Here is a 125,092-nt window from a genome sequence, read left to right on the forward strand (position 1 = left end):
ACACTGATGAATTCTTTTTTACACCAAAGATGACTACCATAATCTCGTTTTCATTTCACAGATATCACCACTCGCCATCTGAGATGGTCCTGGATGCATAATCTACTGTCCTTTCTGTCCATCTTTCCAACAATGTGAAAGCACAGTCCCAATCCGATCACAAATTAGGATGAGTTCTTTCTTTGGATCAAAATGAGCTAACAGGTTTAATGACAAGAACTGTTGTTTTACCTTGTTAAAGGCTTCAACCTGAGATACCTTCCATGACAATATTTGATACTTCCACAGCAGGACATACAAGGGGGCCAGTAAGGTAGTGAAGTCCAGAATGAATTTCCCGTAGTAGTTTGTTAATCTCAAGGAGGATTGTAACTCAGTGACAATTTTTTCAAGGCCAGTGCCTCCTTGATGGCCCTTACTTCCTCTGCCACAATTGTGAACCTTTTGCATCCACCTGATTACCCAATTAGATTACTTACTTGGCCCAAAAGGCACATTTTTCACTCTTTAGGAATACCCCAGCTTTCTAAAGTCTTTTTAGTATCTGTTCCAGGTTCACCAAGTGTTCTTGTTCTAAGGTGTCCATGACCAAGATGTCATCAAGGTATATTTTCACTTACGATAACCCCTGAAGTATGTTTTCCATTGTCTGTTGGAATATAGTGCAGGCTGACGAGACCATGGAGGGTGGGCAAATATATCCATGTAAGCCCTTGTGTGTACTGATTGTAACATACTTTCAAGATGCCTCATACAGTTCAAGTTAAAGATAAACATGGCTCATATCCAGGTTAGTGAACACCTGGCCACCAACTAACTTGGCATACAAGTCCTCAATGCTGGGTATTGGGTACCTAATTTATAGATTATTGTTGACCGTTAACTTATAATTCCCACAAATGTGGATTGACTTATTTGGCTCGAGGATAAGGATGATTGGTGCAGTCCACTCCAAAAATTTTAGAGGTCTTATAACATCTAGGTTTTCAAGGCTCCTGAGTTTGGCCTCTATTTTCTCTAATAGAGAGTAAGACACAAGTATTGGTCTGTAATATTTGGGTGTGAGCACTGGGGTCCATGTAGATTTTGGCTTGGGCCCCCTTATCATCCCAAGTACTTAGTGAAAAACTTAAGGATGTCTTCTGCAAACTCTGATGCCTTACTTGCATAGGCACCCTCAGTTGAAGAATGGTCACTACCACTCATGGCTGCTCTTTCTAACTGGAGAATATTGCTTTCAGACATTTCTTGCAGCTTGAGCCCCTTTTTGCTGCACTTTGTAGTGACAAGGCTGTTTTAAAAGCTCTGTTTAATTCTAGGTCAGGTTCTGCCAATAATTTTTTTAGATTATCAAACTGTTTATTTCAAACACCAATCTGTCTCTCGTCATTTCATTCAGACATGACCCAAAGTCACAATGTTGCACAATTTCAACAATCTGTAATGGGATCTGCGGCAGTTCTCCATGTTGTATTAAAGTGATATCTCTAAAGTATGGCACAGTGCTTTGAATTGTAAGTTAGTTGAAAGACTTTGAATTACCCTAGGTAATTCAGGCTTTTTATTATGCCGAGCATTGGACCCCACAAGGTTATTTACTGTCTTTCATCTCGGTCAATATCGTTTGCCCAGAAGATGTAGCACAGTTGCTCTACGTATTGAACCCAGTCTTTTCCAGTCACATCATAAGGTTCAAGTTTAACGAAGAAAGACATTTTTCTCTTTTGCTCGTCAGAGAAGTGCTGCTTTCTGCTCGATAGTAAAGGTTACCAGGAGTAGTAATAGAAAGAAAATTTTGTTCACCTTCGTCGCCAATGTAATAACCTCACCAAGGCTGGTCCTCTGGTACGACACCACTTTTTTAAAGCAAGGGAAAGGCTAAGGCTGAGGCTTACAACAGACCAAACTGTGTGTTTTGGACCTACATAACCCTACTCCAGACCGAGTGTGGGTTTAAATTCCAGTCACCCTTCTTTCATTGGGCCAGCTCCCAATCGTTCAATAGGGAAACTCGTGTTCCATGAAGCCCAAGGAGAAATCTATTAATGACATCCTGTGTCTTTCATTCCATTATAAAGATCATCAAACTGACTTTGCACATCAGGTTGCGGAATGCTTCATTTAGACAGGTGCTGTAGGCACTCAATTGGACACCAGAGATCATGCCCACAGATTAATTCTACCTTCAGTACATCGCCCTCCCTGAAACAAGGGTGACCGGGAATATTTTCTTCTGCCACAGATCTCTGGCAAAGATTGAGTTCTACTTTAGGATCAAGATGCAATCTTTAGGCTAAAAAATTGTTTAGGTCAGTTACAGGCATTTTTATTGAAACCAAGGATTTTTTAGTTAAATGCAAATATTGTTGTCAAACAAGTCTGCTTGTCCTTAATCAAGACAGACCCCATTATAAGTGAATTCATGGTAGGCACAAGACATTAGTTTGACCATAATTCAAATATAAACAGAGATCATAAAAGTAATTCATAAAATCATACAGTGCAGAAGTCGTCCTTCACATTAGAAACATCTGAACTCCCACCTAATCCCATCTGCCAGTCCTTGGTCCATAACCTTCAGTCTTCTCTGAGGGGCAATGGAAAATAAGATTTAACATTTGCAATAAGTAGTGCTGCAAATGTTGGATAATGAGCCTGGACCTTAAAAGAGATACTGGGTGGCGAAGCAATGGAGGGTTGACATTGTTGGCTGTTCGAGGTGCCAGCCTCAAAATACATCAAGCAGGGTTGTTGGAGACTGTGGAGCTGGATGTTATTATTTCAGCTATTAGCAGCTTATCTGTGAGAGGAAGAACAGGTTTACAGAATAAGATAGAATTCCTACAGTACAGAAGGAGGCAATTTTGCCCATCAAGTCTGTACCAACCACAATCCCATCTAGGCCCTATTCCCATAATCCCACACATTTACCCTGCTAATACCCTTGACAGTAGGGCCAATGTAGCATGGCCAATTAACCTAACCTGCACATTTTTGGACTGTGGGAGGAAACCAGGGCACCTGGAGAACACCCACACAGATATAGGGAAACTGCGCAAACCCCACACAGACAGTGACCCAAGGTCAGAATTGAACTGGAGTCCCTGGTACTGTGAGCAGCAGTGCTAACCACTGTGCCAGCCTAGCGGTCCAATTTATATTTAATATATTTATTAAATATTCCATATTTTGTTAAATATTTCATATTTAACAAACGCTCAAATTGACTTGATTTATCACAAGTATTAATATACAGTAAAAAGTATTGTTTCTTGCACACTTGACAAAACATACTGTTCATAGGGAAGGAAACGGGAGAGTGCAGAATGTAATGTTACAGTCATAGCTTGGTGTGGAGAAAGATCAACTTAATGCAAGGTAAGTCCATTCAAAAGTCTGACAGCAGCAGAGAAGAAGCTGTTCCTGAGTCAGTTGGTAGGTGACCTCAGATTTTTGTACCTTTTTCCCAAAGGAAGAAGGTGGAAGAGAGAATGCTCAGGGACCATAGGGTCCTTAGTTATGCTGGCTGCTTTGCCGAGGCAGCGGGAATAGAGACAGAGTCAATGGATGGGAGGCTGGTTAGCATGATGGACTGGACTACATTCACGACCTTTTGGAGTTCCTTGAGGTCTTGGGCAGAGCAGGAGCCATACCAAGCTGTGATACATCCAGAAAGAATGCTTTCTGTGGTACATCTGTAGAAGTTGATGAGAGTCATAGCTAACATGCCAAATTTCCTTAATCTTCTGAGAAAGTAGAGGCTTTGATGGGCTTTCTTAACTATAGTGTCAGTGTGGGGAGACCAGGACAGCTTGTTGGTGATCTGGACACCTAAAAACTTGAAGCTTTCAACCCTATTTCATCCCCATTGATGTAGACAGAAGCATGTTCTCCTTTACGCTTCCTGAAGTCGATGACAATCTCCTTTGTTTTGTTAACAGTGAGGAAGAGATTATTGTTGCTGCTCCAGTTCACCAGATTCTCTATTTCATTCCTGTGCTCTGTCTCGTCATTGTTTGAGATATGACCCACGACAGTGGTGTCATCAGCAAACTTAAAAATCAAATTGGAGGGAAATTTGGCCACACAGTCGTAGGTGTATAAGGAATATTGTAGGGGGCTGAGAACACAGCCTTTTGGGGCACCAGAGTTGAGGATAATCGTAGAGGAGGTGTTGTTGTCTATCCTTACTGATTGTGGTCTGTGAGTTAGGAAGTTCAGGATCTAGTCACAGAGGGAGGTGACGAGGCCCAGGCTACGGAGTTTGGAGATGAGTTTTGTGGGATTAATAGTGTTGAAGGCTGAGCTGTAGTCAATAAATAGGAATCTGACATAGGTATCCTTGTTATTTAGGTGTTCTAGGTTTGAGTGCAGGGCCAGGGAAATGGCACCTACTGCGGACCTGTTGCGATGGTAGGCAAACTGTAGTGGAACCAGGTAGTCTGGGAGGCTGGAATTGATTCGTGCCAACCTTTCAAAGCTCTTCATAATGACGGATGTTAGAGCCACAGGCCGATAGTCATTAAGGCACGCTGCACGTTGCTTTTCTTAGGTACCGGGATGATGGTTGTCATCTTGGAGCAGATCAGGACCTCAGATTGTTGTAAAGAGAGGTTGAAGATGTCTGTGAATACCCCCACCAGCTGATCCATGCACGTCTGGATGCCCTATGCAGACCAATCGCTTTCCATGGGCTGACCTTCAAGATAGCAACTCTGATATCTGCAATGGTGACCCCAGATGTAGGTTGACGCAGGGCTTCCAGGTGGAGGGCATGCCCTCACTGACCTCTTGCTCAAAATAGGCATAGAATGCATTGAGCTCATCAGGGAGCCAGCGATCTTACATGCCTTCATCTTGTAGCCTGTTATGTCTTGCAGACCTTGCCATAGTTGACAGGAGTCAGTGTGGCTAGCCTGGGACTCTAGCTTGATCTGGTATTGTCTTTTGGCATCATTGATGGATCTCCTTAGATCATATCTGGCTTTCTTGGATAGGTCAGTGCTGCCTGATTTGAATATATTCAAGTTCTTGGAGGCTGTTACAAGAAAGGTGGATAAAGGTGAACCTATAGTTGATTTCCAAAATGCATTTGATAAGATATCACATTCAAGGTAAATGCACAAGTGCTCGTAGTTGGAGGTAATATATTAGCCTGGGTAAAGTTAAAGTTTATTTATTAGTCACAAGTAGGTTTACATTAACACGGCAATGAAGTTTTTGTGAAAAATCGCCTAGTCATCACACTTCAGCGCCTGTTCAGGTACACTGAGGGAGAATTTAGCATAGCCAATAACCTAATCAGCACATCTTTCAGATTATGGGAGAAAATCAGAGCACCCGGAGGAAATCCATGCACATACAGGGAGAATTTGCAGATTCCATACCGATAATGATCCAAACTAGGAATCAAACCTGGGTTTCTGGAGCTACAAGGCAGCAGTGCTAACCACTGTGCCACTATGCCACTTCAGATAGAAGACTGACTAACAGAGCATACTTCTGCCAAATTTGCCGACAATACAAAGATTGGCAGGGAAGCAAGCTGTAGGGAGGATACAAAGAACCTGCAAAGGAATATGGATAGGTTAAGTGACTGGGCAAAAACAGTAAACTTTTGAAGGAGTAAATTCTGAGAGGATGTTTCCTCTTGTGATGAATCAAAAGATAGGAGGCATTTCAGAATGAAGTGTTCTCCAATGAATGGAGATAAGAAAGAACTTCTCTCAGATGTTTCTGAACTCTGGAATTCTCAATCCCAGGGTGCTGTGGAGACTGTGTCATTGAATATATTCAACACTACTACAGGGGGATTTGTGAACTGTTGTTTTGCTGGGGGGGGTGGGGGGGGTGGGGAAAATATGTAGGGTAAGACTTACGGGAACAGCCAAAAAAGTCAAGTTGAGGCCAATAGCAGTTCGGTCAACATCATATTGAATGCTGAAGCAGGCTCGAGGGGCTCTATGTCCTCTCCCTTTCCATTCCTTATGTTATAGAATGTTTACAGCATGGAAAAAGACCCCTGGGCCCAACTTCTCCATTGCGCCTTTTTTTTAAAGGCCCTAAGCTAATCCCCATTACCTGCATTTGGCCCATATCCCACTATACCCATCTACCCATGTAACTAACTAAATGCTTTTTAAAAGATAAAACTGTAGCTGTCTCTACTAATACCTCTGGCAGCTGGTTCCAGACACTCACCATCCTCTGAAAAAATTGCTCCTCTGGGCACTTTTGTATCTCTCCCCTCTCACCATAAACCTATGCCCTCTAGTTTTAGACTCCCCTACCTTTGGGAAAAGATATAACTATCTACCTTGTCTATGCACCTCATTATTTTATAGGCCTCAATAAGGTCACCCCTCAGCCTCCAGAGAAAAATATCCTAGTCTATTCAGCCTTTCTTTATAACTCAATCCATCAAGTCTTAGTCACATCCTCGTAAATCTTTTCTGCACTCTTTTTAGTTTAATAATATCCTTTCTATAATAGTGGCCAGAATTGCACACAGTATTCCAAGTATGGCCTTACCAATGTCTTGTACAACTTCAAGACATCCCAACTTCTGTATTCAACGTTCTGAGCGATGAAACCAAGCATGCCGAATGCCTTCTTCACCACTCTGTCCACCTATGACTTGACTTTCAAGGAGCTATGAACATGTACCTCTAGATCTCATTGTTCTGTAACTCTCCCCAGTGCCCTACCATTAACTGAGTAAGCCCTGCCCTGGTTCAATCTACCAAAATGCATTACCTTGAATTTGTTTAAATTAAACTGCATCTGCCATTTGTCAGCCCATTGGCCCAACTGATCGAGATCTCACTGCAATCGGAGATAGCCTTCTTCACTATCCACCATGCCACCAATCTTGGTGTCATCTGCAAACTTACTAACCATGCCCCCTATATTTTCAACCAAATCATTAATATAAATGACAAATAACAGTGGGCCCAGCACTGATCCCTGAGGCACACCACTGGTCACAGGCCTCCAGTTTGAAAAACAACCCTCGACAGCCACCCTCTGGCTTCTGTGAAGAATTCAATTTTGTATCCATTTAGATACCTCACTCTGGACCCCATGAGATTTAACTTCATGCAACAACCTACTATGTGGCCTTGCTGAAGTCCATATAGACAACATCAACTGCACTGACCTCATCGACCTTCTTGGTTACCCCTTCAAAAAAAAACACAATCAAATTTGTGAGACATTGTTATGTACTTAAGTTCAATAACCTTGATGGTTGACAAGTTAAAGTCTTATGTTATCTCTGCGTATTCTAGGCTGGCATAGCATGCACATTTATCACAACCTGCCATTAACAGAGTAAATGCCTCTTCCTCTTTGAGTTCTGAAACTATCTCAGGCTGATCAATGTTGATGTAAGGCATACCTTTTACAGTCTTAGGAAATTAATAACTGAAGTGTGAAAGCATGGAAGAAGTCATAATAGATGCAACAGAGGTAGAGAAACTGCGAGAATGCAATAATAACCCTATGGAAAGGTGAGTAGAAGCAATTGTGGTTGAGCTGTCTCTGATGATCAGCAGGTTTATGGTAGATATTGCTTAAAGATAAAATAGAGCATTTTGTGGCTATTTACAAAATTCAGCAAGCTATTAGAGAGTTTTTCTTTAAACCCTTACATAATATCAAGCTTGAGTTGAGGAACACACACAAGCTCAAAACCATCAGCAAACCCAGACACACACAAACAATATTCAATATTCCATCTGTTAATATACATATATACCATTTATCTTCGTTCCTTCATAAAAAATTGAACTGGGACAACAATGAGGTGCTGGAAAGGTGATATGCAACGTCACAACTAACGTTGAGGTTCAGAACATTATAAAAATAAATTTGAATCCTGATACAGATTATGGTGAGTTCTTTGTATCCAGGAAAATCATGCTGTTTAAAAAAATGTTTATCAACTTATATGCTAAGTTTTAAAATTAACATTCATCCTCTTTTACACCATTAAATATTTAATATCCATTTAATATTCAACCACTTTTGATGCATTACAATGAGGGCAGGTAGAAGTTTCATTCTATGTCTGTGCCATAATGAAAGCTGAATAAAATTAAGCACAATAGTGACATGTTTCACAAAGTGAGCCTCAAAGTCTACTTAAGGTAAAGCAAAGTGGGTGAGAATGCCTTAAAATGTTACATTTTATTAGAAATACCGTATTTCTAATGTTATATGACATAATGCAGAGCTGTTTCAAGAGACAGCCAAAAAAAGTTGTGGAAATTGGAATGAATTGTATATGACAATAATACACTGCAATCTTTGTAAAGTTTAATTATGTCACAGGTCAGGTTTCTCCACAAAACTCAAATTTTATTCGATTGTTGATAAGAGTTCTATATGAGGTTACACTTATCAATTAGAAAAAAAGAAATAGGAACAAATGAGACATTAAAAATAACAATACTGATGTGGATATTTGTTCATCAAGGCAGAAATTGGAACTCTAAATCAGTGATTTTCACTGTAGTGTATTTGGAAGCACTAATTGTAGAACATGCCTATATACTAGATAGGACAAAAGCAATAATATATTATCAAATGAAGATAAGCAATTCATTAAGTCCTCCTTTGGTGCATTACCAACTCGGTGCAAATCTGCTCTGTTGAAAAAGGCAAGTAATACAGATGTAGATGCTTTATATAATCTGCACAAATAGACTGCTGATTCCTTGTCCTGCTTCTCACATGGGCCACATGTTACTTCACCATCATTCTACACTCAGGTGGCACTGGAGACTGCTAGCTTTTTCAGATGATCCATGAACACTTGCAGGCTGACATCATCAGTCAGGATTGGTGCTCCAGCCTCCTATGGAAAAGGTTCACATATGGGCATCAATAGGACAAGCAACCTTGTAACTTGCTACAATAAATCAGCTACATTTTAGGGCATAGGTCACTTAAGAGGGCACTGTTCTTCAGAATTTTAAAAGCTGTAAGTAGCCTGATACATACCATACACCTTACCACTACGAACTAAGATTGCCTCAAAAAACAAAACTATTATTCTAAAACAGTACAATGTTGAGTGATTCAGTGCTCCTTACAAATATGAGCCATCAAAACTCTTAATGATTCACTGACAAGAATGAGTTTAGATATTGCTTCGTCTGCTAATAACTCATTGTGCTTCTCATGACTAAGTATTTGAGATAATATCTTCATCTGACCAATAAGTATAGACACCGACACAGTGAAACAAAAATAATTTGTAACTTTTATCATTTAAATATCTAACAAAGTCTACAGATCATGCAAGGCTTATTGAAAAAGTGAGGGGGCATGGGATCCAAGGGGACATTGCTTTCTGGATCCAGAACTGGCTTGCCCACAGAAGGCAAGGAGTGGTTATAGATGGGTCATATTCTGCATGGAGGTCAGTCACCAGTGGAGTGCCCCAGGGATCTGTTTTGGGACCCTTACACTTTGTGATTTTTATAAATGACCTGGGTGAGGAAGTGGAGGAATGGGTTGGTAAGTTTGCTGATGACACAAAGGTTGGAGGTGTTGTGGATAGTGTAGAGGGATGTCAGAAGTTGCAGCGAGGCATTGATAGGACGCAAGACTGGGCGGAGAAGTGGCCGATGGAGTTCAACCCAGATAAGTGTGGAGTGGTTCATTTTGGCAGGTCAAATAGGATGGCAGAATATTATATTAATGGTAGGACTCTTGACAGCATCGAAGATCAGAAGGATCTTGGCGTCCGAGTTCATAGGACGCTCAAAGCAGCTGCGCAGATTGAAGCTGTGGTTAAGAAGCCGTATGGTGTATTGGCTTTCATCAATCCAGGAATTGAGTTTAGGAGTTGAGAGATAACGTTGCAGCTATATAGGACCCTGGTCAGACCCCAGTGGGGGTACTGTGCTCAGTTCTGGTCGCCTCATTACAGGTGTGCAAGCCATAGAAATGGTGCAGAGGAGATTTACAAGCATGTTGCCTGGATTGGAGAACATGCCTTATGAGGGTAGGTTAAGGAAGCTTGGCCTTTTCTTGTTGGAGGAACGAAGGATGAGGGGTGACCTGATAGAGGTCTATAAGATGTTGAGAGGTATTGATCGAGTGGATAGTCAGAGGCTTTTTCCCAGGGCTGAAATGGTTGTCACAAGAGGACACAGGTTTAAGGTGCTGGGGATTAGGTACAGAGGAGATGTCAGGGCGAAGTTTTTCACTCAGAATGGCGGGTGAGTGGAATGGGCTGCCAGCAACGGTGGAGGAGGCGGATTCAATAGGGTCTTTTAAGAGACTTTTAGATAAGTACATGGAACTTAGTAAGATAGAAGGTTATAGGTAAGCCTAGTAATCTCTAAGGTAGGGACATATTCGGCACAATTTTGTGGGCCGAAGGGCCTGTATTGTGCTGTAGTTTTTCTATGTTTCTAGATCAGAGTATGCCATAAATAATGGAAATAAATCATTACATCCTACATGAATCTTTCAGCAAATAAAAGTAAGATCTACCAGTTCATGTTTCAAATTTAGAGTGTTTTTAAATAAGAAGTTGGTTTACCTGTCCCCACGCATACATGTTGTTATGGGTCTGTGAAGGATTTACTTTGGACAACAAGAAACGAGCCTGTTTATGAAATGTACATAAATGTTAATGAAAGAAAAAAGACAGGCATTTAAATAGCACATTTCATAATCTTAGGACATCCCAAAGTGCTTTGCAACCAAGAACATACAATCAAGAGGTGTTTCACCGGTGCAATGTCGAACATATAAAGCAATTATTGATATAACAGGAGCCATTTGGCCCACTGAATCCATGCCATGGTCTGCTAAGCATTGCTTCTATCACCTTCATGGACAATGAGCTCCAAGTCATCAACCACCCACTGTGTAAGAAGTCCCTCCTCACATTACCCCCGTATTTCCCACCCAAAACCCTAAATCTGTATCCCCTAGTCTATATACTATGAGCTAATGGGAACAGCTCTTCCTTCTTCACTTTATTTAAACCTGCCACAATTCTATTGAATCTCTTTCAACCTTCATTATTCTTCAATCTTTCAATTTTTTCCAATACAATCTTCTAGCTAAAATCTCACAGCACTGCATCCTGTCAGGGACCTTCAGATGCTTTAGTGCAGGATAATGGATTGAACAATTCAGGCCCATTATAACAGGAAAAGAATTAAAACATCTTAAGTTCCTTTACCAAATTGTTTGGTTTGGCCTAAATTACAGGGGCATTAATCTAAGCCACTGCCTTTGACTCAATAAAAACTGACTCAATGAAGCTACTGTGAGGATCCCCCTTTTCACATCCTGTTGATGTTACAATGTTAAATCAGTTCTTCTAATAATCTTGGTCCCTTCACCCCTAGTCAGTAACTCGCAGCATAAAGCTCCTTCATATTGTTCTGATATAGCTTTGAGGCATCCTAAAATAAAAAATATACCATCAAAATTAAGCAGTTTTTCAAATTTGATCTGGAGTAACAGATAAACCTGTGAAACAAAATTCTGAGATTAAGCTTTGAAGACAAAGGTACCAGTGAAATAAACAAACTTGAATGTTATCGGCAACGTATCAAGATGCAGCGGGAAGAGGCACATTTTATAAGGTATGTACAACCCAAAGGAAAAAGAATTCATGTATCTTCTGCATTTGTACAAGGAAGTTAACACTAAATGTAGAATGTCCAATATAGTGACTGATTTGCAACCCAAGAATGCCTGAAAAAACTGAGGTAATTCTTGAGCACACTTCCTCCACCCTTCCAAATGTGAAAAAAACAAAAACGTAAATTGCTAAAAGTTAATGTCAAACTGTAAAATCAGGTACCTGGCTTCCTCCATGCTCTGTGTCAACATAACGTGGCATTGGGAATCTGCTGTGCAGAATCTCTTGGGCATCATCTACAGGTGCTTGTAATAAATGTCGGAAATTTTCATATTCAGGCATGTCATGATAGCCAGCTTTGCGCCATTGAGCAATGGTCTAGGAAGAATAGGTGTGTTACTAAATTCCATTTTCATTTATTGCCATAAAAGGGTCAATTAAATTATTTATTAGCTAAATGAAATGAACAGTTATTATCCACCAAAAGATTTTAATCTGTAAAACTAAGGTAACATTAGTAGTTCATGGCTATAATGAATTATGATACTTCATTAATATTTCATCAAATACCAAGTTAATTAAATGTTGGAAGTCTGCTTTAAAGGTACAATGGATTCTTCAACGGTTAGTTTTAATGAGATAATTCAAACGATCCTAATGTTAACCGATAATGAGAATTGCTCAGTATGTTTCATGTGATATGTTCTTACCTCTCCATGATAGATAAGTATCTGGAAGAAGGTGTCCATAAGAAGAATTCGATCAGGGAGTATACTGCTGCTGTCTAGGAGAACAGGCTACACAAAAGCAGAAGAATCACAACTTTGCTTGAGATTTCAGAAAACCTCACATTCCAAAAGGAATTAAACTATCTTATCTCCCCCAACCCCCAAAAATTAGCAGAATACGCTTTTTAATAACTGTTGGTGGGAGTTATGCCCAGAATTGTACAAGTGCATTGGTTTTCAGAACCTAATAGAAATTAGGCTAAATTGAGTTTGTGAATTTAGATCCAATTTGTGCCATAGTCCTCTTGATTGCCATAGCTATCTTTATTCTATGACCACTAAATCCCTTTTTCTCTAACTCTGGCCTCTTGCATACGCCTCATCACAGATAAACGCTGGATTAATTGCCTGTATCCCACTCTCCGCAATTGCCCCTTAAAATCTCTGTCATCTCATCCCTGATTATCCTACAAGAGCTTCCTTAAAATCTATTTGACCAAACTTTGAGGTAACCCTTGCAATCTCTCCTTCTTTGGCTTAGTGTCACTTTTTAGGCCATGTTTCGTACCCTGGGACTTTTAAAGGTACTGCATAAACACATTATGCTGTTTAGAGCTGCTAAAAATTGATTAAAAATACAGTAAATTCTAACATGTTGGGATCAGAACTGATGATCACAGAATCCCTACACTGCAGAAAGAAGCCCACCAAGCCTGCACTGACAACAATCTCACCCAGGTCCTATCCCCATAACCCCGTGTACTTACCCAACTAATCTCCCTGACACTGAAGAACAATTTGGCATGCCAATCCACCCGCACATCTTTGGACTGTGGGAGGAAACCCACAGGCACAGGAGAACATGCAAACTGCGCACACAGTCACCTGAAACTGGAATTGAACCTGGGTCCCTGGTGCTGTGAGGCAGCAGTGCGAACCAATATGCCACCATGCTACTCAATAATTTGTGAAGTATTTATAAAAAGAGTATGCAAGTAAGGTTGCTTCCTTAAATAATATAGTTTCCAATAACATCTTTTATCAGGTTTGGTGAAAATCAGAATATCATACTGCTACTTAAAACACGTATCTACTGTATTCTTTCCCAAAAACATAACTTGAGAATTTATGGTAGAGTTACCCTGTTTTAAAACAATAAATTAGCCTTCTGCCCGACTCTCTGCCACCACTTTTCATACCAGCCATTGTTTTCTTGAATGAAAATGCCAAAATGATAACATTTACAGAATTGTGGCCAGTCCTGTATTATGGACTCTTGGGATACCATTACACAATGGCTCTGCATTTTTTCAAAAATCTGTTATGGATAGATTTGGATGGGTACTGCATCCACCCATTCCACTTTGAATAGATCTGGGGGCTGCCCAAACCACTAAAGATGCAACTGGAGCACCCGTGTTTGAAAGTTCACAATGGGATCTGAGCATTGCATTAGCATGCCAACTCAAAGAAATTGCTCCATCCCTCCAACCAAACAAAATCCCATTTTAATTTGGACAGGACAGTTTCCATTCTGCAAGCAAACCTTAAGGAGAGGCACAGGTACCCCCAGAGACATTTGTTGTTAAAAGGAACAAATGTGAGAATGTTGTTTTGTGCCTTATTACATTTACATGCATCTGTCCATATATAGGCAATTCTCTGCTGTACCTTCTCTACACAAAGCACAAATTAGCCAGGAAAAGGAGCAAGGAATTGGAGCAAATTAGGTTGTATTCCAGTTTCAGCACATCACATTCGCACAAAAATGGAGCACAGTTCCACTCTCATCTACATGCTTATCGTCTGTGAAAGAGTTTCTACGGTGCAAGAATGCTTCCGTGTTAAGACTCAATATGACTTCACGGAAAAGTAAGGTTCAGGTGTAAACTGCACATACTCTATGACTATAACCTAAGAGCCAACTGAAAGCTGCTTTTGACAGACAATGGTGACACAATAAAGCAATCTTGTATAGCACACGTCACACTGAACTGTCCAAATGGACTTTACATAGGATCCTCACAATTTGTACAGAGAAAACGCTGTTAAAGATCAGTTTGGGCTGGATAGTAATCAGTACATCACATTGGATTGTGCATTCAGCTCCTGGAGCTCGTCATTCCACTCAACCAGGTCACAATTAATCTGTATCTCAACTCTACCTACCTGCCTAGATTCCATAGCCCCACCTTTCCTAACAAAAACAAGTACCCCATTTAATTCTTATTTGACTATAATTTTATAATCAGAGTTCTGAATAATATGAGAGAATTTATCAATACTTGTTGAATTCTCTCATTATATTCAGAGCGTACAATTTAAGCCATTGCAATAACTGCTCACTGTTTATTCAATCTGACATCAATGGATGCAGAAAACATTTGGAATCATATTTCTCACCTCTGGAGGGCCATTGAAAGAATAGGCATAAAGGATGGGTTGAATCATGATGAGAGATTGTGTAAGATCCTGGCGCATGAAATGATGACGGTAATAAGAACTCTCATCAGGGCTGTTGTTAAAAACTTGCAAAAATGGCGATCTTCTCAGATGAAACATAAACTAAACGGGAAACAAAAGTTCTGCATATTTATATAGTTAACTGAAAGTTTTTTTAATGATTGCAATCCCAATTGCACACTATTTATAAATTCAAATTAATTTAATAGTTTAAAAATTATGAACTAAATTCTATGAGAAAATGCATACATGAAAAATAAAATTTTCACTTCATACCTGGGGGTACAAAGAAAACGTTTCAGAAAATTTGAAAGAGGCTGGATCATCTTTATGATAATCTCCAAATTTCTGACACTGCAAAAAAGAGGTAGGATGTATTGTATATTATTTTTTCAAAAGTATAACAACTTAAATCAAAGTAAATATTTAAAATTCTTCCAATTTCTTTCCCTTTCCCCCACAGAAGTGTATTGTACCAGTCGTATAAGCTGTCTGTCTAGCCATCGGAGAACATCAGGACCTTCCTCAGTTTCTGCTCTGTAAACTGCCAGTCTCGCCATGAGAACAGCTGCAGCTTCCTGGTCAAAGGATGCAGCAATATTCTGGATCTGTGTTTGTGCATCTGCCCAGCTTTATGAAAAGGGGAAAATGTAAGAACATTTATATAAATTAGAAGCATAAACCCTATGAAACAAAGATAATTCACACAAATGAAAATTAGTAATGAAACGTATTGTCTGTAATGGGCTTCATGTTTTGGATTTCAGTTGAAATATTTCTTAAATATATTATATACATAGCAAGGAACACAACATGTTAGCAGGTTGGAAACATATTTTAATCTGTTTATAAATAAATATATATACTTTCATGGTCAAGACAATGGAATGAAACTTTAGAACAAAATAGAGAAAGCTTTAAAACAATGGTCCCCATGAGAAAGTAATATTCTCCTCTACCAACTGATAGAGCTGAGTACAAAAAAGACACACAATGGGAAGTTTATATATAATTTGCCACAAGAACGCTGGAGCATTGTTCACACACAGCACAGAGAGATTTAGTAAAACTGTGAGCAACCATCTGGTTAAATTGCATGACCAAGTTAGATCAATAAATATTAGCAGCTTCTGAGGGATTAGAACGCAAAACTGTAAATTAGATAAAATTGGATTTGTGCAAATGGTTATAAGGCAGTAAGCTTACATTTACATTGGGTATTAGGGGTTCACAGTGCCATAGCTTGCAACAGGAAAGATTAATTGTTTGTAAATAGTCATGTAAAGCAGATATATACTAAATATAAAATCATTCCTTTGTTATATAATTCATGTATGTACGGAGGTTTCATATTTTCTGTTAGATCAATATTGACAGCAACAACATCATACAGTAGAACAGTTTATCTATTGAGGTAGCATTCCCTCAAATAGTACCATTGTCCACAAGGACAGTGGTCTCATTTGGCCGACATGGGCAACATCTCCTTCGGCTACCGACTGAAGTAGATCTGATGAAATCATTCACTGCACATTTATCTGCAGCTCTCAAACAATTAGAGCATAGAATCTCCTGGTTTGGAGGAGGTCTGGTATAATAAGTAGATCCTGCTTTTGTCTGCCCGTTTCTTCAGCCTTGGCTCTGTTTGTTTAAAACTTGAAGCTTCCTTTCTGGTCCCATTTGGTCGACACGTCCAACATCTCCTTTGGCTACCAACTGAAGTAGATCTGGTGAAATCGTTCACTGCACATTTCTCAGTTTAACCACCATTCTTTTGTATGAGACAGAATCGTGGATTCTAGACTGAAAACAAACGTGACTGCTGCAGCACTTCCATCATGGACATCAGATGGCCAGGGCTACATTATAGACAATGAAGTTCTCATACAGCCAATCTGTCCAGCAATGAATTAATTCTCTTCCAAGGCCAATTTGTATTCACAGTACATGTGTCACACAGAGGGTTGCAGAATACTGAAAGGAGTGTTTTATGGTGAACTATGCTCCAGTAAGCAAAACTGAGATACACCTTGCGTCTGCTTCAAAGGACAGCTCTCCAGGCTAACACCGACCAACAGCTGGGGGAGCAAGGGGTTGCCAACGGAGACAGCGGCTGCGCAATAACCAGAAAGGAAGCTACAAGTTTTAAACAAACAGAACCAAGGCTGAAGAAACATGCAGACCAAAGCAGGAGTCTACTTATTATACCAGACCTCCTCCAAACCAGGAGATTCTATGCTTTAATTGTTTGAGAGCTGCAGATAAAGTTTTGGCCTCATCAACCATCAGCAATCAAGCCAACTAGAGACATAAGTCTTCGCATAAATCTTTGCCTGTAAAGTACCTGCCATCACCATTCATTTCAGTTTTCAACAGTAGTTGCTCAAAGTGATCAACTATCCAAGAACTCTCCCTCTTTGAGGGCATCCATACAAAAGATGCAAAAGTCACATAATTACTGCAGATTTCTGGAGCAATAGTTCAGTTAATGACCAGAAAATGCACAATATACAATATAATAAATTGTTTGAATTCAGCTTCCTACTTCAGTTAATATTACTGGTCTTAGTGGAAAATTTATAAAGTTCCAGAAGTAAATAGAAAATATCCAACACTGTAATGATTCAACTGCATTATTAGTTAATACATTTGAATTACATTCCAATGTCGCACATAAATCAAACACTAAGACCTCAGGAATGTCATGAATGAAGAAGAGTCATCCAGGTGTGAAATGTTAGCTCTGTTCTTTCTCCGCTGATGCTGTCAAATCTGCAGACATTTTTCAGTATTTTCTGATTTTGTTTCAGAATACAGCATCCTCAGTACTGAGAATTTATCCTGTTAACTGTGCTGCCTGGTTCCTGTAGGATATCATTACTGCAGCTGACCCTACTGTCTTCAACATCTCTCCCACGTAGGGAGATATAATGGCTTCTGAATGACTCAATCTCAAAGGCTGGAAATCTTTCTGGAGATATCTGAATACTCATTCACTTATGACTGTGTCGACCTCCATTTTCAGAGATTTGCCGTTGACCAACAGAACTATCACAATAGGTGGCATTGTGTTAAGTTGGACCTGGTTTAAAGTACAAGTTTTGGATCCCTTGTTGGGTTCCTCAGCCAGTTTGATTTGATTTATTATTGTCACGTGCATTAACATACAGTGAAAAGTATTGTTTCTTGCATGCTATACAGACAAAACATACTATTCATAGAGAAGGAAAGAAGAGAGTGCACAATGCAGTGTTAGAGTCATAGCTAGGGTGTAGAGAAAGATCAACTAATGCAAGACAAGTCCATTCAAAAGTCTGACAGTAGCAGGGAAGAAGCTGTTCGTGACCTCAGACTTTTGTATCTTTTTCCCAAAGGAAGAAGGTGGAAGACAGAATGTCTGGGATGCGTGGGGTCCTTAATTATGCAATCATTAAGGAAACTTTAATTATAAATCAGAAATTATGGCAATTCCATTCAAAATTAATTCTACTTCTGTAGATACTGCTAGGCAACTGCAAATACAGTTTGTTAATTCTATGCTCTATGTTTGTGTAATCTATTTTACATTCTATGCTTGTTTTTCTGAAAGATTTTTAAGCAATTTAATATAGTATATTTTGAGATACAAGCTGGGGATACAGCTTAAAATATGAAGAGGTATAAAAATCTAGGTAACTCTAGAATGCAGTAGCTATAAAAAATATTGTAAACAAGTTTGCAACATAAAGCAATTTTTGAATTGGCGAAACATTTACCTTAGGCAATATATCTTTTAAAGAACATTCTTTGATGCTCATGCAAAAGTATTTATATTGAGAAACTATAAATACTATCTAATACAAGATGCTGAAACTTTTAGCAAAATATTTGGCAAATAGGGTACAGGTGAAGGCTGGGATGAAGGCACTTTATCTGAATGCACGAAGCATTCGGAATAAAGTGGATGAGCTGGTGGCGCAGATCAGCACAAATGGATATGATCTGGTGGCCATTACAGGGACGTGGCTGCAAGGTGACAGGGACTGGGAGCTGAATGTACAGGGGTATCAAGTGTTTAGGAAGGATAGGGAGGAGGAAAAAGCCCGGGGGGGGGGGGGGGCGGGGGGGGGGGCGGGCGCGTGGTGTAGCTCTGCTGATTAAGGATAGCATCAGGGTGGTAGTAAGGGATGATATAGGAACCAAAGAGCAGAACGTGGAATCGTTGTGGGTGGAGATTAGGAACAGCAAAGGGAGGAAGACGCTGGTGGGTGTCATTTACAGGCCCCCGAATAATGATCTGGAGGTGGGGTGGGCTGTTAACGCACAAATAAGTGCGGTGTGCAGGAATGGGACGGCGATAATTATGGGGGATTTCAATCTACATATTGATTGGTCAACCCATGTTGGACGCGGTGGGCTTGAGGAGGAGTTCTTGGAATGCTGCCGGGATAGTTTCCTCGAACAATGTGTGTTGGAGCCAACGAGGGAGCGAGCTATCTTGGATCTGGTGTTATGTAATGAGGCGGGCAGAATTAGGGACCTTGTGGTGAAGGATCCTCTTGGGGAGAGTGATCATTGTATGGTGGAGTTTCTGATGCAGATGGAGGAGGAGAAAGTGGGTTCCCGGACATGTGTCCTTTGTTTGAACAGAGGGGAGTATGATAGGATGAGAGAGGAATTGGCGAATGTTGATTGGGGGAGTGCGTTGGAAGGTAGGTCTGCTGAGGAACAGTGGAGGATCTTTAAGGAGATCTTTCTTGGTGCTCAGCAGAAATTTATTCCGATGGTTAAAAAGGATCAAAGGAGGGGAGATAATCAGCCATGGATAACAAAGGAGGTGAAGGAAAGTGTTAAATTAAAAGCAGAGGTGTTTAGAGTAGCTAAGAGTAGTGGGCGAGAAGAGGATTGGGAGAGGTTTAAATGTCAACAAAGAATGACAAAGAAGTTGATAAAGAAGGGTAGGAGAAACTGTGAAGCTGGGCTAGCGCTTAATATAAAAAAGGATAGCAAGAGTTTTTATAAATACATAAAAAGGAAGAGGCTGGCTAGGGTGAATGTTGGACCCTTAGAGGATGAGAGGGGGGACTTAGTGGTAGGGGATGGGGAAATGGCTGAGGCCCTGAATAACCTTTTTTGTTTCGGTCTTCACGGAGGAGGACGTGAATAATTTGCTGGGTGTTAGCGATGGAAAGATGGTAGGAGTGGAGGGCCTGAATGACATTATTATCACTAGAGAGGCGGTGCTCGACAGACTGGAGGGACTGATTGTGGACAAGTCCCCAGGACCGGATGGAATGCATCCAAGGGTTCTGAAGGAAATGGCGGAGGTGATAGTGGATGCCTTGGTGATTATTTTCCAAACGTCGCTGGATTCCGGGGAAGTGCCGGAAGATTGGAAAGTGGCTAATGTTACGCCGTTGTTTAAGAAGGGTGGCAGGCAAAAGGCAGGGATTTATAGGCCGGTTAGTTTAACATCTGTTGTAGGAAAAATGTTAAAATCCGTGATCAAGGAGAAAATAGCGAGGCATCTTGAGGAGAATTGTTTGGTAGAGCAGACGCAGCATGGTTTCATTAAGGGGAAGTCGTGTCTGATGAATTTATTGGAATTCTATGAGGATGTGTCTAGGGCGGTGGATAGAGGAGAGCCGGTGGATGTGGTGTTTCTCGATTTTCAGAAGGCGTTTGACAAGGTGCCTCACAAGAGGTTAATACAGAAGGTCAGGGGGCATGGAGTTGGGGGTAGGGTGTTAGCGTGGATAGGGGATTGGCTGTCAAATAGGAGGCAGAGAGTGGGGGTTAATGGGTGCTATACGGATTGGCGGTTGGTGACTAGTGGAGTGCCCCAGGGGTCGGTGCTGGGGCCTCAGCTATTCACCATTTATATAGATGATCTGGAGGAGGGAACCGAGCGTATGGTGTCGAAGTTTGCTGATGACACCAAGATTGGTGGGACGGCAAGTTGTGCGGAGGGTGTGGAGAGTCTGCAGAAGGATCTAGATAGGCTGGGCGAATGGGCCAGGAAATGGCAAATGGAATTTAATGTTGGCAAATGTGAGGTTGTCCACTTTGGCAGGAATAATGGTAGGAAGGACTATTACTTACATGGCGAAAAACTGCAGCATGCGACGGTGCAGGGGGCCTTGGGGTCCTTGTGCATGAGTCGCAAAAACCCAGCCTGCAGGTGCAGCAGGTGGTCAGGAAGGCAAATGGGATGCTGGCCTTCATAGCGAGGGGGATTGAATATAAAAGTAGGGAGGTCTTGCTGCGGCTGTATAGGGCATTGGTGAGGCCGCAGCTGGAGTACTGTGTGCAGTTTTGGTCGCTGCACTTACGCAAGGATATTTTGGCCTTGGAGGGAGTGCAGAGGAGGTTTACTAGGCTGATTCCGGAGTTGAGGGGGTTGAACTATGAGGAGAGGCTGAATAAACTAGGCTTGTACTCGTTAGAGTTTAGAAGAATGAGGGGAGATCTCATTGAGACGTATAAGATGTTGAATGGGATGGATAGGATAGAGGTGGAGAGGCTCTTCCCGCTCAGAAAGGACAGTAGGACTAGAGGGCACGGCCTCAAGATAAAGGGGGGTGCGGTTTAGAACGGAGTTGGGGAGGAGCTTCTTCACTCAAAGGGTGGTGAATCTCTGGAATTCTCTGCTCGTTGAAGTGGTGGAGGCTGCCTCGCTCAATATTTTTAAGACGCGGGTTGATGGGTTTTTGATAGGCAAGGGGATTAAGGGTTATGGGGAGAGGGCGGGAGTGTGGAACTGAGCCACGACAGATCAGCCATGATGTTACTGAATGGCGGGGCAGGCTCGAGGGGCTAGATGGCCTACTCCTGCTCCTGTTTCTTATGTTCTGATGTACTTATGTTCTTATTTCAGGATTAAAAACCTTTCTTAACCTTTGGATACATTACTGCATTTGCAAGTTTTATTATATTTTATCTGCAGGGTATTAATTTAACAGTACATTGCATAATACAAAGATTTTCATTCAAACCATATTTTTTATCTTTTGGATTTATTCTGAAGTTATGAGATATCATAAACATAATGGAAAAAAGATAGGGCAAATGAAATCTCCCTAGGCAACTCAACACAAATACAGCTTAATGATAAGCATGAAACTGTTTGCAGTTGGTGAACATTTGCCAATAATGAATATCCATAAATGATGCAAGAGGTTATTGATTTTAGGCTACTAATTCTAGCACCATTAACATTAATTTACTTGCTTCTCAAGGCCAAATCATCAACATCAGCAGAATGGATACTTGTTGTGCTGTGGAGGAACATTTTTCTCTCCAAAATAACATTTCACCATTTATATTGAAATACTTTTGCTTGGTACTGAGCTTTATCACAAGTTTCAAACTAAATGTTATCCACATAATTAGAAATTTCACATCTTACAGCAGTGCATAACCAAAGTATGCTGACAGTTGTTAATGTGAAATTCAAGACAACCATTTCACTATCTTTCAAAAATTGCACACACAAAAATAAGCAATCACAACCCACAAAATATTTCTGAAACTCATATTTGCTTACCAGATAACCATAGAAACATAATTTCTAATACAAAAAATTCAAAATAATCTTGAAAATGATCAATAAGTTATTTATCTCAATTTGCAATGATTAAAGAATCATCACATCCCCTAACGTTCAGTTTGATTCTTGAAGTCACCTGCATTCTTTGTATACATCTACCAATATATTCCACACCATGGCAACTTCTTTCCACAGCTCAGGCATCGCACTTCTCTCCTGATTGCCCTGGCCACTAACGTATTCTATCACCCTTAAAATGCTCTCAGCCAAACACAACTCCTCCAATATTCAGCCCAGGTGGTCACAGTAACCAGGTGGTCACCACCCTCGGAGTTGAGGAGGAACTTCTTCACTCAAAGGGTGGTGAATCTCTGGAATTCTCTGCCCGTTGAAGTGGTGGAGGCTGCCTCGCTAAATATTTTTAAGAAGCGGGTTGATGGGTTTTTGATAAGAGAAGGGATTAAGGGTTATGGGGAGAGGGCGGGAAAGTGGAACTGAGCCACGACAGATCAGCCATGATCTTATTGAATGGCGGGGCAGGCTCGAAGGGCTAGATGGCCTACTCCTGCTCCTATTTCTTATGTTCTTATGTTCTTATGTTAGTAACAGCAGCACATCCGTATGTCTCCCCTTTCCTCTTCAAGTTGTCACAGGTTCTATCCAATACATACAGATCTCTCATGCCCAAAGTATACCAGCCCCTGGTCAGCCTAATCTCTTTATTGAAATATTCTTCAGCAATTCCAAAGCACCTTTACACAAATTGCTTAATTGGCATTATTTTAGTGCAGAGATAACCATTTAAAATAAATGGTTACAAGAACATCCGTTACAATCCAGAAAACCAGATAAAGGATAGAAATGGAACAAGTTTTGACACACTTTTAGAAGCATTTATTTATGGACACACATGGTAAAGATACACCTCCCAACAGCTTCAGACTGCTCACTTTCATAGGAGCACAAGTGAATCCCCTGTTAATAATCACCATCTGCATAATGTCCTTTAGGGACGGAAATCTGCCACCCTACCTCTGACTCCAGAGCAATGTGGTTGACTCTCAATTACTCTCTAACAAGAAATTAGGGACAGACAATAAATACTGGCCAGGCATCAATGCCCAAATCCCATAAATGAATAAAAAAATACAATTAATATATCCTGAAGGTGCCACTTTATCCACCATGCCCCTCGCCTGAAGTGTGGTGGCCCTCAGATTAAATCACCACCAATCAGCTCTCCCGCTCAAAAGGGAGAGCAGCCCATGGCCATCTGGGACTCTGATAACTTTACTGTTACCTTTCAATATACAATTAACGTCAATTGTATATCAAAAAGGTAAGCAATCAAGTCTTGTGCTGTTTTTCCAGAACTGGAGCATCAAGCATGAAAACAATGGATTCAAAATAAATTGTGCCATTAAATAACAACTGATGGTGTTAAAGTAATCCATAGACCATTGGAATATGGCCTTACATTTAATTAAACTGCAGCTAATTCAATAAATAAACCTCACTGAGCAATGAGTTAAGTTTAAATATCTAGAATTAGCATATTATATTCAATTTCAAGTTGTTTCCTTGGTTAAAGGAAGAATGGATATCGTATTCGTCATTTCATTTGTACATGGTAAGCCATCTGTAAGGCAAGTGATTTAGCACATCAAATTGACCAAAGATCGTCAGCCAATGGAGTCCCACTCTCCATGATAGCTTAATTTTAAACAGCAGCATGATTAACTTGAAATTTTCTGTTTCTCAAGTTTCTAGCTTATTGCGTCTACAGCTGTACATAGTTTGCTCAATGACTTGCAATGCTTAAAAGCAGAGCTGAAAAGTGCCAGTGGACAAATGTACATTTGTATTTCTGACATTAACCGATTTGTGCAATTTCACCAAATATTTACATCTGCTACCTGACCGTACTAGCAGCTAATAACCAGCTAGAAGCTCCCTTCACTCTTCAGGCTGACAAGAATTGTAGCCCTTTAAATTTGGTGCAGATTAAAGATAAATTAAGAAAGAAAAAGTAACAGGAAAAATTGTGCTGTTGGGCAAAAAGCAAACCAAAGAACTAGTCACAGGATGAAGAGCATTTAGTAACCAGACCTGGCCAACAGACACTTTTGCTTAACTGTAATCTTTCCTTTCCAAAACACACAATTTTCCAACAATGGATCTTGATCATAACCTTGTTGCAGGAGAAAAACATGATCACTTTACATCCTATTAACGTACAGTTTTACACACAATTTACAGAAGAAGCCCATTTTAAACAGAAATACAGCGCTGCATTAGAAACACTGAGCAAATTTCCCCCATCCAGGACAATGCACAGGCTGACAGGAAAACATGCCACATATTCTGCCCCCAGTGTAATTAATTATGCATCCAGGGATTTTGCACCATTTTCCTTGCTGGGATTGGCTTGACGACATGCATCCTTCCTCCATGGTTTCATACCTCGGTGCCATATTGGAAAAGCACCTGACATCCAGAGCTTGCACATTTTCCCAGCGTCTCTGTAGGTTTCCTCTGGGTGCTCCAGTTTCCTGCCACATTCCAAAGATCTGCAGCTTAGGTGGATTGGCCATGCTAAATTGCCCCTAACTATCCAGGGATGTGTAGTTTAGGTGGTTGAGCCATGGTAAATGCATGGGGTTACAGGGGTAAGATAGAAAATGGGACTGAGTAAAATGCTCTTTGAGAATTAGTGCAGACTTGATAGGTTGAAGGGCTCCCTTCTTGAACTGTAGGGATCCTATGGATTACTGAAGAAAGAAGACGGACTTTCACGAAGAACTGAATCTGGAAGATCCACCCGATAGATGCTCCCCAACTCACTTACGTGGTGTTCCAGGGCCCTGGGACACTGTCAGCCTCCATCATGAACTTTGAAGGCAGCCCCAGGATTTCTTTTGCTAAATCCTGATTTTTGCACACCATGTTGGCCAATTAACCTAACCCACAAATTTTTGGATTGTGGGAGGAAGCCAAAGCACTTAGAGAAACGCATTCGTTCATGGGGAGAATCTGCAAACTCCACACAGATAGTGACCCCAGAATTGAACCCAGGTCTCTGGCACTGTGAGGCAACAGTGCTAATCATTGTGTCACCATGCTGCCCCAATACTAATACAAAGGAAGACTTGAAAAGAAAAGGGTCCTATTTATTAAAACACCACAGATAACAAGGTGGGGGAGAGGTCTGGCGAAGTGATATTGTTATTAATCATCCAGAGAGCTGGGTTCAAATCCCACCACGGTAATTGGCGAATTTTGAACTCCATAAAAATCTGGAACTAAAAGTCTAATGATGATAATCAAAACCATTGCTGATTGTCATAAAAATCCATCTGATCCATAATGTTCCTCAAGGGAGGAAATATGCCATAATCATCTGGTCTGGCTTGCACGTGACTCCAGATGTGGTTGACTCTGAAATGGCTACTCAGTACAAGGGCAATTGGGGATGGGCAATAAATGCTGGCCAAGCCAGTGACACCTTCATCACCTGAATGAATTAACTGAAAAAAAAGATTAAAATGCTAAAATTATGAAAGGGTGCAACAGAGTAAATAGAAGCAGGCTGTTTCTAGTAGTTAAAGGATCATGAATTCAAGATCAAAAGGTAACATCTATTATAAGAGACTTGGACAGCATTGTAAAGCTGAGGAAACAGGACTAATGGCAGGGCCACAATGGGAGATACACACAAAAAACCTCACACATGATGTACACATTTAGAATTTAAATTAGATGTGGTGCCTCAATGATTGAAAGTTAGAAGTAAGATCAACAGCAAAAGGGCAACATAGCTGGAGACTTAGAAAATTGAAATTAAATTTTAAAAATGAGAATACGCAGATTTAAATGAACTACCAGATCTGTAATAGCACAAACTTTCTTTGTAATTTATGAAATTCTCTCAGTAATGTGCACCTAATTCTCCAATAAAAATACAAAAGAAATTTCAAAAATAACTGATATAAGCATTTATATTTTACACACTTACTTTCTGGCAATTGTGGCAACTCTGATGCGCCTTTGTCCACTAGAATGCTGATACTGTGTCACAAACTGAATTGCACCACGACCACCTTGAGGAATTGGAGCGTTGTGCTGAGGATAACAGACAAAAATAATATTTGGTGTTAGAACATTTGCCATACAAAGACACATAATGAAGTAACTGAGTGCATAACACTGTATCCATAGTTAAAACTGAATGCTAGTGCTTGTTAGCTCACCACCCACTCATCCAGTTCATAAACAGACTGACTCAGCTACCTGGTGAAAATGAGACATAGTAAAAAGTCTGACAACACCAGGTTTAAGTCCAACCAATTTATTTGATAGTAAACTCACTAGCTTTTGAGGTTTCCCTCTTCTTCAGGTGAATGAAGAAAACTTCGAAAGCTAGTGAGTTTACTATCAAATAAATCGGTTGGACTTAAACCTGGTGTTGTCAGACTTTTTACTGTGTTTACCCTAGTCCAATGCCAGCATAGCCACATCATGAAAACGAGACATAACAGGATGGGATGAAACTAGTCTAATGATCATTGACTCAAAGCATGTTTCATTCTAACTTTGCAGAACTCACTGTTACATGAAATAGGTGTGTTTCTCAAAGCAATGGAATTATTTTACAAAGCATCCAGTGAAAATTTAACCAGGGCTAGGATCCGCTTTTGTAAGTTCTTCAGACGGAGTTGAAGCCACCATCAGAAGCAGACAAAATTGGATCTGCAACATTTGTACAATTGTTATTTATCCAGGTAAATCATCAATTCTAAGTTACTTCAGATGAGAATTGAATTGATGCAGAGATGTAGGATGTGCAAGAATTAGGAATCAGAATACTAATGGAGTTTCATTTTAGATTTTCAAGTCACATCCTAAAAAAAGAGAAATTCAGTATGGTAATCCGCTTAGAAAATAAGTAAAACTGTCATGTGTAACATGTATGGAAAGTAGTAAGAATGATGTACATCATAGAAAACACATCCAAACACACTGAATTTTAGTTTCGGCTTTGCGTTACTAAAAATCTGTTCTGCACAATCAGCACTTTTATTTGGACAAACAGATCTCTAGCAGTAGTTCACAGAATTTTAAAAAATAACTTTTTTTGATTTTTTTTAAAAAAATCTTTTGGAAATTAAATATTAACTAATTTAAGTAATGAAAATATGAGTACAAATTAAATTCATACTAGGTAGAAATTCTACTGCTTTGGCAACATTTATATTCTCCCATAAAACTCTTAGTATTCCTTTACTTAGTTTTGACTCATTTAAAAAGACAATGCCCCTACCTAAAATATGAAACAACCAAAACAGTTTACTAAAAGTTTTAAAATTTATAAGTAGTCTGCATGCTGTAATAAGTTCACGATTCTGTTTAAAAGATTTTACAAAGACTTGCAAGGACTCAAGTTAAAATGCAAAAGAATCAATTAGCTTCTTGATTATTAAAATAAAAACATAACCAAGTGACAGCTGTTTATATATCATCTTATGCACTTAACTGACAACTGTCCATACTCATTCAGGATACAATTTTATATCTTCTCAGGAAATACATTGTTAAGTATTGAACTGGAGGACAAGAGTAAACAGTGCCCCCGCATGCAAGTAATGCTAAAAAGCATTCAAAAGCAACTACAAGATTTGAATCCAAGTACCAAGGGATTTTAGAATTCTTGTTTCCTTCCAGCCAACATTTCAATAATTTTGTTCCTCTACATCCCAATCTCAATGTCTTGACACTTTTAGCTTGCAACAAAGATGCACAGATAAAACCATCCAACCTGCAGTTAAGGTTGCAATTGGATTGATGACCAGGTTAAGAGTGCAAAAGGAATTGCACTGTAATTTTGCAGCCTTGTTTCTGTGCTCTATGCTTCATTCAGTCTCCTAACTGCATAAAAGATAACTAACTTGCCAGGACAATGCTACATTGTATTGCCGAGTCATTATCTTTCTGATACCCTACACAATTTTAGTAGACAATAAAATTGTGATGTCTTTATTTTTAATTTCAAGCTTTGAACATAAACAGAATGGAAAGTGCAACAATTGTCACATTAGTTTCAGTATATGCCAAACTAAAAAGTAATGTTAGGTACTTCAAGTAAAAATAGAAAATGTTGTTAACACACAGTGAGTCTGCCAGCAACAGCTAGGAAAAGACAGTTTTAACACCTTAGTGTGTATTTTTCCACCTACACCAAAAATTTGGTTAAACATGAAGAATATTCAATGGCTTAATATTGCAGATGCTGGAAATCTGAAATAAAAACAAAGCGCTGGAAACACTCAACAAGTTTAACAGCATTATTTGTTTCTCTCTAGATTCCTAACTTTTTTCAGTTCTGATGGCTAGAGGTGTAATATATTTTAAGTGGTTGCATAGACAGGGGATGAAAAACCAAAAGAGATGAAGTTTAATGGGGTGGAAAGGGAAAAAAAATTAATTGACAAAATGGGTGATGTTGCAAGGCTAAAGAGGGGAGTATAAGGTAACAGGGGAGATTTATTGGTCAACTAAAAAAAAGACTAGCCTAGAGGACGTATAAATGGTAAAAGCAGAAATATCAATAGCTTCTCTTTAGACAAATGGGAGCAATGGCTATGATCTGAAATTATTCTTTTCAGCAGAGTCCAAAAAGACTGAAAGATGAAATACTATTCCTCAAGCTTCCAATGAACTTCATTATTAGTGTTAGAGGCCAAGAAGAGAGGGGTCAGAGTGGGGTGGATGGAGAATTAAATGACAATCAGAATCTCAGTCATACTTGCAGTCTAAGCAGAGATGTTGCGCAAAACAATCACTCAATATGTATTTGATCTCTTGAATGCAGAAACAGCATCATGAGCAACAAATACAGCAAATTATACTAAAACAGCACAAGTTGCTTTTTCACATGGAAGGATCTGAAGAATATTAGGTGAGGTTTTAAAAGGTTCTTGGTGCCAACAGAACTGAATTGGTGAAATCTTTCTCTATTTTCCTGAATGTGGCATGAGCTCTACATGAAAATATGCTATTATTTCTGATTAGAGAAGCTCTGTTTTATTTCGGAGTCCACTTTGTTAAATATAACCAAGGAATACTAAATGATGCACAGTGACAAACTGCAATAATTTCTAGCTGCTTAATTATATACCACAGTTTCTGACTTGAATATCTTCCTCTGTTTTGTCAACCCTGGTTTGCACAATTTCTTCGGACCACCATCTTTAATGAACACGCTCTTCATTACAGTTCTGTATGCCCGTGTAATGATTTTTACATGTGGAGGATCTATTAAGGCAAATATTCTATTGTTGTTAATACTTGGATTCAACCCAAAGCTGAAGGAGGAAACATCAGTACTTATATTTAACCTTGGTATCCGTGATTTGATTTTAGGACTGACAGTGATTCCTGTAGCAGTACACAATACTCTGTTTGATGGAGGTTGTTACAGAAGACTGGATGCATGGTGCCAATTCTTTGCTTTTCTCTATGTATTGCTGCAACTTGCTTCTGTTCATTCAATGATCTGGGTGACAATTGATAAATTTGCTGAAATCTATTTGCCTCTCCATTACGTACAACTGTTTACAAGACAGCGGTAACCATTTTATCTGTCGGGATCTACTGTTTTCTAAATGCAAGTTTACCTTTGTAGGATTAGGACAATACACATATCAAAAACACAGATATATCTGTACACCAAGTTTTAATTCCTCATTAAAAGCCTATTGTGTGGTCACTGTAGCCATAGGATTATTTCTTCCAATAATAATCGGTTGCTTGGTCATTTACATTGTACAAATTGCAAGACATCAAGCAATACGAGGAACGTTTGAATGCAATGATCAACACTTATTTTGTGCTAGCAAAACATTATCTGTGTAGCACAATCATACTGGTTTCAACAGCATGTAAGTTGCCTTTTAAAAATGTTCTCTTTTGCATGATGGTATAAAACCCTTTTTTACATTTTGAGCTGCATGACCTATGCAAAATAATATTCTTTTGTAGACAACACTGGGGAAAAAACTCACATTTGCCTGGTGGAGTTGTAATTTTATGGAATGAAATCTTAATTAGCCTTGATTAAAGGTTTGGTTAACATGTGTGTTTTTAAAAATGAAATTAAACTTTAAAAACGTGCTCAACTATCAGCATTCAGCTGCAAAATCCTGACGTTAAATCTCAAGGCTACATGGAGGATTGTTAGCAGAAAGCAATGTTGCTTCATTTCATGGCAAATCAAAATTGGAAGCTCAGGATTTTGGGATTTCAAGAAAGAAGTTGGTTAGTTCAGTCATTCAAAATAGGCATTACATACTAGGTTTTTATTTTACAATGTTAATGTGTTTTGTTAATGTGTTTCACAATTAACTCTTCAATATAACTATTATTTGATTCATGATGTTTGAAAGTCAAATATCTAAAATAATCACAGATTCAGTAATATTGAAAGTACAATATTAGTTTGTAGCTAAATCAGGTAATAAACTATTATAATAACGAATATTACATCACATAACATCTGAAGTATTCTCTTCTGCCATGTGGATCTAGCCCATCCTTTTAATGGCCCCAAGTCTAATTTTGTCAGAGTTTTCAGTTCACAAGCTCCTTTTAAAATGGAGGGACTCAGATAATCCATTATTAGTTTAATGGTGACTACAAAATGATTGTGAACCGTCATAAAATGTAATTTGGTTTACTAATGTCTTTTAGGGTAAGGATAGCTAATTTCCTTCCCTACACGTGACTCCAAACCCGCAGCAACATGTTTGATTCTTAAATACCCTCTGATATGGCCTAGCAAGCTGGGGGGGTGTTTATACACCCTGGGGGCAGAGGGGGAAAGAAAACAGAATGTACAACAGCATGTTATGGGGAGTAGGGGTGAGAGAATTTGGAAAAGGAAGGAGATTGGGTAGAAAGAGAAGAGAAGCACACAAGCAGCTGGATTGTTTCTACATCCTATTTACTTCAACTAAAATGCAGCTACATCTTTCATATCTAACCTTCCCATGGACCAGGTGAGAATAATGCAGTGGGTTCCTGAGTCCTTCTGTTGAGAGCCAGGGAAATGGATGCCTGCCTCTTTAAAAGTAAGTAAATGTGAAGGGGCAGAAGGAGGTAGCCAGGAGGGTAATTTATGGATAATTTGGAGGGTGGGGCGAGGGGGAGAAAAAAGGATATCAGCAGAGTAGTTGGGGGGGGGGGGCGGGGTTCGATATAGTCCTGACAGGACTCAGAAGCAGTTATGAGTGTAGTCAAGATGGGGGATTCTGTGGGGTCGGGGTGGGGGCAGTGCTACATTACCCAGGCATTAGAAGTGGTTTTAATTTTAACATTTCCTGGGTAATTATTCCTGTAAAACAGTCTGAGCCATCTGAAGACTGCAATTTAAATTAGGATATCAGCTAACTCCCAGCGCAGGATGGCTGCCTGCCCAGTGGAAGTTTGAACTTCCCAGGCAATTCTTGTACAAGCTTTAAGTGGGGTGTCCAGGGAAGGGGAAGGGGAAGGGGAAGGGGGAGGGGGGGGGGGTATGGACACATGAATCACTGATGAAAGGTCATGACCAGAAACAATAACTCAGTTTCTCTCTCTACATAAGTTGCCAGACCTTCTCAGTAGTTTCAGTGCAAGTTTCATTCCATGAGTCGCTGCCTCTTCGGTTAGATCCATCAGTTACCCCCACATTTTCTCTTGCTGCCCTCTCTCCACTGCTAGCTGTCACTCCATGCCCCCTCCTCCCCACCACCCATCTCAAACTCTGATCTCATTTATTGCCGGAGCCAAAGAGGCAGCTCAAACTAGAGAACATGGGTCACTGAAGTACATGGAGGAGAAAGAATGAAAAAAAGCCAGTAAATATGAGTAGGAAGAATGAGGCCACAGTCAAAAATTTAGCATTGGAGTTAAGGAAAAGGGAAACACTAGTTGCACGTGATCAGAAAGAACTCAAGCCGCCCTATGCCTGCTCATTTTAAATCCAGATAATTCATGTCTGAAAGTACATTCAATCTTCTAACCTTAAATGAAGAAAGGAATTTATTGCAGGTGCCCACTATGTTGAGACAGCTCTTAGCATTACATAAATATACAGTACCACTCCAAAAATTAATCCTGTTTCAAACTATTGGAATTATTCATATTTTCTCAGAATTTGTAGCTACATTGGTGCAATAACTTTAAAATAGCTTCTGTGCCTGCACTACAAAATATTCTCTATTGTGTATGTTTCTATAAACTGTGGGGCAGTAGGAAATGTACAATTCTGCCTGGTATGTAGAGATCTATTTCAAAGGAAGGGGTTGTTGACTTTGTTGATCATTCCACAAACATTTAAAGAAACAAAGCTCATCTACATAATGAGATAATCTATATTAGTTACCGATATTTAATAATATATTCCATTTACACTGTTTACATGGCTGCACTATATCAAATATAACCTGTACATTCCACCTACTTTAAAAAAACCACTAGTCTAAGTTAACAACATGTTATGTTGGCACTGTTTTCTAGAGCATTCTCCAATAAGAGAATTCTTCAGCCTGGGACCGCTAGACACTTAGTGCACCAGGTCACGTTTCAGCAGCAAGTACATGGTTATCTAAAGATGGCGACTTTCACATTGAGAATGAGCATGAAGTATAGAGAGGGTTGAAACTATAAGACTTCTCTTCCCCGTCAAGTGAAGAAAGATTCAACCAGTAATAACTATAATTGCAAAAACAACCAGATAAACAAAAATAGACAGTGATGGCTTCGCAGTTCACTTATATTTCAGGCTCAGTTTGCTAAACTGCCGTGATTGTTGTTATTCGGGAATTTTTCTGTTAAGATGTGATTAATGAAAGAAAGCACTAAGAAAATTACATGCACTGCACTGAAGATATTACTGGCACGTAGACACAAAATGTTAACTGGATAGATGGCCAGAATGTCGGGGTATGCTGCCCTAATCATCGTTGGTATTTGAATCTGCATTTATGAGTCTGTGCATACAAGAAGTATTCACAAAGGCATGCATTTTTTTCTTGAAATTGATTCATTCTGTTTTATTTCTAGTTTTCCTTCCAACATGCTGGACACCATATATGATCATCAATGTCTATGAAACCTTTGGAGGCAAAGCTCCTCCATTTGCAGAAATGCTCTCCACATGGCTTATACTTCTCACATCTGCACTGAAGCCAAGGACTAATTCTATGACACAGAAATATGAACTATGTTGTCTAACATAATTAGACAACAGGGGAAGGGAAATAGTTGTCACATTATCTTTTTAAAACTTTAGGTTGAGGGCACAAAGGGTGGAATTCTGCCAAAAAAAAGACAAGTGCCAAATTTGCATAAAATCTGGAGTGCGTCCCATTGCTTTTTTTTAAAAGCGGGATTTTCGAAATGGCTCTCCCACACACTTCATCACAGAGTGCCCTCGCGTGAATCACGCTGAAAATCTGTGGGTGGGGCCAATTCCCACTGGAGAGGCCGGCAGCATAGCACTTAGCGGGCTAGGTGTGCGCCGATCTGTCAGCACTGCGATTGGCGCATGCGCAGTAGCCCCGCATCACTGGCCTCCCAATTGCTGGCCAGCACAACACCCCCCCCCCCCCCTCCCCAACTGCTGGCCATGTGTTACATCCACCCTGCCCCGATCCCTGGCCTACTGGGCAACTCCAGGCCAGCCCCAACCACCACCCCAATCCCCTCAAGCGCAGTCCCAATCTCCCAACCCCCTCCCCCTCCCCCCACCAGCAAGTCCTGATGCCTGGTGGGCAGTGCCACTTTGTCCCATGGGCAGTGGCAGGGGGCCAGGTTGGTAATGCCTAAGAGGGCACCCACCCTAACCCCTGACCATCCTGGAGAGCCCTCATGGCCTCCCTTCACTCCAGCGGGGTCGGCCCACCAGTTCCCCATTAATGGGGAACTGTTGTAAACTCTGCTAGTTTGAAACATTCCTGGCGGGGGCAGAGATGCTAGCGGGCCTGGAATCTTCAATCCCAGGCCCACAAATCAGATGGAAATGGCCATTTACATAATTTTAGCTCCGCGCCGATTTCTGGCGTGGAGCTGACGACATCGGAAATCTGGTGGTCGGAGATGCACAATAGCTACGCTGCTAGAGCAGTGCAGTAGGCATGAACAATTGTCCCCAAAATCTTCTATTTTATTATATCACAGTTTTGCTTTCAGAGCTTAGCACTTTTCTCATACTTGTAACATTCAAGAAATGTATTTTGTCAAGCCAGTTCTCAATTTCAAGACTGAAATTAAGTAGCTTGACAAAATACATTTCTTGATTGCATATCTGGTTTACAATTAGACTGATTTCAATCGCTGATGTTGAACAAGTTTTCTACATTATCATTCTCAAAAATACAGCAAGCCACAACGATCAGTTCAAATAACTTGTAGGTTTTATAAATAATTATACAAGTAAATCACTTGATTGAAAACAGCACTTTTTCCAGAATTTCATAATGCAATTAATGTTGACTCAGGAAGTACAGAAATGCGATGTGTGAAGGTTGGAGAAAAATCAAAAGGAGAGTGCTACGCAAGGAAGAATGCTCCCTTTCTTCAGTTAAAGAAGCACATGAGCCGTCACATTCATAACCAAAGTACTATGAAATAGTATTTCAGAAAAACTGAAGACTTTTAAATTAAAGACTGCATTCAAAGCAGATGAAAGCACTGGTGAATGAAAGTAATTAAACAAGTATAATCTGAGGGAAAAATTAATTTAGGTAACGCCACAACACAGATTTACACTGATCCCCAAGAGGCAGGTGGTATTGTAGGCTATGATCTGCAGGGCATTCCTCATTGGCATCATTGAAGTCTGCTGCGCTGGCCATACATCTGGGGACAGAACTATGCAAAACACACTTCTATCACATTATTATTAATTTTTAACTAGTGACAGTTTAAAATACTTATAGAAGTTTGATGCGCATTATTACAATGTGATAACATTGATAATACAATGTGATAACAATGCTCCCCACCTCAGAAGAGGAAAGATTCATTCCTAAATTTCCATGATTTTATTGATGCTGACACACCGTATTTCCAGTATTTTCTGTTATTATTTCCTCTGCCCAAAGTTTAATTAGCCAAATTTTATTAAAGTTTGTTTTGTTCCATTAAAATTTGAGCACAACATTGTTTTGCCATAGTGAGTTTCACAGTATGTGATAGCAGGGTGCTAGACCTATTGAGGTTATCCAACATTGAACTCCTCCCAGGCACTAATTAAAATTTAATTAAGAACTCATGTTTGATTATTGATGCTCCCATCAACCTGGTTAAACCGTTAGCACTGACAAATGTTCACTTTCAACATAAAAACACTCCCTTCTGGGATGGCTTTTGATGGTTCCCTTCTTCGAGGCAACTCATACCTGCTTTGTGATGTGATCAATATTACATTATTCAAGTCAACCAAAAAGATTCTAAAAAGCAACATTCAGACCCACAAAATGTTGTCACACATTCTTATGGTAATGATTTAATTCAAACCTATACAAACAAATTAATTCAAACCTATACAAATTATGTCACTTGCCACTGGTTGGTTCCAGTGCTAATTCACCCAGTTTCGTTGCTCAAATGAGTGTTATGTTTATCACAAACAGCGAGAATGGATTTTTAAAAAAATACTTTGAGGTAATATTGTGTGAAGAAGGTGGCATCTGTGTGTAGAAATTATTTAATTAATTGGGGAAGAGTTACAAGAAAGATGTTCTCTGAAGAAATGAGACATGAAAAGGAGTGAAGGTGCTAAATGTATGCATGATGAAAATATGGTCAAATGATTTTCTAAGTAAATAGACTAGATTTAGAAAGTTGCATAAGGATTTGCATTTCAGTGGCACAGTGGTTAGCACTGGTGTCTCAAACTGCCAGGGACCTGGGCTCAATTCTAGCCTTGGGTCACTGTCTGTGCGGAGTTTGCATGTTCTCCCTGTATCTATGAGAGTTTTTTTTTCGGGTGCTTCATAAGAACATTACAACATAAGAAATAGGAGCAGGAGTAGGCCATCTAGCCCTTCGAGCCTGCCCCGCCATTCAATAACATCATGGCTGATCTGTCGTGTCTCAGTTCCACATTCCCGCCCTCTCCCCATAACCCTTAATCCCCTTGCCTATCAAAAACCTATCAACCTGTGTCTTAAATATATTTAGCGAGGCAGCCTCCACCACTTCAACGGGCAGAGAATTCCAGAGATTCACCACCCTTTGAGTGAAGAAGTTCCTCCTCAACTCCGTTCTAAACCGCACCCCCTTTATCTTGAGGCTGTGCCCTCTAGTCCTACTGTCCTTTCTGAGCGGGAAGAGTCTCTCCACCTCTATCCTATCCATCCCATTCATCATCTTATATGTCTCAATGAGATCTCCCCTCATTCTTCTAAACTCTAACGAGTACAAGCCTAGTTTATTCAGCCTCTCCTCATAGTTCAACCCCCTCAACTCCGGTATCAGCCTAGTGAACCTCCTCTGCACTCCCTCCAAGGCCAAAATATCCTTGCGTAAGTGCGGCGACCAAAACTGCACACAGTACTCCAGCTGCGGCCTCACCAGTGCCCTATACAGCTGCAGCAAGACCTCCCTACTTTTATATTCAATCCCCCTCGCTATGAAGGCCAGCATCCCATTTGCCTTCCTGACCACCTGCTGCACCTGCAGGCTGGGTTTTTGCGACTCATGCACAAGGACCCCAGGTCCCTCTGCACTGTCGCATGCTGCAGTTTTTCGCCACGTAAATAATAGTCCTTCCTACCATTATTCCTACCAAAGTGGACAATTTCACATTTGCCAACATTAAATTCCATTTGCCAGTTCCTGGCCCATTCGCCCAGCCTATCTAGATCCTTCTGCAGACTCTCCACACCCTCCGCACAATTTGCCGTTCCACCAATTTTGGTGTCATCAGCAAATTTCGACACCATACACTCGGTTCCCTCCTCCAGATCATCTATATAAATGGTAAATAGCTGAGGCCCCAGCACCGACCCCTGGGGCACTCCACTGGTCACCAACCGCCAATCCGAATAGCACCCATTGACCCCCACTCTCTGCCTCCTATTTGACAGCCAATCCCCTATCCACGCTAACACCCTACCCCCAACTCCATGCCCCCTGACCTTCTGTAATAAACCTTCGGTTTCCTCCCACACTCCAAAGATGTGCAGGTTAGATCAATTGACCATGATAAATTGCCCTTTAGTATCAGAGGGTTAACAGGGTAAATAAACAAGGTTTTTGGGGATAGGGCCTGGATGGGATTGTGGTTGGTGTGGACTTGATGGCCAAAATGGCCTCCTTCTGCACTGTAGGGATTCTATGATTCGATGAGATACATATGAACCTGTTTGATCTTAGCTGGTAAATTTCAAAATAAAAAGCTTTTACGATTTACAAAGGTTTCATAAGCAAACAGGGAAGTTTATTAAATTTTATATGACCAGAATATGGGAGCTAAAGGAAAACATAACAGAGTTTTATATTTTGCAAAGGTTTAGTTCAAGTTTAGGTGTAGAGGACAACGGAATTGTGGATGAAAGGGGAAAATGATATTTGAGGAAAGATGTTTAGTTGATTAGGTGTTGGCTGTGTGAGGAAGATTGCTGAGAAACATCTGTAGGCTGGGAGAAGGTGCATTTTGAATCAGCCATTCTATCAAGCCAGGAAAGTCTTAAGTTGTAAAAAGCAGTCTTGCTCTGAAGTCTTGGATTTCCACAGCAGAGTGGAAGTGAGTTTGAGAAGTTGTGTGGTAAGCCTTTATTAAAGCCACAGCAGGTTGCCTAGGATAGTAATACTAGATTTTCTTCATTTAAGCATCTAAGGGATTATTGCCTTGAACATGTTTACTTGTGGATCTGACCAAGTAGAGAATCTTGTGTGTGTGTGTGTGTGTGTGGAGGGGGGGGATTTTTTTAAAAATTAATTTTAACACTATAACTTCAATCTTTTGCACTTATGTTTTCTTTTCTTCTTATTAATAAACATTTTACTTACCATTTTCAAAGTTGCAAAAGTGTTACTGGACTCCTTTCTGCTGGGATCAGTACTTCTCAATTTCAGAATATTGAACAATGGTACTCGCTTTGGGATTAGGCTTGCTCAGAATTAACATCTGCTGAGGTCATGACCTCTTTAAAATTCAAATCATTGAACCTGAAACATAGCTAATATTTTCTCTCTTTTAAAAACATTTATTTTCTATAGTTATTTCTCCATTTTCTGTGGCCAGGTGGCTAGCAGCCTGAATCATAAGCCCAGCAGACATTTGGACACTAAACAGCTGCAGCAAACACGATGATCGTACGTCAAGAATCACTGGGAGCCCAGACAGGCCAAGGTCACAAACAATATAGGTCAGGAACAAGCAGGCAAGTCCCAGGAACAGAGATCAGAAGGACTTCACTCTGACCATGTTTGGCAGATGGTTTGTGTATTCCCTGGTTTCAGCTAGACTTTCTAGCATCTCGAGTTCCTGCCACAACCTTACTTGGCCCACGTGGCATATGCATTCCTGGCTATGGTCAACCAGGGTGCATCTAGCGTCCTAAAGGGATTTCAGTTTCATTGCATGCCGTGACCTCCACCTGGTGACCCCACTGGCTGGAAGTCTGGGAAGCTTCCAGAAGGATGCAGAGGATGGAGGTAAGAGGAGACACCAGGAGGCCACTAGTTGCAAAGACCCAGCATAACCCGCAGCGAATAAGACAGCAGACAAGAGTCAGAGGCAACCCAGAGATGGTGGAATACGAGAATCGCCTTTGAAGACTAGGACCCTGAGATGGCCAAGCCTCAGATTCACAGCTCAGTCAAGTTCACTGACACAGATACTATTAGAATTTTAGACAAATAAGATTAAGATCATTTGGGAACAGTAATTGTGTGTTAATTTTTATTGAATTTGTTAATAAAATTGAGTTGAACTGTAAATCATCTTGTCCTTTAGTTCATCTCATGAATAAGGTCACCTAGGCCAACTGTTTGAGATATATCAGCTGGTCAGAATCTCTGTCCACGTTACACAGACAAGAGCACAAATATGAGGACTCAATTAAAATGATATTTGACACTGTACAAGTATAAAATTAGCCTTTCATACTAAGCCAGTGGAAATGTTTAGCAGTAATTATATAGTTAGTATACCAATAAAAACCCAGTTATGTCTCATTCAAAGATGCAACTTTTTCAGGGACTACTGCAGCAAGACCAACAGTGCAAAAGTGGAAGCTTTTGTCAATTCACTGATTGCTTAAGGGTTGCATTTTTGTGGGAGATGGTGGTGAATATTAACAGTGCACCCTCTGTAGAAGCATAGAATCAATCATAGCAACTTCTGAATTTCCAAGTTATTCTGCACATATGGACTCCCAAAATTCTCTCAGTTTAACCATAGAATCCCTGCAGTAAAGAGAGAGGCCATTTGGCCAACCGTGGCTGCAGTGACTCTGAAAGAGCAAATTACCTAGGCTGTTCCCTCCATCTAACCCCATTACCCACACATTTACCATGGCTAATCCAACTGACCTGTACATCTTTGGACTGTGGCAGGAAAGCGGAGCATCCAGAGGAAACCCATGCAGGCAGGAGGGAAACATGCAAACTCCACTCAAATAGTCACCTGAGGCTGGAATTGAACCCAGGTCCCTGCATTGCTAACAACTGTGTCACCCTCTAACTTTCAGTTAACAACCGAGAACTGTGACAAATTGTGCCACAGAGTCTGACAGCGCTATCAATTTAGGAAGAGTAATGATAGCCAAGCTGACATTTCACCATCATTCACACTGCAAAAATCAGTCTGCATTTTCTCTCCCAGTTCAATAAACAAATAATAAAATAAATTTTAACAGATTATCAAAATAGGGAAAAATCCCAAATGTGCAACTACATTTATCCCACAAACATGTTCAACTGGCAAATTCACATCATGGATTCCAGATAGATAACAACGTTAAACCATTGTGTGCCTTCATTACTTGGTCTTTGGCCAAAATACAAACATGCTTCAATTTCTCAAATTAAGAGCAGCATCCAGTGAAACAACTTTGTACCACTGCTCATCCAGCACTTCAGAATATTTTTTACATTTCTATACATGCAAGAGCAATCTATTATATTTACCCTAAACAAATTAAATATTCTTAAAATAGATGTAAATATCTTAGTTACTATTTCAGAGGAATTTACTTTTAATCAGAACTCCCTTTATTACTAAACCTGTAAAACAATATTAAAGATTTTTCACACAATTCTACAAATTGATAGGTGCGGTTATAAATGGACCATATTATATATAAATGATTTTATGGTATAACTATAATACATACATACATTTTACATGTTCATAATACATATACAGCACCTGCATTATAAACAAATATACATACAATTTGGCATCGAGTTCATATTCTTTTTAGAAATCCATCATTCACTTAATTCAGTGTTCAAACTGTTAATGGTATAACCCCTCTCCTTATAGGATGGCTTGCCTTCCAACCAACTGTGACCAATGCTGCAAAGATGTCCACAAATGCTAGTTTATGCCCTGTGCATTGTACCTGATAAATTGGAGAATATGATGTTTTGCCCCCATGGGAAATATTACATGGTTGATGGTAAAGTATAACAGAGTAAGTCACAAAGTTTGTGTAACACAGTTTTGTGATTCTATTAGTGATAATTTTGAGATAAAATTCCAGAGTTTGATACAAGTTTAGCTGGAAATTGTAGATAAACAAACTTATAAATATAATCAAGACCACTGAAGTAATTAATTTAAAAAGTCTAGATTACAATTAAAGTAGGTGGCAAAGATGATGTGTCACATAGATTGCAAAAATGGATATTAATGCTGAGAAACTGAGGGGGCATCCTATAACATGACAGTAGCAAGGAAGTAATATCTGGTATCTGGGAAAAGAGGGAATGGTCTATGGTGTAGTACAATCCTACTAAACTGATCTCTCCCTTCTTGTTTCTCGGTTCTATCCATACAGACTCAGTGGGCAAACCCTTGGATATATCCCTTTTAAGTACTGTCACAATATTCTCCCTAATCAGGGGCGCGGCTCCCCTTCCTCTCTTGCCTCCTGTTCTGTCTTTCCTGTAGCATCTGTGCCCGTGAATATTGAGCTGTCAGTCCTTCCCCTCCCTAAGCCATGTTTGGTGAAGGCTGTGGTGTCCTGGTCCCACGTGCTTGTCTGTGCCCTGATTTCATCTGCCTTGCCTGTCAGGCCTCTTGCATTGAAATAAATGCAGTTTATGTGTAAACATAACAGCCAACATAGAGAGGGATAGAGACACAATGCATTGCAAGTAGGACATGATAACTAATGCACAGAATATAAAATTGAACACTTTTCAATTCATATTTGCGTGTATCAGTGTTGAGTTTTTAATTATTTTCCTCTGGTTGTAGTAACTAATAAACATTTTCCTTCTTTGAATCAAGAAAATTTGGTTTATTGGCTCTTTATAAATAAACAAAAAATGAAATAGTAAAAGCTGGACACGAGCGATGGGGTTCTTTTAAGCTGCCCTTGTTGCAACCAAAGGAGGGAGTTGAATAAAGAAGTTGAGACAATGATTCCTCCTCACCTGCATCATAAAAATACTGAGGTCTCGTTTGGGAACTTAATTTAAGAATACTGAGGTCCAATTTGGGAATTTATGGAGAGGCAATGGCAATGGTCGCCGGACTGTTGACACAGAAGCTCAGCTGGTGTTCTGGGGACCCGAGTTCGAATCCTGCCGTGGCAGAAGGGGGAACTTGAACTCAATTTTTAAAAAATCTGGATTTGGGAGTCGACTGATGATCATGAGACCATTGTCGGTTGTTGAAGGAACTCATCTGATTCACTGATGTCCTTTGGGGAGGGAGGTCTGCTGTCCTTCCCTGGTCTGGCCTCACGTGACTCCAGGGCCACAGTGGTGTGGTTGACTTTCAGCTCCCCTCTAAACAAAGGCAACTACAGATGGGCAAAAAATGATGGCCAACGCCCAAGTCTCACAAATGAATTTTTAAAAATTAACTGTTTAAAGCGACTTCTTTGCAGGACGAGTCATAGCATTAGGATGAACATGAAGAGGTAATATTAAAGAAAGGGTGCATCAATAAAACCAGCAAGATCAGAAATATAGATCATGAATGTGGAAGGACATTTTGGGGTAATATGAGAATACCACATCATATAATGGGCTTTATTAATGGGGAATTGGTTACAAGAGCAAAGAGATTATATTGAACTTCTGCAATATCAGCTGGAGTATCACATCCAGTTCTGTGCGACATATTTAGCAATGATTTGAAAATTTCGTATCTAGTACATTAAAGATGCACACGACTGTTCCCAGTGCTGAGGAACTTCAGTAAAAAGATACTAATGGTAGATTGGAAAAGTTCCCTTGGCGAAGAGAAGCTTAACAAGTTATCAAAAATCACGAGTGGTCTAGATGAGACAGGCAGAGGGATCAGGTGTACAAATATACAGGTTATTCAAAGTGGCAATGCAGGTGGAGAAGGTAGACAGGAAGGCATACGGCACGTTTGCCTTCATCTGCTGGGGCACTGAGTTTAAAAATTGGCAAGTCATGTTGCGGCTTTATAGAACCTTAGTTAGGCTGCACTTGGAGTTTGGTGTTCAATTCTGGTCGCCCCACTACCAGAAGGATGTGGAGGCTTTGAGAGGGTACAGAAAAAAAACTTACTCGGATGTTGTCTGGAATGGAGGGCATTAACTATGAGGAAAGGTTGGAGAAAATTGATTTATTCTCACTGGAATGACAGAGGTTGAGGGGCAACCTGATAGAAGCCTACAAGATTATGAGGGGCAAAGACAGAGTGGATAGTCAGAAGCAGTTTCCCTCGGGTGGAAGTCAATTACTAGGGACCATAGGCTTAAGTTACGAGGGGCAAGGTTTAAAGGAGATGTACGAGGCAAGTTTTTTTTTTACATGGAGGATGGTGGATGCCTGGAATTCGCTGCCAGGGAAGGCAGTGAGTGACTTTTAAGGGACATCTCGACAAACACGTGAATAGGATGGCCCCCAGAAGGCTAAGGGGTTTCAGTTCGGTCAGGCAACATGGTCGGTGCAGGCTTGGAGGGCCAAAAGACCTGTTCTTGTAATGTAATTTTATTTGTTCTTTATATTGGAATGAGGTGTCGTGGAGAAGGAATCTCAGGTTATAACAATGTTGAGCAAATGATCAGGGAGTACAGTGGAAGACTTCTTCAGACTGATAATAGAGGCCTGAGAGGACAAGGAGGAACGAACATGGGAAGGAGGATTCCACAATTTCATGTATTTTCCACGTACCTGATTCACAACTTCAAAGTATATACCAAGAGTTGTATTGTGGTCCAGACCACAGATCTTCCACTGGCAGGTACCACCTGTTCCAATTTCCTATGAAGAAAGTCATAAAAAACTGTTAGCTGCAATTATCATTTGTTAACCTGTACATTATATTAAAATTTGGCACTCAAGATTGAGAGGTTTGCCCAAAATGATTTTTACATGGATTTACTAGAATCATTCTTGCAAGGTGTAAAGGCCGCTTGGAATGCAGCTCTAGGTGAATGGTTTCAGTACAAACGACACCCCACCCGACACTGCTTGCCCCAACCCCCTGATCCTGTTCAGCCCCCCTGACCCTCCTCGCCCTCCCTCCCCCGAACACTGCTCAACCCTCCCCATCCCCTGACACTGCTCAACCCCACCCCCCCACCTCGACACTGCTCAACTTCTGGAAAGAGTTTCTTCATTGCGCACCTCCAGAGAGGACTCATCCAAACCTTGCACCTGTCCTACCCACTCTGGCACCATTCCCTCCACTGCAGCCTTCCCACCTGCTGGCACTGACAAACCCCACGCCCCCTACCTCCCACCAGCCCAGTGCAGTTCATCCCAACCACCCAAAACTGCTCGTGCCAACTACCTTCACAGCTCACCTTTGCCCTCCTGTCTGGCAAATTGCCCATCTAGCTGCAGATGATGCCTTGCTGAAATCTTTCCAGCACAAGCAGAGCTGCATGATTGATCCTACTTTTCTGTTTACATCAACCTTAATTAAGAATTGATAGAAACATAATTCCACTCACATTTTCTGATACACAAGGTCCTTTTGCACAGAGTGATATACAGGGTCCAATGGCTCCAGAAATCTTAATTTCCCTTGACGTCTTTAGAAAAAAAATTTTTTTTAATTTACATTTTTAATGCATTTTATTTAGAAAGAGTTTAGTTCTATGTCTATGAATGTTAAGAATATAAAGGATTTCAATTATTCTCACTGTGAAATATTGAAACATTAAAAATAAACTTTCCAAATCCAATTTCAAAATGAGAAGATCAAGTTTTACTTTTCCACTGAATTCTATTCACCTGTACAATCATGTGATTAGCAAAATAACTTAAACAGATTTTAAAAATAAATCAACAATTGCAGTGATTTCTGCTTAGATGTACACAATTGCATGCAGAATTGAGCAAGGTATTGCAGTTATTGTAAGTGAGCAATATTGTATGTTTTGGGCTCAGACTTTTGATTCGAAAGTTAGCCATGACACTTACTCAAAAAAGTAGGTCAATCTTCATGGAAATACAGTGAAAATATTCCTATTTACTCAATTATAAATAAACTAGCTGCGACAGGAACAGAACAAACTAGGAAAATGGCTGTCAGGTACTTCCTGCTAGATTTCTTTTTCAGGACATTTCAAATTCTCAAAGCTCTTTGGATGTTAATACTTGTTCCTGGTTTCATCAAATCGAAGATGGGAATGACCATTTGAAAGGCAGGAGTTTACAGTCTAACCTGCAACATTCTTAGCTAAAAAACACTCCCTCCTAGTTGGTGAATGATGCAAAAACAAAAATAATTCTTGTCACAAGAATTTAGAACTGAAGGATATACATAGAATACACAAATATGCTCTTTCTGATTTACACACAACATAATTGAAGGATACAATTACTTTAAAAGAAACTGTAGGTCAAAATCCAGTTCCATTTTGTTGCAACATTCCTAGCAATTTACTTTCTGTAGAAATTCTGATCCAAGCTTCATATTTCTTGCTAATGTCATATTGTGTTTCAACTAAACTAATTGAACTAAAAGGGAGTTCAATTTGCATTTCGATAGGAAAATTTAAGTGGATCTCATTTTTTTAATGCGATTTTTGGAAACCTTTCAAATTCAGGAAGGCAGCTTCCAATCACAGTTTGTAGTAATAAAACAGATTATGACAAGAAACTGCTGCTATTACCTTAATTTCTAGTGTACCACCAAATGCCATTTTAAATTGTCCCTGGATATCCTTCGTAAACACTCGCTGAAAGGTTTGCTTAAATAGAGATGTGTTGAAGGAGTCTCCCATCATCATGTAACCCCTGAAGAAATGATAAGCAAAAAAGTTACGATACACACCAGCATTTCCCTCAAGTGCGATGCAAGATGAAATTTGATTGCTAACTACAGCATGAGCAGACTGTCAACCGGAAGGTCAGAGTTCAAATCCCACACCTGCAGCATCATTGTTCAAGTCTGATCAAAAAGACATGTTGGACATTCAAGCTTTAGGATATTAAGGGAGCATATGTGATAGATCAGAGTTATTATAGTGGAAAGAAGCAAAGAAATTAGATGGAGAATGATTTGTTCTTCTATTGTTTGAAGTCATTTTCTGGGATAATCAGGAAGCTGTATCCAGCTATTTGCTGAACTAGTGGATGATCACAGAAGTTTATAGTAGAACTGAGTGGTAAGTAAAGCAGTGAAATTTAAAAGAACATTTTAAACAAATCTGAACAAATAAGGTCATTCACAGTGCGGAACGAGGCCATTCGACCCAACATGTCTGCACTGACCACAATCCCACCCAGGCCTTAACCCCATAACCCCATGCATTTACTCCAGCTAATCCCCCTAACACTCAAGGGCAACTTAGCATGGCCAATCTACCCAACCAGCACATTACTTGACTGTGGAAGGAAACCGGAGTACCTGGTGGAAACCCAAGTAGACCATGGGGAGAAGGTGCAAACACCAAACAGACACTGACCCAATCCAAGAACCGAACCCAGGTCCCTGGTGCTACACATGGGGAGATATAAAGTCCTAGTGGATGCACAAACCACAACGAGGGCATCACAGAGAGGGTAGGCACTCCTGTGACTGATAACAGGAGAAAAAAGTAATCTGAAGTAAACTTTGAAAAGGTGAAATCAAAAATAGTATCACTGGACATGAGCAAGCTTGACCTCTAAAATACAATTAAGATATTTTGATTTTCCAATCAAAATTCAAAAGTTATAAGGATATATATTTACCATTCAAATATAAAAATGGTCCAGCACTTCGAAGAACAAATTGCAATACTTCATTTGAAATTAATGCTCAATAATGATGATATGGCAACGGCCAATTACAGGTTAATAATAATCTAATGTTCAAATTTAAAAGATCCTATAAAAAGTTTTAAAAGGTGCATATTAACCTATACAATTTACATTGAGACAGAAAGAAATATTGATACTTGTTTAAAATATAAATCTTTAAAAGAACATCGTGTCAAGAAAATAGAGGTAGTTGTACATGATTTATATCTGCATTGTTAAATATTAAAAATAAGGTAAAGCGGGTTTAATTTTGTGTTTCTATGCAAGGATGAGTAAAACTCTAGTTCGATTCATGTTAGAAAAAGGTGTTTGCATCTGGGGATTGTTAGCTTCAGATAAGCCACATACATGAAGTAAACATGAGGTTTGGTGTCCTTTATTCCGGTGTTTGAAAGAATGGTATTTTGTTGGAGGCAGAATATTTGGGTATATGTAAAAGCATTTAGGACAAAGGAAACCTGAAAGGGGTGGAAAACCTGGTGCTGTATTCCATATTAAAAAGTGGAGTAGAAGCTTTGTTTAGAAGGATAGTTGGAAAGCTGAAATGGATTTTTAATGCAAACAGCTAATGGAAAGCATAGTTTGAAGATAGATTTTAAAGCTTTTCTTTCTGGAAATGGAGTTTGTAAACACTCATGACAATCACATGGGGGAAGTTGGGAAGAAATCCATGAAAGATCGGTTGAGTGGTCATTGGGTTTCAGAGTAGGGTGCTACCTTGTATATATTTGTAAAGTGAGGGAGAAGTAAAGGAGTAATTATATCATAATCAAACACTTCATGTTCAAAAAATGTTTTTTTCATGCGAAAATTAATTAGCAGTCCTATGACTCTCCACTTTTCCTGAGAAAATAACAGTTACAATCTTTTGAGCCCAGGTTGCCCAGTAGCAACATTAACTTGTAACAGAATCTTTACATGAAGTCTGAAAACTGTGAGATTGCATCAGATATGCTCTAAACTCAGTGAAATCATAAAACTGAGAACAGCTGCAAACCTAATATAGAACAGAACAATCAGGTGCATTGATTGGCAGCTTTCCATCTCATGAGATGATGGTTTGTTTCTCGGCAGTTAAGGAATCCCACTTCGGCATGGCGGTCTCTGCCATGTGCTGCGGAGGATGACGGTGGCCTAAGATGCAGGATTTGCTAGCCTCTATTTTCTCTGTGTCTTGTGTCAGTCAGTTGAGCTTTCCATTTCTCCTCAACTCTTCTAAACAGTCAGTCTCCAGAGGCCACAACCATTAGCGATTATGTCTCAGTTGCCGATTCCAATATCTGCCACCATATCTTACTTGCAGGTGTGCTTGTAATTGATTATTGTGATATGGCAATATCCTGGACAAGGACATTTGTCTTTCTGATGCTGATGGTCAAATCAAATTCTTTACAAAGTCAGGGATCTATCCATTTGTTGCTGTAGGTGTTCCTCAGTATCGGATACTAGTGCTGCATCATGCTGTACTAAAGCATTAAACCTTAGTAAAACTCTATAAACAGAGATTTCACTGGATTGTGCTAGAAGAGTTAATTTAAACCTATGACATTGAGAGAGAAATGTCCTTACAGGAATTTAATCCTTTTCCTAAGAATCTTAACTAATTTCTTTTCCATTTTCATACACAATGTCAAAAAGGAAAAATAGAATAGCGACTTGAGAGAAGATAGATTTTGCTTGGAGAATTGTAATGGATAAAATTTACATGGACTAACCAAGTCCAAACATATTCAAGCCAAAAACAGCAGAATTTATTTACGGTACTTGCATCTGTATTGTTTTCACATTTAGGTAATTATGGTTGGACTTTGGCTCTGTAGGATTAGTAACTTGATTTGAATACCTCAAATGGCTTGTACTCACCCAGTATGATTTGGGCAGCATTTCATTTCATTGAGACCAGTTTGATCCAATGCACAGGCATAGATATCTATTACATGGCCATTTGCTGCTGCTCGATTTGACAAGGCTTCATAGTGCTGCAATAAGAATAAAGGATTACAATGCTGAAATAGTAAACCAACTCAAAGGCTCCTGCACACAATAAGCATGCTGCAAAAAAAAAATTCTCAACTCATACCATTTTCTATTAAAACAATTCTACCAAATTTGTTGTCAACAGTTACTATATTAATGAATTATTTATAAAACATATTCATTTGAAAAATGTGTACTTCAGACTTAACTTGTGTCATAATGTTTACAGTATGAAATAAAAATTGTTTGGGATTACATCAATGTGTGGTGGAGGTTCAACTTTGCTTCCAAAAAAAAAATATTTTGCAGGGAAAGGGCCAGGTATTGGGACCATCAAGTTGCCCTTGCAGAATGCCAACACAGATGTGACATGGTGAATTTCCTCCTTCTGTGCCGTAACCATTCTATGATTCTAAAGCTTAGAAGATTAAGAAGTAGAATTAGTATAGCTGGAGAGTAGGAATAACAAGAGTCAGTAAAATATTTAGTTTATTGGCCTTCTCATGGTAGTTACACTGTTGGATTTGAGCAAATAATTAGAACTTATAACAAAGACAATTATAATAATAATTGTGAACTGGACCACTCAAATTGGCAAAACTGGCTGAAAGATGAGCCTGTCGAATGGTATTGTGACAGCTTTCTGGAGTAAATCGTTGTGGAATCAACTAGGGAAAAAACTATTCCAAACCTAGTATTGTGTTTTGAACTAGGGTTAATTAGTAATCTCGTTGTAAAAGACTCTCTGGGAAAGAGTAATCATAATACAACTGAATTTCATATTGAGTTGAAAAGCAATATATTCCAGGCCTAAACAAGAAGATTAAACTTAAAAATTATTATATACAAGAGGGGGCAGAGCTGGGTTGATTAGATGCAAACAATAAAAGGTATGACCATGAATACACAATGGCAAATAGTTAAAGAAAAAATTAAAAATGTTCAACAAAAATACATTCCTCTGAAAAACAAAAGCATAGAATTGCATTAAAATAAGAGGCTACAATATTGCAATCAATTGCAATAAGTCTGAGATTGGGTGCCTTTTAGAAACCAACAGAGTCACACCAAAAAGCTGATAAAAAGGGAAAATGTAGAATAGGAGGGTAAACTGGCCAGGAATACAAAAATAAATGCAAGAGTTCTTGCAAGTATATTAAAAGAAAGAGACACCTAAAGTGAATGTTGTTTCCTTAGAGGCAGAACAGGAGAAATTATGGAAATGGCAGAGATATTAAACAAATATTGTGCCAATCTTCACAGTAGAAGACACAAATTCTACATCAATAATAGAGAGTAACCACTGGATGAAGAGGGTGAGAAACTTAAAAGTAATTAGCATTAGCAGAGAAAAAGTATTCGCTAAATATAACGCACTAAAAATCCAACAAGTCCCCAACATCCCCAGCCACATAATCCACATCCTAAGATTCTAAAAAGGTGGCTGCAGAGATAGTGGACTGATGTTTATCATTTTCTAAGTCTTTAGTCCCCGGATTGGAAATTAGCAAATGCAACTATTCAAGGGAGGAGAAAGAGAGAAAACCGAGAACCAGAAGCCAGTTAGCCTGACACCAATTCTCTGGACAATGCTGCAGTACATTAAAGAAGTCTTAATATAGAAGCAAAACAATGCAGATGCTGGAATCTGAAACTAACAGAAAACGTTGGAAAATCTCAGCAGGTCTGAGCATTTGTGGAGAGAGAATAGAGCCAATGTTGAGTCAGGATGACCCTTTGTCACAGCTCTGAGAAAAGGTCACCCTGTCTCGAAACATTGGATCTATCCTCGCCCCACAGATGCTGTCAGACCTAAGATGTTCCAGCATTTGTAGTTGAAAGAAGTCTTAACAATGCACTTAAAGCCATAGAGAGATCCTGGACTGTGATTCAAGAGGCAGTTCACTACAACCTTCTCAAGGGCAATTATGGATTGGCATTAAATGCTGGCCTATTCAGTAATGCTGTGGAGATGCCAGCATTGGACTGAGGTAAGCACAGTAAGAGGTCTCACAACACCAGGTTAAAGTCCAATAGATTTATTTGGCAGTATGACCTTTTGGAGCCTCAAGCTCCTTTTTCAGGTGAGTGAGGACTTGTATTCACAAAGAGGGCATATAAAGACACAAACTCAATTTACAAGATAAATGGTTGGAATGCAAGTCTTTACAGGTAATCAAGTCTTAAAAAGGTACAGACAAGGTGAGTGGAGACAGGGTTAAGCACAGGTTAAAAAGATGTGTATTGTCTCCAGCCAGGACAGTTAGTGAGATTTTGCACGTCCAGGCAAGTCATGGGGTTCACAGATAGTGTGATACGAACCCAAGATCCCGGTTGAGGCCATCCTCATGTGTGCGGAACTTGGCTATCAGTTTCTACTCAACGATTCTGCGTTGTCCTGTGTTATGAAGGCTGCCTTGGAGAACGCTTACCTGAAAATGAGCAGCTGAATGCCCATGACTGCTGAAGTGTTCACTGACTGGAAGGGAACACTCCTGCCTGGTGATTGTTGAGTGGTGTTCTTTTGCTCGTTGTCATAGCGTCTGCATGGTCTCCCCAGTGTACCACGCCTTGGGATATCCTTTCCTGCAGTGCGTCAGATAGACAACTTTGGCCGAGTCGCAAGAGTATGTATCACGTACCTGTTGGATGGTGTTCTCACGTGAGATGATGGCATCCATGTCGATGATCCGGCACATCTTGCAGGAGGTTGCTGTGGCAGGATTGTGTGATGTCGTGGTCACTGTTCTCCTGAAGGCTGGGTAGTTTGCTGCGGACAATGGTCTGTTTGAGGTTGTGCGGTTGTTTGAAGGCAAAAAGTGGGGGTGTGGGGATGTGAATTTGGTCCTTACCTCAATATGCCAACATTTTTATGCACAGGTTCGAACAAGACCTCTTCACCGAGCAGGACCTTCAACCGATGTTATACACTAGATACATGGATGACATTTTCTTCCTTTGGACTCATGGCGACCAATCATTCAAACAACTGTATGATGACATTAACAAGTTCTATACCACCATCAGACTCACCACGGACTACTCTCTGGAATCAATTGCATTCTTGGACACATGCATCTCCATCAAGGATGGTCACCTCAGCACTTCACTTTACTGCAAGCCCACAGATAACCTCACAATGATCCATTTCTCCAGCTTTCACCCGAAACTCATTAAAGCAGCCAGCCCCTACAAGCCCTCCATATACACAGGATCTGCTCAGATGAGGATTTCAACAGACACCTACAGATGCTGAAAGATGCCCTCACAGAACATTACAGCACAGAAACAGGCCTTTTGGCCCTTCTTGGCTGTGCAGAACCATTTTTCTGCCTAGTCCCACTGACCTGCACCTGGACCATATCCCTCCGCACCCCTTTCATCCATGTAACTGTCCACATTTTTCTTAAATGTTAAAAGTGAGCCCACATTTTCCACTTCATCTGGTAGCTTATTCCACGCTCCCACCACTCTCTGTGTGAAGAATCCTTCCCAATATTCTCTTTAAACTTTTCTCCCTTCACCCTTAACCCACGTCCTCAAGTTTTCTTCTCCCCAGCCTCAGTGGAAAAAGCCTGCTTGCACTCAACATGGGACATGGCGGACAGAGTACCCTTCATCGTCCAGTACTTCCCCAGAGCGGAGAAGCTACGATGTCTTCTCTGGAGCCTTCAACATGTCGTCAATGAAGACGATCATCTCGGCAAGGCCATCCCCACACCCCCACTTCTTGCCTTCAAACATCCACACAACCTCAAACAGACAGCAAACTACCCAGCCTTCAGGAGAACAGTGACCACAACCTCATACAAGCCTGCCACAGCAATCTCTGCAAGATGTGCCAGATCATTGGCACAGATGCCATTATCTCACATGAGAACACCATCCACCAGGTACACGGTACATACGCTTGCGGGTCGGCCAACGTTGTCTATCTGATACACTGCGGGAAAGGATGTCCCAAGGCATGGTACATTAGGGAGACCATGTAGATGCTATGACAACAAATGATTTGAACACCACTCAACAATCACCAGGCAGGAGTGTTCCCTTCCAGTCAGGGAGCACATCAGCAGTCACGGGCATTCAGCCGCTGATCTTTGGATAAGCATTCTCCAAAGCGGCCTCCACGACAATGCAGAATCGTTGAGCAGAAGCTGGTAGCCAAGTTCCACACACAAGGATAACATCAAACGGGACCTTGGGTTCATGTCACACTATCTGTAACCCCCACAACTTGCCTGGACATACAAAATCTCACTATCTGTCCTGGCTGGAGAGAATATACATTTCTTTAACCTGTGCTTAACCGTCTCTCCATTCACCCTGTCTGTACCTTTAAGATTTGATTACCTGTAAAGACTCGCATTCCAACGATTATCTTGTAAATTGAATTTGTGTCTTTATATGCCCTGTTCGTGAACATTGTGCAGGGCACTTTTCACTCACTTGAAAAAGGAGCTTGAGGCTTTGAAAACTAGGGCTACCAAATAAACCTGTTAGACTTTAACCTGGTGTTGTGAGACTTCTTACGATTCAGCAATGCCCATATCCCACGACTGAATAAAAAGGCGAAGTTAATATGGTTTTCATACAAGAGAAATTCTGCTCACCAAACTGTTACATTTTGAGGATATAACAGTAAGATAGATGAGAAAAACAAGTAGATATGGTATAGCTGGATTTTCTAAGGCATTTGAAGTGTCACAGAAGAGGTCAGTGGACAAGATAGGGCTCATGAAGTTGAGGATAATTTATTAGCATGGTTGGATGATTGGTTAATGGACAAGCAGCACAGTGTACAGATGAACTGGGCATTTTCAAGCTTGCAGGCTGTGTGTGACTCGTGGAATACTACAAGGATCAGTAATGGAGTATCAGCTATTTACAATCTATATCAATGACTTTGATGAAGAAACAGAGTAACATATCTAAGTTTGTTGACAACACAAAGCAAGGTAGCAACGTCAGTTATGAGGAGGACACAAGAAAACTGCAAAGAATGTGGACAGAGTGGGCAACAAGATGGCAGATGGAGGAAGTGAGGAGTTACCACTATGATTGTAAGAACACGATGTTCTTTAAACAGCTTTAAACTTGTACATATATGTGTATCCAAGCACCTCTGAACTTTTATAAGGAACACAAAATTAGCATGCAGGTACAGCAAGCAATTAAGGTAGCAAATGGCATGCTGGTCTTTGTTGCAAAGGGATGAATATGTCAAAATAATGAGCACTTGCTACAGCTGTATTGGGCATTGGCGAGATTACACATTGAACACTGTGATTTTGGGCTCTATATTTTAGGAAGGATATACTTGTATAGGATAGAAGTACAGCAAAGGTTCGTTAAATTGGCTCTTTGGATAGGAAGGTCATCCTAATTTGAGGGGTTGGGTAATTTAAGTCCACATTCTCTGCAATTTAGGAGAACGAGGAATGATCTCATTGAAGCGTACAAGATCCTGAAGGGATTTGACACGTGAGATGCTGAGATTGTTTCCCCTAGCTGTGAAATAAAGAATACAGGCTCAGCCTTAGGGTAAAGGGTTGATCATTTAGGATGAAGATCAGCAGAAATGTCTTAACTCAAAACGTTGAGTCCTTCAGCTTTTCTACTCGAGAGGTGGAAAAGTTTAGAATGCTATTCCACAAACAGTAGTTAACTTGTTAATTGTGAGATTGTGATAAGAGATTTTGTTATTCAACGTATTAAAGTTTGGGACAATGTTATATGTAGTTAGGTCACAGATGAGCATGATCTCACTGGATGGCAGAACAGACTTGAAGGGTTGACTCCTATTCCAACGTTCCTATTTAGGAAAAGGAATACATAATATTTACCTTCATGGCTTTCTTCATATACTTAATGTTGTCTTTCTCAATGTCATGCCAAGATCTGATAGGTGTCTTTAGATCATCACCCACGACCATTCCAGGTCCTTGTGTGGCTGGACCCCCAATGAACATCATCACCCGACCTCCAGTATTGGGGAAAGTGCACTGTTTTACAAGAAAAATCATATAAAAACATGAGAAAATATAAGCAGTTCAAAAATTAACCAAAAACACCACATTGCAACATAGCACTATATTACCACTTTTGTATTAAGATAGAACAATAGAATCATGGAATCTATAGTGTAGAGGAAGCCGTTTGACACATCAAGCCTGCACCAACAACAATCCTATCCAGATTCTATTCCCGCAACCTTTCAATGTTATAGAAATTTTGACCAATCCAGATATCATTTTCCTAAATCTCCTACAATTTATATATTTCATATAGTCATGTATTACTTGAAACCAATACAATGTTATAGGATCTTCAATAGATTTATCTAAATAAGATTCAATTTTGCCCTCGCAGGTAGAAGTACAACAAAGTAAATGTTAACAAACCTGGCAACTGATAGTATTAGGATTTTTTTCACGTATAAAATGTTTATTTTTCATAATGCTTAAAACACTGAATTGTGAATAAGCAAAAAGATTTAAGTACAAAAATCACAAACGGCTGGTGCATCGGTTCCAAAAGGAATCAAATATGCTAATAGAACATTAGCCTTTATCATAGAATCTCTACAGTGCAGAAGCAGGCTGTGTGGCCCATCTAGTCTGCACAACCACAATCCCACCCAGGCCCTATTCCCGTAAACCTACATATTTACTCTGCTAATCCCCTGACACTAAGGGGCAATTTAGCATGGCCAATCCACCTAACCTGCGCATCTTTGGACTGTGGGAGGAAACCAGAGCACCTGGAGGAAACCCACACAGACATGGGAGAACATGCAGACTCTGCACAGACAGTGACTTGAGGCCAAATTGGACCTGGGTCCCTGGCACTGAGAGGCAGCATTGCTAACCACTCTGCTGCAAAGAAGTTGGAATTTAAAAGTGAATAAGTAATATGTCAGTTTATCTCACTGGAGTGTAGACATTTCTTAGATGGTTGAATAGGATAGAATATTTTGTTCCCCCTGGCTGCAGCATAGAACTAGAGAACAATATAGACACCAGAAACTCAACTGGGCATGCCGTATAAATATTGTGTTTGGAAATAGTGAAGTGTGTGAGCAAAGCAGAATTCAGAGAACAGAAGCCAATTCTTTTCCCTCCCCCAATCTCTGAACATATCAATTCTGATAAAAGAGCAATAATTTACTCTTTAAGGTTAAAAAGAAATAAATTGGAGCACATCGTCAGAAAGAGAACACTTCCGTGAGTTCCACTCCTGTTTTATCCCCAGTAATTCTGTGAATTTGTTCCCTTTTAACTATTTCTCTTTTAACTGTTATGATTGAATCTGTTCCCACTACCCTATTAGGCAACGTGCACACAAGATCATCATAACTAGTTTAAAAAAGTGACTCTAGTTCTTTTGCTAATCATCTTGTATCTGTGTTCTCTCATTAGTGATCCTACCAGCACTAGAAGCAGTTTCTCCTGACGTATTCTATAAAAACATCCACGATTTTGAGCATCTCTATCAAATCTCCTCTGGTCGAGAACAACCACCCCAGTTTCTCCAGTGACTGCACATAACTGATGTTCTTGTACCATCCCAATAAATCACTTCAGCACCCTCTTTAACTCTTGCTATCCTTTGCAAAATGGAATGCCCTGAATTGAACATAGTACTTCAGTTGAGGCCTAACCAGCCCTGTCTTATAAAATTTTAGCAATGAATTTTGCATTTTTTACTCTATTTCTGTTAATAAAGCCAAAGATTCATATGCTTTTACTAGCAGTGTAGCAATTGAGCCGAACTCCAGTTTCCTGTCATTAAACACTCTTTACTAAGGACCAAAGAGAAGGGCCGCACAAATGGCATACAGCTAAACAGTCTATGTCTCGGGACCGACAACTCTGGTACAGTTTGAATATATGTTTAAAAAAAACCCTTTCTGATCACTTTTCATTGGGCAATCCCCTGTTCTCTCAATAAGGAAGCTCATACTCCATGAAGCCCATAGAAAGATCGATCATTGGCGTGAACTGGACAGGGGACCTTCGTTTCTGGAGGGAGCGACGCAGGGTTACTGGTGATTTGATTTGATTTATTGTCACATCTATTAACACAGTGAGAAGTATTGTGTCCTGCGTGCTATACAGATAAAACATACTGTTCATAGAGAAGGAAACGAGGGTGAAGAATGCAGTGTTACAGTCATAGCTAGAGTGTAAACAAAGATCAACTTAATGCAAGGCAAGTCCATTCAAAAGTCTGACAGCAGCAGGGAAAAATCTGTTCTTGCGTTGGTTGGTACGTGACCTCAGACTTCTGTATCTTCTTCCCCAACGGAAGATGATGGAAGAGAGAATGTCTGCAGTGCATGGGGTCCTTAATTATGCTGGCTGCTTTGCCAAGTTTGCTTTGCAGAGTCAATGGATGGGAGGCTGGTTTGCGTGATGGGCTGGGAACATTCACGACCTTTTGAAGTTCCTTGTGGTCTTGGGCAGAGCTGGAGCCATACCAAGCTGTGATACAACCAGAAAGAATGCTTTCCATGGTGCATCTGTAAAAATTGGTGACAGTCATAGCTGACACGGCAAATTTCCTTAATCTTCTGAGAAAGAAGAGGCATTGATAGCTTTCCCAACTATACTGTCAGCATGGGGGGACTAGAACAGGTTGTTGGTGACTTGGACACCTAAAATTTGAAGCCCTTGACCCTTTTTACTTCATCCCCATTGATGTATTCAGGAGCATATTCTTCTTTACACTTCCTGAAGTCGATGACAACCTCCTTCGTTTTGTTGATGTTGAGGGAGAGATTACTGTTGCCACACCAGTTCACCAGATTCTCTATCTCATTTCTGTACTCCGTCTTGTTATTATTTGAGATCCAACCCACTACAGTGGTGTCATCAGCAAACTTGAAAATCGAATTGGAGGGGAATTTGGTGCATAAGGAGTATAAGAGAGGGCTGAGAACATAGCCTTGTGGGGCATCGGTGTTGAGGATTATCATGGAGAAGGCGTTGTTGCCTATCTTTACCATCGTGGTCTGTGAGTTACGAAGTTCAGGATGCAGTTGCAGAGGGAGGTGCCAAAGCCCAGGCGACGCAGTTTGGAGATGAGTTTCGTGGGAATAATAGTGTTGAAGGCTGAGCTGCTGTCAATAAATAGAAATCTGACATAGGTGCTCTTATTAGCTAGGTATTCCAAGATTGAGTGCAGGGCCAGGGAAATGGCGTCCACTGTGGACCTGTTGTGGCAGTAGACAAATTGTGGTGGATCCAAGTAACCAGGGTAGTCCAATGTAGGTTCCTCCTTGGGTTCCGATTTGGCCTGAAGGCCCACTTATTCAGCCTCCATTGCGGAGACCATACCTTCACTATCCGGAGGGGTTAACACAGAGTAAGCCTTGAGCTCAGGACTGGCACTGGCAGCTGCCATCTTTCTGATCAGTGGTGGGAACTGCTTGGGAATAGACTCCCTGGTTCTGAGATGGTCTAAGTGCTTCTTTAAACTGGACTTTGACCCTGAAAGATGTTGGTTCAGTTTTCTCCATAATGATCCCAGGGACCCAACGGGGACCATCGCTAAAGTTTCTCATATGAACCTTGCTAAAGTTCTTTCTGTCCTTGCAGAGTTGTAATTTCTATTTTTGTTTTCTTGTTGGGACTCCATCCGCCCCACCAAGTTTGGGAATAGCAGACTTAATCTAGTACAAAGCCATCATCCCATGAACAGCTCCACTGGGGCAACACCGTCTGTTGTGTATGGTGTGGTCCTAGAATTGAACATAAGTTGTGCCAGTTTGGTCTCCATCAATGCCACCAGTTGTTTCTTCATGCCATTTTTTAAGATTTGAACTGCCCATTTTGCCAGTCCATTTGATGATGGATGATAAGGTGCAGTTTGGACAACTCACACAACATTGGGGAACACCAAGTTCTGGAAATCACCGCTAGTAAAGGCCACGGGCGGCACAGTGGTTAGCACTGTTGTCTTACAGCACCAGGGACCCAAGTTCAATTCCCAGCTTTGGACACTGTCTATGTGGAGTCCGCACGTTCTCCCCGTCTGTGTGTGGATTTCCTCTGGGTGCTCCAGTTTCCTCCCACAATCTGAAAGACATGCTGGTCATGTTCATTGACTCGAACAGGCTTCAGAATGTGGCAACTCGGGGAGTTTCACAGTGACTTTATTGCAGTGTTAATGCAAGCCTTACTTGTGACTAATAAATCAACTTTTTAAAAAAAAGTTATCCAAAATCAGGACATCAGCTATTCTGTGTGTACTGAAGCTTTACCATTATTTCTCAATCATAGTCTGAGACAACACGGAAACCATGCTGTGCACCTCCAGCCACTTGGAGAGTGCATTTACCATGATTAAAAACATGGAACCCATAAAGGGCCCAGCAAAGTCCATGTGTACACACACCTGTGGTCTGCCAGGCTACTCCCATTGGTGGAGGTAGATACTCTTGACTCTTTTACAAAGTACTTTGCACCTTGAGTCTGGAAGCTACAGGGCTATAGGCCAGGTGCATAAAGGTGAAATTAGAAAGGGCATACAAGGGTCCTCAGGTTGGCATGGACAAGATGGGCTGAATGGCTTCCTTCGATGTTACAACTTTTTTATGGTTCCGTACACAGTCCAAACAGTAAGTGAACTAACCTGGCAGAAACATGTTGACTAACTGCTGCCAAATCAAGCTCCATCCCAGGATACACCTATTATGGAAGGCCCTGATTTCACCACTTCCAGTGAGCCATCTTCAAATCAAAGGATGTCAACTTGTCTCACCTCCTCAGTCTAGCTCAACCAAAGTTGAACTCACCTCATCTTCACCAGCATTAGATTAAAATCCATGTTTGGCTTAAAAGTCCTACATTATCATCAGTTCCCACTGAACATTACTCTGGCATGAGAAGTCCACCGTAACCCACGTCCTAGTGTTTGAATTGCGGCTAAGGTGAACCTATGTACTTTTTGAGGCAGTCCAACCTCTTTCCCTAATTCAGATCTTTTGTTAAATCAACATTTCCAATAAGAGGGTAGGAATATGTTATGTACTGTCTATTTTGTCTGGTGTGCAATACTTAGCAAGCCAGTGCATTGTGGGAATCACAGGTTCCACATTTCTGTAGTAGCTTGACTGTAACAGTAGTAAAGGGCAGTTGCAGAGTTAATTACCTCCTATTTTTACTTGTGTACTGACTGATCTTAAAAAGTACCAGGAGCAAAAACATAACTCCATTTTGAAGAAAGGATGTAGACCTCCTCAGAACATTATCAGAATTTTCAGTTTTTAGTTCATACTTTCATCAGCGGTAATGTACTTTTGGTCCATATATCAAATTCTAAATCATTAATACATACCAAAAAGAGTCATGGTCTTTATGTCACCCTCCTGGGGAACACTATTGTTTACCTCCCTCCAGTTCAAAAAACAATTCTTCACCACTACTCTCTGCTTTCTGTCACTCGCCCAATGTTATATCCATTCTGCCACTGTTCCTTTAATTCCCTGGGCTTCAATTAATGCACTATTAAAATTACTAGCAAATAATGCAATTCTTCACATTCAAAATGAAACAGTATGCCGAGAAAATTCACCAGGATGGTCAATTTTAAAAGCCTCACAAAAGTAATAGAGGTACAATGGCTGAATCTAAGAAAGTATTAAAAATGTAAAGAAAAACAGAACCACCCCCGAATCCCTGTAATCCCACACATTTACCAATCTAACCTACACGTCTTGGGACACTAAGAAACAATTTAGTATGACCAATCCACCTAACCTGCACATCTTTAGGCTGTGGGAGGAAACTGGGGCACCCAGAGGAAACCCAAATAGACACGGAGAGCTCGTGCAGGCTCCACACAGACAGTCACCCAAGGCCAGAATTGAACCTGGGTCCCCAGAGCAATGAGGCAGCAGGGCTAACCACTGTGCCAACGTACCTTCCCTATTTATGCAATAACAGTCCTTAGGCAGAGTGTCTGGTGCTGGAATGGTATGTACCTGCAGTTAATCCTGTCAGACCTTGTACAGTTCGGGAGAAGACCACTAGTAAACTGACTGCTTTATCACAAGTGTTTTTGATGTACAAACTATCCAATTGAAACTGAAATTAAATAAACATTTAAAAATGAAGAATGTACGAAATTTACATTGAAAGGCCAAGGAAATGAGATTAGAATAATTAGCTGCAATTGAAGCGGAAGCTACTGGCATAAGCATGATATAAAGCAATGACCTACTACTGTGTTGTAGTTCATTAATCAGAGATATAGTATTATGCTACTCTATCCCTTGAGCCTGTTGGATTTGATTATGGCTAACTTTTGTTATAAAACTGACTTACCTTTTTCACAGAGAGAAGGGTGGCGAGGTATACCTGGGTAGAGACTGAGGACCACAATCCACGCCGTGAGTTTTGGCACATGTTGTGTGCAGCAGCATTTCTGGATGTGCATGCTTCTTTCTGGGTTTCTTCTACAGATCAAGTGTTCAGCCATCCTGACAGCAGTGCACCAGTGTGGAACAAAGGCACAAGAAGTCAATCTCAGGATCCAGTCAATGCCACAATAGGTGCGAGTCTCAAGACAATGGAGAGGAACCATCAAACAGGGAAGGTTCCTAAAAGAGCAGCAGCAGACTGGGGACATGAATAGGTCCCAGTTAAGAGAGAGTAGAGAAAGAGGCTCCCAACAACAAAAAAAAAGCTGCAGTTGGCAGAGTTTAAGCAATGAGGGCTTGGGAAAAGCCCCAGACATTGGAAAAGGCAGCAAAAGGTTGCTGATTGTGAGAGTTGGGGCGAAAGTAATCCTTTGGAGGAGTTCTGTTCTGCACAGGTGTGGTCAAAGAACCATGGTTGTGTTTGAGAGTTGATGTTGGAATGCAGATTCAGAAATCCAGGAGAACAGAGTCCCTGGAGTTGAGCTTGAAGCGCTACAAGGTGGGCCAATGTTAAGGCAGTCTAAGGGGGAACAATGTTTGGAAAGAAATCCCAAGGTGAGGGGGAAGGTGAAGACTGGAATTCCTCATGAGAGAGGGCGTTTCAACAAGATTGGTTGACTCAGTGTTTACTTCTGTCTGGATGGGTTGTTGAAAAATTCATGGAAACTGTCTTGGTTGTATCTGCCATTCATTGTGCAGTGTGGTGTACGTGATCACAGTTTGACTGTTAATTCACGCACACCTCATGTTAACCTTAAATGTTAGAGTACAAGATAGATAATGTAATTTGTTTCATCTCACTGACTTTGTATAATAAAGTTTGCATTTGCTTGTTCAAAATCTGTGGAATCTTGTGGCTTCATTCTCTTAGCAAGTGTTGAATCTCAATCTTGATCTACTTTAACCAAAAGATTACTGCTGTTTAAAAGGATTGCATCAAACATTTTAAGGTGTAGTGCAGGGTCAGAAAATCAGTATCTTAATTTCATCTATCCACCTTAGTTTTGTAAGTATTAAAACCCTTGCCTAACAAAAATCAATCAATCTCAGGTTTGAATATTTTCTGTTGACCTCCAACCTCAGCAAATTTTTGGGGGATGGTGTTCCAGATTTCCAACATCCTTTGTGAAGAAGTGCTTTCCTGGCATCACCCCTAGCTCTAACATTAAGGTTAACGTGAAATACCATCATCGGACAGTTTCCTCTACGGATTCCATCAATTCCATTATCTCAAACATTTCAACTAGGTATGATTCTATACGATGCTAAGATTCTCCTTAATCTTCTACACAAAAGGAAACATGGTCTATGATGCTCAGCTTCATAATTGATTACTTCATTGTAAAAACGTTGCGTTGGAAAAATTATAACAGTTGGGCAATTTTTTTTTAAAGCTCAGGCTCTCCCTCTGCAGGTCTTACAAGACAACATCACTTCTTTTTGCACAGAAATAAAATAATAAAACTATTAAAATTCAAAATCAAGCCAAATTTTATAGCAACAACAACTTGCATTTATATAGCATCATTCATGCAGCAAAATGTCTGATATATTGTCAGGTAAAATTTGCAAGGAGGAAATGACTAAAAACTTGGCTGAAGAGATAGGATTTAAGCATGATTTACAAGGATGGGAGAGGTAAAGAGGCTGAGGGGTAAAGAAGCTTCTTCCCACAAACAAAATAATACCATTTTCATTAAGGATCAAAACTTGAGATTTTTCTAACCTACTATTCTGATATTGGGTCAGAAGTTGTTGTTAATTGTATGAACGATAAGTGTGGACAGATAATACTTGTGCACTCAGAGAGCCACTTATGAACGTAGGGTTAGGATTTGTTATGTCTCTTTGCAAATAAATCTAAAACTGTTATCTTCTGGTCTTCTTCATTGACTGTAAGAGGTTTAAAAAATCTATTATAAAGAATATAGAAAAATCGACGTGCACTACTTCAGTGAAGGCAATCCTCTGTCCTAGCATGGAAAGAGATAAGACACTTCACTGTCATTATACCAATGTTCTTCAGCACCATCCTCAATTTGGCAAACCTGGCACTGCCCCAAAACACTGTAGAAAATTGATATGCAAGTGACATTAAAAAAGTCACAATTTGTCAATGAAGAGGCACTTGGGACAAAGATAGCCTCACACAGAAATTCAAAAAATATTGAAACAGATAATCACCTTATACAAAGGATAAGGGCCAGGTTAAAGCATACATTAACTAGCTAACAGCCCACACAGAGCCATCGATTTTACTCTACCCTGATGGATAAATGCTGGAGGGACTGTGGCTACAAATACTTGCCACACATTCTGGTCCATTGCTGAAATCACAAAGGCCAAAATAGGCCTCTTCCACACTGGACATAACAGGATACAACAGCCCAATGCATAATTTTGACCAGCAAGATAAAAAATAGAGAATATGTCCATCTAAACAGCTGAATTATCAGTCGGCGCTGGTCTGGAGTACATCAGACTATCTTGACATTCCTGCAACTCAATCCATCCCATTTCACACTAAGATTCTTATCTAAACTTCAGCCTAAAGAGTAATTAAAATCAAAATTGATAGTTAATTAATTCAGGCAAGACACAATACAACACTGAAGAAGTGAAATGAGTGCTTGTTATTTACAGATCTCCAATGGGCCATAGGTAGTCCTTCTTCACCACTGAATTAAATATTTCATTTGGAAGCGGGGGACAGACATTTGAAGACAATTGAGATGATGCACAATTTCTTGCAAACCAAAAATATTCAATCCAAAGAAGGTTTGGATGCGTGTGTGTGGGGCAGTGGCACGTGTAATCTGGCATGTTAACATACAGACAAATGACCAGCTAACAATATAAAAAAGAGTTACACTTCTAGCAGGCTACATCACATAGGCAAAATAACAGTTGTGATAAATTCAACTAGGCACTACTCTTAACTTACGTGGTGGCACAGCTCTCATTATTTAATGCGCATAAAATAGAATTGCTGAAAGGTTCCATACCTCCAACAAACCAACAGCAATGGATAGAGCAACTCCAGTTGATCTCAATGGTCTCTTCCCCTGTGGTACAGGCCAAGGGTCACGTTGCAACTCTCCCAAAAGATCAGTCAAGTTCATGTCAATTTTTTGAACTGGTTGTAAAAATCTGTAAAATTATTATTTTTTAAAAAAATTATTTTAAGCACTTCAGGACAAATCATACTGCTTGAAGTGGATGTCCAATTCAGCTCCCCAAAAAGGTGAATCAATAGTCAACACCAAATTAACAAACTTAAAAATATGATAATACTAGGACTAAAAAAAATCTCCAAGCTTAAAATAATGTTTAATGCACAAAACAGCTCTAAGCTCGATCAATATATTCCATTATTTCATTTAAAATGTGGATAACAATTCTTCATTTACTCATCAGTCTGAGCTTTGGAAAGATTGACCGACAGTAGTTTGTTTCCAACATTTGAAGGTTATCTGCTACATATTTATAAATGAACAGGAATTGCTGTTGATTATATATTATTTAAAGCAGTAACATGATTTAACAAAAAATTACATTTTCTGTCCAAGTGGCAGGAAAAAGAAAGCTACTAACTTAGCTTCAAACTGTTCAGCTAATATATTCTAGTGGTGACAGAAGAAAGCCAGAAAGCTCTTCAGGGAAGGCAAATAATTGTCAGTTGGAAAGTTACCTATTTTGAAGCCTTGCATTTGAAGTCCAAATTGTGTTACATTTTCAAGGCTATTTTGGTTGATAACAGCTTAAATCCAAGCTTCCCTTCAAAAGTATACGTTTCTGCCTAGACTTTCAGAATGTTGGTTATGAGGGTTACAGACGAGCTACTTTGTACAGTCGCCCTCAGCTCCAAACGTCTGACCAAAGTATCTCCCTACTTCCCTCTCCAGCACTAAACAACCCTCATCATCTCCAACTCATCTCATTTTGCATGCTCCGCTTTTACTTTCTTCCTATTCCCTCCAACCTTCTCCATCCATGTTATGGTTCCCCAACAATATATTCATCCTTTCAACCATGGCATTCTTTACTCAGTGACATCAATCACAGACAAACCTATCTCCAATCACAATTTTGAATCTCTTAGCACACATTGGCACACTAGTTAGCACTGCTGCCTCAATACCAGGGACCCGGATTCAAATCCCTGCTTGGGTCACAGCCTGTGCGGAGTCTGCATGTTCTCACTGTGTCTGCTTAGGGTTTCCTCCAGATGTTCCGGTTTCCTCCCATAGTCTGGAAGACTTACTGGTTCGGTGCATTGACCATGTTAAATTCTCCCTCAATGCACCTCAGCAGGCATTGGAGTGCAGTGACTAGGGGATTTTCACACTAACTTCATTACAGTGTTAATGTAAGCCTACTTATGACACTAATAAATAAACATTAAAGATTTATCTCTCAGCACTTTCCAACCACTCTCCTTTGTGATTTTTCTTGCTAAATGAAACTTCACCATGTCAATTACAGTTGCAGTTTAAAACTTCTAATTGCTTATTTTTTGAGTTTCATTTGCTGCAGTACTTTTATTGAAATCTCCTCGATCCTTACCTGCACCTTTGAAACCTTTGTCACAAATAAAATGTTTATTTTCACCCATCCTGATGATTCCCTCTAATATTAGGAACAGAGGAGTCACCTCAATAGCCTGATTCACCATTCAATGGCTTAACTCCAGTTACCTGCCCTGTTTCCACATACCTTAATGTCATAGAATCCTTGTTGTGCAGAAGGAGGCCATTTACACCAACTCGGCATCTTACCCAGCCCAGGTCTCTTAAGCTGAGAGCAGCAATACAAACCATTGTGTCACTGTGCCACCCATATACATCTTTCCAAAATCCATTAACCTCGGTTTTGAAACTTTAAATTGGTCTAGCCTCAGGTTTTTTTTTAAGCAGAATCAGTTATCAGCAGAATGATGGGTAACCAAAGGATATGGATTTAAGGTAATTTTCAAAAGAACCAGAGCCAACATGAAGAAACTTGTTAAAAAAGCAATTTGCTGTTGTGACTTGGAATGCAGTGCCTGAACAGTGAAGGAAGCAGATTCAATATTAACACTTGAAAGGAAGAACATTTACAGGACCATGGGACAGGGCAGGGGTATCAGACTAATTCAACTGCAATATTAAAGAAATTCAACAGGTACGATGAACTACATTGCTTTGTGATTCAAATACTATGTTTACACCTCTCCAATCAAGTTTCTGCCTCTGCTACAATGCTGGAGCCACCCTCATTAGGCATCAGTAAAATTCTCTGTTACTGCAATTCATTTTCTCTCATTGTTTGCCTCTACCTCTCTGCTGTCTTTAAAGTGATTATGTGGATATGCTGGCGTTGGACTGGGGTAAACACAGTAAACAGTCTGACAACACCAGGTTTAAGTCCAACCGATTTATTTGATAGTAAACTCATAAGCTTTCGAGGTTAAGCTCTTCTTCAGGTGAATGAAGGTGAATTAAATCGGTTGGACTTAAACCCGGTGTTGTCAGACTTTTTACTGCGTTTAAAGTGATTGACAAGACTATATTTTCTTCCATTTGCCAGTTCAGTTAGATTACCGTTTTCTTGGACATTTAAATTTCTTTCACTGCCACTTTTTTGTGCTCGATTCTTCTTAATCAATTCTTCATCTCTTCCTTGTGTCTGATCTTCACCCCTTAGATTTCCATTTATGTTCCTTTTTATCAGCTCTCTTTGATGTCATCCATTCATTGCTATTGAGTCTTCCTGAAGGACCACTTTTAATGCCCAACACACGGAAGTTTTCATTTTAAATAAAGCAGAATTTAAGGGAACTGTACATGCATTAAGAAGGAAATACCACTAAATATACTGAACAATGAATTCAAAAGACTCCTGTTTTTATTTATCTGGGTATTGCCGACTGCTCACATTCTTCCTGGAGTCAGAAGATGCAGCAGTGAGACACTTCCCACTAGTGACACCACAATGGCAAAACTTTGTGCAAGTACATTGGCCATGCTGTCAGATATTCTGTTCAGCTATGATAAATACATCCTATAGTGCAGCTAGTTTTACAGAATGACTGACTGACACATTTTTCTTGTGACAATACGTACAAATTACTCTCGAGATCTAGGCCTTAAAGAATCATGTGCCAAATGTTAACTCAGTAGCAACAGTACAGACTATGTGAAAATAAAGCAAATAAAAAAGGGAATATAACTGAAGTATGCAAAGCGAAAGAAAACAGCAAACTTAATACAATAATGAATCAATTTGTTTTCTCTGTACTTTCCTTGGTGTGTTCACATTGTAAGAGTTAAGTGTGTGATGTACAGGTAAGCGCAATCATAGGACAGACTAATACTTCCATCCCATTTTCTTTCTTTAGAAATAGACATGGCTGTACAAGATATTTTGCATGAAAATATAAATCAAAATAGCCATGTCCTCAATGGATTTGTTTTTTTTTGTATCAAACACAATCCTAGAACATACCTCAATATCCATAAGAGAATTTACTGCAAGGAAAAGAATTGAACATTTCAGAAAGGCTAGGCCAGTAGTTAGATTTGATCCAAAAGAGGGCATGTTCTTCCAATTAAAACATCTGACATTTTTAAGGCAGCAAACTTATTTGCAATGGAACAGAAAATTAATTTGTGATCTCCATGAAAAAATGATAATATTGTACTGCATACTTGTGTAATAATTAAGATTTCAGAGCATGAACGTAAAAAACAGCTTTGTCTAAGGAATCAGCGGTCTAGTGAGGAGGAGAAATTTAAGGAAATTATGATTACTAAAAAAAGTGTTAAAAACTAAAGGGACTGAAAGCCGATAAATCCCAAAGCCTGATAAGTTACATCACAGGATACGAAAAGGGGTGGTTATGGAAGTAGTGGATGCATGGTTGTCATCTTCCAGATGTCTAGATTCTCGAACAGTCCCAGATTGGACAAACATTTTGAGGATTCAACCAGCAGAATAGGTATGAGCAAACTAATGCATGTTGTTTATTGGGATTTTCAGAAAGCTTTTGATAAAGTTCCACATAAGAGGTTAAAATTTATTTATTAGTGTCACAAGTAAGCTGACATTAACAGTGCAATGAAGTCACTGGTAAAAATCCCCCAGTGACCACTGTCCAGCGCCTGTTCAGGTACACTGAGGGAGAATTTAGCATGGCCAATGCACCTAACCAACATGTCTTTCAAACTTGGAAGGAAACTGGAGCATCCAGAGGAAATCCACGCAGACATGGGAAGAACATGCAAATACTGCACAGACAGCGACTCAAGCTGGGAATCGAACCCGGCTCTCTGGCACTGAGAGACAGCAGTGCTAATTACTGTGCCACCGAGCCACGAAATTAAAGTATATGGGATTGGGGATAATATATTAACCTGGATGAAGAAATTCACCAGACAGGAAACAGAGATTAGAAATAAATGGGTAATTTTAAAAGTGACAGATGGTAACTAGTGAGGTTCTGCAGCATGGACCCCAGCTATTCACAATATACATGAATGATTTGGATAACGGAACCAAAAATAACATTTCTAAGTTTGCTGATGACACAAAACTTGGAAAGGTGAGTGGTGAGGAGGATGCTAAGAGAGCCCAAGGTGATTTATACAAGTTCAGTGACTGGACAAATATGTGATAGATGCAGTATAACGTGGATAAATGTCAAGTTATCCACTTCGGATGGAGAAACAGAATATTATTTAAACGGTGATAAATTGGGAAATGTTGTTATACAAATGGGCCTGGGCATTCTACCTAGTACACCAGTCATCGAATGCAAGCCTGCAGGTACAGCAAATAGTTAGGAAGGCAAATGGTATGTCAGCCTTCATTAGGAAGATGTTGGTACAGAATCAAGGATGTCTTACTGCAGCTGGACAGGGCCTTGGTGAGACCACACCTGGAGCTGTGCTTGCAGTTTTGTATCCTTATCCAAGAAAGAATACACTTGCCATAGAGGGAGTGCGCAAAGGTTCACTAGATAGATTCTTAGGATGGCAGGATTGTTATACAAGAAGAAATTGGGTCACTGGGCCTGTATTCACTGGAATTTGTAAGATTGAGAGGGGTCCTAATTGAAACATCCAACATTCTGACAGGGCTGGGCAGACTGAATGCAGGAATGTTGTTTTCTCTGGCGGGGCCGTCTAGACAAGGGGCTACAGTCTCAGGATGTGGGATAGACCATTCAGAACTTAAATGAAAAATCTCTTCAGTTAAGGTGGTGAACCTGTAGAATTCTCTACCACAGAAGGCTGTGGAGGCCAAATCACTGAATATGATTAAGGAGGAAATAGATTTCTAGACTAGGTGGCATGAGGTACGGGGAGAGAACTGGAGTATGGCGTTGAAATAGGGGTCATGATGTGGGACCAGCCATAATCATGTTGAACAGGTGAGTAGGCTCAAAGCCTGAATGGCCTACGCCTGATGTTTTTTTCCTATGCTTTTAGGTCTGTGGCCAGTTGTATTGCTGAAGCCACTATTATTCATGTATTTTCAAAGTTGAAACGAGCAGCTCAAAAAATTGAATTTACCACAACATTCAGTGACGTGCGCAGGAGTTTTGTAAATTTTCCAAGCTTAGCGACCAAATTAAAACCTGCCATATTTGGATCTTCTAACTTTTTCATCTAAATCCTGGTGTCAGCGAAATGCTGCTGAAGAGAACACTGCAAACCTGATAAAAAAAACTTATCCATTTAGAATAGTGTCCAGTAGCAGAAGTACGTGGTGGATTGGACAGACTCTTCATTGTCCATTCAAATCCAATCTAAGGGATAAAAGGATCTTCTGTCTGTAAGGGTCATGTGTAAAACAAGCATAGGTGGTCTCAATCCAAATCCTGGAAATGAGACTGTAGCACAAAACAATCTTGTCTCTCAAAGGACATAGGAAATCCTAATGTGGAAAATAGGAAAATCAATATCAGAGTTGTCCAGGAATGTGGGTCAATTCATCTAAGGCTGGAGTCAGGGCAGAATAGAGGGAGTTCTACAATACTTGATAGTGGCATTAGATGCTCAAAACTGAAATTATTACTATTTTAAAAAAACATCCTTACTAATTTGGAAGGTTCAGATCAAAAAAGGTACAGGCTCTGTAATCTATGTGTTTTTTCAAAATGCTTCAACTAATTGTCCACTTCCCCAAATATTAGCACTGTATTCATCTTTTTGGGCATCTTCACTAACACCGTGACAGGATGAAAAACTCAAAAACTGATCAGAATGATTTAGATTTTAACAGCAATCAAAATATCGTTTTGAAATTTATACTTCAATCAAATCACTTTCTCACTCATTTGTTAAAAATAACATTTTACTTATAATCTGAATATCTTAAAAAGGTAAAATTTTCATATTAAAAAATTAAGTCGAATTTAGCATCCACTAATTCTGCAGTAACGTATGCATTCTCTAAAACTTAATGTTCAACTCCCACCTAATGTTATTAAAATCACATTAAGTTATTAAATAACAAAAAAAACAAGAATGGGAAATAACCAAAAGAATCTTGGCCTGTATGTTGGTCATTCTTCACGTGACCAATGTTTATGGTCTAACCAAGTTATGCATGGCTACGTCCAGTGAACCCACGCTCACTCAAAGCTGCACAGCAAATATCCAAATTCACATCATACAAAATCCTACCTGCCTGAGCTGGATTCAATGATTTCCCATCAACAAAATCAAAAATACAGTAAAGTAACTACAAATATTTATCCTTCTTGGATTACATAGGACATCATATCTTTGGTTTGAAATTAAACATGTATTTTTGAAATAGATCAGTTACTCTGATCATGCAAAATAGGAAACTGTCACATCCTGACAAATAGTTCCTAATTTTCTTGATCCAAATAACAGTCCTTTTACTTTGAAGTTGCACCTTTACTAAAATACTACTCCGTCATCATGAAAAACGTTAATACTTGTATTAACGGTGTCTGTGTGAACACCTGAAGTTACTGCCAGTTTTACAGGTTTATGACATGAACTCAGTCAGTTCCACTGCCATGACAACAGTAAAATCTAGGCCAATACCTTCAGAGTGGTGATATTAAGGTGAGGTTTACCTGTTGGATGGAGGTGGCTGCTGAACTTGAGGTCCACGGCTTGCTTGAGTGGCTAATGGTTTCGTTAAGCCCAACATGTCCTATTAGCAGAATAACAGTATAAATTAAAGCCATCAATCATGCAAGTTGTCTATTCTTCCACTGAACTAATGCTATTTCCTAAATGAGCACAAAAGTCATGATGTAGATTTCAACGATATCGGTTTGCAGGTAGTTCTGGAACATTGTTCTGATGCAATTAAGGTGATCAAAAAGTACACAAGAGGTTCTTCAATCAGTTCAAACTAAAGAACCCGTACAAAGTTCAGAAAAGCACAAATTTAACTTTTTCAACTAGAGAAGGCAGCACTTATTTACTCTATTCTGGCTTTGGCTTCAAAAAGTGTGTCACTCTTTTTGTACTTATTGTATTGCAGGTGCAGCAAAGGTGATTCAGAAAGGCTCTATAATGACTGGATGAAAATTCATCCATTTGAACTTCATGTTACTGTAACTCGCTTGCATATACAAATGGGCGAAGTATCGTGTCAGATGATAATAGCCTTGGATGTAGAATTTGCAAACAAGTCACATCATGTTGTTTTCAAATGCCATCTTACCATTTAGAATATAGAACATAGAAAAACTACAGCACAAACAGGCCCTTCAGCCCACAAGCTGTGCCGAACATATCTCTACCGACTAGGCTTACCTATAACGCTCTATTTTACTAAGTCCCATGTACTCATCCAGAAGTATCTTAAAAGACCCTATCGAATCCGCCTCCACCACCACTGCCGGCAGCCAATTCCACGCACCCACCACCCTCCGAATGAAAAATTTACCCCTGACATCTCCTCTGTACCTACTCCCCAACACCCTAAACCTGTGTCCTCTTGTGGCAGCCATTTCAGCCCTGGGAAAAAGCCTGAGAATCCACTCGATCAATATCTCTCAATATCTTATACACCTCTATCAGGTCACTTCTCATCCTTCATCTAAGGAGAAAAGACTGAGCTCTCTCAACCTATCCTCATACGGCACGCCATCCAATCCAGGTAACGTCCTTGTAAATCTCCTCTGCACCTGTTCAACGGCTTCCACATCCTTCCAGTAATGAGGCAACCAGAACTGAGCACAGTACTCCAAATGGGGTCTGACCAGGGTCTTATACCGCTGCAGCATTATCTCCCGACTCCTAAACTCAATTCCCCGATTGATGAAGGCCAGTACACCATATGCCTTCTTAACTACATCCTCTACCTGCGAAGCTGATTTGAGAGTTCTATAAACCCAGACCCCAAGATCCTTCTGATCTTCCACACTGCTAAGAGTCTGACCCTTAATATTATATTCCTTCATCCCATTTGACCTGCCAAAATGAGCCACCATACATTTATCTGGATTGAAGTCCATCTGCCACTTCTCCGCCCAGTCTTGCATCCTATCTTTGTCTCGTTGCAACGTCTGACATCCCTCCAAACTATCCACAACACCTCCTACCTTCGTGTCATCGGCAAACTTACCAACCCATCCCTCCATTACCTCATCCAGGTCATTTATAAAAATCACAAAGAGCAACAGTCCCAAAACAGATCCCTGGGGCACTCCACTGGTGACCGACCTCCATGCAGAAAAAGACCCATTTACAACCACTTTTTGCCTTTTGTGGGCAAGCCAGTTCTGGATCCACAAAGCAACGTCCCCTTGGATCCCTTGCCCTCTCACTTTCTCAATAAGCCTTGCATGGGGGACCTTATCGAATGCCTTGCTAAAGTCCATATAAACCACACCTACAGCTCTTCCTTCATCAATGTGTTTAGTCACATCTTCAAAAAACTCAACCAGACTCGTAAGGCACGATCTGCCTTTGACAAAGCTGTGCTGACTATTTTTAATCATGCTATACTTCTCCAAATGTTCATAAATCCTGTCTCTCAGGATCTTCTCCATCAACTTACTAACCACTGAGGTTAGACTCACCAGTCGATAACTTCCTGATAATTTACTTAAATAACTTTGCAATGCTGCAACCACATTATTGCAAACCAATACTCTATTCCAATATCAGACTAGTGAGTTCCATCCAACAATTATTCAGTAGCACTGCATAGATTCCAGTGGAATTTGTTGCACCTTGATTTGCCATAATGCTTATTGTGGATTATTTGAATTAGGTCCTCAGGAAATATGAGTGCAAGTTTGCAATGGTGAGATTTGTGCATAAAAGAACATGACTTAAGGAGAATGGCGAGCTCAACAAAATTGTAGGAAATCTTGGACATCTGTCTTTGAAATATATTTCACATATTGGACAGCAATTTACATTCACTGACCTCACAGAACCACAATTGCTCTGTCATGCCTGCACTGGCTCTCCAAACGAGCATAATGACTTCGTGCTATTCCCCTGCCGTTTCCTCCATATTCTGCACACTGATTACTTGAAAAGAAACATCACATCTCCTCTTGAATGCCTCGATTGGACCTGGGTCCACCACACTTCAGACATTTCAGTAGTACATTTCAGACCCAAAACATTAGTGTGCAAAAGTTTCTCATATTTGCTTCTTTTGCAAATCACTTTAAATCTATGCCCTCTCATTCTTGGTCCTTTTACAAGTGGGACAGTTTCTCCCTATGTACTCTGCCAGCCCCATGATTTTCAGAATCTCAATCAAATCTCCTCTTAGCTCTCTTCTCAAGGACAGTCCCAACCTCCGTAATCTGTCTTCATAACTGGAGTTTTTCCACCCTGGAACCATTCTTGTAAACCTTTTCTGCACTCTCCCTAATATGTTCACATCCTTCCTCTTATATGGCACCCAGAACTGTACATAATATTTCAGTTGAGATCTAACTAGTGTCATTGTTGTTGTGCTCTATTCCCCTTTTAATAAAGCCCAGAATATTATATGCTTAGCCCAGAATATTATGCTTTAATAGCTGCACTCTCCACCTGTCCTGCCACCTTCAATGATCTGTGCATATATACACCCAGGTACCTCCAGTACTGTGCCCCATCAAGAATTTTACCCCTATTTTATACTGTCTTTCCATGTTCTTCCTACTAAAATGGCTCACCTCACACTTGTCCACGTTGAACTTCATCTGCCATTTATCTGTCCACTTCACCAACCTGGTCTATGTCCTTTTGAAGTTTTACACTGTCCTCTGCAGTGTACAACGCTTCCAAGTTTTGTGTAATCGGCAAAGTTTGAAACTGTCCCTGCACACCAAAATCTAGATCATTAACACAAGTCAGGAAAAGCAAGGGTCCCAACATTGACCTCTGGGTTTCTTCCTCCAGCCTGAAAAATATCCATTAATCATTACTCCCTGCTTCTATTATTCAACAAATTTTCTAACCATGTTGCTACTGTCACTTTTATCCCATTAGCTACATTTTTTCTCTCAATTCTGTTGTATGGTATTGTATCAAATGCCTTCTGAATGTCCATGTACACTACATCAACAGCATTATCCTCATCGATCCTCAAAAAAATCCCAAGCTAGATTTCCTCTTTAGAAATCCAGGTTGGTTGTTCCTAACCAACCCACATTCTTCCATGGGACTGCTAATTCTCTTCTGAATATTATTTCTGGAAGGTTGCCTGCTACTCATGTTAAACTGACTAGCTTGCATTGGTGGGACTATTCTTGCAGCTTTTCTTTGAACAAGGGCATAACATTTGGAGCTTTCCAGTCCTCTGGATCTCCCGAGTGTAGAGAAAACTGGAAGATTATGGCCAGTGCCCCTGCAATTTCGATTCTCATTTTCGTCAATATGCTTGTATCTCATCAACTTTGAGCACTGACAGTCTGTTCAACACTTCATCAACTTTGAATCCTTCTGCCAAAAAATAAAATTACATGGGCACAGCAACAAAAAGATTCTTTCCCAGCATGTAGTAATCAAATTTGAAATGTCAAAATTATAATAAAATGTATAGACTTTAAAATTTAAATTACAACAGAACCTTGTAGAGTTAAGTGATCAATTGTAACTTTTTGTGTTAGATACAGACTATGCCTCCTTTCCTCCAGTTTCACAAATACCAATTAGGAACTTACACATGCTCTGCCATGGTGTGTTCTTCCAACAAACATAACCTATGTCTACTTTTAATTTTCAAATAAATCATAAAGTTTAATTTTGAAAGTTAGTTTTTAAACGTACGTGCTATTGACTTTCTTCTTCGTATGTTTTCCACATCGACACAACTGCCTACCTGAAGCTGCTTTGCTGTTAGGTCTTTTGTGCCTCTGAAGACATAGCTCTTCGAAATACCCTCACAACCAAGCTCATGAACTTGCACCATTCTGCCAAATGTAATAAGGCCAACCAAAGCTGTAGGTGGCAAAAGGCTCAAGGACATTTGCATTGATTCTTTCAAGGCCTGCAGATCTTCATCTTCCATGCAGGTATCCACAACATAAAGAAAAATTAAAGGCATTTGAGGACCACGCTGTTGAAGAGAAAAAAATAAGGTTTGATCAATACTGATTTAAATCATCAATTGTACACATTTTCTGAAATACCTCAAAGTTCTAGGGACATAATGACATAAACTTTCAGATTCCAGTTTACTAACAAATTTAATTAATTTCACTTTTGGCACTCCAAAAGTGAAAGCAGAGTAACAATCAGGTAAAAGTTATGCAATCTGTTCCTTAGCTTTAAAAATTAAGCAGCCAATTTAAGTAAATCAATTTCAGCATTCTGCTGACATTCATGGACACACAAACTTTTGTTTCCAGTTTAGGAAATCAGTAAAGCTGAAAAACTGTAGTCATGCAATTCCATGTAAGCTACATCAGTGTCCTGCAACCCAACAACTATCCAAGAACTCTGCGTCCCCCCAATTCTAAAGTGAGATGGAAATAATTTATTTTGTAATATTCGACGCTCATTATCAAGTATGTTAGTGCACAGCTGCCAAATAATGCAGGGCCAGGTATGTTAAAAATCCAAAATCACAACAAGGGGAAAAACAATTTATATGACCTTCATACACAATTGTTTGTTAAATAATTCCTAGAAAATTATTTAATAGTCTGGAGGCGAGGGCATGGGGACAAATTAGCTATACAAAGCTTTGAAATCCAAACTGATTGGACCAACTTGAATTGCACAAAGATCACCATTGCAATTAATTCTGCAATTGGTCTTGGAATTTCTACACCATGAATTGTCAAAACTCTAGAAAACTCAGAATCGGCATCATGTTTTCTCTGTATATTTACACTAATCCAAATTACCTTCTTCTAATCGCCTTAGCCTTTGCTTGAAACCAGCATCTGAAACTAATGATACACACTCAGACTTCATCAGAAACACAGAAGTACTTAGTATCAAGGAAAAACTATAGAGGATCGCAGTCTCACAGCTGCGCTAGAGCAGCCTATTGATTATCCCCTGTCCATATCTTCGAGATGCCTAATGCCTGAGAAAGGACTCCAACTCTTGGGATGATTATCCATTCTCAGTCCCAATTAGTTTCCCAAGACATATGACCCTCTTCTGCTCTGCTGCCCTTAAAGGGACCACCACGACCATTAACACATCTGTCCTCTTTTAATTTATTTATACAATGGCACTGTAGCACAGTGGTTAGCACTGTTGCTTCACAGCTCCAGGAACCTGGATTCAATTCCCGGCTTGGGTCACTGTCTGTGTGGAGTTTGCACATTCTCCTTGTGTCTGCATGGGTTTCCTCCGGGTACTCTGGTTTCCGCCCACAGTCCAAAGATGTGTGGGTTAGGTTGATTGCCCATGCTAAAATTGCCCTTAGTGTTCTGAGATGTGTAGGCGAGAGGGATTATTGGATAAATATGTAGAGATATGGGGGTGGGGCCTGGGTGGTGCAAACTCGATGGACCGAATGACCTCTTTCTGTACTGTAGGATTTCAATGATTCTATGAATCTTCAATGACTGTTACTCAGTCCTAAACTCTAATATTATAGACGAGTCGTGCAATTATAAATTGAGTCTTAAATTGAGTATCGACATTAGCAGGAACTGCAAATAACGAGCAACTCTTTTGGTACAGGCAGCTCATTATTTTTTGCTGTCACAACCTGTCAATAACAGGTCGATCAGGTACACTGGTGCTTACAGGCTCAAAAACATTTCTCGATAGGCAACACTGACTGCTGGAGCACCTCTCTACTCCTCCAGTTATCCACATATTTATAAACGATTTGTCCCTCCATGTCTACTGGGTACAACAGGAGTTTGGTAACAGAGACAATTCCAGAGACTTAACTTGACACATTACTGTTATGACATCATGTCATATTATTTACTTAACATTGGGTTTTTTTTGCAGTGGTGATGGCACATTGATAAAATCTTGAGGCTTGTGTGCCATGTACAGTTCCAAATATGGTCTTGCATGGAACTCTCTTACAGGTTTGCTGTGTTTCCATTCGTGTGACCAATTCAGCAGTCTTGTTCTGGCATGTAATCTGTCTCTTTCACGATCTGAATTGCTGATTCTGCTGTCAATTTCATTTTTTTTTTGACCTCTTCAGTTAATTTGTCATTGCCAAACTTTCTTCTTCAAGTTCTTAATCTCCTGATTCAATTCTTCACTGGAGTTGTTCTCATTTTCTGGTTGCGTTTCATGGAGTACAGCTTATTCCACATTGCCTCACTAAATTCACCTTATTCTTAACTTCATTTTGCCAATTTTTGCAACTGTCCTCCCCCAAAAGTTTGCTGTCAGTCATTTCATATTGTTGTTTTGTCTTCTCCAGAGCTTTAATTTTTTTGCTCATTTCTATTTACGTTCAATAATTTTTTAATTTCTGCACTTTGTGGAATCCATCATATTCTTACTGGACATGTACATTTCATAAATGGAATCCTCATTTCTATTTGTCTTAATTTCAGCTAAACCCTTCAATGTTAGTAGGGTCTGTCTCCGACAAAGTGTTCTCCAATTCACTCATTGCTCTTAATTTGGTCTTTTGGGATCTTGTGTCGTCACTCTCCATCCGGGGTCTTTCACTGCCCACCACTGGAGTCTTTCAGTGCATTTTACTGCTTCCTGAGGTCTTCGTGTGCCTCTTCCTGGCGACTTTCATTGACTATGGACATTTTCTGAGAACTGCCCTCGATCCAAGGTCTTTTCCAATTTCCCTGTCCATTGCCCTCTGTTTCATCTTGTGGTTGCAGCTTTAAATTATTGCCACATTAAACACACCACCACTTTAAATGCATTACCTCTTTAAAAGACATTACATCTTCAAGACTGTCATCTATTTTTAATGCTGTCGGCAGTGTGTTCTCCCACATTTCTGAAGTTTTGGCACATACCTGCCACTCATCCTCTCAACCTTTTGCAAACTTTCAAAACGTCATTTCTTTTGCTAATGTAAAGCTTTCTCAGCAATCTCTGCAACTTTTGTTATCTGGCCACTCGGGAGAGTTTTTTGATGTGCTTTTTTCATGAATTTCACTGGAGACACAGCACTTTCGATTTGATTTGATTTAATATTGTCACATGTATTAACATAGTGAGAAGTATTGTTTTTTGCGCGTTATACAGACAAAGCATACTATTCATAGAGAAGGAAACAAGAGAGTGCAGAATGTAGTGTTACAGTCATAGCTAGGGTGCAGGGAAAGATCAACTTATTGCAAGGTAAGTCGATTCAAATGTCTGACAGCAGCAGGAAAGAAGCTGTTCTTGAGTCAGTTGGTATGCGACCTCAGACTTTTGTATCTTTTTCAGAAAGGAAGATGGTGGAAGAGAGAATGTCCTGGCTGCTTTGCTGAGGCAGTGGGAAGTGTAGACACAGTCAATGGGTGGAGGCTGGTTTGCGTGACCGTCTTGGGCAGAACAGGAGACATACAACCAGAAAGAATGCTTTCTATGATGCATCTGTAAAAATTGGTGAGGGTCATAGCTGACTTGCCAAATTTCCTTAGTTTTCTGAGAAAGTAGAGGTGTTGGTGGGCTTAACTATAGCGTCGGCATGGAAGAACCAGGGCAGGTTGTCAGTGATCTGGACACCTAAAAATCTTGATGCTCTCGACTCTTTCTACTTTGTCCCTGTTGATGTAGACAGGGGCATGTTCTCCTTTACGCCTCCTGAAGTCGATGACTTTGTTTTGTTGATAGAGGAAGAGATTATTGTTAACACACCAGTTCACCAGATTCTCCATCTCATTCCTATACCCTGAGTCATCATTGTTTGAGATCCGCCCTACTACTTGAAAATCAAATTGGAGGGGAATTTGGCCACACAGTCATAGTATATAAGGAATATAGTAGTGAGCAAAGAACACAGCCTTCTGGATACAAGTTTCATGGGTATTATGGTGTTAAAGGCTGAGCTGTGGTCAATAAATGGGAGTCTGACAAAGGTGTCCTTGTTATCTAGAGTGGGATGCAGGGACAGGGAGATGGTATCTACTGTTGCGGTGGTAGGCAAACTGTCGTGGATCCAGATAGTCCAGAAGGCTGGAACTGATTCGTGCCATGACTAGCCTTTTGAAGCTATCACAATGATGGATGTTAGAGCAATCAGCTGATTGTCATTGACGCATGCTGCTTGGTTTTTTTTTTAGGTACCAGGATGACGGTCATCTTCTTGAAGCAGATTGGAACCTCAGATTGTTGTAAAGAGAGGTTGAAGATGTCTGTGAATACCCCTGCCAGCTGATCCGCGCAGGATCTGAGTGCTCATCCAGGTACTTCCACAATAGATACCATCTCCCTGTCCCTGCACCCCACCCTAGATAACAAGGACACCTTTGTCAGACTCCCATTTATTGACCACAGCTCAGCCTTCAACACCATAATACCCACGAAACTCGTATCCAGAAGGCTGTGTTCTTAGCTCACTACCATATTCCTTAAAAACGATGACTGTGTGGCCAAATTTCCCTCCAGACCAGTCACTTTCCAGGGGTTGACCTTCAAGAAAGCTGCTGTGACATCTGCAATGATGACCCCAGATACAGGTTCATCCAAGGTGGATGACATGCTTTCACTGTCCTCTTGCTCAAAATGGGTGAAGAATTCATTGAGCTCATCAGGGAGCGGTGTGTTGGAGCCAGTGATTTTACATGCCTTCATCTTGTAGCCTGTTATATCTTGCAGACCTTGCCATGGTCGGTGGGGATCGGTGTGGCCAGCCTGGACTCTGGCTTGGTGCAGTACTGTCTTTTGGCATCTTTGATTGATCTCTTTAGATCATATCTGGCTTTCTTGTATGGGTCAATGTCACCTGACTTGAACACCTCAGACCTGGACTGCAGCAAGCAGTGGATATCCCTGTTCATCCATGGTTTCTTGTTGGGGAACACATGGATTTGCTTCTTTGGCACAAAGTCTTCTACACACTTACTAATGAAATCAGTTACTGTGGGGATGTAATTGTTCAGGCTGATCGCTGAGTTTCTAAGCACTGACCAGTCCATTGATTCCAAGCAGCCTCGCAAAAGATCATCAGCCTCCTCAGGCCAACGTTGCATGACTTTCTTTGATGGATTCTCCCGCTTTGTTTTTTGCTTGTAAGCCAGGAGCATAGCCTTGTAGTCAGATTTGCCAAAATGTGGGCGTGCAATAGGGTGGTAAGCATGTTTGATACTTGTGTAGCAATGGTTTAGGATGTTTTGGCCTCTGGTGGAACTGGAGACATGTTGGTGGACCGAGGTGCTGTTATTTTCAAAGCTTTCTAACTTTTAAAAAAAAATCAAGCTGGGGACTTCACCCTGACCCCCCACTTCAAAACACCAGAACTTTGCTGATTGTAGTTCCTCAGTGCAGGAATCACAACATAGAACCTCCACTGGCTCTGTTATCAGAACCTGGCAATCTCAGCCTTTTTCCATGGTTCTGGGACATGTCTTGCAGTTCACAGAAATCATAGAAACCCCGACAGTGCAGAAGGCGGCCAAATGGCCCATCCAGTCTGCACTGACCACGATACCACCCAGGCCCTACCCCCGTATCCCTACATATTTACCCACTAATCCCTCTAACCTACACCTCTCAGGGCACTAAGGGGCAATTTAGCATGACCAATCAACCTAACCCGCACATCTTTATACTGTGGGAGGAAACCGGAGCACCCAAAGGAAACCCACGCAGACACAAGAAGAGTTCCTTGGGGCATTTTGTTCACAACACTACTCTGTGCTCTCTTCTGTTCTTAAATTTTTGCAGCTTTTTTTGTTTTTTTTTTAAACCTACTTTCCACTTTTTCTTGAACAGAAAATCACAGCTCTTGCCTCTGAGTGTTTGTTTCCTCTTAATTTTTTTCTATATATATTTCTAAACTTCTGACTGTACTGGTCAACCCAGGCTTGTTCCAAGTCCATCTCAAAGGGTCTGGCAATATCTCAACATCAGAAATATAAGACAGGCACCCAGATGAGTAATTTTTCTTTTGGATTTGAATTGAAACAAGTATCATGCCAGAGGCTGTGTCCTCATAATCCATTTTAGCCTTGTCGCCAAATGTAACGATGCACACTCCTCCACAAACCTGGCCACTCACATTGCTACCTAGACAACCAAATCAAGCACCAAGGTGTAAAATTATGCAGTAAATTAATCAGAACAGGGTTGCCAAAGACTATTAGTATTATACTGGCGTTACAAAGTTCAATTACATTAAAGGAAAATAAGACCTTTTAAATAGTTCTGGTTAAGTAATTCCAAAATAACAAATGTATTGCATAACCTCTGAAGATTGGGCAAATAGAATGGAACCATTGGTCAAATATATTAAATTGAACAAGAAGTTGAGGCACAGTACCACAAGTTATCTTAACAGTTTTGGAGTGGAAACATCAATTTCCCTTAGAAAATTATTGAATTAAAAACTATTCAAACAGTACAATCACCCAAAGTCCCACCAAGTATAAATTGTGATTCAACAGTCCTACCTGGACTACATATTCAATCGTGGAAAACTGTGGTAAAAGTTCCGCTGGTTGATTCATCTCAGATATCCCGGAATAGGAAGGGGGAAACTTTTTAAATAAAGAAATTGCATCAAAATAGGTATTTTGAAAGCTACAGATAAGCCTTTTCTTCCATGCAAAACACATCTTTCATTCACTTTTGAGTATTTGACCCAGTTGAATATGTTATATTCTATACTGTAAACTGGAGTAAGGATAATCTGATTAGTCCAAGTTCCATTTGGACTAGGGAAGGATAGACAGAACAGTCACAAAGATGTTAAACTAGCAAGGGAGTTTGGGGACAATGGCGGGGGGGGAGGAAGGTGGAGGCTTAAGTGGAAAAGATAGAATAAATAATATTTCAAATACAAACAACAGGGTAAGAGTTTAGAGTGACAATTAAAATGGTGCTGTAGGCACTACAGGCAGAGGGAAAATTGAACCAGGAAAGAAAAATTAAAACCATGTGCGTGAAACATTAGAGAAGGATAGGATGCATGGCAGCTTCTATAACTGCACCAAGTATAAAGAACACATTTTATGAATCGTTTCTAGTTACGCCTTTATAAGATCATACGTTCAGTTCTCTTAATTCCAGGACTGTTTCTTTAAATTGGAAAATTGCTCATATCACATCTTTAACAAGAAAGGTGGGAGTGAAACCGGGGAATTATAGAAGTGGGGAATTAGCCTAATATTTGTTGGTAAATTAATGGAGTCTATGACTAAGGTTTGGATGACTGAAGACCTCAAAACTTTTCAGCTAAACAGAGAACAGCCAGCAGAGGTTTGTAAATCCTGTGTAGGTCATGCCTGATTGAATTTTATAAAAGTGTTACATAGGGAATGATTACGGATATTAAATAGACTGTCTTTTGTCCAAATTTACTAATGACACAAAATAATTAGCATTGTAAGTGTAGTTTGAAATGCAAAATAATAACATATCAACACATGTCAGAACAAATGGACAAAATCATGGCAAATTGATTTAAATTCACTTTGAACCAAAAGGGGATGGAAGAAAATACTTTCTAAATAAAGAATAATGTCATAAATTTCTGATTCTGGCTATACAAAGCTCAGATCATATCTGGTCTACTATGAGCAGGAAGGATATGTTGGTTTTTGAGGGAGTGCAGTATAGATATACCGAAATGATATCTAGACTCTCAAATTAAGAGAAGAGGTGACACAGAGTAGGGCTGTAGTCCCTGGAATTTAAATAGTCGAGGGATGATTTGATCAACAATTTCAAGACATTACAGGGAATAGAGGGAAATTATTGCTACTGATTTCAAGTCTAAGACTAAATGGGACACAGTTAAAAATCATAGTCAGATCTCTCAGGAGTGAAATTAGAAAACATTTCTGCAAAGGGTGGAAAAATTATGCTAGATCAATTGTCACTCTTAAATTTGAACTTAACGATATATTTGATGAACAAAAATCTAAGGAAAATGAGGCAAAGGCAGGTATATGGAGTTTGGTTCCAGATCAGTAATGTAGTGATTGAACAGTAATAAAACAGACTCAAGGGGCCAAATGGCCTACATTCCTATTCTCCAATACAAAGGTTGAAGTAACACATGGATCTAAAACAATATTTTGCCAATAATTAAAGACATTATCACAAATTCTTGTCACGAACACTTCCCATACAACGTATTCATGTTACAATGTAACAAATAACTAAGTGCATCTTACCTGATTTCTCTGATAGCAGAAATTACAAGCCCACAATTTTGCTTTGTAATCTACTTGGCTGGAAACAAACAAAAACCAGTTAGAGAAAATAGTAAGTAAAGCTTATTCTACCAGTGTAGAAATATGTGCCTTAGTCAATTTCTAAATAATCACTATGGAGTCAATTTTACACAGGTTTTTTTTTTAAAACACACACCAGTAGTCATCTTCAAATTTCTCTTTACAGTTATAAGATGATCACACCATAACTTGACCTAAATGCCAATTCTGCTGGTGTGAGCTAGTGATGTGGAGATGCCGGTGTTGGACAGTGGTAAACACAGTAAGAAGTCTCACAACACCAGGTTAACGTCCAACAGGTTTATTTGGTAGCAAAAGCCACTAGCTTTCGGAGCGCTGCTCCTTCATCAGGTATCTCACTCCAAAACCTAGTGGTTTTCGTTACCAAATAAACCTGTTGGACTTTAACCTGGTGTTGTGAGACTTCAACCTGGTGTTGTGAGACTTCTTATGCTGACAGCTAACACAGGGACGTCACAAAACCAATTTACCACAAGGATCATCATGAAAAATGCACAGAAGCAAACCTCCTACTCGTGTGCTATATGGGACTATCATTTTTTCACTTCTGTGGGAGGAGAACATTAGCAAAGATTAGGGGGTCAAACATGGGGCCTTTCTAGTCATGTATGGCTCAGAGTCTCACCATGTTTCCCATTTATCCTACAAGTAATCAGGAGTTCAGCCTAACAGCCATTGTGGAGGTGTACAACTGTGTTTAAAGACTGAATGACTGGATTAAACACTGTGCTCAGAAGGTAAATGCTCCAAATGTTAACTTGTCTTTTCTCTTCATTTTTATTTGTTCACTGGAAGAGGGTGTCACTGGCTAGGACAGTATTTATTACCCATCCCTAATTGAGACAGCGATGGTGAGCTACCTTCTTAAACCACTGTAGTCCTTTCATTGTTGGAACATGGTGCTGTTAGGAAGGGAGCTCCGGGATTTGGATCCAGCAACAGGGACAGTTTCAAGTCAGAAGAGTTTCTATAAGAGCTGCATTTCCAATTTCTTCCTACTGACCTTTATTATATGATTTGCAAGGATCTTTAAGAACTGTTAAGATGCGAATTCCAATCCTTTGTACCAAAACAAAATTTGTCAAGTCTTTATAGAAAAAATACAATACTGGATAGAACTGTTACTTATGCTGCAGTATGAGATATTTACTGGTCAATTATTTTGTTTGAATCTGTATGCCTGGCTTACCATAATGGATTCAAAACTGCCCGGCAGGTTGCTCTACTGCAAAGCACAGGTTCATATTGAATTGGAGGCAAGTCAGGTCGCTCTTTTAAAGGTGTAAACAAGGTACCCAAAGGAACAACCATTCGGGTTGCTTCTAAACGACTCGACGGCCAAACATTCCAGCTTAACCGGACTCCGTCCCGATCTTCATTCTGCTGGATGAACTCCATAAAAGTTGCCATTGTGAATGCACAACCTTAAATCTGAAAGAAAATAATCCACTGTTTAAAAATGTATTAAAACGGAGTTGCAAGCTTATGTTTTAATATTAATGAAGGTGCAAGTTACAATTGCAACATTCAATTGTAGCTTTTTGTTCCTGTGATACTTGAATTCATGTAGTTTAAAATGCTGTAAGTTTGAGCTGGGTTGCAAGGGGTGAATTGTGAGCTGTAAGAAAGCAATGGAAAACGCACGTGGCCAGAAGTGTGCTCAGTCTTGAAGCACCATTGGACAAGATTTTATCCCTGAAAATACTTTTACTGAGCACAAGTATATATTTGTTGAAATCTTGGGAAAGTTTGGTGCTAGCGGGAGTTCAGGTTCACACCAACATTTAACTTGATACACAGATGCAAGAACCTTGTTGACAAAAGTGGAATGTGAGATGTGGATGGCCATCGATCCTCGGTGTATTCAGGAACAAAACATTTAATTTAAACTGGAAATTAACCATAGTAACATAAAAGTCGACAGCCCATTGACCGAATTGGAGACAAACAAATTGGGAGGTGCAAAACAGGCTGTCCACTCGTTATCACCAATCACACAAAGATCAACCACTGAAGGTCTGAAAATTAAACCTCTGAAGAACTGGATATTTGTTTGAGCAGCAATTGGGCACATTGCACAGCATCAGATGAAGACTTTCTGAAATCACACTCCAGAATGCAGTCACCCAGTTGCCAGTATCAGACATTTCACAACATAAGAGATAATATAAAGAAAGCTGCATCTGACTATTCACAGGGCAGAGACCTGAGTTCCTTGAACTGTTCAACAGATACATAGGTTCAGATTTTCTCCACTACAGAGGGGCTCATAATGAAAATCGTGGAACTGGCCGAGTTCCCCAAGTCCTGCCCCCAAACCGAGCATTCTCCACCTCTGCACGGCTGGCATTTAAGTCCTGCCGGCGGTTCAGCATGTGCAATCGTGGAGACGGCCAGCTATTTAAATCACCACTTACCTCTGTGTGAATCTCAGAGTGCACAGGGCAGACTAGGTAAGAGGAGTCCTGAACTTGCTGGATTCTTTGGATAGTCAGGGTCCCTTATGAAGGGGTAAAGTATCATTTTAGATAGGGTCCTGAGATATTGGGACAGGTAGAGCTGGTTAGAATTAAACATGATTGTGTGTAAGAAGTGCACAAACTGTCCAGCTGCCAAAGAACTGGTCAGCTGTCCAGAAAATGTTCAAGGTTACTTGGTGGGGTGGCATGAAAGGCGCAAGGACAGTGTGTGGGAGGCATGGGTTGGCATGTGTTCATACTAAGTTGGCATGGGGTATGAGGGGGCCATGGAATGGTTAGAGGAGCATAGGTGGGCATGAATGGGTCATAGGGAGTGTGTGTAGGGGAGAGGGGACAGTGTTTGCTGCTTTAGTGCCAAGGCACAAAGGCAGGTCTCGGGTGCACCCTAAATTCTGATCCAGCCACCCCTCCCCACCCACCTAATTTAATTAGATTAAATAGTGGACATTAACTAAGGATTCATTTGGGCTATTATAAGAACAATCTGGAACCGGGGTTTCAATTCATGTTTGTAACATATACTTCTGAACAAACGCTTATGAAATTATGCAGTGATTGGCTGTTGTTTAATTCTTCACCATCAGCTTTCTGAAGAGCAACAGTGACACTGGCTCAGGAGAGGGTTGCCCAAGACAAGGGGCGAACCAGAGGTGTGAAAGAGACAGGCAAATTACAAAAATAGGAGAGTGCTAGTAGTTTACATTTCTACAGTCATGGGATAGATGCCCTTTGTTGCAATCATGATCTGCCATCTAGAAGTAATAAATTACCTTCCTGATACCAGGGTACATCATGGGTAGGAGGAAATAAATTACTGAAGTGGCACCAATGTCCTTGAGGGTCAAGGAACATATCAATAAAACGATGGAGAAAAATTTAAACTAATGAGACTGGGAAATGAGGAAAATCTAGGTTTGAGATTAGTATTAATGAAGTTATTAGGATAGAAGTAAAAGGCTTAACTGAGACACAGTGAGACAATACTAAGAAAACAAATCTGGTCCAATAAATCTGTACGACTAAAACACTTCAATTTTACAGTTTGCTCCACCAATGTTCACATAACGGAGTTAAAACTGGATTGGCAGAGGAATAGGAATCTGAGGGTAAATTCCAACAAGGTGATAGAAAATTAGTAAATGACTCAAAGACAGAGTCTTTCTAACTTTGGTTAGAAAGTGTACAGGAATTTGGCAGTGTTAAATGGTACAAGTGTACAAATGCAAAGTATAGCACATTAAGTTGATCAGCTGAAGGCATGGATAGAAACAAAGAAGCATGATATCACCACTATAATGGAAACTGGGCTTAACAAGGTGCAAAACTGGCAGCTCAACATCCTGGATGGAGAGTTTTTAGGCAGAAGGGGGATAAAAATGTGAGGGTGTGGCATTGCTGCTTAAAGAATCAATTACAATTGTGCGGGGGGATGCTACACTGAGTGAAGCATCAAATGGGGCCAAATAAAGTTTGTTTATTTATTAGTCACAAGTAAAACTTACATTAACACTGCAATGAAGTTACTGTGAAATTTCCCCTAGTCGTCTGTTCGGGTCAATGTGCACCCCTTTCAGAATGTGGGAAGAAAGCAGAGCACCCAGAGAAGACCCATGCAGACACAGGGAGAACATGCAAACTCCACACAAACAGTGATCCAAGCCGGGAATCGAACCCAGGTCCCTGGTGCTGTGAATAAAGAACAAGGAAAATTACAGCACAGGAACAGGCCCTTTGGCCCTCCAAACCTGCACCAACCATGCTGCCCAACCAAATGAAAACCCCCCTACTCTTCTGGGAACCATATTCTTCTATTCCCATCCTATCAAAGAACAAAGAACAGTACAGCACAGGAACAGGCCCTTTGGCCCTCCAAGCCTGCGCCCAACTAGGCCATTCATTTGTATCCCTCTATTTCCAGTCTGTTCATGTGGCTTTCTAGATAAGTCTTAAACGATCCCAGCATGTCCACCTCAACCACCTTGCTTGGCAGTGCATTCTAGGCCCCCACCACTCTGTGTAAAATACGTCCCCCTGACATCTGTGTTGAACCTTGCCCCCCTCACCTTGAACTTGTGACCCCTTGTGTCACCTCCGATCTGGGGAAAAGCTTCCTACTGTTCACCCAATCTATGCCCTTCATAATTTTATACACCTCTATTAGGTCACCCCTCATCCTTCGTCTCTCCAGGGAGAACAACCCCACTCTGCCCAATCTCTCCTCATAGCTAAGACCCTCCATACCAGGCAACATCCTGGTAAACTTTTTCTGTACCCTCTCCAAAGCCTCCATGTCCTTCTGGTAGTGTGGCAACCAGAACTGGACACAATATTCCAAATGTGGCTGAACCAACGTTCTATATAGCTGCAACATCATGTGCCAACTTTTATACTCCACACCCCGTCCAATAAAGGCAAGCATGCCATATGCCTTCTTCATCACCCTCTCCACCTGTGCTGCTGCACCTTTAGGGATCTGTGGACTTGCACCCCCAGGTCCCTCTGTATGTCTATACTCCTGATGGTTCTGCCATTTATTGTATAGCTCCCCCCTACATTAGATCTACAAAATACATAACTTTGCATTTATCTGGATTAAATTCCATCTGCCATTTCTCCGCCCAATTTTCCAGCCTATCAATATCCTGCTGTATTCTCTGACAATGTTCATCACTGTCCGTAAGTCCAGCAATCTTTGTGCCGTCCACAAACTTACTGATCACACCAGCTACATCTTCTTTCAAATCATTTATCTATATCACAAACAGCAGAGGTCCCAGAGCCTGCAGAACACCATTAGCCACAGACCTCCAACCGGAAAAAGACCCCTCCACTGTTACTCTGTCTTCCATGGCCAAGCCAGTTCTCCACCCATCTAGCTAGCTCACCTTTTATCCCGTGAGATTTAACCTTTTGCATCAGCCTGCCATGAGAGACCTTGTCAAATGCTTTATTAAATTCCATATAGATGACATCCACGCCCCTTCCCTCGTTAATCGTTTTTGTCACCCCTCAAAAAACTCAACCAAGTTTCTGAGGCATGACCCCCCCCCCTTATAAAACCATGTTGTCTATCGCTAATGAGATGATTCCATCCTAAATGTGCGTACATTCTAAGAATCTTCTCCAACAATTTCCCTACCACGGACGTCAAGCTCACCAGCCTATAATTACCCGGGTTATCCTAGCTACCCTTCTTAAATAACGGGACCAACATTTGTTATCCTTCAATTCTCTGGGACCTCACTTGTGTCCAGTGAAGAGACAAAGATTTCTGTTAGAGGCCCAGCAATTTCATCTTGTCTCCCTGAGCAGTGTGGGATAGATGCCATCAGGCCCTGGGTATTTGTCTGTCTTAACATTTCCTAAAAAACCTAACACTTCCTCCCTTGTAATTCAGATTTTTCCTAACAGGTCAACACATCTCTCTGAGACACTACCAGTCAACATGTCCCTTTCCCTTGTGATTACTGATACAAAGTACTCATTTAGGGTCTCGCCTACTTCTTTGGGTTCTAAGCAGAATTCCCCTCCTTTGTCCCTGAGAGGTCCGATCCTTTCCCTGACAACCTTCTTGTTCCTAACATATGTATAAAATGCCTTAGGTTCTCCTTAATCCTGTATGCCAAGGACATTTCGTGACCCCTTTTTGCCCTTCTAATTCCCTGTTTGAGCTCTTTTCTACTTTCTCTGTATTCCTCCAGTGCTCCATCTGTTTTTAGCTGCCTGGACCTTACGTACGCTTCTTTTTTCTTTTTGATTAGACCCACAATTTCCCTGGTTATCCACAGCTCTTGAATCTTACCTTTCCTAACCTTCCTTTTTATAGGCACATACCTGTCCTGCAGCCTTATCAACTGCTCCTTAAGAAACTCCCACACGCCAGATGTGGATTTACTCTCGAACAGCCTCTCCCAATCAACAGCCACCAAATCCTGCCTAGTCTGGCTTAGTTTGCCTTCCCCCAATTCAGCACCTTACCCATAGGACAACACTCATCTTTTTCCATTACTATCCTGAAGTTTACAGAATTGTGGTCACTATTTGCCACATGTTCCCCTACTGAAACCTTGATGACCTGACTGGCTCATTCCCCAGTACTATGTCTAGTACAGCCCTCTCTCTAGTTGGCCTATCAATATATTGCTCCAAAGAACATTCCTGTACACATTTTATAAATTCCCCTCTGTCCAGACACCAGCCCTAAGCGATTTCCAGTCTATACAAGGGAAATTAAAGTCTCCCACTACAACTACCCTATTTTTTCTCCACCTGTCCAGGATCTCCTTACATATCCATTCCTCAACTTCCTGTGGGCTGTTGGGAGGCCTGTAGTATACCCCCAGCATAGTAACTGTGCCCTTCCTGTTTCTGAGCTCCACCCACAGTGACTCGTTACCTGACCCTTCTAAATTGTCCACCCTCTGTACTGCTATAATATGCTTCCTAACCAGTATTGCTACTCCTCCACACCTCTTCTAGCCCCTTCTCTGTCGTGCCTAAAACACTTATACCCCAGAATATTGAGCTGCCAGTCCTGCCCTTCTTTTAACCAAGTCTCCATCACTACAAACACATCCAAGTTCCGTGCAAGTATTAAGGTTCTATCCATGTATTTGTCCAGCCGCCCCTTAAAACTCACTGTTGTATCTGCTTCCACTACCTCCCCCAGCAGCGAGTTTCAGGCATCCACCACTCTAAAAAAAAATTGCCTCGTACACCTCCTTTAAACCTTGCCCCTTAAACCTGTGTTCCCTAGTAATTGATTCTTCCATCCTAGAAAAAGCTTCTGACTATCCACTCTGTCCATGCCCCTCATAATCTTGTAGAATTCTATCAGGTTGCCCCTCAACTTCCATCGTTCCAGTGAGACCAAACCAAGTTTCTCCAATCTCTTCTCATAGCTAATGCACTCCATACCAGGCAATCCCTAGTAATTTTTTTTCTGTGCCCTCTCCAAAGCCTCCACATCTTTCTGATTGTGGCAACCAGAATTGAACACTATATTCTTAGTGCGGCCTTATTAAGGTTCCATAAAGCTGCAACATGACTTGTCAATTTTTAAAGTCAATGCCCCAGCCGATGAAGGCAAGCATGCTGTATGCCTTCGTGACTACCTTCTCCATCTGCATGGCCACTTTCAGTGACTTGTGTACCTCAACACCCAGCTGCCTCTGCTTATCAATAATCTTATGGGTTCTGCCATTTAGTGTATATTTCCTATCTTTATTGGACCTTCCATAATGCAATACTTCACATTTGTCCGGATTAAACTCCATCTGCCATTTCTCTGCCCAAGCCTCCAACCGATCTATGTCCTGCTGCAGTGTTAACCACTGTGCTACTGTGCCGCCCTCATGCTGATTGAGCTCAAAAACAAAAGGGACAGCCATACTGCTGAGAGTGTACTATAAACCTCCAAATAATGGAAGGGGGTTAGAAGAACAAATATATAAGCAAGTTTGAGTGCAAAAACAATAGAGAAATAGCAACTATCCTAAAATCATTTGGGATAAGGGTGGTGTGAAGGGAATAGAGGACACTAATTTCTCGAACTGCATTCAAAAGAACTTATTTAGCCAGCACCTAACAATCCAAACAAAAGAGAACACAATTCTACATTTAGTCTTAGGAAATAAAATTGAATGAGTAGATGAAGTAGCAAGGGGGGACCATTTTGGAGATAATGACCATAATGCAGTTGGATTTTGCATCATTATGAAAAAGGACAGAAGTAAATGTTCTGAATTGGGGAGGTCAAATTTTATGAAGTTTAGTGGTGAACTGGTGAAAATTGACTAGATATAGTTACTTGGAGGGAAATTAGTGGCAAATCAGAGGCATTCAAGAGTGAGATTCTAAGGACACAGTGTCGACGTGTCCCCACAAAGAAAAAGGGAGGTTCTTCCAAATCTAGAACCTCCTGGTGATCCAGGAACATACAGGGCAAGGTAAGGCAGAAAAAGAAAGCTAATGACAGTAACAAAAAGCTTAATACAAAGTAAACAAAAATGTTAGCAAGTGTGAGGTTATCCACTTTGGCAGGAATAATAGTAGGACGGATTACTATTTAAAGGGCGAAAAGCTACGGTGCAGAGGGACCTGGGGGTCCTTGTGCATGAGTCGCAAAAACCCAGTCTGCAGGTGCAGCAGGTGGTCAAGAAGGCAAATGGGATGCTGGCCTTCATAGCGAGGGGGATAGAATATAAAAGCAGGGAGGTCTTGCTGCAACTGTACAGGGCATTGGTGAGGCCGCAGCTGGAGTACTGTGTGCAGTTTTGGTCGCCGCACTTGCACAAGGATATTTTGACCTTGGAGGGAGTGCAGAGGAGGTTCACTAGGCTGATACCGGAGATGAGGGGGTTGGACTATGAAGAGAGACTAAATAGACTGGGTCTGTACTCGTTAAGAGTTTAGAAGGATGAGGGGGGGATCTTATAGAGACGTACAAGATAATGAAGGGGATGGATAGGGTAGAGGTGGAGAGATTTTTCTCGCTCAGAAAGGACAGCAGGACTAGAGGACACAGCCTCAAGATAAGGGGGGAGCAGTTTCGAACGGAGTTGAGGAGGAACTTCTTCACTCAAAGGGTGGTGAATCTCTGGAATTCTCTGCCCGTTGAAGTGGTGCAGGTTACCTCGCTAAATATATTTAAGTCATGGGTAGATAGGTTTTTGGTAGGCAAGGGAATTAAGGGTTATGGGGAGAAAGCAGGAAAGTGGAACTGAGCCACTTCAGATCAACCATGATCTTATTGAATGGTGGGGCAGGCTCGAAGGGCTAGATGGCCTACTCCTGCTCCTACTTCTTACGTTCTTAGGTTTAATACTGTAGAAAACCGAGAGGAGTATAGAAAGTCCAGAGGTGAAGTAAAAATGGAAATTAGGAAGGCAAAGAGAGGATATGAAAAAAATTGACAGGTAAAAACAAAGAAAGCCCACAGATACTTTGCAAGTACATTAAGAGCAAGAGAATAAGAAGGAAATGATAGGGTCTATCACTGGTGTACATGATCAACCTATGCATCCATGCAAAAGACGTGGACAGAGTTCACAATGAGTACTTTGTATCTGTCTTCACCAAGGAGAAGGATGGTGCAGACATTCTAATTAATGAGTGTGAAATATTAGATCCAATAAGCATTGAGAGATTAAGTATTGAAGGGACCAACATGACTGAAGGCAAATATATCACCAGGGCCAGATGGATTGCATCCCTGGCTTTAAAAGGAAGCAGGGAAGGAAATAGTGAATGCTCTGAGGATCATTTTTCTATCCTCACTAGATATCAGAGGATTGAAGCTCTGTGAATGCTGTACCATTATTTTAAAAGGTTGAGAGTGATGGGCCAGAAAATTATAGTCCAGTCAGTCTGACTTCAGTTGTGGGCAAATTCTAAGAGACAGACAGGATCACTTAGAAAGGCACAGATTGATCAGGATAGTCAGCATGATTTAGTTAGGGGAAGTCTTGTTTTTCCTCAAAATGTTTGATGAAGTTAGGAAGACATGGAGGACTGATGAGGGCTGAGCAGTGGATGTGGTCTACATGGATTTGAGGAAAGCATTTGATATGGTCCCATATGGTAGACCAGTCAGAAAAGTGAAATCCTATGGCATATGGAGGAAAGTGGTGGAGTTGGATCCAAAATTGACTCAGACAGGAAAAAAAGGCTCATGGTCAATGGATTTTTTTGCACATGGAAGAGGTTTACAATGATGTTCCACAGGGCTCAGTGTTAGGCCCTTGCTGTTTGTTGTACATGTTAATGATTTTGACTTAAAATTGTGGGAGGCCTGATTGGGAAATTTGCAGGTGACACAAAAGTCAGCCATCTGGTGATGGTGTTGTCTCCAAAGTTATATCAGTTATTTGGCTCAATGCGCGGAAAAGTGGCAAATGGAACTCGATCTGAAAAGTATGAGGTAATGTTTTTGGAGTAGGCAAACAAAGCTAGAGAATACACACTAAATGGGAGGATTTTGAGATGGGTAAAGGCAGTGAGAGATCTTGGGCTGTATGCTACCTGAGGTGGTAGGAGAGGTGGATAAGATGGTAAAGAAAGCGTAGAGATGATTTCCTTTATTGGACAAGGTATTGAATACAAAAGCATAGATGTAATGCTGGAACTTATGAAACGTTAGGCCACATTTTATGTACAGTCTGGTCACTACCTTACAGGAAGGACATAATAACTTTGAGTGAGCACAGAGAAGACTTACAAGAATGTTGCCAGGGTTTGAAAATTGCAGTGATGAGGAAACATTGGAAAAGTTAGGGCTGCTTTCCTTGGAACAGAAGAGGCTAAGGGGTGACCTAATTAAGGTGTACAAAATTATGAGAGTTGCAGATAGGTTTTTCCTTTCTGCCCCGTTTCCTTAGCTGCACGATCAATTATCAAGGGTCACAGATTTAATGTTATTCGAAGAAGGATTAGAGGCAACATCAGGAAAAATCTTTTCACCCAGAGGGTAGTGGGTATCTGGAGTTCACTGCCTGGATGGTGGTTGAGGTAGAAATGCTCAACTCATATATAAGGTACCTCAATCAACTGCTCTAACTTGCAAGGCTTCAGACCAGCTGCTGGAAAGTTGGATATTTTCTTTTTTGGCCAACATAGACACAATGGGCTGAATGGTCTCTTTCTGTGCAGTTATGTTTCTATACTAAACAGTTCAAACAACAGTGCAAACAATGAAGGGGTGAGAGGAAAGAAGCAATTGCGCATTCTACTTAGAGGTGGCACAGTGGTTAGCACTGCTGCCTCAACGCCAGAGACCCAGGCTCAAATCCAGCATCAGATCACTGTCTGCGTGGAGTCCGCATGTTTTCTCCATGTCTGCGTGGGTTTCCTCTGGGTGCTCCAGTTTCTTAACACAGTCTGAAAGATACGCTGATTACATGCAATGATGATGCTAAATTCCCCCTCACTGTACCCAAACATGCACCAGAGTGTGGTGACCAGGGGACTTTCACAGTAACTTCATTGCAGTGGAAATATAAGCCTACTTGTGACATGAATAAACTTTAAAAGCTTGACTGAATCCATTTGTACATCATGCAAGGGAAAATACCTAAGGTCTATCCCTAATCAAGATTTGATATTGGGATTTCCAAAGAAAAATCTAATAGGGATAAATTTTAATAAAACATACTGAGCATTTAAATATTCAAAACTGTCTAAATTACAAATATACATACATCAGGTCCTGAAAGTACCAGGCATTTTTTTTGTTAAATATCAATAAAATTGTGAACTTTCACTTTAATATTTCTGGCACCACATTCTTTCCATCGACACTTGTACGTTAAAACATTGCATTGTGCCCATCCTAAGAACTGCGTAACAATCTCCTATCATATAACGTGATACATTGAGCTGAGTGTACATGAACTCAGACTTTGTTCTTACAGATCACCAAGTATTAAGACATCAGATAAGTTCTTTGAGCTTTATTCATGAGGTGAACTAGACAATTAGACACTGTGCCAAATTACCGCTGAACTCTCCTTAGACTGCATAAAATTAGCAATCAATTCACCCCAAACAGATTAATCAAAACTATGGTTATAGGCAGCAGTCTCTATCTACTGACAGTCAACTTTGCTGACATTCAATTATTTCTTCTGTCAAACAATGATACTTGGAACAACACTAAACTGATGTTCCATAACTCAGATTGATCACAAAATCAAAACTGAATCATCGATTAATCTGTCTTATTAGGGGTGGTCGTAGTGATTGTGGGAGCTGTTGCAAGGGATGAAACAAGGGAAACAATGCTTGCCACTACACTGTTGGACAAACAGGTGGAAGCTCTTCCTGCAGTTGCCAAGAAAAATATAGATCTAGAAAGCAGTCTTGGATACCAGAGTTTGGTTGCGAATATTGCCATGCCAAATATGTCAATCTTATTTATATAATGAAAGAACTTTATCATGCCACTTTTAAATGTAGGACAGAAGAGCAAAAGTAGGCCATTCAGCTCACTGATTCTGGTCTATTATTCAGTGATATCATGACTAATTCGGCAATCCACAACTCCACTTTCCCACCGTTTCTCCATAACCTTAGATTAAAATTTTGCCCATCTCAGCCTTGAAGAAACATCAGAACCCTATTTCTACAGCTGTCTACAGTAAAGAATTCCATAAATTTATTATTCTCAGAGAAGAAATTCCTCCTTATCTTGGTCTTAAATGGGCCAGTCTTATTCTGCAGTGCCATAGGGCAGCATGGTGGCACAAAGGTTAGCACTGCTGTCTCATAGTGCTAAGGACCTGGGTCCGATTCCTGCCTTGGGTCACTGTGTGTGGAATTTGCACATTCTCCCCATGTCTGCGTGGGTTTCCTCTGGGTGCACCGGTTTCCTCCCACAGTTAGGTTGATTGGTGTTGATAAATTGCCCCTAGTGTCAGGGTGATTAGCAGGGTAAATATGTGGGATTACGGGAATAGTACCTGGGTGGGATTGTTATCAGTGCAGACTCGATGGGCCGAATGGCTTCCTTCTGCACTGTAGAGATTTTATGATTCTATTCCAAGAATTATGCCCTCTGGTCCTAGATTGTCCCATAAGGGAAAAAACCTTTCAGCATCTCCTCTGTGAACCCTATACATTTGTGAAGCATGATCTCCCCTTCATAAAGCCATGCTGACTCTGCTTGAATTTAACATATGTTCATCCTTTCCAATGGACTCAAAATTTTCCCAATGATGGACATTAAGCTCACTGGCCTGTGACTATCTGCTTTTTTTCCTCTCAAGTAAAGGTGTTACATTTACAGATTTTCCAATCCTCTGGGACTTTTCCAGAATTAATTGCCCCCCCAACTTTGCACCTTGAATTTTTTATTATTTTTGGAATATTACTATCTTTCACCATGGAAGATGTGGTGGAAGTGACACAAAACATTTAACTCCTCTGCCATATCATATCCTGCATCCCCATTTTTATCTCCCCAGTCTCATTCTCAGTCTCTATGTTCACTTTGGGGTCCTTGTGCATTTATTTTGTGTTGAATACTATGTGTATTTAAGTGAAGAACCACTAATCTTGCCTTTTGACCATTATTTTGCCCTTTGTTTTTTTTTAATGTTTGTCCTTTCTGGTATCCATGAACCAATACCCACTTCTCTCACACTGGTTTATAAGCACATTCACCTCTCTAATTTTATGTACCCTATGCCAATATGCATGCAGCTCAAGTAATAATCCAGGGATTATAACCTTCAAAGTTTTGTTGTTTAATTCAGTGCCTGGTTCCTCAAACTCTTTGTGCAGAACCTCTTTCCTCATTCTACCTATATCATTGGTATCTATAGGGACATAACAAGGGGATCCCCTGCATACATAATTGATCAAAAAGATTTGGATAGATATTGATGTCATCACATTTCCATGAATTGTCCCAAAGCAGTTCACATAAAACCAATTAATCTGAAGCGCAGTGGCCTAAATAGCAGTATTCAGCAGTGACTCCTTGTACATTAAGTTCCCTTACACAACAATGAATTTCCAGTTAACTTTTTTTTTTAGTGATATTGGTAGGTTGAAGAATGAAGCTCCCCACTCTTCAAGCCATAAACTCTAATATTCACCAAAACTACTGGAGCAAGCAAATGGGACTTGGTTTAAGAGGAGTAACAAAGGGACTTTAAACAAATAAATCTTTAAAATAATATGCAAGTTAAATTTTTGCACACCCTGTTCACTTATGTTTCACTACAACTTTCCATAATCTTGGCCACATTTTGGCACTTGCAATTTGGTTACGAACAACTCTGAAATATTGCTCGCTAACTTCCATTTCTGTGCATAATAATGAAGAGCTGCCCAAAGAGCATGCCACGTAACAATCTTTCCAGTCAAACTCCCATTACTCTTACGCATGGCTTTGTGCCAGATAATCATCACTCTATGTATCTACATTTCCCTTTATTATGGATAGTTTTATCTTTGCCACGTCATGCACCAACCAAAGGTGGCTGTTCGTTACTAGTGAACTTTGTTCTCCACGATTTTGAAGGAATCTGAAGCTGTTTGGTTACATAGAGGGTTTCAGATAAAATACAGGGCATTCATCCATGTGCTGCAAAAATATTCACCTTATTTGTACATATCACTACATCCCCTTCCAATTTGAAAGTTAGATTTCACTGTATATTGAAAAATTAGAATCACTTGACAGCTGTTTAACTTGTGCTGGTTAAGTACATTGGCCATGCTAAATTCTCCCTCAGTGTACCCAAACAGGTACTGGAATGTGGTGACTAGTGGATTTTCATGGTTACTTCATTGCAGTGTTAATGTAAGCCTATTTGTGACACCAATAAGTAAGTTTAAACTTTGTCAATCTCAGTTAGTGTATCATTTCTCAGGCATAGAGGCCATAATTGTATGCAAGGCTCTTGGTAGTTTCAAAAGTGCCTTTATCATTTGAGCTGGGCTCTTATACCCCAAACCTCTACAACAGAGATCAACATAATAATTCCCATTGTGATTCAAGTAAAAGGAACCAAAAGTCCCTCAACACCAATATATTACTCGTTTCACATCTTTGAAAAATATGTTCCGCGTTTCCATCCTTCACTAGAATGAATAATTCCACTTTCCCACATGACTCCCCATCTGCTATCTTCTTAACCAATTAAACTAAAGACTGTATATACATTAATTACAAATACTTGTTTTAGTAATAAACACATTTTAGCTACATTAGTAAAACTGCAAGTTACCACTGAAATATATCAAGGATTATTTTTTGAAAGAGGTTTTAAAATTCTGCCAATTGAACTGATGCATGGGACATTTGTATTTGGTGATATAGAAATGAGGTAGAGAAAGAAAAAAAACCTTGTTAAACTTAGTGCAATTGTGCCTGCAATATGCACCCGAATTACAACACGAAGTGGGAACTCTTGACCAAAATTAAATTTGTATCACTTTGCGAGATCACGTGGAGCTGAACAGTGTGAAATGCACGTTGAGATCAATGCTTCCTTGAATTTCTCTCTAAGCTCCCTGTATGACCGGCCCATTTAACTATGCAGTCCTCGACCATTTAACTACACAGTCCTTTAAGATGATCACAGATCACAGAATCCCTTTTGTGCAGGAGGCCATTTGGCCTGAGTCTGCACTGGCTCTCTGAAACAGCATTCTACTTAGTCCCACTCCCCTGTCTTATCCCCATAACCTTGCATATTCTCACCTTTCAGAAAGCAATCCAATTCCATTTTGAATACCCCACTGAACTTGAATATCTTTATGAGGTCTCCTCTCAACCTTTTTTCTCCAAAGAAAACTGTTTCAACCTCTCCAATCTACTCTCTTTATCCTGGAGTTATTCCTACAAATCCGCTCTCCAATGCCTTCACATCATTCCTCAAGCAGCCAAAACTAGAGGCAATACTCCAGATGAGACCTAATTAGTGTCTTATACAACATGACCCCTTCACATGCATACATGTTAAAGAGAATGTTGCTTTGCGTAGATTCCTGCATAGCACATTACTAACTGCAGTGTGATTGTTTACCCATAAACTTAGAGAATGTTAGTGGGACGAATAACACTAGGAGAAGAAAATTTGGCATCCTGCAAAGAGTTTTGCAATTAGGAGATAGATTAAAGAGAACGGCCTCAAAGGGTAATAATCTCAAGTTAACTCCATGCCATGCACTGGTCTGGATAGGATTCGTAACAGGAGGGAGTTAAAGTGGTTAGAAAGTAAGGTGAAAAAGACGGAGAAGACTTGGCTTCGGGAAGCCTGAGACCAATTAGCCAGGAAAAGAGGGGAGGGTTTCACTAAAACAAAATGATTGGTCGAAGAGGAAATAGTGTGGTGGGGGAATTACTCAAACTAATACAACAGAGGGGATAAAAAAAAAACAGATTAAGGAGGAAAGCAAGAAGAATAAATGCAGAAAAGATAACAGTGTAAAACAGGAAAGTTGCACAGAACAGATCAATCAATAAGACACTAGCAATCTTGAGCTGCAAATGGACAAAGAATGTGAACTAGAGGTAAAATTTGCTATGGGGAATAATATAAAACCTTGAAAGAGAAATGTTTTAACAGATAAGTTGTTCCAGCTAAAGCAGGACAACGTGTTAAGTATTCTTAGTGACAAAATTAGGATAGACTACGAAAAAAGGAAACTGTGATGACAAGATTAATCAAATATTTAATCACAAGTCATTAAAAGGAATGATACAATAGTTGAATTTATTTGCTTAGAATTATGAAATAAAAAGGGAATCATGACTCTATTGGGAACATATACATCAAACTATGGAAAGGAGATTGCAGAAAGATAGCAAAAACATACAGAGTCAATGGCAGGATTCTGAAGAATGTGGAGGAACAGAGAGATCTTGGGGTTCATATCCACAAATCTCTGAAGGTTGCCACTCAAGTGGATAGAGCCATGAAGAAGGCTTATAGTGTGTTAGCGTTTATTAACAAGGGTTTGAGTTTAAGAACCGTGGGGTTATGCTGCAACTATACCAGACGTTGGTGAGACTACATTTGGAATAGTGTGTTCAGTTCTGGTCATCTCATGATAAGAAGGATGTGGAAGCATTGCAGAGAGTGCAGAGGAGATTTACCAGGATGCTGCCTGGTTTGGAGGGTAGGTCTTATGAGGAAAGGTTGAGGGAGCTGGGGCTTTTCTCAAGAGAGCGGAGGAAGATGAGAGGCAACTTAGAGGTTTGTAAGATGATGAGGGGGATAGATAAAGTGGATGTGCAGAAACTATTTCCTCGGGTGGATGTAGCTGTTACTCGGGGGCATAATTATAAGATTCATGGTGGGAGATATAGGAGGGATGTCCGAGGTAGACTCTTCACTCAGAGTGGTTGGGGTGTGGAATACACTGCCTGCTGTGATAGTGGAGTTGGACACTTTAGGAACTTTCAAGCAGTTATTGGATAGTCACAAGGAGCACACCAGAATGATGGAGTGGGATAGCTTGATTTTGGGTTTGGACATAGCTCGGCACAACACTGAGGGCCAACAGGCATGTACTGTGCTGAACTGTTCTATGTTTCTACAATATAGAATGATTTTAATTATTCAAAGATTGAGTAAAAATAATGAAAGTGGGAGCAGCAATTGAAGTTTAAAATGAAGGATACTAAACCAAGCTTTATTACAGCTTTCACAGAAGTGTATGAAATTTACAAGAACACATTGATCAAATAAAACAGCATGAAAGGACGGCAACTGCACAACATGTGTTCAAAATCATGCCTCTGCACGTTAGCAAATTTTAAAATGTCATGGTCAGTTGCAGAAAGTTACATCGCATTGTTTACTGAATAATAATTGTTTTAACGAAAATCCCCAGAGATGGTTTGAGGTACTTCAGCAAAAACATGTTTGTTAGTAATTGAAATGTCTATTTCTCCAAGGACTTCAAATGGAAATAGTTTATTCAACATATGTTGCCTTTTGGAAACTTATTTATTCTAAATACGCTCCAGCCCAGGTATGTTTTCTTTGTAACACCTGCTCCTCACAACCTAAGGCCCTAAAAACCCCTGCCAGGTGAAACAAGTATCTTTGTACACTTCTTTCCATTCAGTGTACAACATTTGGTGCTCACAAAGCCTTCTGACCTGCCTGGGGAGAGTACATGATGTGGAGATGCCGGCTTTGGACTGGGATAAACACAGTAAGAAGTCTCACAACACCAGGTTGAAGTCTAAACAGTTTATTTGATAGAAAACCCATAAGCTTTCAGGGTTTGCCCCTTTGTCAGGTGAGTGGAGAGTTCTGGCGGCCTTCACGACAGCACAGAGTCACTGAGCAGAGACTGATGGCCAAGTTCCGCACATGAGGATGGCCTCAACAGGGATCCTGGGTTCATGTCGCACTATCTGTAACCCCCATGACTTGCCTGAACTTGCAAAATCTCACTTACTGTCCTGTCTGGCGACAATACACATCTCTTCAGCCTGTGCCTGATGCTATCTCCACTCACATTGTCTGCATCTTAAGACTTGAATAGCAGGTTAGGTGTAAAAACTTGCATTCTAATTAATATTCTATAAACTGTGTGTGCCTTTTATATGCTCTGTTTGAGACCAAAACTCTCCACTCACCTGACAAAGGGGCAAACCCCGAAAGCTTGTGGGTTTACAATCAAATAAACTGGTTGGACTTTAACCTGGTGTTGTGAGACTTCTTACTGGGGAGAGTACAGACAGATTAGATGACTATTTTGCAGAACACCTCATTCAGCCTTCAAGTGTGACCTCGAGTTTCCAGTCACTTGCATTTTAATTCTCTACCTTGGTTGCATGCTGACATCTCTGAAACACTTTATAGGAGGCTAAGGGACAATAAAGCTCAACACAAGTTTAAGAAATGGAACCATATCTTCCAACTAGAGACTTTTACAAGTCCATGGCTCAATGTATCGAGTCCAACAATTGCGGACTGTGCACACATTTTGTTTCCTTTATTATTGCAATTTTTGGTTTGAGGGTGATTTTCTCTTTTTTTCGCTTTCAGACTGTTGATTATTCTGTCATTCACACCTTTTTCCCTAGACATTTTTTTCTTTGCTTTATCACCAATCCTTATGACATTTAATCCCCCCCCAACTTTCTTTTACACATTTTTCCCATATATCCCTTTCACTTGCTTTTCCCAGTTCTGAAACAAAACATCCACCCAATTTTACTCTCCCCAGATATCAAATATTTCCATTCTTTTCTTTTACAGATTCCCAGCATCTGATGCATTTTGCCTTTATGTTTTTTTCCATAACTGGGTTAACTTAACACAAAAGTGCATACACACATACTATCACAAATCAGAAAATTCAAAACATTATTTCGATAGTAATTTGTATTTATTTATTGCATATACTTAAAATAGCCATGACTAACATTTTCATACCTGACAGAACTCGTCAACTTTGAATTAAAAGTTTCACTCCCGCCCCCCTGACCACCACACACACACACACACACACACACACACACACATACACACACACAGCGATACTGGAGTTGGTTGGTTTAAAATCATTAGTTTCAGTGGGATTATCATTTTGTAGCTTGAATTAGTATGTTCTTGGCTGAAACTGATGGAAGCAATTTTAGTAAAACTAAACCAGCCTTCTTGAAAGCCAACCAGATTCAGTTTAAATGATGGCCTGAATTGAGAGACAATTAAACAAGTAGTAGTTCATTAAGAGATATGTTAGAAAGGCTGGAAATGTAATTTGGAACACAAATGTTTATGACTTCACAATCATAAGCATGGTATTAACATTTGATTATTTTGAAGTGCTGAGAGAGGAAGGGATGAATGTGTATTTCTCAGGCCACCAAGCAAAGAGATAACATGAATGTTAACCTTGACTGAGAAAAATACTCAATCAGCTCTTCTTCAAGGGACCTCAACTCCAAATAACAGACCAATTATCAGTCATGACCCAAGCCTACTTCAAGATAAGAGACCAAGCTTGAGAAAATATATTGTCATAAAATAAGGCAATATGCGTATTGCAGTTCTGAAAGGCCGGGCAGAGGCAGATAGTCAGAGAAAGTCAAGGGAGTGATCTGCTGAGAGCTGTCTTCGAGGTTCTTCAGATTTATTACTTTACAACCTGGTCTGAGAAGGGTGATGAAATGTTGTGTTGAATTATTTATCTTAAACTTTTTTTTTAATTTTTACATTCTTGAAGTTACAAAGCCATTGCACAGTGTGGGCCAGACAAGCCCAATTTCATCTCCTTGTTTGCTCCAAAAACCAAATTTAAATTGAATCCAATTCATGGTCCCCGCAAGTGAGAAACAAGATCCAAGCAGACAACATGAGGCATAGCACCCCATCTTAGGCTTGATCTTAGCCAAAGGCTGAGAAGCCTAGAAGATCAACCTGATCATTGATTCTCTCCGTCAGGTAAAATATCTAAATTGAACTCTTTCCTCTTATGTTAGTTACTGCTATTTGCTGTTAAATGGCACTTTGCTTTTTGTCTGACTAGTTAGATTATTATCCATTAAAAAGATTTCTGAATTCATCATTTAAAAAGTGTTCTTTCTTGCAATATGGCTATATCACTGGAGCCTTATGTGATCTACAATTGGAGGGGCTATTGCAACAAGCAAACCCCATACCAAAAAGCACGTATTTGTAACCGAAGCAGGACATGACTAAGATTGAGCACTTTAGAGATGACACTTAATAACACTGCATGTTTGGAAACATTTAATGAACAAAAATGGCATTTAAAATGAAGTACAAGCTATTTTGTCTCTGTACTAAATGAAGCTAGAGAGCTTATTGGAGAACTTTCTGAGCTGCTATGTTCTGAATGTACATTTGTATCAGATGATCGCTTGGAAGATGTGATTGATTTTACTCAATCTAAGGTTAACAGCAAAATATGGAAGTTAGCAAAATATATGGATCTTTTCACCTATGGTGCTTAATTGTTGAACTGTCAGGAGTGATATTATCATCTGCGACAAAGAACAGAAATAATTTGGGCTTGAGAAAGAATTGGAACAGGAGCAAAACATGTAGAAATACATTCAGAACTGCTTGAATTGATTCTACAACTCTGAGTTTCTTATCATGGTGGAACAGTGTTTAGCACTGCTGCCTCACAGCACCGGGGCTGGGGTTCAATTCCAGCCTCAGGTCACTGACTGTGGAATTTGCACATTCTGCCCATGTCTGCGTGGGTTTCCTCCAGTTGCTCCAGTTTCCCACAGTCCAAAAATGTGCAGGTTAGGTTGATTGACCATTCTCAATTGACCCTGGTGTTGGGGATTAGCAGGATAATTATGTGGGATTTCTGGGAATACAGCCTGAGTGGGATTCTGGTCGGCGCAGACTTGATGGGCTGAATTGGCCTCCTTCTATAGGGATTCTATGATTCTATGAAAAAGAAGTCCATTCAAAGAGGCTAGAACACAAGAGAGAACTACATTTGAATTGAATAGCAGAACATTTAAAGCAGACAGAACATGCGAGAGAACTCCATTCAAAACAATCCATGTTAGAACAGCAGACCCATGAGACATTTGTGAAAGGAGAAGATTATAAGCAGAGACTTTTATAAGATGAGGAATAGATTACGTGAGTTAAATTGGAATTATGTGTCACACAGGCTGCTTTGAAGGAATAGCAGAGATGGATCATTTTCATTGTGAATCAACAATACATGAGTTGGCAGAGTTGAAGAGATGGGATAATTTAATCATTGCAATTAGTCAGGGGAATCCCAATCCAGTATCAGACCTTAAAGTTTGTGTGCAATGTGGTCAGCCTAACCCACTCTCACCAATTGAGTTTGATCGTCACATTCAGTATTTACCCCTTTATTCCCTTTAAGATGGAAAATCAGACAAAAAACAGATTGCAATACTCAGCAAGACTACAGCTACAGATCCTGATGGACAGATCATAAGACAGGGAAGAAAAGTCAACATCTCTTTTGCATACCAAGGTACAAGCTAATATTCAGGATCTGGGAAAGACTGATGATGGGGAAGATGCCCTAGTTGTGAATAAGTGATAGTGGCGACACAGTGGCAGTAGTTGCTGCCTCACAGTACCAGGGACCCGGGTTCGATTCTTGGCTTGGGTCATTGTGCAGAGTTTGCACGTTCTCCCTATGTCCCCACGTGTGGGTTTCTTCTGGGCACTCTGGTTTCCTCCCACAGTCCGAAACAGTGCTTGTCAGGTGCATTGGCCAGGCTAAATTCTCCCTCAGTGTACCCAAACAGATGCTGGAGTGTGGCAACTAGGGGATTTTTTGCAGTAACTTCATTGCAGTGTTAATGTAGGCCTACTTGTGACAGTAATATATAAATTTTAAACAGATTTTAGGCAGAGTTAGGGGATGATAATAATGAGCTGCCTGTTCAACAAACTAAAAGGAAAAAGCAGACCTTGATATCTACAGCCTCCCTACATCTGTGGTTGTAATTTTACAATCTCTAGATATTGCTATCATAAGCTTCATTGAAAGAATGAAAGAGACAAGACAATACTTTAGTGAATCACCATGTGTCTTTGCTAGCCATCTCTACCTTCTATGAGCATTCCCAGCATGTTACTCCTCGATGAATATCAATAGGAAAGAACCAACCTAATTTCAAAGTATATTGTTAAGACAATTACACCCAAAAGTTAGAAGTGCTCCGGGCTATTTCACCTAAGCCACTGAACCCATGTCTGATTGAATCCAACGCAGTTGATGCTTAGATCTCTGTCAGAGTCCTGAGGACAGGTTCTGAAATGCTGCCACCTGCCAGAGGAGTGTTGCTGTAGTGCCAAGGCCAAGACAACAACAGCCAAGATTCCACTTGAAGGGACAGATAGGTCTCAGTGCGAAATGTTTCCATTATGGTAGGTTTGGGCATTATGCTGAGAATGCATAGAACATCCGCAGCAAAGCTACAGACAGCAACCACGAGATTCCCCCAGTATAGTGGGGGAAGAATTGAACCAAGCGAGGGAGGAAATAAAGGAACAAAAAAAGTCTCATTAGAGGTCTGCTTTCTGTTGAATAGTATGGAATCCAGTTCCAGGTTTGCATCAGACTTTAAAACTTGCATGTCAATGTCAATTCAGACAGATTCACTGTCATTGATTGAATTAGGTGGGCTTGCAGAGGATGTGACAGATCTCCGTCAGTAAAGTCAGAAGGAAAGGATTTTGGGAGAAATGAAAATTATCCAAGGCATTTTGCAGACTTTAATTCAGAGCTGGAAGGTGAATTGATAAGGAAAAGTAGTTACAACGAGGGTATACTGTTATCAGTAAGCCCCCAAAACCAGAATTAGAACCCAGCTCTGAATTGACTTGTGACAATTCTCTGGTTCCCACAGTCACTTCAGTGATGTATCATAGAATCATACAGTGCAGACGAGGCCCTGGGCCCATGGGGTTGTACCACACTAGAAACACCTGAACTCCCACCTAATCTCATCTGCCAGCACATGGCCCATAGCCCTGAGTGTTAAGATGTGCCAAGTGCTCATCCAGATACTTTTTAAAGGATGCGAGGCAACCAGCCTCTACCACCCTCCCACACAGCACATTCCAGACCATCACCACCCTCTGGGTAAAGAAGTTTTTCACCACATCCCCCCTAAGTGTCCTGCCCTTTACTTTGAACCTATGTCTGACCCTTCAACTAAGGGGAACAGTTGCTCCTTCTCACCCTGTCCATCTCTCTCAATCTTGTACAGCTCGATCATGTCACCCCTCAAGTCTTCTCTGCTCCAACAACAACAATTCAAGCCTATGCAACCTTTCTTCACAACTTAAACATTCGATTCCAGTCAGCATCCTGGTGAATCTTCTCTGCACCCCCTCTTTCTGATAATGTGGTGACCAGAACGACACAGTATTCTAGCTCTGGCCTCACCAAAATTCTATACAACTCCAACATGACTTCCCTTTTGTAATCTATGCCTCAAATGATGAAGGCAAGTGTTCCATATGCCTTATTCACCACCCTACTAACATGCCCTTCTGTTTTCAGAGATTTGTGGACAAACATGCCACGATCCCTTTGTTCAACAGAACTTCCTCACGTCCTACCATTCATTGAGTACTATGTCATCAAATTACTCCTTCCAAATTTACTGGAATTTAACGCAGACAAGTGTGAGGTATTGCACTTTGGAAGGACAAACCAAAGTAGAATGTATAGGCTAAATAGTAGGACTCTGAAGAGTGCTGTTGAACAGAGGGATCTGGGAATACAGGTACAGAATTCCCTAAAAGTGACGTCACAGGTGGAGACTCGTAAAGAGTGCTTTTGATACATTGGCCTTTATAAATCGGAGTATCGAGTATAAAAGTTGGAGTGTTATGGTAGTTATATAAGGCATTTGTGAGGCCGAATTTAGACTATTGTGTACAGTTTTGGTCACCTCGTTACAGGTAGGATGTAAATAAGGTTGAAAGAGTGCAGAGAAGGTTCACAAGGATGTTGCCGGGACTTGAGAAGCTGAGTTACAGAAAGAGATTGAATAGGTTAGGACTTTATTCCCTGGAGCATAGAAGAATGAGGGGAGATTTGATAGAGGCGTATAAGATTTTGATGGGTATAGATAGAGTGAATGCAAGTAGGCTTTTTCCACTGAGGCTAGAGGGCATGGGTCAAGGATGAAAGGAGAAAAGTTTAAAGGGAATATTAGGGCGGGGGGGGGGGGGGGGGCGCTTCTTCACGCAGAGAGTGGTGTGAGTGTGGAATGAGCTGCCAGATAAAGTGGTAAATGCGGGGTCACTTTTAACATTTACGAAAAACTTGTACGGGTTCACAGACAAGAGCGGTGTGGAGGGATATGGTTCAAGTGCAGGTCAGTGGGACTAGGCAAAAAATGGTTCAGCACAGACAAGAAGGGCCAAAAGGCCTATTTCTGAGCTGTAATTTTCTATGGTTCTAAAGTGCATCACCTCACACTTTTCAGGGTTAAATTACATCTGCCACTTATCTGCCCATTTGACCATTCTGCCTATATCTTCTTATAGCTCGAGACACTCCGCCTCACTATTAACCACCTGTCCAATTTTCATGTCAGCAGAAAATTACTAATCCTACCCCCTACATAATCATCAATGTCATTTATATAAATGAAGAATAATAGGGGGTCCAACACAGATCTCCGTAGTATGCCACTGAATACTGGCTTCCAGTCACTAAAGTAGCCATTTGTCATCATCCTCTGTCTCCTACAATTGAGTCAATTTTGTATCCACTTTATCAAGTTACCCTGTACCGCATTTGCATTTACCTTCTTTACCAGTCTCCCACATGGGACTTGTCAAAGGCTTTGCTAAAATCCATATAAACTACATCAACTGCACTACCCTCATCTACACACCTGGTCACCTCCTCAAAAGATCCAATCAAATTTACTAGGCATGACCTCTGTCGAAGCCATGCTGACTATCCCTTATCAAGCTTTGCCTCACTAAGTGAAAATAGATGCCCTCCGTCAGAAGTTTCCCCAATAGTTTCCCTAACACTTGGGTGAGACTCACTGGTCTGTAGCTCCCTGGTTTATCTCTTCAACCCTTCTTAAATACTGGAACCACATTAGCTGTTCTCCAAGCATCTGGCACCTCTTCCGTAGACAGGGAGGAATTGAAAATTTGTGTCAGAGCATCTACAATCTCCTCCCTTGCCTCCCACAGCAGCCGAGGGCACAATTCATCTGTACATGGATATTTATCCATTATTAAGGCTGCCAACACTTACAATACCTTGTCCTTTCCTATATCAATTTGCTCAAGAACCTCACAACCTCTCTCCTTGAATTCCATACTCCTCACTTCCCTTTGAGAAAACATCAGTTTCTGAGTCAGGACTACCTGGGGGTGTCTGTGAAATGATTAGTGAGAACGGGCAGCTGAAGGGCAAACCTGTATTGGCGAAATTAGAAACAGTCAAAGTTATTCACTCTAAAGTAAAGACAAAATGCAGATACATCAGGCAAGCTGAATTTGGATTGCAAGATATTGCTTTAGAAGGGACTTGGAGAGATACTGGATAATCTGCTAAAGAACCTGTTTGTGTTTGAATGTGATCATTGAATCAGTTAAAGTCAAAACACATCAAAGGAGTTTGTTTTCTTAAGAACTATTAAAAATTTTTTGTTTCATTCCCTAGGAAAAAGTTGATTTGCTTTTTTAAATTTCCAGACAGCTTTTGCATTTTTGCATCAAACTTCTGATTTTATATGAGTTAAATCATTGGGCTCCTGACCAGAGTCATAATGAATTTTAGTGTTTTTAACAGATGCCGATAGATACTTATTTGAGAAAGGATATACTAGCACGGGAGGGGGTGCAGAGGAGATTCACTAGGCTGATTCCGGACTTGAGGGGGTTGGCTTATGAGGAGAGACTGAGTAGACTGGGGCTATACTCATTGGAATTCAGAAGAATGAGGCGAGATCTTATAGCAACATATAAGGTTATGAAGGGAATCAACAAGATAGAAGCAGGGAAGTTGTTTCCACTAGCGAGTGAAACTAGAACTCGAGGGCATAGCCTCAAAATAAGGGGAGACAGATTTAGGACTGAGTTGAGGAGGAATTTCTTCACACAAAAGGTTATGAATCTGTGGAATTCCCTGCTCAATGAAGCAGATGGCTACCTCATTGAATATTTTTAAGGCAAGGATAGATAAATTTTTGAACAGTAAAGGAATTAAGGGTTATGGTGAGTAGACAGGTAAGTGGAGCTGAGTCCATGAAAAGATCAGCCATGATTTTACTGAAAGGCGGAGCAAGCTCAAAGGGCCAGATGGCCAACTCCTGCTCCTCGAAATTATACAATTCAACGTAACAAAGAGAAAATCTTCCAGTTCTTTTTAAGTTAAGCAAAGCACAAAAGAAATGCACCCGAGAGTCAAGAATGCTTTGGCATAATATTGAGATACTGCATAAGTGTGCAGATATGTTATGTGTGAAGTAACCAACACAACTGGGGAAAATCAGCTCAAAGATGGACTGGTTCAAAGGTCTCAGTCATATGCAACTACTTGACAAATGCATGACATGGTCAATGTGGTCAGTAGAGTGAGACGACATCTATAATCAAGGCACTGCACATACTCCATAGAGAAACTGTCTTTAAAACATTTAGAATGTTATTATGTTCCACGATACTTGGCAAGGGAGTCAAAATAAAATGAATTTAGGATGGGGACAAATGAAGGTTCAAAAGTAATAATATGAAATAAGAAATATCCACAAATTGGATTCAGTTTTAAAGAAAGAGAGAGCGGAGGATCTTTAAGTTAACAGCATTTGATTTGGTAGTTAAGACATGAATGCCGAAATGTAAATAACTCAAAATTAGCAATACCTTTGTAAGGAATGTTATTGATTGAGATAATCTATAGGTGGGGATAATCACTGCAGATCAATCACCAGCCAGAGTCTATTAGATTAGTGGAGGAAGGGAAGATTGAAAAGATTGCCCCACTCAATGGGCTAATATGTCACTAACTTGGAAACAAAAGTAAAGGCAAAGAAAATAAATGGTACCACATTAATCAGTTAGAAACTATGAAAGATTAAATACTACACTTTGCTTTGTACAGGTATGCAACTTGATATAAACAGCCTGCTTGGGCTGTTCATCAAAGATCAAATTTTTACAAACAGGAAGATCAATCCAGAACTCATGCTGTTCTGCGTTGCAGGTCCATGTGGCCAGCATGGAATTTTGTTTGGTCCAGTACTGTCTATTGGCACCTTTGATGGATCTCTGTGAATCATATCTGGCTTTCTTGTATAGGTCAGGGTTGCCTGATTTGAATGCCTCCAACCTGGACTTCAGCAGGCAGTGGATATCTCTGTTCATCCATGATTTCCATTTGGGAAACACGCAGATTTGGTTCTTTGGCACACAGTCTTCTACACACTTAAGAATGAAGTCAGTTACTATAGTGGCTTACTTGTTCAGGCTGGTCACAGAATTTTTAAATACTGACCAGTCTACTGACACTAAGCAGAATGGACCTACCTCACATTAAGTTGATCTTTCTCTGCACCCTAGCTATGAGTATCATACTTCATTCAGCACTCTCTCCTTTCCTTCCTTATGTAGTTATGCTTTGTATAGCGCACAAGAAACAATACCTTTCACTGTATATCAATACATGTGACAATAATAAATCAAATAGATGAAGTGACTGGACCAATATTGCCAATTTCATTGCATGTTAATGCAACTATTGTGACATGACTGTAGTTTGTAAAAACTGTGGTTGGACCATAGATGACGTTTCCATGTGTCATTTTGATGTTAGGAAGCCAGAGAAACTGGCTTGTGGATTCTTTTAGATCAGTCATCAACTTGCAAAACGTGTTTGCAGAATTGGAAGTACGAGGTCAAAGATCAATGAGCACATAGGCCAAAGAGTCTATTGCATCACCACAAAGGTATGACAAAAACTACTTTTTGTTTCAAACCACCCTATATACCCTTTGTCTCTGAATTTGAAATACATTGTCAAAAGAACTGAAGTTTGCCAACAGATGTAGTTAAGATGCAACAAGATAGGAGAGAAAGAGAAAGGAATTAAGGAACTCGAAGATAAGAAAATGCATTGGTTGGAAACTGTTGTCAATGCAAGCAAATATCCCAGGTTAAGAACTATTTCTACCGTCTCTGTGTTTGTAAAAATGATAACCACAATTGTTGTCTGTTCATCCATTGTTACCTGAGAGTCCTCACCAAAAAGCTGCAAGTTCATAGTTGATTTGGGCTAGACGTCACTTCTGATCTCCAGGAGAAATCCATGAAATAAATTGAATACTGAGGAATCAATATATATTATACTCACACCCCATGAACTGTTCGTAGTTTCAAAATCACGAGTTTATCATTTTGTGGTTTGAATTAAAATGTTCTTTGAAATAATTTTAATAAAAATTAAACCAGCCTTGAAAGCCAGCCAGGTTTAGTTAAATTGATGGTCTGAATTGTGAGACAATTAAAGAATATGTAATTTATTAATAGATATGTTAGAAAAGCTAGAAATGTAATTTGGAACACCATATAACTTTGTAACATTATTAACGCTTGATTACTATCACAAACTTTTGAAGTGCTGCAACAGAAAGGGATTAATCTGTGTTTCTCATTCCATGTAAAGAGATATAACATGTATGTTAACTTTGACTTGGGAAACACTGAATGAGCCCTTGGCTAAGGGACCTGAGCTCCAGACAACAGACGGTCATGTTGATTACTTATTGTTCAAGACTCAAGCTAAGAGACAGCTTGAGAAGAAGAGTCATCTTAAAACTAAGGCAATATGTGTACATAGCTAAATACAAATGGGCTAATTCTTATTTCATTACTGACTAGTTATAGAATAATTATCTATTTTCCAACAATTGACTAAGTTTGGCTTTCAATATTTTAAGGTATGCGAGAAAGGTCCCGAGAAGCCATTCAGAGTGAGAACAAGCAGTTCTGAAAGAGCCAGCAGAGGCAGAAATTCAGAGAAATGCAAGGAAGCGATCTGCTGAGAGCTGTCTTCGAGATTCTTTGATTTTATTAACTGAACTGGTCAAATTTTTATTATGAACTGGTCTGAGAAGGGTGAGAGATGTCTGTTCATTGGTTAAGTTAAGCTCTCTCTCTCTCTTAATGTTAATACAGCTAATTGCTTTTAGTTTACACTTTAGCTTATCTGACTAGTTATCTTTCTTAATTGTGGATAAAATTTCTGAATTCACCATTTGAAAATGTTCTTTCATGCCAAATGGTTAAGTCACTAGAACACTATATGATTTACAGTTGGAGGGTCATTGCAAACAAGTGAAACCCAGCTAAATGGAAAAAACATTTTTATAACATAAAGAGCCCAGTGACACTGGGCAACACACACACACAGAACCAAGTGTTACTGGGCAACACATCCCCCCCCCAACCCCCAGTGATAACCGGGCAACACATCCCCCCCACAACCCCCAGTGATAACCGGGCAACACATCCCCCCCACAACCCCCAGTGATAACCGGGCAACACAGACACCTCACACCCCCCGCCCACTGATACCGCGTACCCCACACACACACCCCCCCTACTGACACCAGGTACCACACACACACACACCTCCACCCCCACCCACTGACACCAGGTACCACACACACACACACACCTCCACCCCCACCCACTGACACCAGGTACCACACACACACACCTCCACCCCCACCCACTGACACCAGGTACCACACACACACACCTCCACCCCCACCCACTGACACCAGGTACCACACACACACACCTCCACCCCCACCCACTGACACCAGGTACCACACACACACACCTCCACCCCCACCCACTGACACCAGGTACCACACACACACACCTCCCCCCCCCCCGCCACAGACACCGGGCACCACACACACCCCCCTCCACCCCCTACAGACACCAGGCACCACACACACCCCCCTCCACCCCCTACAGACACCAGGCACCACACACACCCCCCTCCACCCCCTACAGACACCAGGCACCACACACACCCCCCTCCACCCCCTACAGACACCAGGCACCACACACACCCCCCTCCACCCCCTACAGACACCAGGCACCACACACACCCCCCTCCACCCCCGACAGACACCAAGCACCACACACACACACCCTCCCCACCCCCCACAGACACCAGGCACCACACACACACACACCCACCACACACACCAGGCACCACACACACACACACACACACCCCCACCACAGACACCGCACACACACACACACCCCCACCACAGACACCGGGCACCACACACACACACACCCCCCCACCACAGACACCGGGCACCACACACACACACACACCCCCCCACCACAGACACCGGGCACCACACACACACACACACCCCCACCACAGACACCGGGCACCACACACACACACACACACCCCCCCACCACAGACACCGGGCACCACACACACCCCCCCACCACAGACACCGGGCACCACACACACACACACCCCCCCACCACAGACACCGGGCACCACACACACACACACCCCCCCACCACAGACACCGGGCACCACACACACACCCCCCCACCACAGACACCGGGCACCACACACACACACACACCCCCACCACAGACACCGGGCACCACACACACACCCCCCCACCACAGACACCGGGCACCACACACACACACACACCCCCACCACAGACACCGGGCACCACACACACACACACACCCCCACCACAGACACCGGGCACCACACACACACACACACCCCCACCACAGACACCGGGCACCACACACACACACACACCCCCACCACAGACACCGGGCACCACACACACACCCCCCCACCACAGACACCGGGCACCACACACACACCCCCCCACCACAGACACCGGGCACCACACACACACACACCCCCCCACCACAGACACCGGGCACTACACACACACACACACCCCCACCACAGACACCGGGCACCACACACACACACACACCCCCCTACCACAGACACCGGGCACCACACACACACCCCCACCACAGACACCGGGCACCACACACACACACACACCCCCACCACAGACACCAGGCACCACACACACACCCCCCCACCACAGACGCGGGCACCACACACACCCCCTTCCACCCCCTACAGACACCAGGCACCACACACACCCCCCTCCACCCCCTACAGACACCAGGCACCACACACACCCCCCTCCACCCCCGACAGACACCAAGCGCCACACACACACACCCTCCCCACCCCCCACAGACACCAGGCACCACACACACCCCCCTCCACCCCCGACAGACACCAAGCGCCACACACACACACCCTCCCCACCCCCCACAGACACCGGGCACCACACACACACACACACACCCACCACAGACACCAGGCACCACACACACACACACACCCCCACCACAGACACCGGGCACCACACACACACACACACCCCCCCACCACAGACACCGGGCACCACACACACACACACACCCCCCCACCACAGACACCGGGCACCACACACACACACACACCCCCCCACCACAGACACCGGGCACCACACACACACACACACCCCCCCACCACAGACACCGGGCACCACACACACACACACACCCCCCCACCACAGACACCGGGCACCACACACACACCCCCCCACCACAGACACCGGGCACCACACACACACACACACCCCCACCACAGACACCGGGCACCACACACACACCCCCCCACCACAGACACCGGGCACCACACACACACACACCCCCCCACCACAGACACCGGGCACCACACACACAACCCCCCACCACAGACACCGGGCACCACACACACACACCCCCCCACCACAGACACCGGGCACCACACACACACACACCTCCACAGACACCGGGCACCACACACACACCCCCCCACCACAGACACCGGGCACCACACACACACACACACCCCCACCACAGACACCGGGCACCACACACACACACCCCCACCACAGACACCGGGCACCACACACACACACACACCCCCCCACCACAGACACCGGGCACCACACACACACCCCCCCACCACAGACACCGGGCACCACACACACACACACACCCCCACCACAGACACCGGGCACCACACACACACCCCCCCACCACAGACACCGGGCACCACACACACACACACACCCCCACCACAGACACCGGGCACCACACACACACACACACCCCCACCACAGACACCGGGCACCACACACACACACACACCCCCACCACAGACACCGGGCACCACACACACACACACACCCCCACCACAGACACCGGGCACCACACACACACCCCCCCACCACAGACACCGGGCACCACACACACACCCCCCCCACCACAGACACCGGGCACCACACACACACACACCCCCCCACCACAGACACCGGGCACTACACACACACACACACCCCCACCACAGACACCGGGCACCACACACACACACACACCCCCCTACCACAGACACCGGGCACCACACACACACCCCCACCACAGACACCGGGCACCACACACACACACACACCCCCACCACAGACACCGGGCACCACACACACACCCCCCCACCACAGACACCGGGCACCACACACACCCCCTTCCACCCCCTACAGACACCAGGCACCACACACACCCCCCTCCACCCCCTACAGACACCAGGCACCACACACACCCCCCTCCACCCCCGACAGACACCAAGCGCCACACACACACACCCTCCCCACCCCCCACAGACACCAGGCACCACACACACCCCCCTCCACCCCCGACAGACACCAAGCGCCACACACACACACCCTCCCCACCCCCCACAGACACCGGGCACCACACACACACACACACACCCACCACAGACACCAGGCACCACACACACACACACACCCCCACCACAGACACCGGGCACCACACACACACACACACCCCCCCACCACAGACACCGGGCACCACACACACACACACACCCCCCCACCACAGACACCGGGCACCACACACACACACACACCCCCCCACCACAGACACCGGGCACCACACACACACACACACCCCCCCACCACAGACACCGGGCACCACACACACACACACACCCCCCCACCACAGACACCGGGCACCACACACACACCCCCCCACCACAGACACCGGGCACCACACACACACACACACCCCCACCACAGACACCGGGCACCACACACACACCCCCCCACCACAGACACCGGGCACCACACACACACACACACCCCCCCACCACAGACACCGGGCACCACACACACAACCCCCCACCACAGACACCGGGCACCACACACACACCCCCCCACCACAGACACCGGGCACCACACACACACACCCCCCCACCACAGACACCGGGCACCACACACACACACACCTCCACAGACACCGGGCACCACACACACACCCCCCCACCACAGACACCGGGCACCACACACACACACACACCCCCACCACAGACACCGGGCACCACACACACACACACACCCCCACCACAGACACCGGGCACCACACACACACACCCCCACCACAGACACCGGGCACCACACACACACACACACCCCCCCACCACAGACACCGGGCACCACACACACACACACACCCCCCCACCACAGACACCGGGCACCACACACACACCCCCCCACCACAGACTCCGGGCACCACACACACACACACCCCCCCACCACAGACACCGGGCACCACACACACACACACCCCCCCACCACAGACACCGGGCACCACACACACACACACCCCCCCACCACAGACACCGGGCACCACACACACACACACACACCCCCCCACCACAGACACCGGGCACCACACACACACACACACCCCCCCACCACAGACACCGGGCACCACACACACACACACCCACCACAGACACCGGGCACCACACACACACACACACACCCCCCCACCACAGACACCGGGCACCACACACACACACACACCCCCACCACAGACACCGGGCACCACACACACACACACCCCCACCACAGACACCGGGCACCACACACACACACCCCGACCACTGACACCGGGCACCACACACACACCAGTGATACCAGGCACCTCACAACACACCCAGGTACAGAGACACACTCTCACTCCTGAAGTTCGGGGTGCTAACGGTCGCCGCGAGATTTCTCCTGGACAGGCCCAGGCCACATCACTGACTGATTTCGATGCCCCTGTTAATAACGAGTGTAAAAGAGTCACTTACCGAACCACAGCCGTTATGCTAATAGCCAAGGCCTCTGTCAGCCACGGCCTGAATTACTGCAGTAACCGGCTCGGCACCCAGCTGACGCGGTCAATATGGCAGATTCTGCCACGTAGGGGCGGGGGCGGGGCTTGAGACGGAGGGCAGGGCTTGAGGCGGTGGGCGGGGCCTTAGCCCGATGAGGGGCGGCTCCTGTGTGGGGCGGGGCCATAGGGGCGAGGGGCGCGGCCAGGGCCGGAAGGCGCTTAGAGGGCGGGGCCTATGCACTGGGCGAGGACTGTTGCAGTGGACGGGCGAGGGGCGTGGTTTGGAATGAGACTGTTACCAGCGGCACCGTGTCGGGGAGCGGGCCCAAAGCTGAGACCTCTGGAGAAAGTGTTTGCGTACCGGATATCTCAGCCTGAGCAGCTTCTCCCGCCCCTCCCGGGCCAAGGGCAACGCTCCACAGCTGGACCGCTTCTCTACAACCACATCACATCTGGAGCTTCGCTAATGAATGATTGGACACGATGACAGATGCTTGATGGGCCGAAGGACCTCTTTCTGTGCTGTAAAACTCTGACTCTCTCAGTGAATGTGCCTCCAAGTGTCCTTTATAGGGCACTATATATTGAAAAAAGGAACAAAGAGCCCACTGCACTTAATGCAGCTCCAACTCTAAAGAAATCAGATCATTCTTAAAAAAACTAAATAATAAATAAAAGGAAAAACTACTGGAAACTGTCGGTTGGCCTGGCAGCAGCTGTGAAGGGAAAAACAGAGTTAATGCTCTAGGTCAGTAATTCCCAACGTGTAGTCAGGTCCAAGAGGGAAGCGTCCACGAGGGAACTGCAGGTGGTCCATGAGAAAAAAAACCTGACACTTGTATGATGAACTCTTTTTTGAAGGTCAAGTGAGGCGAAAAAAAAAATTGCAAAAGCATTCAGCATACTTGGTGCTGTGTTCCAAGGAATCGCAAAGATTGTCACGAAAGTTAAGAAGGCCATATACTGCAGACTCAAGAAAAACAATATTATGCAAGATACCATAATGAACGCAGCCTTGACAACTGCTACATTGCCATTGTGCCCAAAACTCATGGCATTGCTTATATACACCTGCTACTGCAGGAAGAGTTACAAAGCCCTGCTCCTGTGTTCTCTCCCACACATGGGCGAGAGCACTTTGAAGCGCCCGTTTTGTTGCTGGCAGTCCCTCAGAGCCAAAGGGGTGTGATCAGACTGAAACCCCACTAGCTGATTCAAAAGGGATGAATGATAAATCAGTGGGAGGCGTAAAGAGCTTTGTGCTGCCAGTACAAAGAGATTTGACTGAATTTATGAAACTGTTTATGAATTGGCAATACGGTTGGAGAGTAGAAACAAGAGTTGCAAAGCTCTCCTGCTAATAAAGAAATGAGCACATGTGAAGTTACATTTATGGCCAAGTTCCAAAGGCAGATAGACTTCCCGTCTATTACTTCCACTGTTCAGAATTTGCAGATGGTAACGAAAGGGCCCAACAGCATCAAACTGTGCAAAATGATCAAGGCAGTCAGAGATTCCCAATTTGCAAATAACCTTAAGCAATGATTTTACTGCAGAATCAGGGTCAGTTTTTTCACATGCAGGACAAAATAGAAATAGTGCTCAAGCAGAGAGATGTGGGCCAAATAACTTGATAAATCAAATTATGCCTTATTTGTGAATCTGTCATATGTTTTTTGGCTATGGCAAAAACGCAGCTTCCAAACAGTGGGAAGCATGGCTCCAGCGAGGGAGTTAGGAGGAAAAGAAGGGGTCACAAAATTAACTTGGGAGACAGGATTAAGGAGAATTCCAAGGTATCTTATACATATATTAGGAACAAGAGGGTGGTTAAAGAAAGAGTTGGTCTACTGAAGGACAAAGGAGGGAAATTATGTGTAAAACCAAAGGAAGTGGGTGAGATCCTTAATGAGTACTTTGCATTGATATTCACAAAGGAAATGGACCTGACGATTGAAGGTGTCTTGGGAGGGTGTGTAAGCTCTTTGGAATAAGTCATCATAACGAGAGAGGAAGTGTTGGGTGAATTAAAAAGCATTAAGGTAAAATGGCATCGATCCCAGATTACTGAGGGAAACGAGGTGAAGTTACTGGATTGCTAACAGAAATCTTTGTTTCTTCATTGGCCACTTGTGAGGTATCAGAGGAATGGAGGATAGCCGCTGTTGTCGCGTTGTTCAAGAAGGGTAGCAAGAATAATTCGGGTAATAGGCCAGTGAGCTTGGCGTCAGGGATAGAGAAACTGTTGGAGAAGATTCTTAGGAATTGGATTTATACTCAGTTGGAACTGAATGGTTTTAAACATACAGCATAGTTTTGTACATTGGAGGTCATGTCTCACTAAGTTAATTGAGTTTTTTTTTACAAAGATTGACTGACTTGGGAAGGATTGTGCATGTTATCTACATGGACCTTAAGACGTTTGGCAAGGTCCCACACAGCAGGCTGGTGCAAAGGATTAAGTCTCAAAATTAACAGTGAATGAGCTAGACGGATTAAGAACTGACTTGGTGATAGAAGACAGAGGGTAGTGGCGGAAGGGTGTTTTTCTGAATGGAGGTCTGTAACTAGTGGTGTTCCACAGAGATCAGTGCTGCGACCTCTGCTATTTATAACATATATAAATGACTTGGAAGAAAACATAGTTGGTTTGATTAGCAAGTTTGCAGATGATACTAAGATTGACAGAGTTGCAAATAGTAATGAAGGTTGTCAGAGAGTACAACAGGACACAGATGGACTGGAAAATTCGGCAGATAAATGACATGAAATTTAATTCGGAGAAATGTGAAGTATTTTGGTAGATCCGGTTCAGGTGGGAGCTATAAAATAAATGACGGAACAATCTGGAGCATAGATACATATCTGGTAGTACAAGTCCACAGATCCTTAAAATTGGCAGCACAGGTAGAAAAGCTTGTGAAGAAAGCATATGGCTTGCCTTCATCAGATGGGGCATCAAGTATAAAAGTTGGCAAATTATGTTACAGTTGGATGAAATGTTGGTTCGGCCACATTTGGAATACTCTGTCCAATTCTAGTCACCACAGTACCAGAAGGATGTGGAGGCATCGGAGAGAATGCAGAAAAGGTTTACCAGATCTTGACTGGTAAGGAGGATATAAGCTACAAGTAGAGAATGAATAAACTGGGATTGTTCTCCCTGCAAAGACAGAGGCTGAGGAGTGGGGGGGGGGGGGGGGGGGGGGAGGAGGGGGAACCTGATAGATGTTTATAAAATTATGAGGGATAAAAATAGGATGAACAGTTGGAAGCTTTTTCCCCCAGGATATAAGTAACAATTACAAGGGGGAACAAGTTCAAGAAAAGGGGAGAAAGGTTCAGTGGAAATGTCCGTGGAAAGTTTTTTTTAAAAAGAGGGTGGTGGGGCCCTGGAATGCGCTGCCATATGAGGTGGTTAAGGCAGCAATGTTAGCCACATTTAAGATTTATCTTGATAGCCATTTGACCAAACGTGGAATAGGGGGATACAAGCAGTTGTATTAGATACATAAACATAATCGACACAGGCTTGGAGGGACGAAGGGCCTGTTCCTCTGCTATACCGTCCTTTGTTCTGTTTATGGGAAAAGAATGGGGTGATGATAAACTATGCCTAAGTCTTCATTTTCCAGTGGGCAACATTGGAAAATGTATGGGCAGTATATAATAGTAAGATGAAAAACAATGAGAAATGTAATAAAGTCAGCATGGATATCAAGGAAAATTCTGCTTGACTAACCTTAATTAATTTGAGGTGGTAATAGAGAGGGTAGGTGATGCAACTGCTGTAACAGCCTAACATTGAGCCACAATTTTCAGGTTCAAATCTCACATCAGCACTTGGGCACGGGAGATGTGTTTTAGTTAACCTGCAAATCCCCCGATACACCTTTGGCAGGTGGTAAGCGCTGGAGAGTTACCTGCACTGGATACAGAGCAGCACCCCTTTGGCTATAGGCTCATAACCTTGTCCCAGAAAATCAGGCATCAACAGACAAGTGACAGAATGGATTTCTAGCTGGTTTCAAGACAAAGCAGAATTGGATGACACCAATTGGGTGGGGGGAATTGGAGAGAGGTAGTCAATTTGGAGGATGGCTACATCGAATTACAGGAAGACAGTTATAGATTTGCAGAAGGCCAAATTAGAAAATTAAAATTGAGCAAAAACCTATAGTAGTACATTTTGGTAGGCAGATTTGAGAGGTTATCACATGGAATATTCACATTTTGATAGGGTATAGGAACAAAGGGAGCTTGGAGCACAAAAACATCCATTACTAGAACCTGTGTCACTGACTAGCGAGATCATGAAAACAGATCAAGCAGGAGGCTTTATTTCAGAGTGGAAAATAGGAAAGTCATTCTAAAGTTGTATCAAACTTAGGTTAAGCCACACATTACTGTATGCAGTTCTGGTTGCCCATATATATAAAAATGATTGTGGGAAATGTGGGTGGCCTGATTGGTATATTTGCTGATGATACAAAAATTGGGGGTGTAGCAGATAGTGAAGAAGATTGTCAGAAGATAAGATACAAATCAGCTGGAGACCTGGGCCAAAAGATGGCAGATGAAATTTAATCTGAACAAATGTGAGGTGATGAGATTTGGAAGGTCGATTGCAGAAAGCAAGTATATAATGAAGTGTAAAGCCCTTAGAAATATTAGTATAAGAGAGGGATCAAGCGTGCAAATCCACAGTTCTCTGAAAGTGACAGCTCAGGTGGACAAGGCGACTTATGGCATGCTGGCCTTCATTGCTTGGGGCATTGAGTATAAAAATTGGAAAATCATGTTGCAGCTATGTAAGACTTCGGTTAGGTCACATTTGGAGTGTTATGTACAATTCTGGTTGCCAGACTACCAGAAGAATGTTGATGCATTGGAAAGGGTGCAGAAGAGATTTACCAGGATGTTGCCTGGTTTAGAGGATATCGACCATGAAGAAAGGTTGAACAAACTTACATTGTTTTCACTGGAGGATGAGGGGGGTGTGGGGGACTTGATAGATGTTTACAAGATTATGAAAGGCTTGGATAGAGTGGATATTCAAAGACCTTTTCCCAGGGTTGAAGGGTCAATTACTTGGGGGATAGGTTGAAAATGAAAAGGGGAAGTTTGAAAGAGATGAAAATGGCAAGTTTTTTTCCCCCCCAGAGGGTGATGAATGCCTGAAACATGCTGCCAGTGGTGGTGGAAGCAGATTCTATGCCAACATTCAAGAGGCACCTGGATAAATAGATCAATAGGCAGGGAATATAGGGATATGAACCACAGAGACAACAAAATATTAGAGAGGCATCCCTATCAATACAGACTTGGTGAGCCAAAGGGCCTATTCCTGTGCTGTACTGTTCTCTATTATAAAAATAATAGAGACACAACAATGAGGGTGCAAAGATGATTTACATGGATAGATACCAGTAATGCACATACATACCAGGAAAGGATTGACAAGCGGGTCTTTTATTTCTTGAAAAGGACTGAAAGTCCTCAGAACAAATTAAGGTTGTGATAGACTAAATACAGGGACAAATGTTTCCTCTTCTGGGAAAGAGCAAAACGAGAAGTCAACCTAAGAAAGCTACCAAGAAACTGTCAAAGAAACTCAGAAGAAACCTTTTCACATAAATCATGGTTGGGCAAATAAAATAGAGTCACAGAATCTCAACAGTGCAGAGGCCATTCAGCCCATCGAGTCCGCACCAACTCTTCAAAAGAGCATCCCATCCAGGCCATTCCCTCTGCCCTCTCTATAACCCTATCCATTTACCGTGGCTAATCCACCTGATCTACAGATGCATCCAAGTCCCTTGATCTCATGGCCTACATAGTAGGGACTGAAAATAAGTGGCTGCAATGATAGTAGATGCATTCAAAGTGGTTTATGGAAGATGCTTCAACTGATTCCCAAGATGAACAGATTAGCTTGAAGGAAGCTTGAGCGGTTGGACATGTACTCTCTGAAGTTTGGAAGAATGGGAGGAGACTTTATTAAAACATACAAGATCCTGAGGGTGGATGCTGAGAGGACGTTTCCCCATGTAGAAGAATCTCGAACTAGGGGACAGTTTAAAAAGGTAGGGGGTATCCCATTTAAGACAGATGAAGATTTTTTTTCCCTCTTAGAGGCTGAGTGTTGGGGATTTTTTTCCTCAAAGCAACAGAGACTGGATCATTTAGTATCTTTTAAAGCAGTTATACTAATTTTTAATCAACAAGGGAGTCAAATGTTATGGGTGACAGGCAAGAAAGTGGAGTTGAAGCCATAATCAGGTCAGCCATATTGAATGGCAGAGCAGGCTTTTGGCTGACTGACTCCTA

At 41.3% G+C, this 125,092-nt stretch overlaps 2 protein-coding genes across 3 annotated transcripts; one reads left to right on the plus strand and one right to left on the minus strand.

Annotated features, from left to right (window-relative positions):
• Window positions 1-8,340: 8,340 nt before the first annotated feature.
• Window positions 8,341-118,857, minus strand: sec23a (Sec23 homolog A, coat complex II component). 2 transcript variants are annotated; one of them, XM_080202844.1, is made up of 20 exons: window positions 118,737-118,857; window positions 85,181-85,422; window positions 83,911-83,968; window positions 82,183-82,269; window positions 75,504-75,740; window positions 71,293-71,372; window positions 64,202-64,346; window positions 54,616-54,774; window positions 48,656-48,771; window positions 45,661-45,784; window positions 44,494-44,574; window positions 43,709-43,798; window positions 26,352-26,458; window positions 15,285-15,438; window positions 15,085-15,162; window positions 14,749-14,910; window positions 12,328-12,414; window positions 11,840-11,995; window positions 10,559-10,624; window positions 8,341-8,860 (listed from the first exon to the last, which is right to left on the minus strand). In XM_080202844.1, the coding sequence occupies exons 2-20, from the start codon at window positions 85,399-85,401 to the stop codon at window positions 8,771-8,773; spliced, it is 2,298 nt and encodes a 765-aa protein (XP_080058970.1). In that variant the 5' UTR covers window positions 85,402-85,422; window positions 118,737-118,857; the 3' UTR covers window positions 8,341-8,770. The 2 variants fall into 2 exon arrangements, with proteins under 2 accessions (XP_080058970.1, XP_080058971.1); XM_080202845.1 differs by lacking the exon at window positions 118,737-118,857 and adding an exon at window positions 87,974-88,064.
• On the plus strand, window positions 29,626-33,609 carry LOC145352330 (histamine H2 receptor). Its single transcript, XM_080202086.1, is given in 5 exon segments — window positions 29,626-29,938; window positions 29,941-30,012; window positions 30,015-30,219; window positions 30,221-30,273; window positions 33,434-33,609. Coding segments are annotated over 5 exon segments (819 nt in total).
• Window positions 118,858-125,092: the final 6,235 nt, after the last annotated feature.

The sequence above is a fragment of the Carcharhinus amblyrhynchos genome, chromosome 14, assembly GCF_965287045.1.
Source record: "Carcharhinus amblyrhynchos chromosome 14, sCarAmb.v2.hapA, whole genome shotgun sequence".
NCBI lineage: Eukaryota > Metazoa > Chordata > Chondrichthyes > Carcharhiniformes > Carcharhinidae > Carcharhinus > Carcharhinus amblyrhynchos.

What these genes read in the sequence shown, in the direction of transcription:
- sec23a (XM_080202844.1), bottom strand. Translation starts at nt 85,401, where the DNA reads ATGGCAACTTTTATGGAGTTCATCCAGCAGAATGAAGATCGGGACGGA. An exon ending in TAACAGCAAAGCAGCTTCAG is followed by an intron (nt 71,373 to 75,503) that starts GTAGGCAGTTGT and finishes TTCTGCTAATAG; the next exon opens with GACATGTTGGGCTTAACGAA. An exon ending in TGCTGCCCAAATCATACTGG is followed by an intron (nt 45,785 to 48,655) that starts GTGAGTACAAGC and finishes TCATTTCTTCAG; the next exon opens with GGGTTACATGATGATGGGAG.